The following is a 121,896-nucleotide window of genomic DNA, read 5'->3' as shown; positions in this document are numbered from 1 at the left end:
CCCATGTGGTCTTAAGTGGGGACTTTCAAAGATGGCTGGGTTAGGACGTGTGAATGTAGATTAAGGGTGTGATGCTGGGATTAAGGGGATGGATAATGGAAGCCCCATGCTGGGTGTGTGTGGCACTAATCAATAGGTTTACAGTCTGGATGGAATATAAAGGAAGAAAGGGAAGGCAGGCTTGCTGCTTGCTGCCTCCTGCCTACTCTGCCATACCATTAGCTGTTTCTCCCCTATAATACTCCTCTGTCATGTGCCGCCCTGACTTGGAGCCAGCCGTACATGGACTGAAACCTCTACAAACTGTGAGCTACAATAAACCTTTCCTCCTTTAACTGGTATTGGGAATTTTGTCTCAGCAATGCAAAAAGTAAGGTAGAACACATTCGACTTTTTTGCTTTGCTTTGTTTTTTGAGAAAGGGTCTTGCTATGTAGTAATTCAGGCTAACTTTGAATTCATTATGTAGCCCAGACTGGCCTTGAACTCTGGATCCTCCTGCCTCAGCCTCCCAAGCACTGAGATTACAGGTGTGCCCCACCATGCCTGGCTTCAACATTGAACAAATATTTATGGAGTATCTGCTACATATCTGGCACATATATGGACCCAAGACAAGGTCCATACCCTCACAGAGTTTATATGTACTTTTTCCATAGGCTTTCCTAATTTGGAGAAATTAAGAATTCATTTTTTTAATTCAAACTGCTTTTTATTACCATGATAATGAATATCCTACTCTCCAAATGAAAAATACTGAAGTAGCTAGTGCACTTGGGCCCATGGGGGACAAGCCAGCTTTCTAGCCAAGTCCTGGCTCAAAGAGAAGGCAGGGGTGGGCTGGCAGGGGTCAGTACAGGAGGTGGCAATGAGCTGAGTCTCTTCAAAGTGGGCTCCTCAGGGTAGGGAGCTGTGCTGCGGGAGTTGGCTGGCCTGGGACAGCTCCTGGAAACGGCAGGAGGGCCTGAGACCCCCAGGAGGACTGCAGCAGGGCGCTGCTCCCAGCTGTGCAGCAGACACTGTAAGGAGATCCGGTCCTGGGATGGAACAGGTTGGGCAGCAGACATTGAAGGCTCCTGCGAGGCTGAAGGGCAAGTGTGTGTCTAGAGGCCCCGGACTGGGCACAAAGGTGTGGATCACTCCATTTCTGCTCTCCACCAGCTTGAAAGCAGATGGTCTGGGCGTGGGGCTCTGCTTTCTTCTCTCGAACACAAGGACCTGAGGACAGCGGTGCTTCCAGGTTCCTTTTGCCGGCTTGGCCCCAACTACAGTCCTTCCTCTGGGTCTCCACAGCCTCGCAGGGTCCCAGGCCGACCACGGGCAGGGGCACCTGGAGCAGCTGGCTGAGCGCTCAGGGCCGATCACCTCGACTCTTGGCAAGCTGTGCAAGGGAGGCTCCAGGTCTCGGAGAGCCCAGCGCGGGAGGCGGGGGACCCTCCGGGCCTGGAGGCCCAGGGCCAGCTGGCCTCTCGATCGGAGGACCAGCCTGGGCCTTGCAGCCCCAGGGACCGGTGCGAAGGGTGCCAGGGGCAGCAGTGACAGCATCACAGACTTAAGCTCCCCCGGGTAGCTGCTCAGGGAGGCGTCCATGACAGCTGGAGCAAGTAGGGAGGCGTTAGAGGGCGAGTTCCGGGGAGACCCAGTCTGGATCCCAGACTCCGTGGACTGGGCAGGAGGCGAAGCTCAATGGCAAAGCACACAGGGCTCCGAGGAAGGTTGGCTTTGGGGTGCAAGCCAGGCTCGTGGGACTGCGGGCACGGGCGAAGCCGTCCTCGAGGGTCAGGCTCAGGTCAGCACTGCGCCCTGGGTACACGAGGTCATCCCCGCGGGGCCACCAGGGCTACTCTCACTGAGACAAGGATAGTTGCAGCTTCCCTCCTGGCCTGCCCATTGCTGCTCAGGGAAACAGCTCTGGTTGGAGGGAACTAGCCAGGGCCTCCAGCTTTGAACCTGCCCTTCAGAAGGACAGTGTCAGAAGGGCTGTCGGCAGATGGCTCTTGACAGAAGAGTGCTGCCTTTCCTATTCCTAAAGCAACCAGAAAACATTCAGATGCTTCTTTCTCCCTTTTTCTTCTTTTCTTCCTTTTTTCTTTCTCTCCCTCCTTCTCCCCAACCCACTCAAAGAATTTACTTTTCAACTCAGTAAGTATAGAATGCCTAGGGACAGCATTTGCGATGACAGTCTTAATCACTTTCTTGTGGCCTGGACACTAAATACCCCCTCCACATAGCATAAAAGAGGAGAGGTTTATTTTGGCTCACGTTTTTAGACCAAAGTTGCCCAGTTCCGTGGGAAGAAAGCAGCCCAGGTTATGGAGAGCAGGAAGCAAAAAGAGAAGAGCCGAAAGATGCCCTTCCGGGTCATACCTCAGTGACCCGCCTCTTCCACCCAGGTCCCGCCTCCCAACCATACTTAGCGATACTGGCCTCCGATTCAATCACCTTTCAAAAGCCCTACCTCTGAGCACATTAGGCTTTTGGGGCCACATCTAGTTAACCACAACACTTACATGATTTTAATTAAATTTAACAAGTATTTATTGGGTGGCTGATATGTGCCAGGGTGGGAATTTAATAGTGCACAAGACACTAATGGTTTCTGAAAACAGCTTTATTGTGATAAAATTCACATGCCATACAATTCACCAGTTTAAGTGTGCAACTCATTGGTTTTTTGTATACATAAAGCTGTCCAACTAGCACACTCCAAAAGAAACCCCAGGCCCATCAGCAGTCACTCCTTCTTCCAACTGTCCCAACCCCACGCAGCCCCTGCTTTCCAGCTGTATGGGTTTGGCTGTTCTGGACATTGCACATAAATGGAATCACACAATTGTGAGACTGGTGTCTTTCACTAAACATACTCTTTCAAACTCATCCATGTTGTGGAGGTTTTTTTGTTTTCTGTTTTGGTTTTGAGACAGGGTCTCACTATCTAATTCAAGCTGGCCTCAAACTGGTGGAGTTCCTCCTGCCTCAACCTCCTGAGTCCTGGGATTACAGGCCTGTGCCAACACTCCAGGCTGGTGTGATTTTTTTTTTTTCCTTTTTCCTTTTTCATGTATGTGTTTGCGTATTATCCAAGTTGCATTCTCAGGTTGCTGAGCAACATCTCTAGCTCTTTTTATTTTTACTTTTTTGGGGTACTGGGGATTGAACTCAAGGCCTTCACAGTGAACTACATCCCCAATCTTTTTTGTTTTCGTTTTTTGAGACACGGTCTTGCCACGTAGTCCAGGCTGGCCTCCTTGAGCTTTGTTCGAGGCCAGTCTGGTCTACATAGCGAGACTTTATCTCAAAAAAACCAAATTAAAATAAAATTAAAAGTTGAGAAAATGTCTCACTACACTGTCAGACTGTGTTCACAATTTGAGATTGTCTTCCCTGGGTGGTGGGATTACAGGCCTGAGCCACCAGGTCTGCCGGAAAAAAGTCAAGAATGGAGAAAGCAGCTGTGTAGTGACAACTGTCCGTAATCCCTGTACCTCAGGAGGCCCAAGCAGGAATTCAAAGTTTGAGTCCAACTTGGGCAACTTACTGAGATCCTATCTCAGGGAGGAAAAAAAGCCTTTTTTTAAAAATGGTATCGAGCTTAGTGTGAAGGCCGAGTCAAATGTCCAGTATGGGGTGGGCTGGGAGGGTTCGGGAAAGTCTTCCTGACCAAGGTAACCACTAGGGGCTTCATCGCACTGTAGCGTTGTTTTGGCTGTTTTACGATCCTACCGGGCATTTTTCTCTTCAACCGGACTACAAACTGCAGAGAGGTTCACACAGTGCTTCCAAAGACGCCCCTACCATCCACCCTAAGCGCGCAAAGTACGCAAGGAAACCAACTCCTTTGCCAGCTTCGCATAGCGCGGGACTGCAGCGTGCGGGACCCGAGAACAAACCGCCAGGCGCCACGTCCAGGTCACACCCCAGCTCCGCCGTACCCTAGTGAGCCAGTGAGCCGCTGGGCCCGCCCAGACCCGGGGCGCGATTGGCGCAAGGTTCGCCTTCCGGGGGCCTGTCTACCCGGGGTCGCAGCTTTGGGGAGGAACCGCTCGGTGGAGAGCCAGCCATCTCTGTCGGGCTCCTCCCTGAAGGCGACATCCGGAGCCCCAAGATTGTGCCACCACTTAGCCGGCCCACTGGAAGACCCGAAGGCTCATGCTCGGCAAAGCGGAGGGTTCCGCCCCGGAAGCGGAAGTGCGGGTGCGGGTTCTGGTCCACTGAGAGCCAGTCCCGTCCGCCTCCCATTCCTCTTGGTGGTGTGTTGCGTTCTTTCTCCTGCCTGTGTCCCGCTCGCCGGCCCCGCCATGCTCTCTCTAGACTTTTTGGACGATGTGCGGCGGATGAACAAGAGGCAGGTGAGGTTGGCGCTCTCCGTGTCCCCACGTTCCCAGTATGCCTTCAAGGCCAGAGCGGCGGGACCCGGCGGACCTCTCGGCCGGTCATGAGGACCTCTCAGGTGTGACGCCTGGATAGTCCCCTGTCCTCAAGAATCTGTAGCCTGAGGCCGTGCAGTCTGCCAGGTGTGCTTAGTCCCCAGCCGGTTTGGGGCCTGTCTGGGTGCAGCGCGAGGATCTTCACGTCCCCTTTCTCCTGAGGCGGCACGGAAACCGTGGGGCACTCGCTGAGTGGGCATTGAGGGTGCTGGTTGTGTGGACCTTGTAAAGCGGCAAACTCGCCGTTTCTTCACGGTGGGCCTGGACAGACGAGGCCTAGCGCTTGACCACCCTTCCGGCTGCTGGGGCCCGGAGAGGGGTCTAGGCCCAACAGAAGCCGGGCTGCTGCTTTCATTCTGTTGCAACCCTTCCGGTCCAGCTGGGCCCCGCGAGCTGAACCGATTCTCGAAGACGGAACAGTCTACTTGTCCTTGAGTCCACTTAGCGCTCTAAATCGGTGGTTTTATTGTCCGGTGTAGGTGGCACAGGCCTTCTGATTTTGTCCCTAAACTTTACTCTGTCCTCTAAGTCGTGTGCCAAAAAATACTGAGAATCCTGTTACGATTTAGTCATTACAAACGGTTGCCGGGCCGGGGATTTAGCTCAGCGGTTCCGGCGCCTGCCTCTCAAGCGCAAGGTCCAGAGTTCGACCCCTGATACCAAAAAAACGGTTGCGACTTTTTGTCTTCACCAAATGTAACTGTGGAGTCTAGTTTTGCTTGCAGCCAATCTTTTTTTATAGTATTTTGCTATCAATAGTTATCCTGATGTTAGTATTAAAATTTTTTCTTAGACTTGTATTTTGCACTGTTTATAATTACTATTTAGGGGAAGTAGATATATAGCCTTCTCTTAATGGTCCTTCAGGCCTTAACTGTCTCTTTATCATCCTTACTTAAGACATATCTGAATTGTGAGAGTCCGGTGAGGGCAGTAAGAACAGCTTCAAAGAGCAACTGGCATTTAAGCTGGGTCTTGAAAGAAAGACCTTCATTTATTCATGCTGGGGATTGAACCTAGGAACACATGCTCATGGTAAGCATGCACTCCAGTGAACTGCACACCCACCTTCTGAATAGCCTCATTTTTGTGGGTTGGTTAGCATTTCGACAATTCAAGATGAAAAGAAAGTTGACGGAATACTTGCAGACCTGCTATGTGGTAGAATCTGAGGCTGCAGAAATGTGCAAGGCATACTTCCTGGGCCGGGGATTTAGTTCAGTGGTTCCATTGCCTGCCTTGCAAGCGCAAGGTCCCAAGTTGGATCCCCAGTACCAAAAAAAACAAAAACAAAAAACAAAGCATACTGCCTGCCCACAGAGTTAACCAGACTAAAAGAGAAACAAGAGTATTAATTACAGTATTATAGAACAGTGTGATAAATACTATAACAAAATTATAGGGAAAGGGAAAAGGGACATGGTGAGAAAATGAAGAGGCGGTCCTGCCTTTCTGTTTCCCTAAGACAGAATAATTGTAGTGCAGAATTCATTGCATCAGGACATTCAGGATTAGTGAAAGATAAAGAGATTATTAGAAGTGAATGGGAGGGATTGGATGGCATGAGGATGGAGGAAGGGAGTTATAAAAGACTTTACCTGTACATAATATCTAGGGAAAAGAATTGATGGTGACTGTAGATATTGACAGCTAATCAAACAAAGGAAACTAGAATTTGGGTTTTATTCCTTAAAAATTGTTGCTTTTGTAGTTATGTCTAATTACATGTCACTCACTTATCAAATGTTTGTTTTGTTTGACATTGATTGGTTTCTGAGATTTTTTTTTTTTTTTTTTGGTACCAGGGATTGAACTCGGGTCCTTGCACTTGCAAGGCAGGCGCTGGAACCACTGGGCTAAATCCCCGGCCTGAGATTGATTGATTTTGTAGTAGTGGTTTGAACCCAGTGTCTTTGTACTGAGCTATATCCTTATTTGTTTAAGTTTTTGCAGTTGTGTGCACCTGTCAAAATCAATATATATAACATTTCTGTCGCCCACAAGCTCCTCTTTGCCCCTTTGTAGTCTTTTCTTCCCCAGCCCCAGACAACCACTGATTTGCTTTTTGTTAGTATAAAGAGGTTTGCATCTTATATAAATGGAACCATAGAAAATGTACTAAATTTTATTCTTTGCTGTTTTGTTTGGCCTTTTTTTTGGAAACAGAGTCTTGCTCTGTAGTTCAGGCTATCCTTGAGCTCACTATGTACCCTATACTGGTCTTGAACCGGAGGCAATCCTTCTTCCTGCCTCAGCCTCCCAAGTGCTGGGATTATAAGGATGCGCCACCACACTGGGGAATGTTTTGTTAGGCTTTGAGATATCTTGCTATGTAGTTGAGGCTGGCCTTGAACTTATAATTCTCCAGCTTCAGACTCCCAAGTGCTGGGATTACAAGTGTTTACCGCCACACCTGACCTTTTAATTGATTTTTTTCCTCTATTTAATTTTTAAAGACTTTTTTTTTTAAGAAGAGTTTTAGGTTTGCTGCAAAATTGAAAGAACAGTGCAGAATTTCCCATATACTCTGTCTTGATACATGCCTACCTTCCACCATTATCAGCGTCTCCCACTAGAGTAATGTACTTGTTAAAATTTTTTTTTTTGGTACAGGGATCAAACTTGGGACCTTGCGCTTGCGAGGCAGGTGGTGGAACCACTGAGCTAAATCCCTGGCCCATATTTGTTAAAAATGATAAACCTGTATCGCTGTATGTAAGGTTCACTTTTGGGGGGGCGGGGGGGGGTTACTGGGGGTCGAACTCGGGACCTTGTGCTTGTGAAGCAGGCAGCAGCACCACTGAACTAAATCCCCGGCCCATGTTAGGTTCACTTTTTACAATGTAGAGTCTGGGCTTGGATAAATGTAATGACATGTATCCACCATTATAGTATATAGAATAGTTTCACTGGCCTAAAAACCTCTGCACATTGCCTTTCATCGCCCTCTCACCCTCAAACCTTGGCAGCCACTGATGTGTTTACTGACTCCAGTTTTGCTTTTCCAGAATGTCATATACCGTAATTGGAGTCATACACTTGCATTCCCACCAGCAGCAGTCTCTCCAGGACTTGAGGCCTTATGCAGGAGTACTGTGAATTTGAAGCAAGCCAGGGCTACATAGCAAGACTGCCTCAAAAATGCTAGATGTGGTAGTGTACTCCTATAATCCTGGCAAGAGGAGTGCCAGGAGTTCAGTGCTAGCCTGAGCTATGTAGCAAAACCCTGTTTCAAAATCAAACAAAAAAATTATTTGGTGTTGTCAGTGTTCTGGAATTTGGCCATTTTAACATGTCATGTGATTGTTGTATTAATTAATTGTTGTATAAACTGTCTTAAAAACATCAATCTTTTCTTTTTTGAGACAGGGTCTCCATATGTAGCCCAGGGTAGTCTCCAGCTTGATATGTATCTCAGGCTGGCCTTGACCTGGAAATCTTCCTCCCTCAGCATACTAAGTCCTGGTGTACTCTTCCACTGAACCACACCCCAAACCCTTGTACAGTGGACTCTGGAGTTACGACTGGCCTGACATGTGGACAACTTGGGTTACAACTGGAATTTTAAACTTATGACCAAAGTCTTGAGTTACGACCCGAATGCTGGCCATTTGTGCTTCCATATGGTCTCAGATGCAGGTTTAACCCTTAAAGAGTTCTGGAAGGAACATTACCATATCCTTTCCTGTTCAAAGTTAATTGAGAAATCCTGGACCAATGTCTGTCTAAGGACACTGAGATCTGCCTGTACACAGGAGAAGGAATTTGAAGGCTGTGTAGAAGACCCTGAGCCTTCATTGACCAACTTGAGTTACAACCAGCCCTGGCAAACAAATTGAGTTCGTAAGTCAAGGGTCCAGTGTATTAATTTTTGGGTGTTTTGTTTGTTGTTTCTTGAGACAAGATACTCCCTATGTAGTTGAGGCTGGCCTTAAACTCACTGTGTATCCCAGACTGAGGGCCTCAAACTCATTTCCATCCTCCTGCCTCACCCTCCTAAATGCTGGGATTACAGGCATGTACCACATGACCAGCCCTTGTACTAATTTTTAACGTTTTTGGGGGGGGGGGGGGACCGGGGATCGAACTCAGGTCCTTGCACTTGCACAGCAGGCGGCGAAACCACTGAGCTAAATCCCCGGCCCTCTTGTACTGATTTTTAACAGCACCGTGTTTAATAACTGGCTTGGAAAACATAGTTTGGTTCTAGCAAACCATTGGTTAATATGAGAGTTTTTGATGCACATTGAGGTGACATTTGTGTGAAAAGCCTATTCAGCATTCTCTTTAGTTTTAAAAAATTAATATTCAACTTATAAAAGCTAAAACATGGTATTTTGTCCAACTGATTATTAAGATCCTCTGCTAAGGTAATTATTTGAGAAGCATTTATATGGGACACAGTTATCTTCACTTTTTTTGCAGTCCTAAAACTAGAAACTAGGACCTCCTACATTCTAGGCAAGTGCTCTACCACTGAGCTACATCCCCAGCCTTTTTTTTTTTTTTTTTTTTTTGGTACCTGGGGATGGAACTCGGGACCTTGTGTTTTCGAGGCAGGTGGCAGCACCACTGAGCTAAATCCCCGGCCCTCCCAGCCTTTTTTTTTAAACACATACTATATTTACAGAGTAGTACAGATATTGTTTTGTACTTTACTCTCTTCTCGTTATCATTTAAACATTTTGGTAGGCACACTGTATGCCATGATGTAGATGTACCAAAGCAGATTTTTTTCCTTTTTCTTCTGGTGCCAGGGATCAAACCCAGGGCCTCATGCTGCCAGGCAGCCATTCTACTGCCACACTACCCAGCCTAATTATCTTCATTCATTTTTACCTGTTTGGAGTCCTCTGACCACGTACCTCTTCATCAGACTTCTTTTTTTTCCAAATAGGGTCTCATTATGTAGTTTGTGCTGACCTTGAACTCCCTACATATGTAGCCCAGACTGGCCTTGAACTCATGGCAATCCTGCCTCAGCCTTCTGAATGCTGAGATCACAGATGTGTGCCACCATGCCTGGCTTTCAAACACCTTGTCTCTAGCTTTGCAGAGATATTCTTTTGTCTCTAACGATCCAGTCAAACTGTTAATCATTTTTTGGCAGGGTGGGGGGGTGCTGGGGATCGAACTTGGGTCCTTGCGCCTATGCAGCAGGTGGTGAAACCACTGAGATAAATCCCCGGCCCTCCGTTAATCATTTTGAATCAGTGTGAATCCACACATATGGTGATCGCTCCTTTTGGGCAAAATGAACAACTACTATATTGCTCAGAGTTCTGCCCATTGGGAGGATTTTCCTTCATCTCAGTCCTCATGTTCAACCCTGAGTGAAGTTATAATGTCACAGCTGTTTACTGTCAGTTGGTGCCATATGATTTATGTAAAAAAGTCTACAAATTGAGCCTAAACTTCTTAGCTGATCTTGGGGAATTTTTCACAAGGCAGGAAGGAATTTAGTATGATTAGATCCAACAGGTGATGGAGTATTGAGTGTAAACAGCACAACGACTAATGTCTTATTTGTACTGGATTTCTTTTTTTAAGTTTAGTTCAGTTTTGTTTTTTTTTTTTAGTACCAGGAATTGAACTCAGGGCCTTGCACTTGCCAAGCAGGTGCTGTGCCACTGAGCTACATCCATAGCCCTTTTTTAGTTTTTGAGACAGGGTCTCACTGTGTGGTTCAGGCTGACCTTAAACTCACTATGTACTCCAGCCTGGCCTTGAACTTGCAGTGACCCTCCTGCCTCAGCTTCCCAAGTGCTAGGATTATAGGCATTCACCACCACACTTAGGCCTGTACTGGAAAAAAAAATTTTTTTTGGTACCAGGGATCGAACTTGGGACCTTCCGCCTAAGGTTGTGAGAATCCTCTGTGTGTACTGGTTTAGGTGTATCCCACAAATTTTACTGTTGTATTTTTATTTTTAGTCAATTCAAAATACCAATTCTGATTACTTTTTTTTTTTTTTGGTACCAGGGATCGAACTCGACCTTGTGCCTGCGAGGCAGGCAGTGGAACCACTGAGCTAAATGCCCGGCCACTTCTTTTGCCATTGGTTATCCAGCAGTGTGTCATTTGATTTTTCAAATAGTTGGAGTATTTTTCAGGTGTCTTTTACTTACTGATTTCTATTTTCATTCCATTATAATCTGAGAATATAATTTATGATGTGTTACTGACGTTTGTTTTGTGGTGCTGATAATTTACCTAGGTATTTGTTTTGTGTCAACTTAAAAGGACTCCAAGTGTATCTGCTGGTGAATGTGTCTGCTGTTGTTGGGCCGAGTATTCTGTAAATATCACTTAACTCAAGTTTGCTGGAAATGTTCAAATCTTTTATGTCCTTGTTGATTTTCTGTCCTGTTGCTATATTAATTACTGAGAGTTTTGTAATTTCTGACTATATCTATGGTTTTGCCTCTTTTTCCTTGCAATTTTATCACTACACTTCGTATATTTTGTAGCTAAATTTTGTACATTTAGCATTGTGAAATGCTGGTGATCAGCTTACTTCTTTTTCAATGTGAATTGACCCTCATTTGTGTCTGTACATTTGCTGAAAAACAAAGATGTTAGACTTAAGCCCAATCCTATCCACAGACATAAAATGTAAGGAACCCAGGGCCAGGGATTTAGCTCAGTGGTTCTGTCGCCTGCCTTGCAAGTGCAAGGTCCTGAGTTCGATCCCCAGTACCAAAAAAAAAAATGTAAGTGACCTGAAGACCACACTTAAAAGACAGTATATAGTATACTAAAAGGTAGTATGTTGTTCAATTGGATAAGAAAGCCCAATTGTATTTCCTGGGGAAAAAATGTACTTTAAACATGAAGATAGACAGCTAAGCATGGTGGTGTATGACTATTATCCCAGCACTTAGGAGGCTGAGGCAGGAGGATTGCTGCCAGTTGGAGTCCAGCCTGGGCTACATAATGTGTTCAAAACCAGCCTGAATTGCATAGCAAGACCCTGTCTCAGAAAAACAAGAATAAATAAATAAATATCAAGACAAAATACTATAAAAATAGACAAAAACCATGCTAAAACTAGTAATAAGAAAACTAAAGGAAAAAGAAAAGAAAGTCAGTGGCAACACTAATTCACACAAAGGAGATTTCTCTGCAGATACTATTACGGACAATAGGTGACATAATAGTTTATTTAATGACTGTAATAAATGTGTATGCAGAACTTAACTTCCAGATTGGAGTCTGGTAGATTATAGTACTTAAAATTGTCTGCTTTTATTTTGCTTGATTTTCTGTTTTAGGTTTTTCTTAGTTTCTTGACATATGTTTTTGTTTTGGGGTTTTGTTTTGTTTTTTCTTTTTCCGTACCGGGGATCAAACTCAGGACCTTGCACTTGCCAGGAAGCACGGTGCTACTAAGCTACATCTCCAGCCCTCTTGATGCATGTTATATAGAGTAAGCTATATATGTATACACACCCACACACATACATATGGCTATGTAATATAAATTTTTGTTTGTTTGTTGAGACAGGATCTAACTATGTAGTCCAGGCTGGCTTCAAACTCCCAGTGATGATCCTGTCTCAGCCTCCTGAGTGCTAGGTTCATAGACATGCACCACCATGCCCAGCCAAGTAGATTATAAATTGTACTGTAGATTATCCTAGTCATGGTATTCTTGAGAAAGGTTCCACACTTTATTTCCTAAAAAAGAAAAAGTAGTATACACAAATCCTCATGCTATACCTACTGAGAACTATTATATAGAGCTTTGGTTGGTCTTATTTTTTTATTTGTTATTTTTTAGACAGGGTATGACTATATAGCCCACTCTGGCGTCAAACTTGGAATCTGCCTGCCTTAGCCTCCCGAGTGCTGGGATTACAGTTTTGCACCATGATGCCTGGCTCTTTCCTAGTTTTACCTGGAGTATTGAGGAACCTACCATTTTCATCACTTCTTAGAAAAAGAGAACAGGGCTCTTCAGTTCTCTGGTTGTTATTCTACATGTGTCTCTCAACATTGTTTTTTGTCTTGCGGGTCTAGGGATTGAACTCAGGACCTTCCCATTCTCAGCTATTTGTCTGACTGTCTTTCAGTCTGTCTGTGACAGGGTCTCACCGTGTAACCCAGGCTGGCCTTAGACTGGCAACAATCCTCTTGCCTCAGCCTCTTGAGTGCTGGGATTACAGGAGTGCACCACCACACCTGGCACCCAGGCCTTTTTAAATTTTGAGGCTGAGTCTCACCAAGTTGCCCAGGTTGCACTCGAACTTGTGATCCTCCTGCTTCGGCCTCCCGCCTGGCATTACAGGTGTGTGCTGCACGGCCCGGCTGACATAACATCTTATTGTCAGCCTATGTGGCTAAATGGTGTGAGGTTACATAGCTGCCACCTTGTTTCTGCCAGTGTCACAGAGATGCAGCACTTTTTCTGATACTATACATTCCTAAGCATTCAGACTTAGTAGTAAAGAGAACAGGGGCTCAGGACTGTGTTTGACTTTTGAGCAAGATTGCTGGCAGGAAAAGGGGAGGAAAAAAGGGAAACAAGTAGAACCCTCCACGCTTGGCTCAGATAACTTGTTTTAGCAAATAATGTGCTTCTATCTAGGCTTCAGCTCATAGACTGACTTAGCACACTGCACAAGTGGACAGCATTTAAGAAACAATCAGTTCCTCAGCCCAGGGCTTTCAACTCCTGTCTGTGGTAAAAATGAAGAGGATGACCTTGATGATTAGATAAATTCTACCTTATGATTTTATAGTAAATATAATAGGACGTGTCTGAGCATAAGGACAAGGGGAAATACAAGGGCAATAACGGTGACCTTGTAAACATAGGAAATCATAAATTCTAAGTCATTTGTTTTTCTTTTAAAGAGCAGTTATCAGCCTGAGCAGATAGCTCAGCGATAGAGTACGTGCCTAGTGTGATGAAGGCCCTGGGTTCCATGCATTGCTGAGAGAGAGAGAGAGAGAGAGAGACAGAGACAAGACAAACAGACAGTCAAGCCAGGCATCATGGTGTACTCCTATGGTCCCAGCTACTCCAGGAACTGAGGCAGAGAGAGCACTTGAGCCCAGGAGTTCATAGGCAGCCTGGGCAGCATGGCTAGATCATGTCTGAAAGCAAAGTGCAGTTACTGTATCTTACTTGATGTTAGGTAACTGTTCTCTGACAGTTCTACAGCCAGCTCTTCTTACTTTCTTGTTGCTGAGACACAATATCGGACACCCACAATTCTGAGGAGGAAAACTATTTTGGCTCACAGTTTGTAGAAGTTTCAGTCCATAGTTGGCTGCCTCCAAGGAAGGGCATCATGGCAGAGGAGAAACACCTCATGCTTTGGTGGAAGCAGAGAGAGAGAGAACATGGAGGAAGTGAGATGGCCCTTCCTGGCCATGATCCCAGTGACCCACCTCCTCCAACCTGGCTCCACCTCTTAACATCACAGCTGTGAACTTCTCAGCAGACTAATCTGCTGATGACTATCATACCCCCATGATCCAGTCACCTCCCAAAAGCCGCACCTATCAGCACATGAGGCTCAACCATAACACTCTGAAAATGGAAAGTTTTCCTCAACAAAACAGATTTGCATTGATTGGTATGTGACTATTTTCAGTTTTATTTCACTGTGGATTTTTATTTTTTGCTGCAGAATTTTTTTCTCCCAGTACTGGGGATCAAACCCAGGACCTCACACATGCTAGGCAGGTTCTCTACCACTCAGCTAGACCCCTAGACCTTTTTAAGTTTTATTTTGAGATGGGTTGTCATTTGCCCAGAGTGGCCTCAAACTTGTGATCTGTCTCAGCCTCCCTAGTAGCTGGTATTATAGGTGTATACCACCATACCCTGCTTGTGGCAGAAATCTTAAATGTGATTGAATTAAGTTTTATGTATACATGGTACATGTGGGTATTAGCTTTTCAAAATTGGGCTGATTCTGAATTTTAAAACACATCTGCCCTGCTAAATGACTGAATTAGGGATCATGGAACCATATATTGTAGTTTCTTTGGAATTGTACAACCCTTCCCTTAGAGGCTGTAGACTGGGGCCAAAGTCTGTTGTCCTAACTGGTGCTGTTGATGTTTTTAGCATGAGAAGTTTGGAAAATGGAGTCGAAGCTGAATTCCTGACCATTTGTCCTCTGGTTGGCCGTGATTGCTTCTTACCAGCTCATTCCCTATTTTGTCAATTCCTGTTCCACTTCCTCATTTCAATCATCTGAATGAAAAAAAGTTTTTCTCTTTTGAAAAGTCATCATCATGCAGACATGAAATGTAGGAGGCCTGAGTCATAGTAGTTGCTGCTCTTGACTGCCATAGCTGTGCAGCCGAGTGCCTCATTATATACTCTCTGTGCCTGTTTTCTCACTGTAAGTGGTTTAGATAATCACATGCTCACACTACTCCATTTTTCACAGGACAGCAAATATTTACACCTGTGCCTGACAAAAAGTGTTTTTTCCTTTGCTTTCTTTCTTTTTTGTCCTGCTGTGGAAGACATTACTTCATTGGGATGTCAGATAGTGTTCTGGCCATTAGCATGAACTGAACAAAATAAACCAAAACAGCTTTTTTGTTATTTTGGTTTTTGAGACAAGATTTCACTATGTAGTCCAGGCTGGCCTAAAACTTGTGATCTTCCTGCCTCATCTTCCCAAGTGCTAGGGTTACAGGTGTACATATGGGCTGGCTTCTTTCTTTTCTCATAACTTTTTTTTTTTTTGGTACCAGGGATCGAACTCAGGTCCTTGTGCTTCCAGGGCAGGCAGCAGAACCACTGAGCTAAATCTCTGGCCCTGGCTTCTTTCATTTAGATGTGTGTGTGCTATGGATTGAACCCTGAATTGTACCCTCAACTCCCTAAGCATTTTGTGGGTTGGTTTTTTTTGTTTGTTTGTTTTGGTTTTGGTACTGGAACTCAAACTCAGGACCTTGTGCTTGCCAGGCAGGTGCAGGGTCACTAAGCTACATCCTCAGCCCCTAAGCAGTTTATTTTTGAATAGGTGATACTTGCGTATAGTAAAAATTGTAAAAAACACAAAGCAACTTTTTTTTTTTTTTTTTGTAAGTCAGAGTTTTGCTTTGTAGTTCAAGCTGATCTCACTATGTAGCCCAGGCTGACCTTGAACTCACAGGGATCCTCCCACCTTAACCTCCTGGTCTTACAGGTATGTACCACCATGCCCTGTGAAGCTACATTTTTTTTAAAAAAGATAATTCACTGGGTGTGTGTTTTATTTATTTATTCTTTGTTTGTTTGTTTGTTTTGAGATAGAGTCTCTATGCAGGTCAGGCTGGCCTAACTCATTATGTAGCCTAGGCTGGCCTCAAACTCTCAGCAATCCTCTTGCCTCAGCCTCCCAAGGGCTGGGACTGCAGGTGTGCACCACCACACCTGTCAGGTGTGTTTTATTAATCTTTTTTATTTTATGAAAAAACAAAACACTTTCATATCATTATCTTCAAAGTGGTTAACTCAGAGTACAAGACAAAAACCAAAAAAACTCATAAAAAAGAAACATAATAACATGACTCTTTTCAACACAAATAAACTAGTAATATAGTGCTTTTTTTTCTATCTGACTTAGTTCCTCTTCCCAGAGACAGCCACTGTCTCTATTTCCTATGTATCCTTCCAGATATTACCTTCATTTATAAAAATAAATGATAATTTTTCAGTCTTGAGGAAAAATAGATTAATAGTAGGGAAAAAATAGAAAATGATGCAAGAACTCTGAATTCATCATCATAAATGTAGAGTATCTATTAACTGCTTGTTATGAAACAGGAGAAACAATTAGTTTTTTGAAACATGAGGGTAAACACCAGAAGAAATCGCTACAAGACATGAAAATGTTTACTGTAGATGACCTCCCATGGCTAGAATATTACTGTTATTATATATTTATGTATGTAATATTTTGATAGAAAAATTGATTTAAAAAGTAGGAAGTATGGATAAGCAATGAAATGAAAATGCATAATACATATCATGCTCCTACATGTAACTGTTACTGGGTAGCTCCTTCTAAAAGTGGATTGCCAGGGGCTGGGGATTTAGCCCAGTGGTTCCGCCACCTGCCCCACAAGCACAAGGACTGGAGTTCGATCCTTGGTACAAAAAAACCACCAAAAAACAAATAAAAATGGATTGCCAAATAATCATTCCTGAGATTTTTGGTGCTTGTATCTCCTTCTGGAGTTGGAGTCCAGGTTCTTACCTCAAACAAAGAATCAAATGCAGTAAGCAAAAAGCAGTGACAAAGTTTATTTTAAAAAGTAAAAGTGGCCAGGAATTTAGCTCAGTGGCACCATGTCTGCCTGGCGAGAGCAAGATCCTGAGTTCAATCCCCAGCATCAGAAAAAAAAAAAAAAAAAGGGTAAAAGTGAAGAGTGAAGGAGAAACTGGCTCTGGAGAGCCAGCTTGGGCACAGTAAAAGAGGAAAAAAACAAGATAAAAGTATAGTGAATCCCCAGACTTCTTGGAGTTCCTAAAGTACCCATGAATTGTGAAAAACAGCGAATTTCAGATATGGTCAGAAAAATGCCTATAAATGTCTATTTTTATAGTTTAAACCCTGAGGGCTGGGGATTTAGCTCAGTGGTGCTGCTGCCTGCCTCCCAAGTCCAAGGTCCCAAGTTCAATCTCCGGTACCCCCCCCCCAAAAAAACCCCTAAATATGCTGTCTCCTGCAGTTATGTAATTTAATTTAATAAAATACTGTATTAATAAAGGCTTTAGAATGTGCAGGGCATTTTGGTGGCATCTCAGGGATCTTAGAGCTTTAAGAAGAACAAATCCATGGGCTGGGGATTTAGCTCAGTGGTTTTGCCTCCTGCTGCACAAGCGCAAGAACCCAAGTTCAATCCCCGGTACCAAAAGGAAAAAAAAAAAAAAGAAGAAGAACAAATCCAGAATACTTGAGGTAGCTACACTTGGTACAGCAACTTGTTATGATGCAGGAATGCTGATGCATCTGCCAGAGGTGGGTTACAGGGCAGCAGCCAGTCAGCAGCAAGGAGAACTGAATAATGCTTTTAGATTGGCTACTTGCAAACCTCCTGCTAAAAAAAACAATTGCAAGGATATTTGTGGTTTCTGAGAAATTGCGGGGGTTTCTGCAAACAATTTTTAGTTAGGTTCTAAGGAAAAATCTGTTAATGACCGAGGCCAGAAACTGAACTGTGACTTTGCCAGGTATACTGTACACCCAGAAGGATGCAGGGTGGGCTAGCGTGAGGAAAGCCACAATAGCAAGCTCTTCTTGGCACCTGTGTCCTTTTATACCATCCAAATCTCAAGGAAACCCACAAGAACTTCATATGGGTCCTGAGAGGCAGTGCCAGGATCCCACATCTCAGGCTGATGTCTGGTCCAGGCCATCCTTTTGGAAACCATCCTATTGCTTGAGTTCTCACAAGAAGCCCACCTGCAGGGCTTTGGGAATTGTTCTGCATATATATGTTCTGGGATCTTTTAATTAACAGATTGGGCCTGCTTCCCCAGCTAGCTTTGCCACATCTTTTTTTTTTTTAATTTTTTTAATGTTGGTTACTCCTTTATTTCCAACAATAATTCATATGTGACTTTTTTTTTTTTTGGTACCAGGGATTGAATTCAGGACCTTGTATTGGCAAGGCAGGCGCAGTGCCACTGAGCTAAATCCCCGGGCCTCCCACATCTTAGTCTCCTATCTCATAACCACTAATATAGTTAGTTTATTTAATTCTTTTTTTTTCCTTTTTTAGTCAGTCCTAGGATTGAACCCAGAGCCTTTGCCCTGAGCTACACCCTCAGCCCTTTTTTATTATTTATTTTGAGACAGGCTCTTGGTAAGTCACTAAGTTGCCCAGGTTGGGTTTGAACTTGTGATCTTCCTGCCTAGCTTCTATATTTTTTAAAATAGTGAAAATGAGCTTATCTTGTATGTATTTTTGAAACTTTGGTTTTTCTACTTTAAAGTATATTGTGAATGTTTTTTCAGGCCTATATTTTCTTTCTTTTTTTTTTTTTTTTCCGGTACTGGGGATCAAACTCAGATCCTTGCACTTGCACAGCAGATCAGCAGGCAGCGAAACCACTGAGCTAAATCCCCGGTTCTCAGGCCTATATTTTCAATCCTACGTTTAAGGATCTTTTTTTTTTTTGGTACTGGGGATTGAACCCGGAGCCTTACGCTAAAGTACCTCCCCAACCTACCCCCACCTTTTATTGTTTTTAATTCCTCCCTTTTAAAGATAGATGTCACTGTATCACTAAGTTTCCTAGGCAGGCCTGGAACTTGCAGTCCTACGTCAGCCAGAGTCCTGGGATTACAGGTGTGGATGCCTGGCAAAGTTTTCCATAATCTGACCTTAATACAGGATTTCAGATTTCTACCAGTACTTTTTAAGCACCTTTTTCTTTTTAAGCAGTAGCAAAGTTTTATTAAAGTTAGAAAAGAAATAGGCTCTGCAGAGTGAGTTTGGGCCAAGTAAAAGTAGGAACAGAAGCACGCCCTACAGAATGAGGGCAGGCCACCTGCAAATAGCACAGTGGCCAGCATCATTCTCTTTTGCCTTGAACTGGAACTGTTTGCTGTGCTGTCTAGCCATCCTTTTCTGCTTGTACCCATTTTCCAGTCTTGGCCCAACATATTTAGCTTACATTATTTCCCTCAATCGAAATGCCTGTCTGGGATTGTGTCTGCTTATTGACATTATGACAGAATTTGTGGAGTAGTGGAAGTTACACGTTGAAGAATGCTGGGTTCGGGCCAGCAAACCCTCATAGAGAGATGAGTGAAAAACATGAGAGGCAAAGAATATCTTTGAGGAGGGTCAGGGGACCCCACCAAAATGGAGCCCCAAACTGACTCAAACTCCCAGATTTATTGAGGAAGAACAAAGGCATAGATTTCTGCTGAGCACAGATGTTTAAGTAGCAAGGCAGGTTATAGGGATGGTGACAGTTTGGCTGAATAATTTTTATCTGATTATCCCTTAGGAAGCTTCCTTGTTTTCCCCCTTGTAAGACCCATCTCTGCTAGAGTTGGCAAAACATCCCATCTTCAAGATGTTCCGGCTCCTCAGAGTTGGCAATCTTCTGCCCACCCCCACCTCCACCCCCAGTCAACCTGAACAGATGTTGACCCATTGGGTGTTGCAAGGAGCTCCACAAAGAATCGGGGGGGGGGGGGGCTGGTCGTAAAGTCATGTGACTCAGGAGCTGCAGGACTTTGATGAAGTCTCTTCTCTGAGTCAGATTTTCTCAACTGTAAATGAGGGCATGGAGTTAAATGTTGACTATCCTGTGGTTATAACTACTGGAGAAAATTACGTACTAGAAGGTTTTAAAATCTGAGATCCATTACATTGGCTGTTATGTAGCTTGATGTGAACTGAAGCTGGATGGTTGTGAAGCCCAAATGAAAGAATTTATGTGAAAAGTTTTGGAAATATTAATTTAATGCCTAAATGTAGCTGGTGGTGTAGCAGATAAAGCAGAGTATAGGGGAACTGTCAGTGAGAGAAAGAGGGCTGTTCTGAGAGGTGATGGTTTAATTATTAAAATATTTTAAAGAATGTCTCAGGAGGGCCAGGGATCTTGCTCAGTGGTTGCGCTGCCTGCCTTGCAAGCAGAAGGACCCGAGTTCAATCCCCAGTACCAAAAAAAAAAGAAAGTTAAAAAAAAAAAAGAATGTCTCAGGACTTCAGCTGCCCTGAGTTCCACCTGAAACTTAGATACTGCTCTTGTTGCTTTTCTGAGGGGGGGAGAATGGTGGATCTGATTTCTTCTCTTTTGTTCCTACAGCTGTATTATCAAGTCCTAAATTTTGGAATGATTGTCTCCTCGGCACTAATGATCTGGAAGGGGTTAATGGTAATAACTGGAAGTGAAAGTCCAATTGTAGTGGTGCTCAGGTAATAATTAATTTTTCTTTTCAAGGCATGGAATTGCATGGCATTGCTTGGAGGAAAATTGAGATACTGAGTGACTAGCATGTCAGTCCCTTAGAAACTACTCTTTCTCAGAAGTGGGCCTGGGAGAAAATTAGTTAGTACTTCTCAATTGTGAGAAATTTTCAACCTTGTTAGATGCACCCTATCAGAGCCCCAAAAGGCCTATGACCTTTCCATAAAAAGGTTACTAGGAGAGCTTTATTTTTGGTTCATCCCATAAAAAAATGTTTCCTTGCACTTTATTTTCCTGAAATTCTTCTGTCTTACACTGCTCACTTTGATACACCAGGCCTGGTATTGTTAGTTCATTAGATTTTATAGTACCTCCACAAATGAGTTTTACTGCAGCATGTCCTCAGTGTTAATTCAGAAGCCTTACTAATTACTTCTAAACTAGACTTCAGGAATTTTGAAGGTATTAGTACTGTCTCATAAGGTGACAAATAATACTGAATTTTTTTTCTTTACTCTGCCTCCTTCCCTATTTTTTCAATCATATGTTTTATTTTTATATATTTATTTTTTGATACTGGGGGTCAAACTCAGGACCTTGCGCTTGTGAGGGGGTGCGGTGCCACTGAGCTAAATCCCCGGCCCTCATACATTGTAATTTTAAAACCTAATTTAGCAACTCTTTTTTTTTTTGGTACTAGGGATTGAACTCCAGTCCTTGCACTTGCGCACCAGGTGGTGAAACTACTGAGCCAAATCCCCAGCCCCTAGCAACTCATTTTTGGAGAATTTGCCATATGGTTATCTTATTGAACCATCATAGCACTGTCTTATTTTGTGGTTAATACTCTATTTCAAATCCTTTCTAGAACTCAGTGTGGTGATGCATGCCTGTAATCTCAGCACTTGGGAGGCTGAGGCAGGAGGATCACCGCAAGTTTGAGGCCAGGCTAGGCTACATAGTGAGTTTAAGGCCAGCCTGAACTACATAGTGAGACCCTGCCTCAAAATAAAAACCAACAAGGCTGGGGATTTAGCTCAGTGGCACTGTGCCTGCCCTGCAAGTTCAAGGTCCTAAGTTCAATACCCAGTACCAAAAAAAAAAAACCCAACAGCAAAAAATAAAATATGTGGCCCTAAGTTCCTCATCTTATTCAGTGGAAGCTTTGATTTCTGTCAGATAAAGAAGCCACACTAATTGGCACTCTGGAGAAAAGGAATAGAGAGAGAGCCTGGGGAGGCTTCTGGAAGAGATTCTTCTAGGGTCATTTCAGGTAGAATTCCCTCAGGGCAGATATTGAAGGATGTCCTAGTTACTTTTCTTACTGCTGGAACCTAATACCCAAAACCCACAAGTTAAGGGAGGAGAGGTTTATTTAGCTCACAGATTGCAGAGGTTTCAGTCTATAATCGGCTGGCTCCAAGCCAGGGTAGCATGGCAGACAGGCATCACAGAGGAGAAACAGTTCATGGCGGGCAGAAGGTGGCAAAGTAAGCAAGAGATAAGACAAAATTGCATCTAGGCTACCAGGATTAGGGTTGTGCCAAACCAATCAGCAGTCTGATTTAGTAATCACCCACCCTTAATCCTAGCATCACCATGAACCAATCACACAATCTAGATTCAGCCACCTCTGAAAAAGCCCTGTCTACAACTGCATGAGACTTTGGGAGGACCGCTAGACAAAAGCCATAACAAAGGACAATGGACCTGTAACCTGCGGTGGTAGATTTAATAGAATTAGACAAGAGGACTTGCTCAAAACATTGGAATCCTGAATGTAGCAAACTTACAGAATATATGTACTATTAGTTGGTACATAAAAGTGATATTTGGACTAAATTAACTGGTAGCAAGTTTTTTGGGTTTTTTGAGACAGGGTCTCACTGTGTAGTTCAGGTTGGCCTTGAACTCACCATGTAGCCCAGGGTGGCCTTGAACTCATGGGATCCTCCTGGCTCACCCTCCCAATTGCTGAGATTACAGGTGGGCACTACGTCACCTGGCTTAGCAAGGGTACTTGTATACTAAGTTCTTCTGATTGCCAAGAAAGCAAGGAAATTAAGAGCAATCAGTATTAGGGGAGAACCTGGTCAAGAGGAAGGAAGAGCTGTCTTTAGAGAAAGGTGCAACTTTATGGGATAGGGTGGCCAGGTAGGTTTTACCTGGCCAGGGTTTTGTGAAACTTAAAGGAATATAATTTTTACCTATAACCAAATGTGCCTCAGAGGATCATGCTGACAGAAGGCGCTTTAGGATTTTTGTGAAACCTTGGGAATAAGGACAAGTACTTTCATATTTATTTTATTGACTTAAGTTTCAGATAACATTTAAAACTGACTTTTCCCCTTTATAGAGCTGAAGTTCATTAAAAATACTAGCCTAGGGCCAGGGATTTACCTCAGTGGTGCCACCGCCTGCCTCATAAGCACAAGGTCCCGAGTTCGATCCCCAGTACCAAAAAAAAAAAAAAATTAGCCTGTATTTTATGTAACTTCTAAAATTTTCTTCCTCAGAAAATTAAGAGTAGCACTGTCATATGATCCCGCAGTCCCATTACTGGGTGTACATCCAGTGGAAATGAAATCAGTATGTTGAGATGACACCTGCACTCTATGTTTATTGCTGCACTATTCACATTAGCCAGGAAATGGAAACAACCTAAGTGTCCATCAAATAACCAATAGATAAAGAACATGTGATACACCTATAAACCATGGAATACTATTCAGCCCAAAAAAGGATTAAATCCTGTCATTTGAAACAATATAATGGACCGGGTAGTCATTATGTTACATAAAATAAGTTGACCATAGCATGATAATGCACACCTGTAATCCTAGCACTTCAGGAGGCTGAGGCAGGAAGACTGCAAGTTTGAGCCCTATATGGGGAACTTATGATTTGGTAAGACTGTGTGTCAGAATAAAAAGTATACAAGGTCTGAAGATGTTGCTTGGAGTAAAGGCCCTGGGTTCAATCCCCAGTACTACCACCAAAAAGAAGGGCAGAGCACAGAAAGACAAATAGCATATGATCCCTCTTAAGAGGAGAATGCTGGCTACCTAGGACAGGAGGGGACAGGAGGGGTGGGGAAAGTATTAAGTTATAGTACATGAGTACTATAGTCCATGAGTACTAAATTCTAGTTATAAGGAATAAGTTATAGTGTTCTGTTACATGATGGGTTGACTATAAGTAATGGTAATGTACTATATATTTCAAAAAAGCAAGAATAAAGGATTTTGAATGTTTTTACCACAAAGAAGTGATAAATATTTGAAGAGATAGATATATTTACCCTAATTTAAACATTGTATAACATGTGTGTGAAAACATCACATGGTACCCCGTATATATGTACAGTTTTTGTCAGTTAAAAAAAATTAAATTTGTCATGATGGATACATTAAATTTGAAAGTATAATTTAACCAGGTGCTCATAGGAAGTCCTTTTGTAATTTACTTAATGTTTAAAAAGTTTTCCCCAGTTTATTCCTTTAATAGTCCTCTCAGGCAAAGGGTGTAGCTTAGTGGTAGAGTGCTTGTCCAGCATGCTCAAGGCCCTGGGTCTGGGTTTGGTCCCCAGCACCATACCCTCAAAAAATTAATAACAAGGGGCCGGGGATTTAGCTCAGTGGTTTCACCGCCTGCTGCCAAGCACAAGGACCCGAGTTGGATCCCCGATACCCCCAAAAAAAAAAAATTAATAACAATGAAACTTTTAAATGGTCCTCTCACTACATAACTTGTATATGTTTTTAATTGCCCTCTATTTCTAAATTCCTAAATCTTTTTGTTTCTTTGGGGGGTGGATACTGGGGACTGACCCTGTGGCCTTGGTACTGAGCCACACCCCTAGCCATTTATGTATTTATTTTTATTTGGGACAAGGTCTCATTGAGTTGCCTGGGCTGGGCTTGAACTTGGGATCCTACTGCCTCGACTTTTTGTTTCTCACCACCCTTTCTTTCCTGAAGTGTAGCCACTCGTGTTCACTTGTTCTGGATGTTGACCAGGCATGCGACATTACATTAATAAAAGTGAAATTCATCTCTTTTACTCAGAATCTTTCTCTTCTATTTCTGTCACTATCACTATGACCTGCTTACAGTGGGCCTTTGACTTACAAACTCACTTTGTTCCCCAGGGCTGGTTGTAACTCAGGTTGGTCAGTGAAGGCTCAGGCTCCTCTACAAGTCTTCAAAGTCTCTTCTGTACACAGGCAGATCTCAGTGCCGTAGAGAGACACTACCCCAGGATTTCTCAGCCCCACACAGGAAACAATGTTGTAATGTTCCTTCCAGAACTCTTTAAGGGTTAAACCTGTATCTGAGACCATCTGGAAGCACAAGTGGCCGGCATTTAGATCATAACTCAAGACTTTGGTCTTAAGTTAAAACTCAAATTCTGGTCATAACCCAAGTTGTTTGTACGTCAGGCTGGTTGTAACTCTAGGGTCCCCTATAATTGCCAGTGTTAAAAACCAAGAAGGCATTCTTTATTCTCCCTTCTACCTATTTGGCCAATTTTGTTATTTTCTCTCTCTCCATTCTAGCACATTAGTTGTTCTCCCTGTTGTTCTATTTTAGGTCCTCATCATTTCCTGCGTGCACTATTGTAGTGACCTTTAAAGAAATGCTTTTATAATCAGAAAAAGTTAATATATTTTCATTAGAGGAAATGTAGAAAACACACAAAAAGTCTAGATGATACCATTACCCATAATTCTGAGATATAATCACTATTAACATTTTAGTCTCCTTTTCATGTACATTTTTTACATATTTGAAGTAATTATGTATGTGCATCCTCTATTTTTCTTATTATTTGTGTATATCCATGTTTATAAAGAGTTTTACATAACATTTTCAATAGTTAACAAGTATTCAATTATAATGACCAAGTATTCTATTATTATAATACCTGAACAGCTGGTCTCCCGGTCTACTCTCATATTTTCCAGTTTGCTCATTAACTTACCAAGTACAGAGTGTCTTTTGTGTAATAGCTTTTGAAAGGATCTCTGGTACATACACAGTTATGGTTTTCCCTGCCTAAAATTCTGCAGTGGCTCAGAGACAGTTTAGCACAGTGACAGTAGATTCTACTGGTTCAAATCTACTGATTCCCCTGATTCCCCTGGTTCAAATCTCACCTGTATCTTTTTTTTTGGTACCGGGGATCGAAGTCAGGACCTTGCACTTGCAAGGTAGGTGCAGCGCCACTGAGCTAAATTCCTGGCCCAACTTGTATCATTTTATTTATGTGCAACTTTAGCCCTTGTCAGGCTCAGTCTCCTTGTGTGTTAGCTGGAATAATAGTACTACCTACATCATAGAGTTGGTTTGAAGATTATTTTTAGCATAAGTAGAGTAATCCTAGCTACACAGAAGGCTGAGGCAGGAGGAGCCCAAGTTTAAGGCCAGCCTGGGCAGTTTAGACCCTATCTCAAAGTAAAAGAGGCTGGGAATGTAGCCTAAAGGTAGAGCACCTCTGGGTTCAATGCCCATTACTGCCAAGAAAAGAAAAGAAAAACCTTAAAATAGCACTTTGCATACAGTAAATGCTCAATAAAGATGATTTAATCAGAGCAAGTCAGCTTTTATCTGGTTTGTTTTGTTTTGTTTTGAGTCAGAGTCTCACTGTGTAATTCAGGCTGGCCTTGAACTCACTCTGTAACCCAGTCTGACCTCCAACTCACTGGATCCTCCTGCTTCAGCCTCCCAAGTGGGGAATTACAGGTGTGCATCACCACACCTGGCTTACCTGTTTTTATATACTTTTTCAAATATGATTTTATTTGAAGAAAAAGTATTGCTGCTTTAAAGAATTAAAGTAAAGGGCCGGGGATTTAGCTCAGTGGTTCTGCCGCCTGCCTCGCAAGTGGAAGGACCTGAGTTCGATCCCCGGTACCAAAAAAAAAAAAAGAATTAAAGTAAAAACTTGAAAAGTTTGTGTCTAAAATAATCTTCTGTAATTGTCAAACAACGGTCCATCTTCAAACTGAATACCTTCTGAAAAAGAGCACTTGCTGCCCTGTGAGAAACTAACAAAAGCTTTAAGAATAAAAATTGCAAAAAAAAAATAATAATAAATAAATAAATAATAAAAAAGAGAATAAAAATTGCACTAAATCTACATTCCTAGTAGTTTCTAAATTTTGTTGTACAATAGAATCATCAGGGATTTTTTTTCCCTAGTACTAGGGATGGAATCCAGGGCCTTTGCACAGAGTTACATCCCCAGCCTTTTTTATTTTTATTTTAAGACAGGGTTACTAAGTTGTCCAGGCTGGGCTTGAACCTGCAGTCCTACTGCCTCAGCCTGCCAGAGTGCTAGGATTGCAGGCCTGCACTACCATGCCTGGCTATTTGGTTTTTTTGTTTATTTTTTATTTTGAGACAGAGCCACACTTTGTTCCCCAGATTGGTCTCAAACTCCTTTGCTCAAATCAGCCCCCCTTCTCAGCCTCCCAAGTAGCTGGGATTACAGGCAGGTGACACCATTGCGGTGGGAGGGGTGGGGGGGTTGTAAAATGCCTTCCTCACTTTCCCAGGCATTCTAATGTAAATGGTTTGGCATATCCCCTGGGCTAAATTTCCCAGGTTGTTCCAATGTTCAGCAGTTCCGGGAAACACCATGTGCTGTTATCCCTTTATATCGAAGGATGACAGTCTTCAAAAATATTTGTACCTTGACATTATTCCTGTTTTTAATTTTATTTCCTGTCTGTTTTCTTCTTACAAAAGCTATTGTGCTTGAAAACTGGAGCCCTAAGTTCCTGAAAATACACTGCAGGGCTTCATCTTCATAGAATAAAAGAGTTCATATCGATGCAGATATAAGATCTTTTTAGAACTTGGTGTGGGGTAGAGGAAGGATGCTCTGTAGACATTTGCTCACTTTACCATAAAATTGAATGCTTTCCTGGTTTCTGACATTCTTAAGCAAAAATCTTTGCTCTAGTCCTTCATTTTCTTTCTGTTTTAAAAATAAATTGATAACACAATGTTATCTTTGTACTGACTGTTGATGAGCTGTTTTCCTCTGCACTGGTTTGAACCTGTAAGGTCATCTCGGTCTGTATCTTTATAAATGGCAAAAGAAGATGATCCAGTTTTCATTTGAATATGTTTAGTGTTTTCAGATGAAGTGAGAATAAGGGCAGTGTTTTTAAAGTTCATTCTCTTGTATTGTTTGTCATTTGAAATTTTCAAAGGTTAAGGAGTTACTAACACTGCCCTTTTCAAGACTTAAGCTTCTTTGAATAGTAATGCGTGACATGGAACTAGTTTAGCAAAGGCTTATAACTAAAAAAAAAAAAATCATTTATTAGTCTTAGGAGACTGTATGTGAGAATAACACTAATTTATGCTGATGGGGTTGTTACAGCATCTCCTGTACTATAAAGGTGCTACTTTATCAATGTCTACTTTTGGAAGTAAATGTAATCTCCTACTTTCCTTTTGCTGTTCTGTTCTTTCCCTTTCAGCGGCAGCATGGAACCTGCATTTCACAGAGGAGACCTTCTCTTCCTAACAAATCGAGTTGAAGATCCCATACGAGTGGGGGAAATTGTTGTTTTTAGAATAGAAGGAAGAGAGATTCCTATAGTTCACCGAGTCTTGAAGATTCATGAAAAGTATGTGTGAAATACATCTTCTCCATTTTTTAGTATTTTTGTTTGTTTTGTGGTATTTAATTTTGATAGCATAAAGATTGTGAAAGTATAAGGACCTAAGACCTTCTTCCAGCCCATTTTTGTGAATGTCTGACCACCTGGTGACATTTGGAAAGCTGTAAACAGTTATTTATTGTTCATCTCTTTCCCTGGAGATTTTTCCATAAGTAGGTCTCAGTTCTTTCTTACTTCTTACCAGTTGGTAAGTCTGTACTGTATGTATAACTCCCAAAACCATGATACAATGATTAATTCTAAACAGGATATTATGGGATAATATAATAAGGTAGCCCAGTCTTTAAAAAAAAAATCCAGGGCCAGGGATTTAGCTCAGTGGTTCTGCTGCCTTCCTCGAAAGCACAAGGTCCTGAGTTTGATTCCTGGTACCAAAAAAAATCCATAAAGAAATCTAACAGACATTTCAAATAAGAGTAAATTTATCAACTTTGAAAATCAAAATTTCTGAAATGGAACTGGGCATAGAAGCACATGCTAAGGCAGGAGTATTACCTATAGTTTGAGGCCGGTGTAGGCAGGCCACATAGTAAATTTAAGGCCTGCCTGGAATACATAGCAAGACCTTGTCTCAAAAAAACAAAATAAATTTGAAATCAGAGTTACTTTTCCTTGTTTTGGGGGGGTGATTTTTGTGTGGTTTTTTTTGGGCGGGGGGTTGAGACAGGGTCTCACTGTATAGTTCATGCTGCCCTTGAACTCCAGTATGTAGCCCAGGCTGGCCCCAAACTCACAGCAATCCTCCTACCTCAGCCTCCTGAGTGCTGAGATTACAGCCATGCGCTACCAGACCCAGAAAACTTGCTTTTCTAAATATAGTCTTATGTTTATTTTTTGCTGAATAGAGGATTGAACCCAAAGCCTTCACATTGAGCTACATTCTAGCATTTTTTTAAATTTTACTTTTCATTTTAAGACAGAGTCTTGCTAAGTCCCAGGCTGGACTTGAATTTGTGTTCCTCTTTGCCTCAGCTTCCCAGAGTTAGGATTATAGGCATGTGCCGCTGCACCCAGCAGTCGGTTTGAGGCAGAGTGTCACTATGTAGCCCAGGCTGGCCTCAAATTTGCAATCTTCCTCCCTTATCCTCCTGAGTGCTGGGTTGCAGTTGTGTTCCACCACATTTGGCTGAATCTTGTTTAGGGACTTTATGATCACTTCAGGATGGAGGTGAGGTGTAACAATGAGCAAAAACTTTCTCCTCTCTGGGTCTTAGTTTCCTCACCTGGAATATGAAGAGGTCAGGAAGATGAATTAAAAAACGTTTCTGGGTCTGTGGTCCCAATCCAGCTACATACTCCTCTCCTTCCCTTCCAGAACTGGGGAGATTCTAGTGAAGAAAAACTTTGATAGGGAAAGGAAGAAATGAGAAAAAGGAGATGTCCTGGAGGATACAGAGAAAGTGAACAGTCATGTTGATTTAGGGTGTTAACTAGGAGAAAGCTCTAAATATATATTGTCTTATTGTTACCACTTTATGAAGGAGTTGATATTTCTGTGTTTAAAGAAGCCTGGACTTGGCCGGGGATTTAGCTCAGAGGTTTCGCCACCTGCTGCACAAGCGCAAGGACCCGAGTTTAATCCCCAGTACCAAAAAAAAAAGAAGCCTGCACTTGGTGGCAGGCCCTTATAGTCCCAGCTAAAGAGAGAAAGCTAGCTAGTTGGGCATGGTGGCACGTGCCTTAATCCTAGCACTCAGGAGTTTAAGCCCACCTTGGGCTGCATAATGAGTTCAAAGCCAGCCAGAACTACATAGGAGGATCCTGTATGAAGGAGGAGAAGGGGGGGGGGGGGGGGACTGCCAACCATTGTTTTTTAATTTTTAAGAAATTTAAAAACAAATTTTATATTGTCCCATTTCCCCTTCCCCATATGCCCCCTCCCCTTCCTATGTACAAAAGGTTTGTTTCCATTTTTTCCTTCTATTTTCACTTTTTTCTTGTCCCTTTCTTTGTCCCTCCTCCCTCTTTCTACTTCCCATTTGAACATTTTCTTCCCATTTCCCAATATCTATTATACATTTTAGTCTTTACTTCCACTTTCAGTTTCTCACACCAGAGAAACAATGATATTTAAACGTGTGTAACTGTGCTTCTATAAACATGGGTGTGCATATATCAACCGTTGCTTTTTTTTTTTTTGTACCAGGGATGGAACTCAGGACCTTGCGCTTGCAAGGCAGGTGTGGTGCCACTGAGCTAAATCCCCAGCCCTCAACCATTGTTTACTCCTTGAAGACAGATACATTATTCCACCTGCATTTGGCTTTTGGGGTCTTCTTTTCTCATCTGTGACGTGGTTATTTCATCTTCCTGATGTCACAGTATTGTGATGGGTGGGTTAAATTTTAAAAGCTTTGAGCAGCTGAGCATGGTGGCAAATGCCTGTAGGCCCAGCACTTTGGGAGGCATGAAGATTGAGCCCACACTGGACAATTTAGTGACTTAGCAAAAACCTGTCTCAATAAAACATAAATAAGGGCTGAGGTGGTAGCGCAGTGGTGAAGGCCCCAGGTTCAGCCTCCAGGACTGCCCCTCCAAAAAAAGCTCTGACCTCTTTGAAGGAAGATAATATTAAATATTTGGCCTCTCTGCTAGCAAGGGATAAATCCTGTGTAAGTTATTTCTGATTAGGGTTTTGAGCTTATCAGTTATGAAGTGCTGGAGTAGGTCTTTATAAATCTATAAAGAACTTGATACCACCAGGGGCCGGGGATGTAGCTTGGCGGTGCAGTACCTACCTGGCAAGCGAGAGACCCTGAGTTTGATTCGCAGTACAAAAACAAAATACTTGACACTACCAGTATTGAGCAGATGAAGAAAATTTATGCAATTTAAAAAGCTATAGCAGGGCCGGGGATTTAGCTCAGTGGCACCGTGCCTGCCTCACAAGCGCAAGGTCCTGAGTTTGATATCCCGCCTCCCCACCCCGTGCCAAAAAAAAAAAAAAAAAAGCTGTAGTGATTTCTCTCTAACTGCAGGCCACTAGGGGGAAATTGGATGTTTGATTTTGTTTGTTTGTTTTGTTTTGGTATTTTCCTGTCAAATCAAGTCTTTAGGAATAGCCCAGATCTGTAGCATTCCTTCCCTTCCCTTGGAAGATTTCCGGTTTCCTATTCTTTCTCTTCCTCTCTCATTTTATTTTTCTTCGTCTGGGGTGTTGGTGTGTTTTCCTGGTTGAACTGACTTCCTGCTACTCTTTCACTCTTGTGACCAGCTGCTGTTGGTACCTGTCCTATTTTGCCCTCCAGGATTTTTCAGACATTCTTTCACTTGCTGAATTGTCAGCCAGGTTACTTTTCTCTGTGTATATTTGCATTTTTTCCTAACTGGAATCTCATTTTTAATGTGATTTTTGCACTTAGCTATCTTTAGTGTGTGCAGCACCTCCCAGTACAGTTTCATCTGCAGATTTAGCATCTGGGGAGCCAGTTTCTAGAGCCAGTTTAGAATCCGAGTGGATAATAGTAGAAAACTGAGGCTAATGTTCTTCCTTCTAGTTCAGTAGTTAACTCAGAGACACTTGAATTAATTGTAGGCTGGTATTTATTACTGTAAAGTATGCTTTGCTTTTTTTTTGGTACCAGGGATCAAATGCTTTACTTTTGATTAAACTTTAAAATTACTAGACTCTGGCATAGTGGTGCACACCTGTAATCCCAGCACTCAAGAGGCTGAAGCAGGAGGATCACTGCGAGTTCAAGCCAGTCTTAACTATAGTGAGACCCTGCCTCAAAAAACTAAAATAAAATAAAATAACTCGAAGCTTCATGATTCCTTAGTAAATTAGTAATTTGTTTTTTGTTTTTTGCCTAGACCCCCATTGGGGTTGGTTTTTGGGGGGGGGGGTTGGTACCAGGGATCAAATTTAGAACCTTGCGCTTGCAAGGCAGGCACAGCACCACTGAGCTAAATCCCTGGCCCTAGTAATTTTTTTTGATTAAGCAAGATGCTATTCTTATACATCCCTGGCATGTCTGCAGAATTGGAATGTTTCTTGCACTCCTGTAATCCTAGGACTTTGGATGGCTGAAGCAGAAATATTGCAAGTTCAAACCTAGATAGGCCAATTTAACAAGACACTATCAGAAAAAGAGAAAAAACAAAAGTTTTTCCTTTTAAAACTAGTCCTAGCAAAGAAAAAAATAAGATAATGGTTAGCTATAGAAAGCCATAAATAGCGACTGTTTATATCCTGATCTATTCTTCTAGATGTTTTGTTTTATTTTGTTTTGTTTTTTGAGACAGGGTCTCACTATGCATATAATTCAGACTCGCCTTGAACTCATGGCAGTCAATCCTCCTGCCTCAGCCTCCTTAATGCTGAGATCATAGGCATGTGCCACCATGCCCAGCTCTAATCTTGTGGAGTGTTTTGTTTTGTTTTATTTTGAGATGAGGTCTCCCTGTGTAGTTCAGGCTGACTTGCCACCACACCCGACATCTGGTGTTCTTTTTAAATTTAGTGATTTTATAGCCTGAGGAGTGTACTGAAACCCCATGTGTCTGTTCCTCATTGCAGTGATTAATATGTAGCCAATCCTGCCGTATTCTATACTCATATGCTTCCCCTCAAATCCTCAATGTTATGTCATATATAAATATATTAGTAAATATCTATAAAGCTTAATTACTAGGTTGTTAGCGTGCATGAACACTAATCTTTTGGTATTGTTTCCAACCTTTGTTCAGATTCCATATTACATATTAGCTTTTTCTGTTTGAATCCAGATCCAAAGAGGTTTTCAGCTGCAGTTGGTTGATGTGGCTTTATAAGTTTCTTATTTCATCTAGGTAGAAACCCTTCCCCAACTTTCTTTGTTCCTTAGAATTTCTTTTTTTTTTTCTCATTCATTCATTTTATTGGTACATTTTAGGTATATAATTAGAATTTCTTACTTGAAGAAACTGGTCATTCTGTGTTTTCCCACAGTCTGTATTTTGCCAGTTACATACTGAGGAGCAATTCAATGTGTTTATATATTTGTTCTTTATATTTCCAGAAAATGTCATTTATGTATGTCTTTTTTGTTTATTTTGTTTTGTATTGTTTTGTTGGTACCAGGGATCGAACTCGGGACCTTGCACTTGCAAGTCAGGCAGCAGAACCACTGAGCTAAATCTCTGGCCCCCTTTTTTGTTTGTTTGTTCATTTTGGTACTGGGGATCGAACTCAGGACTTTGCACTTGCAAAGCAGGTGCTGCACCACTAAGCTAAATCCCTGACCCCATTTATATGTATCTTAATGTAAAAATGAGATTATACTGTATGTGCTATTTTTTCACTTTTTCTTTATTTAAATTCATATAATCTCTCAGTAAGTACTCTTCTACAGCATTGTTCTTTTTATTTATTTTTGGTTTTTTGAGACAGGGTCTCACTATGCAGTTCAGGCTGGACTTGAACTCACTGTGTAGATGAGGCTGGCCTTGTTATTGCATTGATCTTCCTGACTTAGCCTCCTGAGTGCTGGGATAACAGGTGTCCGCCACCATGCTCATCTTATAGCATTGTTCTTGATCCTTGCATAGTATTTCAATTCCTTAATGCTGGACTTTTTAAAAAAAAATCTTTATAAGCAGCACAATTAGCATCCTTTTAGCTAGTTAAAGATTATTAAGAGTGGTAATAAAATATCCCAGGACCACAGGAATTTTTGCTTAACGAAAGCAAAATTTTGTCTTTCAGATGCCTTGATAACTTGAGTTTCCCTTACTCTTTTAAGGCAAAATGGCCATATCAAGTTTTTGACCAAAGGAGATAATAATGCTGTTGATGATCGAGGCCTCTATAAACAAGGACAACACTGGCTAGAGAAAAAAGATGTCGTGGGGAGAGCCCGGGGGTGAGTATTGGGGAACGAGCATGTTGAGCTTTTCCTGCCTCCCAAAACATAGCCCTTGGGTCGGCCTGTCTGATCTTTCACACTGAGTGCCTGGCAGTTTGGTCTTGGTTCCACCGAAAAACCTGTGTCCTTTGTTACCTCAAATGCATCTAAACCTTCGGGTTACTACTCCAGAGGGAGGAACTGGGTTACGGAAAAAGAACAATATAAGGGGTAAGATGGCAAATTAAACATGACAGCTTTAAAAGTTCATTTGTTGATTCAGTTCACTCAAAAGATGTTATTGGAACACACACCTGCAATCCCAGCACTCAGGAGGCTGAGGCAGGAGGATCACCGAAAGTTTGAGGCCACCCTGGACTACATAGTGAGTTCAAGGTCAACCTGGACTACATAGCGAGACCCTGTCTCAAAAAGCCAAAAACCAAAGATGTCATTGGGTGCCTTTTGTGTGTTCTGATACCTGTGCCCAGCTAGGCTGTGGAGTCCAGAGCAGAATTAGTCCTGCTTTGAGAAGCCTCACTTCTTAGAGATTTACTGAGTTACAGTGTTCATTTAACTTAGTTTTGTCATGCTCATTTATTCCATACTGTTTTATTTCTAGTCTTTAAATTGATGGGGTCAAATGAAATTTTTAAAATTATATTAAGCCTGTTTATTTCAGATTTTATCAGGAGAACAGATCAGTGGAGGACAGGAATTGTAAGTTATGGGTATAAGGAAGTATGGAATTGTTACTATCTTAATGTTATTAATAGTATTAACAATATCTCACCTTTGTCAGGGCTTACTACATACCAGAGACTCACTGTAAGTGCTTTATAAGTATTACCTCATTTTAACCTCAAAACAACCCTGAGATTCCCATTCCACAGATGAGGAAACAGACAAGTTCATGTGCTTATCTAAGATCACACTGATGGCAGTAAGTGGGCAGCGTCTCCAGAGCCCAGTCGCCTAAGGAACACATCCAAATTCCTGTCCCCGTGTTTCTGAAAAGGGTAGTTGCTGTTTCTCACTGTGTAGGTCCCTCATGGCATGTCCTGTCAGCCCCTCTGGTCCTACTAAGCTAGAATAGACTGGCTGCAGAACTAGTGGTGAGCAGGCACCACACTGAGAAACCCTGTCCTGTTGCTAATTGAACGCTGCCTGTGCACCTACATGAAAGATGCTTAGATTGGGGTGAGGGAGATTGGATTAGAACATACTATGTGTTTTGTCTCCTGAAGGGCTGGTTCCGGTGGGGTGTGTATGCCCCTACCTCAGGGAAACTGCATTTCCTATGAGGGAGCTAGCTTAGGGTCCAAATGAGGTTGTCACTGCCTCGGACAAATCATAGGCTGAGGCAGGAGGAGAATCATTTGTTGTTGTTGTTTGTTGGTTTTTTGGTTGTTGTTGTTGTTACAGTTTTGAGACAGGATCTTGCTATGTAGTTCAAGCTGTCCCTGAACTTACTATGTAGCCCAGGCTGGCCTTGAACTTCAGAGATCTTTCTGCCTCAGCCTCCCAAGTGCTGGGATTACAGGTGTGTACCACCACACCGGCAAGAATCTTAAGTTTGAGGACAATTTGGACAATGTGTGAGAGAGACCCTGTTTTAACATGTAGAAGGGGCTGAGGGTGTAGCTTGGGAGTAGAGCACATGAGGCTGTGGATTTGATTCCCTAGTACTACAAAGTCACTTTATTATCCTGTTCATCTAACTCCATAAATACTGCAGACCATTTAGTTTATGTTCTTTTAGACTTTATGTACATAGATAAAGTTGCAGGAATTACGGTATACATGTTTATACACATATCGACACAGTCTGTGTGTAAGGGAAGAATGATCACACTATAACCCGCCTGCACCCCCAAAATGACTAGCTTAGTTACAAATCAATAAATTTATCTCCATATCATCCTTTGCAAAGAAAGCTATTTGTTATTTCACTAAATGCTATGTAGTTTCCTGTTGCTATCTACACTGTTTGTAGTTTTGGAGTTGTTGTTGTTGTTGTTGTTTGGACTCTTTTTGAGCTGGGGTCTCGCTGAGTTGCTCAGGCTGATCTTGAGCTTCTGGTCTCAAATGATCCTTCCTCTGGTGGCTAGGACTGCAGCTGTGCCCACTGCACCTGGCTTGTTCCGGTCCGGTGTTTTAACTGTGAGCAGTGAGTACTGTGATAAACATCCTTGTTACTCACATCTCAGTGGCTCTGCCCAGGCATCACAGGAAATTCCAAGAAGTGGAATTGCTCACAAAACATAAGCATATTTTAAGGCTTTGACAAATTTTGCCATGCTGTTTTATGTACGTTTCCAAAAGTATTAACAGAGTGTCCACATGTGTGAGTCTTGATTCTTAAGTATTTAGTACCACTCTCTGCCCACTCTGGGCCTTTGTCAAGTAGAAGATGCATCATTCTATAAAGGTTGGAGGGGCCAGGCTTCTACTCAAGTAATTTGTCTGTGAAGAAGTTTTGAAAATCTCCAACTATATTTATTGCTGTTTCTAAAATCCTAACTGAAAATATAGACCTTTTGGTGGTTTTAATAAAATGTAATAGTCTGCTACTCCCTGTATTAAGTAAGTTTCTATGAAGTATAAAACATCTGGGATGTGAACAGCAGGAGGGCAGAGTCTCAACTGTACAATTCACTTTCCATTGATTACATCACCACTTACCTTGACACATAATGTAATATATCACTGTCTTTTGTAGAAAGTGTACTTATAAAACACTAAGTTGATATTTAAAAGTCAGGCTTACTCATACCTTGGTTTCCTGTAGACAAGTTTGTGACTATGGTACAAATTTCAGGCTTAAAAAATTTTTTTTGGATTAGTACATTTTTGCAGCATATAGTGATTGATTGCATTCACCATGGGGAGTTGGTCCATGTATGTAATAACACATCTTAATTTTTTTTGATTCCCTTCCTTCCCTCCATTCCTCCTCCATCTCTAGGTCCTTTACCCATTTGCAAATAATCTATCTTCCTGACTCCTCTATTATCCATTCTTTATTTTGTTCTTTAAATTATTTATACTTAGAATTTTAATTATGGTCTCCAGGTGCATCCATTTTCCTACAGATGACTCAAATTTGTCTTACTGTATGGCAGAGTATACTCCATTATGTGTAAATACTGTATTTCATTATTCATTCATCTGTTGCTGGACATATAGGCTGCTTCCAAAATTGAGCTATTATGACTTGTGCTATTATTAACATGGATGTGCATGGATCGGTGTTATATGATGTCTTTAACTCTGGGATAATACGTAGAAGGGAAGTAGCTGAGTCAAATGGAATTTCTTTTTGTTTTGTTTTGTTTTTGGTATCGGGGATGAGAGACCTTGGGCTTATGAGGCAGGCAGTGGAACCACTGAGCTAAATTCCTAGCTGGAATTTCTGTTTTTAGTTTTTTGAGGAATCTCTGTACTGATACAGTGGTTATACTAGTTTACAATTTCCACCACCAATGTGGAAGGATGCCATTATTTCCACACTGCCTTACCAGCATTTACTATTTTATTTCTTTTTTTGTTTGTTTAAGACAGGGTTTTAACTTTGTAGTTCAGGCTGACCTTGAACTCTATGTAGCCCAGGCTGGCCTCAAATTCACAGTGATCCTTTTGTCAGCCTCCTGAATGCTGGGATTATAGGTGTGCCACCACCCCTGGCCAGTTATTCTTGATGATAGCCATTCTTTCTATTGTAAAATGGAATTTCAGTGTTGTTTTAATTGCTTGTGTTGTTTTTTTAAACAACTGCCCACTGATGCCTGAGGCCCTAATCAGAATTATTTTTAAACTTATTGAGACAGAATTCACATATATTGGGCCTAGAGATGTAGCTCAGTAGTAGAACACTTGCCTAGCATGCATGAAGCCCTGAATTAGGCTCTTAGCTCTGAGGGGAAAAAAATTCTCATATATTGGGATATAAAATTGACTCTTATTTTTTTAATGCATCATTTTAAAGTGTACACTCAGTGGGTTTTAGTATATTCACAAGGTTGTACAATCATCACTGTCTAATTCCAGAACATTTCTGTCAACCTCAAAACAAAACTCTACACTCATTAGCTAGCAGTCACTCCCCTTCTTTTTCCTGTAGCTCTTGAATCTACTTTCTGTCACAGTGGATTTGCCTGTTCTGTGCGTTCCATATCAGTGGAATTACACAATTTTTGGTCTCTTCCATCTGGTTTCTTTCACCTGTCCTAATTCTCAAGGTTCATTCATATCAGCATGTAATAAAAATAATTTTAGACAATAAAACTAATACTAGACCACTTAAGTATTCAATGGGGTGATTCTTACTAAATTGAGGAAATTGAAAACACAAAAGGTCCTATTAATCAGAGTAGAGCACAATAGGAGAAAGGGATGAAAAGTTGGCAGAAGACCAAGGAATCAGCTGGGCGTGGTAGTTCACACCTGTAATCCTACACTTGGGAGGCTGAAGCAGGAGGATCACTGCGAGTTTGAGGCCAGCCTGGGCTACATAATGAGTTCAAGACCAGTTTGAACTACATGTCGAGACCCTGTCTCAAAAAACAAAAAAATTTGAAAAAACATACAAGGAAGGAGCAGAGTCAGAGTAACTGAGCACTCTATTGACTGAAATTAGTTCTATGAATAAGGCTTTTAAAATGTACTTTTTACCTAATTTGAAACAAGTCGTTCTCCAGAAACAGTGACCCTTTTGGGCTCATTGCATCTTCCCATATTAAATTGGCAATTGGGGTTCAAACTTCTCAGATACAGATCCCTTTTGATATATGATAAAACTGTGCTGGAGACTCCTCTTGGATGTTACAGTATATTTTTCTTACTTTTTCTCTAGTCTTTTGGCTAATCTTTCTTTTCTTCCAAAACATCTGCTGACCAGGCTGCTTCCTCAGTAACACCCTTTGACCTAAGAACTCCCAGTGAATTTATTTAACCACTCTCCACCTGAGATGTTAACTTGCATAGACTGTCACTGGAGTTAGCTTTGTGAGTGGCATTTATTTTACTTGTTTTATACCACATTCTGCTTATTAGTAACTCTGCTTTAGCATGAGTTTATCTGAGCAGAATATGGGGAAAGTGCAAGTGATTTGAACTTACAGTGACTGATGATAGCATTATGCCCTTGATTGTCAACTCTGTCTCTGTCCACAGAGGGAAGGCAGTTGTGCAAGTAATGAAATCTTTGGTTTGACTTCACACTCACTTGTTGTGTTCTGGCAGCCTTATTCTGCGGTTACTCCTAAAGATCAGGTTACTTTCATTTCACCAGTAGTGGCCAAGGAAAAGCCAGCCTTTAAAAAAAAAAGTTGCCATAGATTACTCCTAAGAGACTATGTTATGTGGTTGTTGGGAAGCAAGGGCTGTGTTGGGCAGAGGTACCATTGCATGGGGGTAACAAGTCTCTGCCGGTGAGAATTACTACTTATTGATTAGCAACATAGTGTTTTAATAGAAAAATAAAAATAGAAAACAGATATTATAGCTCTTAACACCAACATAGAGGGAATTTAGTGGCCAGAAGAGAGAGAGAGACAGACAGACAGATAGACAAGCCTGGGTAACATTGCCTGGGAAGAGGGAAGAGGGATATGAAGTGAGGACAGGAGACAGGCAGTAAGAGGAATTCTTTTTTTTTGTACCGGGGATTGAACTCAAGTCCTTGCGCTTGCGCAGCAGATGGCGAAACCACTGAGCTAAATCCCCGGCCCAAGAGGAATTCTTAAAAAGAAGTGAAGTTCACCAAAGACAAAATATCTGTTCTTGAAGTTTGCCTGAGACTTTGATGGTGGACATGTTATGTGGGCGGTAATTTCTGTTTCTGCTCCCTTTGCCCTGGAATGAAGGTGCAAAGGTTGTGGGTGCCCTGAATAAAAGTGTGTGTATACAGGTCAGCCTCCACTTCAGCCCACCCTCCTCTTCCACAACAGTCTGGTTAAGTACAGAATCAGGCAGCCGCTCTAGAGTCCAGCAACAAAAGACAGATTAAAAAAAAGTTGTATGTTTGCTAACTGCCTTTTTATCTCATGTCTGTGTTACCAACTAATTTTCTGTTTTTCTTTTGGTACTGGGGATCGAACTCGGGTCTTTGCGCTTGCGTAGCAGCCGGCGAAACCAGAGCTAAATCCCCGGCCCCCGATTAATTTTCTTTATGCCCTAAATTCTCAAAGGGGAATGCCTCAAAAGAAATGTCAGGTCCTTATTTGACAGGTGGTTTTGTCTACTTTGCGGACACAAGCTTTGGGGGCAAGAAGGAAAAAAAAGCTAGTGTAAAGGTGTGGAGGTGTGGCAGCCAAAGAAGGTGGAGGCTGAGACTGGATTGCTACATATGTGATTAAAACTGTTTTAGAAGGGCTGGGGATTTAGCTCAGTGGTTTCGGCGCCTGCCTTGAAAACCCAAAGACCCGAATTCGAGCCGATCCCCGAATTCGAACCAATCCCCGAATTTGAACCCATCCCCGGTACCAAAAACCAAACAAACAAACAAAAAACTGTTCTGAAAGAGTTTCAAGTCTAAGAGGACCAAACCAGATTACAGGTGGTTGAGAAATGAGAGGGTGCTGAAATCTTGTAACAGAGCTCTTACACTCACTTTTTTGACCACTTAAAATAAAGTACCTTGTTCTGGCTATTTGTCTGTCTGCTGGTCTGGATTGACAGCTCCTGAGGGTCCTGAGGACACACCCAGTCTCAGGCAGTGTCTCGGCCTGTGGAGATCTGAGGCCTGGATTGAAGTGGTTCACCCACGAAGCAGCCGTGTGCTGTGGGCCTGATCATCTGTTTCCTCATCTGTACAATGGTGAAATCCTAACTCCCTTTCATTGGCTGTGGAAAGGAGCAAGTAGGATAATATATACAAATGGCCTTTGTGAACTGAAAATTAGTAAGTCTGTGAAGGATATTGATAATGTTCAGCGAATGATAACAGCTGTTTTACTTGGGAAAATCTGATGATCAGTTTTTTTGTTTGTTTCAGATTTGTTCCTTATATTGGAATTGTAACGATCCTCATGAATGACTACCCTAAATTTAAGGTGAGAGCTTGTACTGTGTGTTTCATTAAAGATGTGATCTTGGGCTGAGGGCATAGCTCAGTGGGAGAGCTATGTACCTAACATGCAAGAGGCATGTTCAGTCCCCCCAGAAGAGTAAATGTTTGCTTGGTTTTGAAAAGTGTTAAATTAATTATAATTAAAATATGAAAGAATAATTGGATAGTTTAGTAACTAATCATGGTCACAAAAGCCAGCTTGTTAATTAACTATGAGGACTTACTAATTTTAAAAACCTCTCTGGGCCCTGAGGGTATAGCACTTACCTATCTTGTGGAAACCCTGGGTTTGATTCCCCAGCACCAAGAAAACACAAAGTCCCAGGCATGTTAACACATCCTGTAATCTCAGCTGCTCAGGAGGGTGAGACAGAAGGACCACAAGTTCAAGGTTAACTTGGGCAATTTATTAAGATTCTATTTCAGGAGAAAAAAAAAAAAAGATTCTATTTCAGAAGTTTAAAAAAAAAAAAGCCAGGGGTAGGGTGCATGCCTATAATCCCAGCACTCAGGAGGCTGAGACAGGAGGGTCACTGCAAATTCAATGCTGGCCTGAACTACATAACAAAAGCCTCTCTCAAAATACAGTGGTACCTTCATGAATATTTTTGTTTGCACACAATTTGGTTCACAAACAGAAGCATTTGGCAAATTTTGTTTTTGTTTGCAAACTGCATCAGGTGACAAAGAGTGACCATGGCCATCTTTCCCACACAAACACAAACATAGCCATCTTTTTCCAAAATCATAGAACAAATTAAGTTTGTGAACTGAGGTACCACTCTACCAAAAAAAATCAAAATTAAAAAATAATAAAAAGCACTAGGTATATAGCTCCCTGAATTTAATCCCTGGAAAGAAAAAAAGGAAGGGAGGGGGAAGAGGAAGGAGAAAAGAAAAGGCTTCTCTGATTTGTTATTCTGTGTTTCTTTTCTAGTATGCAGTACTTTTTTTGTTGGGTATGTTCGTGCTGGTCCATCGTGAGTAAGAAGCCTGCCTTGCTGTTCTGGGAAGATGCTGTACTTTTTGTTACTGACTGTTCGGAGTAGATACTGGTCTGTGATTGGTGGAGTGGAGAACACATATGTCGGCACTTCTCGGTAGCACCGGTTTGCATTAGTTTTGTTTCCACGCCAGAATATGTGCGGGCAGGCACATGTGCACCATGGAGTGCACTTGAGGGGACTTTCAGTCACAGGATTTCATATGTTGTCATTCTCAACACTTTCACATTTTTGTACATCAGTGAATTTTTTATATTAAAAAGTTGAGCCAAAGCCCCCAGTGTTTGTATTTTGAAGCCAAGCTTCACTTCTAAAGTGCCTACAGAGTCCTGAAAATGCAGCTGTGCATGAGCTCGGAAGCACCGTTCCTCCTTATAATGGGAATGGTGTAGTTGAAGTAGTCGTTAAGTCTTAACTTTTCAGAATTTTAAATAAAAGACTTTGCACATTGAACCCCTATCCCTGAATTTTGTTTGTTGGGAAAACTCCTGAAATTTGCCTTCCTTGCCTGGTTCTTATTACCCTGGAGGGAGGAAGATATGAAAATTTTAGGTGAACAGTGCTGCAGCTCAGGTGGCTGCCCTAATACAAACATTTTGTCTCTTTTGTTTTTGTGAAGTAAATGTAGTGATTGACGTTGATATGAAATCTCTTAGTCATAAAGTTGATTCTTCACTGGAACATGACTCGTGTAGAAACTCAGCTAGTGTTGCTGAGGGGTTCGGAAAATCTCACTTGCCTGTAAAATCTCGAAGCCTTTCCGACACTTTACATCCCAGCCTCTCCACCTGGTGTGTGTGAACATCTGGAGCAGGTAGATGGAGGTCTAGAGGGCAGGCTTCCCGTTGGTGTCTTCATTTGCCTAAACCTGGCTTCGCTTTTCCCCAGTGCAGACTCAAGGAAGGCAGAGTTAGAAGTAGTGACTGCAAAGCCTCCTTGTGTGTTTCTTTTACTATTAAGGCCTTCAGGGAAATAGGATAAGCTGATGTCGTTTCCGGCCCAAATACTCTTATTTCTGGCCTTCTCTTCTTATATTAACTCGAAGCCTCAGAGTAAGCAAGTTTTCTGTGCTGGGCTGCCTGCTCAGGTTTTTTTATTTGTTCAACATAGGAGGAAGTGAGTCCGTGCCATGACGCTAACGGAGTGAGAACAGAGACACACTTCTGCATCTCCCCTGTGGAGAGCAGAACAGCCTCGGCTGTTAGCCAGGCTTTAGCCTCCAGATTGGGCATTGCCACTTAGTGGTTTCAGCAGAGTGTGAAACCTGGCAAATAACTGCAAACAGATGACTTCCTGAACCTCAGTGAGGCTTATATTGTACTTATATTTTCTTACAAGCCAGGATCCCTCAATCAGCCTCATGTGGAGTGGCAGGATGTCAGCTGCTTCCTTGTTTTCTGGTCACCTGTGAAGGCAAGGTCAGCTGCTCAAACTGGCCAGCGCACTGCTCTGTCTGTGCCAGCCGTCCCAGCACTCCCCTAGGGAAGACAGCATGTGCTTTGGTGGTGAGAGTTGAGCTCCCGGGCTCCCGCATGACCTGTGCAGATTCTCCTCAGGGCCCAACTGGGAGGAAAACAGTACTTTATGGCATAGTTTCACACTCAGTTGTGTGAAAGTATCATTTTTTCTCTTTTGCTAGATGTTCCTGTTGCAAACAACAGCAAGCTAGACGTGGTGGTGCATGCCTGTAATCTCAACACTCAGGAGACTGAGGCAGGAGGATTGCCTTAGTTCATTAGTTCAAGGCCAACCTGAACTATATATCAAGACCCTGTCTCAAAAAAAAACAAAAAACAAAAAACAGTGAACTTTCTCTGAAAAGATAATCAAAGCATATAAAAACGTTTAAATTGGGCTGGGGATTTAGCTCAGTGGTTCCACCACCTGCCTCGAAAGTTCAAGGTCCCGAGTTCAGTCCCCGGTACAAAAAAAAAACCGTTTAAATCATTCCATTAGCCAAAAATAAAAAGATTATTTTTGAGGAGAGGTATCATGTTCTCAGCTTTTATATTGTCTAGTTTGGTCCTAAAACATAAGCCTTAAAACTAGGAGATTGAATGCATCTGTGTGTGTTACTTTCAAATGCCTGTTAGCTGTAGGCCCACATCTCTCTGTTCCCCTGGACACTCAGTAATTGCCCTTGGTCCAGGGATTTAGCTCAGTGGTTTCGCTGCCTGCTGCGCAAGTGCAAGGACCCGAGTTTGATCCCCGGTACCAAAAAAAAAAAAAATCAGCTCTCAGTAATTGTCTTCTTTAAACTCCAGCTCGTGGTGATCCCTCACCCCTCACATGTTCCATGAAGTACCTTCCTAGGTCTCTCCTATTCCTGCCATGTCCAGTCACTTTGTAAGTCCTGCATCTGCCCCCTTGCCCATTCCATTGATATCACCTGATTCTAGAAAGACCAGTTCAGTAGCCACAGCTGCTCAGGCACTGGTTTCCCTCAATGCTCCAGTCTGGGCCTATTTTAGACAGTCACCACCTGTTCATTAGTCTCAGCGTGCCTTTTACTTTCAGCAGTGCTCTTGATGGAACCATCCATTTGTGTTCACGTTGGCTTCAGCTACATGTGAAATTCAGACATGAAGCTCAGCTAACATTAGTGTCTTTGTGCTGTGCTCCTTCATGTTTGTGCTTTATCATCTCTCTCTGGTCTCTGATCATCTAATTTTCGCCATCTTCAGAAATAAGGGCTCTTCCACTGCCATCCAGCATCATAGTTGTTACTGTTACAATGTGTGAGCGTGGCCTCCAGGGTGGAATGTAAGCCCCTCTAGCGCAGGAGCCCATTTTATGGATGCTGCTCGCTTCCCCTGTCACATGAAGCCGCATGTGTTAAATGTCAGTATAATCATGCATTAGAACCAGAGGCAGTAACTTGGGTGAGCATTGTTGAATTACTCTGGAGCAGAGCGTAGGAACCCTTTAAGTGATTTGTACTTTCCTGTCAGTAAGTACATTCTCTAAGTCTTGCCAAAATGAATATGAAGACTTCACCTCTCCACAGTTCCACTTAGGCAGTGTGTAGCCTTCCAGACTTTTTAAAATGTTAATCCTGGTTTTGTGTGTGTGTGTGTGTGTGTGTGTTTTAGATCCTTCCTGTGTTTCTTTCTCAAGAGAAAAGTATTGGCATTTAGGGAGTCATAGTTTTCTCAGAGAGCCCGGGCTTTGTTGAGTGCTTTTGTACTTTTATTTTGATGTTTTCATAAGTACTTATTTGCATATTTGGGGGTATACATGTTTTAACAAGGCAGCCAACCCCTTAGGAACAGGGCGGGAGGCATCTCAGAACTTGAGGGCAGCCTCCTCCTACAGTGTGTCTCGATGCTGAGCTTCCGTGATGAGCCAGCTGCCCTGGCTGCTTTCCCCACGCGCACTTTGGTCTCCTCAGATACACTAGCAGCTTCATTACTTGATCTCTTGCTAGAACTGTGAAACTTCAGCTGTGTGGAAAGGCTGCTGTGTAACTGAGCACTGTTGGAAAAGCAGAATGTCCAGGGCTTACTCTGGGCCCTCACTATTTTCCCTCTTCACCCCTCTCCCATTCCTGCATCCACAACATTCTCACTATGCAGACATCTGAGCTGTGCTTACACTGCTTGCTGCCTGGATCAGCTAAAAGCTTTCCCACTCATTCAGTAGATATTTATTGAGCATCTACTTACTGTGCCACATTTTTAGCTAGGCCCTGGGGATACCAAGGTGCCTTTACCAAGGCCCTCCTGCTCTGCCAGGAACTTGTTTGAGACAGGGTCTCACTGTGTACCCTGCTGCCCTCACAGTGCTGAGTACTGGGATTATGGGCCTGCACCACCACACCAGACCAAGAACTCTTGATTTATGGGGCAACATATGTAAACAAATTGTCCCATATGGAATCGTAAGTATAGGAAGAAAAGAATGCGAATTTAGCTCTAGAAAGAGCTGTTTCTTGTTCCGGGGATTTAGCTCAGTGGTTCCAGCACCTGCCTCAAAAGCACAAGGTCCCAAGTTCGATCCCCGGTACCAAAAAAAAAAGAGCTGTTTCTTAGGGTTGTTTTGGTTTTTTGTGATTTTTGAGAGGTCTTACTATATAATTCAAGCTGGCCTAGAACTCGATACAGTCCTCCTGCCTCAGCCCCCCGAGTGCTGGGATTACAGGCGTGTGCTATCTACTCATTCATTCATTCTTTTTTTTTTTTTTTTTTTTTTTTGCCAGTGCTGAGAATTGAACCCAGGGCCTTGCTTACTTGTATTAAGCCAACATATATGTTGGCATATAAATGCCAACATTTCTTGATTAAGCTTTCAAGTGTGTACAGTGCTTCCTGCTTGGGAGTTCCCTGTACATTTTTTTTTTTCGGTACCAGGGATAGAACTCAGGACCTTGCACTTGTGAGGCAGGCACAGTGCCACTGAGCTAAATCCGCAGCCGTGCCCTGTACAATTTTATGCTTCTTCAACATTGTCCTCTGTAAGACAGAGGGAAGCCCAGCCTCAGATCCATGGGTAGAACCTGTAGTCCCTGTCACAGTGCTTTGCTTGTTTTAGATTTATTTATATATTCCCTTACTACATATAGTTAGTACTGGGATAAAATATAGGGATTTGGGGATGTATTTTTTTGGGGTGCGGCTCTTGAGACAGGGTCTCCCTATGTAGTCCAGGCTGGCCTTGAATTCACTATGTAGCCCAGGCTGGCCTTGAACTCGAAGTGATCCTCCTGCCTCAGCCTCCTGAGTGCTGGGATTATAGGCATGTGCCACCATACCTGGCTAAAATATGAAATAACTAATGGATTGAAACAAGTAGGGGAGAAGGAAAGGATGAAGTCAGAGGTGAGATCAGTCCCTGTACCTCCTGCTAGAGGAGATCCATAGAGTTAGCTCTCATCTCCTTGGCAGCTAATACAATGAAGGAAACATGGAATGAACAGAAAACAAAATAAAAGGAAATCCTGTGGTAGTACCAAGGATCAAGAAAGCTCTCAGAACATACTGTGTGGGGTTGTGAAATAACCCTGTACTAATTAGCCTAATGATTTTCATGGAGCTATTTCACACAAAGGCCCTCAGTATAAGTATAGTTTGGCAGTTTCTGCAAAAAGCCACTTCATCTAATCAGCCAGGAACCTTCAGCTTACCTGTAGAACAGTGTTTGGTAATTTTTTAAAAACTCAAGGCCTCTTAGGAAAATAAAAATCTTATACCTCCTTTTTATTTTGATAAACATCTGTCCTCCAGTCTCTTCTGATGCCTCCACCTGCCAAACACTGAGCCTGCAGGTTGCTTTTTTTTTTTTTTTTCCAGTACTAGGGATTGAACTCGCGTCCTTGCACTTGTGCAGCAGGCGGTGAAACCACTGAGCTAAATCCCCAGCCCTGTCCTCCAGTCTCTTAGCCTCACCAGCCAAGAATATTTTAGCTTGTGTTTCCTAAGTTTGTTTTGTTTTTGGTTTTGGGTTTTTGGGTGTTTTTGTACCGGGGATCAAACTCAGGACCTTGTGCTTTCGAGGCAGGCGGCGGAACCACTGAACTAAATCCCGGGCCCAAACAACAGTTATATTGAATCTGACTTTCAAACTATGTATCTGTCTGGAACAAAATAGCACCCACAACTTAAAGGAGGAGAGGTTTATTTTGGGTCACAATTCAGTCCATAGTCGCTGGTTCCAAGGCAGGAGGGTGGAGAAGGGCCTGGCAGAGGAATAGCTTCCCACCTCATGGTGGCTGGGAAGCCAACAAAGCCAAAGAAGTCAGAATGGGAGTTCAGCCCACAGTGACCTGCCTCTTCCAGCCAGACCCTACCACTGAACAGCAAGTCACCTATAGCACCGCATGATCCAGTCACCTTGCAAACACAAGACTTTGGGGGCCATTTTAGATCTAACCAGAACGATCTACCCTTCTACCAATCTCAGGATGGAATGCTACATACTCTCAGTTGAGAATCCTTTCTCTAGAACCATTACTTTAATTGGCCCATCTATTTAGATGGCAAGGGCCAGGGATTTAGCTCAGTGGTTCCACTGCCTGCCTCAAAAGCACAAGGTCACGAGTTCAATCCCCCGTACAAAAAAAAAAATGGCAAGCTGGATTCTAGCTTTCATTACGAGCATCAAGGCTAGGGATGTAGCTCAGTGGTACTGGGTCCTGAGTTTGATCCCTGGTACTGGAAAGAAAAAAACAAGTCAAGTTAGAAGAATTTGTGCTCTAAGGGGCCGGGGATTTAGCTCAGTGGTTCCGCAGCCGCCTGCCTCCCAAGTGGAGGGACCCAAGTTCGATCCCTGGTACCAAAAAAAACAAAAAAGAAGAATTTGTGCTCTGATCTTAATGTCAAGTAAGTAAATCAGCTTGTATCAAGCTTTGATCAGTGCTCAGCCTGACAACTTATGTAAGCCAAAAATGAGAGAATGCTGTATAGAATTCCTGGAGTTGGTTAAGAGTTGAAGATGTGCTGGCCTTTTGGTTTATCAAACAAATTAAGACATAACAGGCCTGTTGGCAGGGCAGGGTCCTGTTTTGTCAACACCGTAGTCTTCATAGCCAGCAAGCAAACCTTTCCCCTCTGTAATGGGCTTCAGATTTAAAGCAGGGTTTATTTTTCCTAGGATCCAGCTATTAATATTGACTACTTAGTGCCAGGTGCTTTGCTAAGTGCTTTATAGCAAATGTTTACTTTCTCTCATTTAATAAACCTCAAAGTAACTCCTGTCCTACGAAAGAAAAACGGGGAGAGGTTCAAGGATTTCCCCAAGGGCTTCTGATCTGTGCACATCGTCAGACTTTAGGTCTGTTGGCTTGACTGTGTCTCCCCACTGGCAGCCCTAGTCCAGTCCTTCTGCCTTTGTAACATTCAGGGAGACAGACGTGCAGTAGGCCCAGTTGCAAAGCCCTGGGGAATTCTTTGGAAGCTGTAAAGTTTTCCTCTTTGGATTTAGATTGTTAAACCTCCTGGAAATAGTGAGCTTCTCTATCAGATTTCCAAGCATTTAAACTTCTTTGGAGTTGAAGGAGTATTTATTTCACAGAGTATTTATTTTATGGAAATGTTTCCTTAAATATATGAATATTACACACAATGATTTCGAGCGCTGCCTGGGGTCTTCTCCATTTCTTAGGGTTTTTTTTTACCGGCCCTGTGTATTTATTCAGCGTAGCAGAGCAGCAATTTCTCAGCTTCTTAGCCACTGTGGGGTGCTCACCTTTTTTTTTTTTTTTCTCCTTTTTATTAGCTGTAGCTCGTTTTTTTTTTTTTTTAAGATTGTCTTTTTAAAAAACATTTTATATCTTGGGAGTTTCTATTTCTGAAAGATTTCCTTTTTTTTTTTTTTTTGGTACCAGGGATTGAACTCTGGTCCTTGTGCTTACACAGCAGGTGGCAAAACCACTGAGCTAAATCCCCTGCCCAAGATTTCCTTCTTAATAGTTGATGTTCTGATGTTAAAATTACAGTGACTTTAAATTTTATCACAGTAAAATACACGGTGCTAGGAATTCCCACCCTCAGAATCCTTCTCATTTCAAATATACTTATCCCTCTTTTCTTGCCACTCTGCAGCAGTCTGGAGGTTGTCCTTAATGAGTGTCTTTAGTTGTGCTGTCCTGGCTTGGCTCCCTGATTCAAAACATTGACCTGCTACAGTCATTTTGACTTTGAGTGAAAGCTAGAAGTCTCATGGTACCAGATCCGGTGAGTAAGGTGGATGAGGACACACGATTTTTATTTGACAGAAATTGCCATATACATTTTTAATCATTTGACAGTGAGACAGCCAAGAAAAGCCACTCAGAACTTTCAGAGCTGCTTCAGAAAGTGGCAGGACTGATGGCATGAGTGTGTTCCAAGTGAGGGGGCATATTTTGAGGGGACTCATACAATGTGCTTTTAGTGTAATAAATGTATTTAAGTATTCATTCTATATTTTGATTATATCGCATAGCTCTGGTCTCCATGTGTTCTGACTTTGGGAAATTCTTTCAGATATCCTTGATTCTCCCTGCCTCCTCCCTAGGGTGCTGCTCTTTTCCCAGTTCTGTAGCCTGGATTCTGATGAGGTACAGGGTTATGCACAGAGGCCCACAGGACAGAGCTCCCACCAGCCTGATATGTGCACCTCCAGGCTTGCTGCCATTCTCACTTGGCTCATTTTTGTCTAAATCTGCTTTTCCCAGTACTTTAATGTGTTCGAGGTCCACACTCCAGTTATGTGTTTGTTTAGTCTCTCTACAGGTAACTTGCTTTCTGTTTGGGCTAACACATCTATTATGTGAGGATAAATTAGTCTTTACTCTATTGAAGCTGTGTTGAGGGTCAGAGGGGCATACATGCCAGCACTTGTGGAGAACCACACTGAGCTGTGAAAGGGCGTCAATTTCAGTTTAATGGAGATGTTACAAAAATATTAACATAAATCCTTCATTTCAAGCCATTATTTTTATTAAAAATCTTGAAGTAGTTTAAATGTTGTTGGCAACAATGGCATGTGCCATGTGCCCTTCGTCCCTGGTCACCCTTTGGGTTGTCTTGTGAACCTTATTTTCTGTAGGTGTCCTGATTGATGTCCAACCTTGAGAGTCGGGAGTGAGCTCCAGGAGCTTCTCTATATGCCTCTCACGGAAGCCTTTGGACTGACATTGCCATCAGAGTGGGTGACACAGAGAGTAGGCAGGAGCAGCTGAGTCCCCTCACTAAGCCAGTCTGGTGCCCCCTGGGAGGAGCCTCCTTCTCTGCTGCATTTCCCCTGTTGTGTCACCCACCCCACCCCGAACATGCGCAGTCCAATGCACTGCTCTGGCACAGCAGACAGCGGTTTACAGTGGGCAGGGCAGCTGCTGCCCTGCTGCTTTCTCCAGTACCCTTAGAGGCGCCTTTTTTCCTGGCAGGGTTTATAGGTCAAAGATCCGAAGGGCTTCTGCAGCCAGTCTTGGAGCTGAGAATCTGGCCTATGTTAGAGAAACAGAGCAGGACTGAGGCCCACAGGGTCACCTGTAGGACAGAAGTGAAACAAGATGCAGCGCCACTTCTTTCTTCCCTGGGTGTTCAAGTGGGAATGAGTGTGGCTCAGAGCTTGGTGTCTGCCATCCCTGCTTTAGGGGGCCTGGCACTGAGATGCTGCCAGGCGACTCAACCTGTTTCCAATAAAACAGGATGGGGTGGGGGGGATTAAATGAAGCAGCAGTCGCTGCATACCAGTTCCCACTGATGTCTGCATTCAGGGACCAGAGAAGAGAGGGTGGGAGTGGGATGGGTGCAAAGGAGAGGAATGATTATCCTGGGAAGGTGATAAGAGCTATATCTGTACACCATGGCTAAACTGCGACAGGAAAGCAGAGAGGTGTAAATGCCGGGGGTGGGGTTGTGGAGAGAAGCAGGGAGATTGGGGGGAAAGCCAGAGCCAGAAATGGAGTGTCCCTGACCTGTGTGTCATGCCCTGGCACCACAGCCTGCTCTGCAGAAGCTAAGATGGTGGTGCAGGAGTAGCAGCAGGCGCCCTGCCGACCTGGAGGGTGCAGGCATGGTCCACACCTGCTGTCTCCACCCACCCCGTGGAGCTGTCAGCAGGGTCTGTCTCCCCTCCAGTGCCTCCCACAGCACTCTGGGTGCTGGTGTTCAGTAGGTGTTGGAGCACAGTGTGTTCCTCTGCTCATGAAGCAGTTGCAGCCCCTGACCCAAAGCCAGACACCGGAGGAGGACAGAGTGCTGAGTGTAAGAGGCCAGGCCCTGTGAGACTACTTCTTCCTGCCACCAAATAATTGTGCTAAAAATGCAAAGTTAAAAAGAAGACTGATAGTTTTCATTTTACACTTTAGGTGAGGGAGGTTCAAGTCCACGGCATGTAGAAAGACTTGTGTCCCAGCTCAGATTGCCTTGCCCCAGGTGACTACTGTCCCCCCACCTTCTTAATGTCTCCCGATGACCTGCTCTCCTGGGAACACGGCTCAGGCGCTGCGAGGAGAGATTGTGGGGCCCCATTTCGGCAGCTCCTCTGCTCCCTGATGCTTGGTTGGGCACTATTAACAAGGTGCATCATCGAATGCCTGTAATCCCAGCACTCAGGAGGCTGAGGCAGGAGGATCGCTGCAAGTTCGAGGCCAGCATGGGCTAGATAGTAGTTCAGGGCCAGCCTAAAGTAAAAAGCGAGACAAAAAAACAAACAAAAAAAAGGGCTGGGGATGAAATTGTACGACATAGTGAAAACCTTGTCTCAAAAAAACCACAAAAAAACAAAAAACCCGTGCTGGGAGGGAGGTCTCACCTTTGGGCATCAGATGATACTTTAGCAGGAAGGAAGATGACTACTTGCTGGCCAGGGGCCCCAGTGCCGATGTCCGTGCCCCACGCCCAGCCCGAGTAAGCCCGAGCCCGCGCGGCAGCAGCTAGAGGGCTGGCACCCGGCAAGACCAAGGGGCGGGGCGGCTGTGGCTCCGCCCCTGGGCGCGGGTTTAAAAAGGGCGAAGAGAAGCGGTGCCCCGAGCCGCAGCGGGAGCCGCTGAGGCCCAGCATACACCATGGTCCGGAGCACGGGGGGCACCCGGCTGCTGGGCGGCTTCCTGCTCTGGGTGTTGCTGGCTGCCGGTGTCGCCCCACTCACCTGGGACCTCCAGGAGGCCCGCAGCCACGCAAGCAAGATCCGTGTGCACCCGCGAGGCAATCTCTGGGCCACCGGTAAGTCCGAGGGGACCCAGGCGAGCTCCCAGCTCTTTCGCAGCCCTCTGGCCGCTCCTAGTCCCCAAGCAGGTGGGGACCCAGTGGCTTATCCAATTTAACAGACGGGGATCTCCAGCCCCAGACAGGGCAGTGATTGTTCTAAAAACGCTCAGCAGGGGCAAAGCAGAGCTGCGGCTGCATGTGGCCGGTACCCCTTCCCCTGGGTGAGAGACTTCCCTGTGCTCTCTCTGCCCACTCACCACCGGCCAGGCGCCTTCCCAGCCCTTTTCTGACCCCCACCCTAGCGGGCAGCGCAGTGGACAGAGTTCCTGCGTCCCAGGCTGTCCCACCCTCTCCTAGTGCCACTGTCCCTCCACCTGCTCAAGAGACCAGAGGCCACTGGTTTGTCACCCCAGCCCTGGCGTCTTGTGGCTCAGGGATGAGGAAGGCTTCCTGTCTTCTTTCCAAGAGAGGTGAAAAGTGGGAGATGGGGAACTTTCCCACCGGTAGGATTGCCACTCTGAATTCCATGTGCCTTGGCACCTCCTTTCTAGGTCACTTCATGGGCAAGAAGAGCCTGGAGCCCCTCAGCCCATCCTTGTTGGGGACAACGCCCCACACCTCCCCGAGGGACCAGCAGCTGCAGCTGAGTCATGATCTGCTCAGGAGTCTTCTGCTGAGGAGAGCCCTGGGCATGACCCTCGGCAGCCCAGCACCCCACACCCAGGTGAGCAGGGCCATCCTCGCCCAGGAGGGGCCAGCCCTGAAGAAGCACCACCAGTTTTGGAAGTGGGGTATGAGTCCCCTGCCAGGCCACAGAATGGCTGTGGGTGCCAGGGTGCCAGGGATGCAGGCTTCCTATGTCCAGGGCCGGCAGGGGGAACACTTCAGAGAGGAAGCCGACCACCCAGCAGACTCAGGGAGAAGGATGTAGGGAGCAAGTTCCACCATGCAGTCATCTAGTGGATTCTACCAGCCCTTGCAGCAGGACCTGTGTCCCGCCCCAACTGTCCCCCCTTGCTGTTTCCCAGGGGTGCCTATGGCCATGGCTGGGATCCTGAGGCCTAGAGAGGGAAGTCAGTCAGTAGCCAAGATAGCTCAGACTGTGCTTACCTGGACCCAGGGCTCTCCATTCTCTCATCTCCCTCAGGAACCAATCAGCAATCAGGTTTAGCAGCAGCCCTGCTCTCCACATCCTCAGCTGGGTCATTCCTTGTCGTGGGGCTGCCCTGTGCGCTGCAGGACATTGAGAGCACTCCGATCTCTACCCACCAGGTGCCAGTAGCACTTTCCCTTACCTCCCAAGTCATGACAATCAAAGTTGTGGTGTATGCCTATAGACCCAGCTACCCAGGAGGCTGAGGCAGAAGGATTGCCTGTGCACAAGGCCAGACCAGGCAACTTAGTGAGACCCTGTCTCTACAATCAAAAGCAATAAAAAATGCCTCCAGGCATCACTAGATGTCCCCTGTGGGAAGAAGTCCCAAATCACTCTTGGTTATAAACCACTACCCTGTGGGTTCAAGGACATAAAGCTGGATGGAGCCAAGCCAGGGCTAGCAGGTCTGAGTGGCAGCTCCTCAATTACCCGCTCCTGGTTGTCCCGAACCCCTCCCTCCCAGGTAGTTGCCGCTGTGTGCAGCAAACAATGTGAAGAAGTAGAAGGTGGGCTCTGGCAACGGCATGCTGCATAACATAGAGACTTAGTCCCTCTGTGCTTTCGAAATGTCCCAGCACTCTGGGAGGCTGAGGCAGAAGAATCTTAAGTTGGGATTTAGCTCAGTGGTTCCAACGCCGCCTCACAAGCGCAAGGTCTAGATCGAGTTCAATCCCTGGTACCAAGAAAAAAAAAAAAAAGGAATCTTAAGTTTGAGCCTAGCCTGGACAATTTAGTTTCAAGCAAATCCATCTCAAAGTAAAAAATAAAAGGGCTAGAGATGTAGCTCAGTGGAGAGGCCCTGGGTTCAATCCCTAGTACCACAAAAAAACAAAGGTCATTTACTAGCCAGGCAACATAGTACACTCTTATATTCTCAGCATTTGGGAGGCTGAGACAGGAGGATCAAGCGTTTGAAGGTAGCCTAGGTTACACAGTGAGACCCTGCCTCAAAAGGCAACCAGTGGAGAAAAATGTCACTTAACACTGTAAGTCTCATCTTCCTTATCTATAAAATGGCAACAATTACAGGCCCCTCTCCCATTAAATGAGCCCCTTCCTGGACATGCTCAGCCTATGCTGGGCTGAGAAAGCCTTCGGTTTGCAGGAGCTGTACAGTCCCTGAGCTCCTGGGTGGACCTCCTCCCCATCTGCCTTTGCCTCCTGTACCCAGCAGAGTGGGTGCTGCTGGGAAAAGGGAGGGGCCTTCCTCAGAGAGGGCCAACCCCACGTGCCTGACACACAGGACCTCAGATGTCAGGCTGGAAGGAAAAGCTCCAGACAGGATCACCTCTAGGGTCACTGATTTGAAGACCAGCTAGTCTTAGAGGAGCCATACCCAGTGATGGGGTGGGGCAGTTCAGAGCGAGACTCGGGTTGAGCTTGGCAAGGGGAGCTTGAATTTGACTTCCGTGATCTCCCCGATTGTCCTGACTACCCTCCAACATTGGGGCTCTATTCAGGGAAAACTGCCACCTCCGGGGCTTTCAGGGAGGAAGGTTCGAGGGAGCCTGCCCACTTCCGGGGACACCGGCCCTGAGCATGGTAGCAGCCCTTCCCCTGGTCAGCTGTCCTATTTTCCTGCAGTACAGGAGCCTCCTGGTGCACACGCTGCAGAAGAGACGCCCGGAACGGGGCAGGGGGCACCACTCGGCTTGGATTTCGCCCACCTGGCAAAGTGGCTGAATGGGTCCCCCGGGGTAGTTCCATCGAGATGCAAATCCCGAGCTCCTCCACTGTGATTTCTGGCCTGGTCGCCAGGAATATCCCGGATGCAGACACAAACTAAGCTCTTGCTGTCTTTCTTGCTTCCCCGGTGAAGTTGTGAATAAAGCCCTGCTCTTTACCTGGAGTGTCTGGACCTCTCCTTCCAGCCCGGCTGAGGGCGGGGAACAGCCTGAAGGGCCGAGTTCGGTGACACGGGCAGCCCCGTCCCGTGGTACTAGTGGCATCGAGCGACTCCTGCTGCAGTCACGCAGCAAGCAGGTCCTCCGGCCGCTGGATGCCGGTTCCGCTCTCACCTCTGCACTCTACTGGCCCAGTCAAGTGTCCCTTGTGTTTCCCTGCCCGAAACCGGGCTACCGGACTTCACTTACCTGTTTATCACCACATCAAGTTGGTCTTTTGGGTTTTGCTTTTTGAGCTATTACAGTTTCAACTCAGGGCCTCCCGCATGCTAGGCGAGCGTTCTGCCACTGAGCTATATCCTGGCCCTTTTTGAAAATTTTACTTGAGACGAGGGCTCGCTAACTTTCCCAGGCTGGCTTCGAATTTGCGATCCTCCTGGGACATACAGGGGGTAAGGCCGAGTTGGAACCAGACTCCGCTGTCCGCTTACTGTCTTGTCTAGACTTAAGTAGGGTTGGCCAAAGTAAGCAAATAAAAAAGACCACCCAGTAAAATTCGAATTTAGACAAACTTTTTCTGTATAAAATGTCCTAAAATTATATTCACAGTTTATCTGAAATTTCAGTTTAACCACGTGGTCCCGTATTAGTTTTGGCCTTGGGGCACGGACCGCCCATTCTTGGGCTGCAAATACCTGGTTCTAAAACTGATGGGAATTTGGTCCCTCCCGCTTGGGGCTGACAGCGGGAATTCCCGCGCTTCCCTCGCTTTCCGCGGAAGAAAGTGGCCCATACTGCCGGCGCCCAACGGGAGGCCACGCCTACGCCTCGCGAGACCTCCGCGCCCGTCCAGGAAGCCTCGCGAACGGAAGTTGGGCGCCGAAAGCGACAGTTGCTATGGAGGCCGCGGAGGACTGGCTGGTGGAATCCTTTCGCTTGTAAATCGTGCGGGGCTGGGTCGCGGACCCAGGCTGGGCTGGCCTGGCTGGCGGGCGGGCGGTTGGGTGGGCGGAGCCCTGACCTCGGGCCGGGCTGAGGCGGAGGACTCCGGGGCTGGATCCCCGCCTTCTGGGAAAGGGCTTCTTCCTGTGTGCCCAAGTTTGATAAGCGAGGCCTGTGAAGGATTCACTTCCAGTGTTTAACAAAAAGTTGCCTGGTGTGGTGCCTCCTGTCTGTAACCCCAGCACTCTGGGAGGCAGAAGCAGGAAGATTGCAGCCTGAGCGACTTAGCTAGACTCTCTCAAAATTAAAAATAATACTAAAAGGGCTGGGGATGCAGCTCAATAGCTCCCTAGTACCACCAAAAAAAAGGGAAGAGAAAACTTGTGGAGGACACTAATAACTCAAGTTACTAATTAGTTTGTGCCCCGCTCTAAGTTAAACCCTGAACACAGGTCCTCACATCAGCTTGGGGAAATCTTGGTACCAGGAAGTCCCTTAAATGAGAACTGAGGCTCAGGAATCCTGGCTGGCCTGGTCCCAGAGACTCGGAGGAGGGTAAAATGCGTTTAAAGACTCGGCCCCATGTCTGCCTTAATCCAAGCATGGGCTTCCAATCACCAAACCCAGCTGCCATCTCCTGGTTCTTTGTCAGCTGTGCAGTGCCATGCGCCATGTGTTCTTATGTTCCTGTCATGCAGGTACCAGGATTTTCATGCATTTGACCTCTCAGCACCCACTCGAGTCCTTGAATGGATTGGTGACAAAGGTGATGTGCCCTGCCTGATCATCCTAAAGGAGATAGAATCCCTCTCTCTGGCGGGGTTTCAGGGGCTCTGCCTAAGAAGGCTCCATCCCACTCTTGAGGGCATCTAGGTCACTTATTACAACCTAGTGCCCCATTAACACTTGTTCTTTTTTTTTGGTTCCGGGGATTGAACTCAGGTCCTTGCGCTTTCGAGGCTGGCAACAGAACCACTGAGCTAAATCGCCAGCCCTGCACTTGTTCTTTTAATAAGATCCTCCATGTCGGGCATGGTGGTGCAGACTTGTAATCCTAGCACTCTGGGAAGCTGAGGCAGGAGGATTGCAGATTTGAGCCCAGCCTGGGCAGCTAAGCGAGACCCTGTCTCAAAATAAAAAATAATAAAAGGTCTGGGGATGTAACAAAGTGCAAAAACTCTGGATTTAATCTCTGGTACTGTAAGGAAAAAAAAATCCATCCTCTGATAAAAGGCTGTATATTAACAGGGAAGGAATTTAGCCTTGCTCTGAGGAACAGGCAGCAGTTTATAGATTGAACCACAACCTTTCTAACATGGCTGCTGATTTTTTCTAGGAGTCTTCATTGCTGGCTATGAAAGCCTGAAAAAAAATGAAATTCTTCATCTAATGCTACCTCCTAGACTTTCTGTAAAGGAAAACCAGGTAACTTAAAGTAGAAATGTTGAATAGATATGTTGATTTTCACTATTTATTATCCATTTCTGGGGCTCTTGTCACCTACCAAGCATTGTCCTGGATACTAGAGAGACCATGGCTGGACCTCCCCCATAGTCTAATAGCCAAGGCACCTATGCACAGAGCTAAGTATTGTAGAACATCAGGGCTCCTACAGGAAAGGGCCAGTATTCCTTTAGCAAAGCTAGATTTAGGGAGCCCTTAGGCCACAGCAGGTAGCCGAAGCCCTTAGAATGGTTTAGTTTAGATCACCTAGTGACAACAGATAGCCCTCTGCAGCATGCCATAGGTTTGCCACCACTGAACTAGAATGAATGCATACTGTATCAGAATTTAGAGAAGACAGCTGAGGACAGAGCCTCAAAGGACACATTTAAGGCATGAGCATAAGAAGATAAACCCATGAGAAATACCAAAAAAGACTGGCCTTTGAAGTAGACATCTCAGAAAAGGGCAGAGGTCAAGAGAAGAGAACATGTCAGGGAGACTTGGTAGCTCCAGCATGTTGCTGTAGAAGCATTCACATAAGGAGTGAAGGATTCCTTTATTAGGTTGGCAGCTGGGACGCTCTTGGTGACCTCTGCCACAGCATTTCGCTGGTGGTGGCCACAGCCAAAGGCCACAAAGGAGAGCAAGTAGGAGTGGAGGGAGGGAAGAGACCAGAGCAGTAGCCAGGCAGAAACAGATTTGAGGGAAGATTGCCCTCAGCTTGACTAGTGGGGAAGCTGCCCTTGAAGGATGAGCGTGACAAGCAGGATGGAGAGAGGCACAGGGACAGTGGTCCTGCTTCCAGGGACAGGGGTGAAAAGAGCTCCACTTCCAGGCAAGAGGTGAGGCCTGCAGGTCAGTGACTGGAAAGCCACATACAGGATTGAGAATGTGCACTTCTGAATTTCACTGCTGCTTCCTTTGCTGGGGGACAGTGGCAGGGATGGAACCCAAGTGCTCGGCATGTGTTTTACCACTGAGCCACACCCCAGCTCTTTTAAATTCTTTAAGGAAATAAGAAAGTTTTCTTAACGGGTGACCACAGCATGGAGCTGAGTTGAAGGTTTAGAGTAGAAGTAGGCAGGAGCCAAGTAAAAGGAGCCCAGGAGAGGCTGGGTCCCTCCAGCTGTGGCCCAAGGACCACCTGTCCCTGAGCCTCCAGGGTGCCACCAACATGCACATTCCTAGACCTTTCCCAGATCTCTGGATCGGAACCTCAAGAGACCCACTTCATACTCCCACAACCTGGAGGAATGGAAGCTACAGGCTGCCTGGCCTGTCACCCTGGGCATGGGAGGTGACTTTCCCAGTACCTTGATTTCCTCTGTGCCTACATACCTGGAATGAGCTGTGAGGAGAAGCCACACCTCTGACTCCTCCTCTCCCCTCAGTGGCTGCCTCCGGTCCCTTACACAGAGGAAGAGAGCGGAGTCTGGTGGCCAGGAGCCTGACGGTGCTCATGCAGACCTGGGCTCTGAGTCACAGCCTGATGCCTGTGTGACCTCCAAAAAGTCACCAAAGCCCCATGTGCCTTCGTTTTGTTATTTGTAGAACAGGGATAAGGACAAGAGACCTACGTGACAGGGCTTTGTGAGAATGCAGTACTAAACAAGGTACTACTTGAGTGGACATGCTAAGTGGGAGCTGTTACGTTTTCCTTGTTAGAGGAGCTTCCCAGGCTTTGGAAGGGAGTGGGGAGAGAATGGCACCAGTAGCTGTCTGGCTACCTCTGCTGTGTAGGAAGCTGTCCCACTCTGACTCCTCTGGGAAGGCCTGGGGCACAGACTTATGTGGTGGCACAGGGGACTGTGACCAACTAGAGGCCTGGGGACAGGTGGGAAGAAGGGAGCTGTGCACGTAGGTGTGAGACCAGCACTTCCAGACAGCGGCACAAGGCCTCACATGGAGGAGCCTCTGTCGCCAGCGGAGTGACGAGCACTTTTTTGATCGGCTTCCCTTGGCATTGTAGGGCTTATTCCCAGAAAGAGATTTCAAAGTGAGCCACGGGGGATTCTCAGACAGAGCCATCCTGGAGCTAAAGCACGTACCAGACACCAGGTATGGCCAGTCTGTGACCCCACCTCACTCAGGATGGGTCTCCTGCCTCCTTCTTCCCACGCCAGTCCTCAGCACAGGGACCTGTGTGAGTGTGCATGCACACACACAAACACAGGTTTAGAATGTAAAGAAACTATCCTCTCACAGCTGTTTTGATTATCATAACCAGCATGGCACCAGAATTGCTGTAGGGTTGGATGCAGGCTAGAAGGGTGCGATGTGTGCCCCCGGGAGCTGATGGTGGATGGTGGACCGAACCAGCTCCATGAGGAGAGGCTGCATGTCTGGTGTCCTCCCCGGGTGACCGTCATGACATGTGATGGCTCCCATGACCTGTGCCCCATCCCTAAGGCAGAATGAGCCTGCTCTTCTGTCCAGTGCTGGTGGCGGGTCTTGATCCTGTAGTAGGATTTCCTGGGCTGGACAGGAGAGGGATGACGGGGTCCATGGGTGAGAACTAAGATGCTCTGTCCACCTGGAATAGGTTGCTGGTGACCAGTGGGCTTCCGGGTTGTTATCTCCGATTGTGGCACATCACAGAGGACAGTGGTGAGTGAACTTCACTTGGTAGAGGTACGGGCCCCTGCCCAGGCCCAATGAAGAAGGGGGCAAGTGCAGTCCTGTAACTTTCTCCAGGATGGAGCTGAGTAGGTGGCACCCAGAGCACTGCTGCCCCCTCCGAGGGCAAGCCGAGGGCAGAGCTCTGGAGCTTACCTCCCGGGAGGAGGATGTGTGCTAGTCCTGGGAAGAAGTGTGAGCCAGAGCCCTGACTGGGCCTGCTGCCACCTCCATACCAAGAAGTCATTCTGCTTCCCCACAGCGGGCGGCAGGAGGAGCAGGAGGTGCTAATTGTGTTCCTTCTGGGAGTGAGGGTCTGCAGGTCCCCAGCAGGCAAGCAGGCAGGCACCAGAGCATGCAGCTCTGCCCTGACCCCACCCTCTGTCCCTCTTTCCTGACTGCTGTGATTTGAGACAAAGGCTTCATTCACTAAGTTGCTAAATTGCCCAGTTGAACTGTGATCCTCTTGCCGCACCCTCCCAGAGTGCTAGGGTTATAGGTGTGCAGCCCCACACTGGCCACTAGAAAGACAGTTCCTTTGTTCATTTGCTTTCTGGGATCACTGACCCCATGGACTTTCCTATTGTTTTCCTTGTCACTTGTCCTGCACTGTAGTCTCCAGTTGCTCCTACCCCTTACTTGTGGTTGTGGTGGTGTATTTTTTAATAGTTTTATAGAGGTACTATGTTTTGCATATCATACAATTCTCCCATTTCAAGTCTACAGTTCAGTGATTATATTTTAGTAAATTTATCAAGTTTTGTAGCCATCTCTATAAGTCAGTCTCGGAACATTTCCATCACCTCAGTAAGACCCATCACCCATTTATTGTTAATTTCCATTCCCAGCAACCACAAATCTATTCTCTCTGTAATAGATGTGCCTTGGACATTCCATATTGGTGGACCTGTACATGTGGTCTTTCATGTGCGCATTCTTTCTCTTAGCACAGTGCTTTTAAAGTCCATCCATGTCAGTTAGCACGTATCAGTCACTTGTTTCTTTTTATAAGTGAATAGTATTCTGTTGTATGGCAGCAGTACCACATTTTTCTATCCATTCACAAGTTGATAGATCCAGTTTTTGGCCATCATCAGTAATGCTGCTTAGAACATTAATATATGAATCTTTGTGACTCACATGTTTTCATGTCTCTAGGGTAGACACCTCACAATGAAATTCCTGTACCATGTAAATTTGTATTTGATTTTATAGGAAACTCAAAATTTTACAAAATGGCTTCACTTACATTCCCACCAGCAATGTTTGAGGGTTCCTCAATTTCCATGTCCTTGCTAACATTTGTTACTTTTTAAAAATTTGTATTGCTGGGTTTGGTGGCGCACACCTATAATCCCAGCACTCAGGAGGCAGAGGCAGGAGGATCACTGCAAGTTGATGCCAGCCTGGGCTACATAGTGAGTTCAAGGCCAGTCTGAACTACACAGCAAGACCTTGTCTCAAAAAAATAAAATACACATTTTTATTTTGTAGTGCTGGGGATCAAACCCAGCACCTCATATATGCTAGGCAAGTGCTCATTCCCAACCCTGTCTTTTTTCTTAAAGCCGTTGTCTAGGTGTGACATTATATGTCCTTGTGGTTTCCATTTGGATTTCCTTAATGGGTAATAATGTTGAACATCTTTTTGTGTGTTTATCAGCCATTCATATATATGGTGAAATGCCTATTAAATCATTCACTTTTTTTTTGGTGTTTTGTTTTGTTTTGGGGGGTTTTTTTTGGTACCAGGGATCGAACTCAGGTCCTTGCACTTGCACAGCAGGCAGTGAAACAACTGAGCTAAATCCCCAGCCCTGTTTTGTTTTGTTTTGAGACAGGGTCTTGCTATGTAGTTCAGACTGGACTTCAACTCATCTTATAGCCCAGGCTGGCGTTAAACTCCAGAATCCTCCTGCCTCAGCCTCCCAAGTGCTGGGATTACAGGCATGCACCACCACACCTGGCTATTTCACTTTCTTAAAATAGTTTTGTGTAGTCTTGCAAGAGAGCACAAAAAAGTCACTTAAAAAAAATTTCATCGGGAGTGGTAGCACATGCCTGTAATCCCAGTACTCCAAAGGCTGAGGCAGGAGGATTGCTGCAAGTTTGAGACCAGCCTGGGCTGTATAGCAAGACCCTGTCTCAAAAAAAAAAAAAAACCTTGCATCTCATTTTGAGATACTTTCTTTTTTTTTTTTGGTACCAGGGATTGAACTCGGGTCCTTGTGCTTGTGAGGCAAGCAGTGGAACCACTGAGCTAAATCCCTGGCCCTGAGATACTTTCTTTCCTCCTTCCATGAGGTGATCTTGATAGTGAGCCCCATTCCACTTGAAAGTGAAAGTTCTTTCCTCCCATTCAGGAGGAAAACTGTGTTCTGTCACCAGTGATGAGTGTCTTCCTAAGAATTCAAAGTGGTAGCACCATTTTAGAGAAATGTATCTTACTAAGCTTTCTCCCAATTGTACTTGGCATTACAAAGTAATAATGCACCTGTGGGCAAACAAGCAATTAAAAAAACTCTCAGTGTGCTTTTGTGCCAAAGCAAGGACAGAATAACAGCATATTTGAGGCGAGGCATGAGCAAAACGTGGATTCTGAGGGCACTTCCGTACTCAGTGAGGCGCCAGTGCTCCACTCATCCTGAGGACATGCTCACAGTGGCATCTGTCTTGCCAGTGTTGTAGCGTGCTCACTTTACCTGGGGAAATGAAGCCCTCTTTCTTGTCTCAGTGATATCAGTGGCACTTATGTAACATCTTCCACACTGGCAGGCAAGGGTGGCTTGAACACATGCCGTTGATGACGAGGCACCGGCCTGGCAGTGGGCAGGAGTTGGTGCAGCGTAGGTGTGAACTCAGGCCTCTGTGATGTAGGAAGTGAGTCTCTCAGCTTGCTCTGCTGGCACGGTAGCCACATCTTTTCCACACCTGCCTTCATCTGCACACAGTGTGGGGGCTATTTTAGTAATTTCTTCAGTCTGAATTTCCTAACACGTCCTTGGGTTACAGGTCAAAGATGAAATAGTCTATCAATGTCTGATTTCCACAGATGGACTGGATTGTTCCTTAGCTTGTTCCTCATTGTGGAACACAATTTTTCTGCTGCTTACTACTGTTTCTCCCAGCCCTATCTTTTGTGATTTTCCCTCTTGGTACAGAAAGCCAGCCTTCAGTTCTGGACTCTGGAAGGTTATCAACTACCCCATCAGCATGAGCAAAACTAACAGCACTAGTAGAACCCAAAAGGCCCAAAGTTTACCTCATAGTTGTTTGATAATAGCACTCTCTTTGCTGGTCATCTGAAGCTCCTTCCTCTTCAACCAGTTGTGCTTGCATTTCATTCAGTTCCACTACCATCTGGTTGAATTTCTTTCTTTCTTGGTTCAATTTCAGTTGATGTTTTTTTTTTTTGACAGGGTCTCTCTATGTAGTCCAAACTAGCCTTGAACTCACTATGTAGCCCAGGCTGGCCTCAAACTCACGTAATCACTCCTCCTGAGTGCTGGGATCACAGGTGTGCACCACCATGTCCGGCCCAGTTGTAGCTTTCGATTTTCCTTTTCTTTCTCAAATCTAGTATAGTAGCTTTCTTTCTATCAATTTTTAAATCTTTGGGATTTATTATTTCTGCAAACTTGTAAACACCCTGTGTTTTAAGGGTTCATTCTATACTGATACTCTTTTTTTTTAATAAAAAAGATAGAACCTGTATTATCCTGCATCTGCTTTCCTCATGTAATTAGCAAACACCCATAGCCAATAAGTTACTGCCTTCAAACTAAAGATCTCCGAGTCACTTCTAAAAAAAATGAAATTATCATTCAGGAGACTATTGTCATTTCATATTACAGCTGACTATAATTTCAGTTAATTTATAAATAACTTTAAAACCTTATGAATGAAATGCACCAAACTGCACCTGTATAAAAGTGATGTTTAATTATAGGCTAAAAATGACTAATACAGTATGCTTGAATTAGAAAAAGTTAAGATTCTAAATAAATTTCTAGAGAATTTCACAGTGATGGGAAGGCAATGAAGATTTTTCTCTACATATAATCTGATCATTAACAGACTAGTAAATCTTAATTGGAATGATAAGGCAAAAATAGTAAAACCACACTTTTCCTATAAACAGTTACACATTATCTTCTGCATCATGTGGCATCATACCCATTGCTCAGGCACATCAGAGATGCTCATTAAATGTACACGATCTCCATGGCATGCATTGAATAGCTGTGCAGAGAAACTGACCTCTTGAAGTCCATGAAAAAGCTCAACAAGTCAAGGACTGTTAGCAAAAACCTTGATGTCCCTTTTTTTTTTTTGGTGGTATCAGGGATCGAACTTAGGACCTTGCACTTGCCAGGCACGGTGCCACTGAACTACATGCCCCGCATCAATCTCCCTTTCCTAGAACAAAGAGTCGGATCTCCTGGTCGTTTTAAATTTGTGAAACACTTCATTGCATATGCCTTCCTGGTAGATTCATGCCTTACCAACCGAACATCTCCAGTGCACCTCTACCAGTCATGTTTTTACTAAATAATCAGCTTTCATTTGTAAATCTCTAGCTGTAGTTATTGTGTCCTTCTATCTGCTCTGGCCACCCTGGCCACAGAGGGCCTTTGAGAGCCGGCTGTAGGGTGGAAACCCTGGGGTGGCCAGGAAGAGCAGAGGAGAGGCAGCCAGGTGGGAGGTGACTGCTATGGGGTCCAGCGGCCAGGGCAAGGTTGGTGCCCCATGGAGACTAAGGGAGAAACGTGTAATCTGTTCTCGTCTGCCTGGTAGCTGAGATGGACAGCCTGGGGGCCTGTGGTTCCAGCTGGGAAGAGGGCAGGCAGTTGGGACCCAGCCAGGGACAGGGACAGGGACAGGGACCAGGGGCCCAAGAAGGACCAATATATCTGCCCTCCTGTTCAAAACCAACCTTTTTCTCCTTCCCCATTCTTGGCAGTCCCTCACTATGTCTTTTGCCTTGGTGTCATAGGAATTTGTCTTCAGTGTAGGACTGGATTGGTACATTAGGTGTGCATTTCTAGGGAAGGCCGCCTCACCACTGACTGCACAGGGATAGACCTGATTGCTTTCTTTGTCTTTTTTGCATTACTGGGGATTGAACCCAGGACCTTAGGTGTCCTAGGCACTTGCTGGTTTCTTTCCTGCTGCAGTCCAGAGTCATAGCTTTCCACACTGCTTCTGTGACATAGTCTCTTCCTCCCTCCCTGTGGGGGACACATTGCAGCTGAGCACCATCCCCTGGCTCAGACCAGTAGGTCCTGGGAGAATCCCATCCGTGCTCCTCAGAGTCCGTGGAAAGGGACAAAGGGGCCACAAGTGTGGCCCAGAGAGCCAGGGAGGCTATGGCAGGGCAGCTGGAACTGCAGCCCCCAAGGTTTCTGGTGGGAGAGGGCTCAGCAGGGTTGGTGAGTGCCCCCTGCATGCCAGCCCAGCCCTCAATGTCTCCTCACATGGGGGGGCCGTTGGGTGTCCTCCCTTCCATTATCTCCTCATCACTCTGACTTCTCCTTTTAAACAGAAAAAAATATGCAGATCTTCATTTTCTTCAGAGTGTAGAAACCAAATAATGAGCCCCCTCTTAGAGCAGAAAGATATAAAGTGGGAAATACGAGTTTCCCTTCAAGTGGTGAGTACAGTGAATGGCTGTCCTGAACTGCTCGATGTAGGAGACAGGAGTGGACCAGCCACCCACCAAGCAGGGTGACATAAACACGAAGCCAAAGCTTGATTCTGCTGGGGGCTGAGTATGTCTTTGTGCCGTTCCAGGAAAAAAGGTGTGGACTCTCTTGTCCTGTTTACATGTTAAGTCAGTGACGTGCAATGTAACCTTTGCTTGCCAAGTTTTAGTAAGTTGTCTGGGGGGATGGAACACATTTTTGAAAAAATAGTAGCTCATGAACTCTGTGCCTGTTGTTTCTCAAGGAAGCTGTAAGTGGCATCAGCAAAGTGTTCACTCCTTCTTTCCTCACTTTGTTCTCCACCAAACAGTCAAAAGTGAGAACACCTGGTAGAGTTTGGAGTTGGCTATAGTGATTCATTATTTGTCAGTTGCAAAAACTGTTCGTAAGACAAGTTATAAAGAAATCACAGTGATTCTGACAGTTCTAAAAATATAAATCTGCCAAATGTGTGTCTGTAATCCTAGCACTCTGGGAAGCTGAGGCAGGAGGATCACAAGTTCGAGCCCAGCCTGAGCAACTTAGTGACTTAGCAAGACCCAGTCTTAAAAAAAGAAAAAGGACTGGGGGTGTAGCTTAGTGCAAAGGGCCAGGGTTCAATCCCTAGTACCATACACACCCAAAGTAGCTATGACCCAGTGTTTATTTGTGTCTCAGCAGTCTCTCTTGCCAGCTCTCCATCCTTCTTCCGCCCTGACCTGAGTGTCCACTGGAAGAGGGCTGCTGGCCTCCCATGTAAGGTTTCAAACCTACATTAGTGTCCTGGACTTCACTCTCTTTCCCTTTCCCCCAGATGTCATTAAAGCTGTCAGCACCATCTCTGTGCAAGAGAAAGCGGGGGACCTCTGGCCTAGGCTAGCTGTCTTCTCCATGGTACCCAGAGTCCTTCATGGGGTGCAGCTCAGCAGTCTGCAGGTGGTCGATTTGGAATCCTGGAAAACCACATACAGCTCAGGTACCATGGCCTCGTCCTGCTGCTCCCTAGTTAGCACCCACCCTCAGCCCAGCTCCCAAGGCCAAGTGGAGGCTCTGGCCCCCAGGGCTCTCACATGGATGGGGAGGCGGTCCAGGCCAGGGCCCACGCAGCAGGTGGAGTCAGCCATGTATGTGTGGAGGGGGACGGGTGTGACAGCAGCCCTGCCCATCCCAGGCCCATCCGACTGCAGCAGCTTCCCCTCTTCCAGGCGTCACTGACAGTGAGGAGCTGAGCAACCTGCAGGTCCTCGATGGAGACACCTTTGCATTCTGCTGCACCTCAGGCCGCCTGGGGCTGGTCGATACCCGCCAGCCGTGGGCACCACTGGAGAACCCCAGCCCAAGCCCTGGGTCTGGTGGGCAGAGATGGTGTGCAGAAGTAAAGGACAGGGGCCAGGGCCCTGGGCCTTGCTTCTCCAGCCTGTGCACAGATGGGCAGCTCTGTCTCCTTGATGCCCGAGACCTCTTCCACCCTGTGAGCTCAGTCCAGTGCCCAGTGACCACACCAAGCCCTGACCCAGAGCTGCTGCGGGTGACATGGGCCCCAGGCCTGGACAACTGCCTGGCTGTTTCAGGTACTGCTGAGTGGGATCCTGTGTCTGTTACTTGCTCTCTGTCTTCAGGGGACAGAAGTGTGATCAGGAGGGAGCGTACAGCCCCCTAAGAAAACTGGTCCTCAGAGGGAGCTGCTCACTGACCTGCCAGCCTGCAGTGTGACCCTTCCCACCCTGGCCACTAAATGGCCACAGCCTGCTGCAGCCTCCCTGGGCCCTTGGGGATTTGGGGCTCAGGACCCACCAAGGAGGGGGGCAGGTAAGGAGGTGCTGAGGTCCCCACCAGAAAGAGCAAGAGAAGGATTATGGGGTGCACGTGCATTGGGCAATGTGACAGAGCTGCCCTCTGAAGGCTTCTATCTCCCTGTCAAGTGGAGATAAAGCCATCCACTGAGAAGGACCCAGGGCTGTGGGGACTGGGATTAGGGGCCAGTTGGAAAGGCGGGAAGGCTCTCCAGCCTCCATTTCCTAGGGAATTGCTGGTAGCGACTTCATACTGCAGCCAAGGTAAGAGACGCTGCCTGTCCAGGGTTAGCCTTAGGCTTGCCACACAGCAGACACACACAGGTGCTCATGGGACCCATGCAGGGAGTCACCACTACCGGCGTGGACAGATGCCACACTCCCTTGGTGGGTGTTCAGCCTCTGGTCCTGGGGAGTACTCTTTGGCCACCACCAAGTGAGAAAGTACTTCTGGGACTCAGGAGCAACCTTATGCTCTGTGTCTTCCTCAGGCTTTGATGGGACAGTCCAGGTCTATGATGTTACGTCTTGGGAAGGAATGGGGAGCCAAGTAAAGCCACTCTTCACCCACAGAGGTCACATCTTCTTAGACGAAAGCAAGGGGGACACTGCTCCACTGGTCACCACCCACACCTGGCACCCTTGCAAACCCAGGACTTTGTTATCTTCAGCAAGCGACGCCTCCTTGCACGTGTGGGACTGGGTGGACCCTCGACCCTCCTGCTGACACCAGGACTCTGGGGGGAAGGGGTGGCACTGGGTGGCAGAGCTACTGGTGCAGGACGCTGCTGCCAGCTATGTGGCCTCAGGTGAGTCAACCAGCCTCCCTCAGAGCCTCTTTCTGTCTTTAAAATGAGCATAGTAATGACTTCCACACAGGGTTGCTGAGAAGGTGAGAAGTAATAGATTAAAGAATACTTGGACCAGTTATGGTGGCCCACACCTGTAATCCCAACCAGTCAGGAGGCTGAGGCAGGAAGATCACAAGTTTGAGGCTAGCCTGAACAACTTAGTGACTTACCAAGACCTTATCTCAAAGTTAAATAAAGGGGTGGGGCTCTAGCTCAGTGAGAACGCCCTCAGAATTACTTCAAGAAAGAAAGAATTCAGTAGCTGCTTTTAGATCTGGCAGGCCACCTACCCACCCATTATACACTGGCAGGGTTTGGTCTCTGTCATCTTCACAGTATCACAGTGAGAACCAGAAGAGTTCATGACTGTCAATGTATTCCTCAAACTTTTTTACAGAAGAAAAAATGCACGAGGGCTAATAAACCTGACAAAATGTCAACCCTGGTAGCAGCTAAGCAAGAGCAGTAGGAAGACTCCCATTTTTGCCTGTCGGATTGCCAGTGTTGAGCTTTCATTGCTCTCCACAGCTGGTGGAGGTTTCATGATACCCAGTGCCGAAGGGTAACAGGTTCTTCATCCAGCTCTAAACTGGACCTGGTTCACTTGGGCCAGAAGGCAGGTAACCAAGGCCCAGCTAAATGTCAACTGAATTTTCCTAATCTTGTTGTGGTGGCTCATGCCTATAACCAGCACTTGGGAGGCTGAGGCAGAAAGATCATAGGCCAGCATGAGCATTTTAACCAGTTCACTATCTCAATAAAGCCAGGCACAGTGGCGCACACCTGTGATCCCAGCACTCAGGAGAGTGAGGCAAGAGGATCACCATGAATTTGAGGCCAGCCTAGGCTACAAAGTGAGTTCAAGGCCAGCCTGAACTATATACATTGAGACCCTGTCTCAAAAGAAAACTAATCTTTTTCAGTTACCAGTACCATGATGAACAGCTTTTGTATACATGAGCAATATGTCTATACAGTAAGTTTCTAAAAATTGCTCAGAAGGAAAAAATGGAAACAAAGCTTCTGTACATAAGGGGGGCGGTATGGGGTGGAGTGGGATAAAATAAAATTTATTTTTAAAAAATTGCTGAGGCACGGGCCGGGGATTTAGCTCAGTGATGCTGCTGCCTGCCTCATAAGTGCAAGGTCCTGAGTTCGATCCCCAGTACCAAAAAAAAATTGCTGAGGCAGAGGATGTGTGTATTTTTGGTTTGATAAACACTTTCAAAGCACCCCCTCATACTGTGCCCGCTCCTGCTCCCTTGTCATTAGCAGCCTGTTTACTGCCTGCTTAACCTGTGCCTGTCTGATAAACTCAAAATCATTACTGCAGCTTCAGTTTGTATTTCTTTTATGTGTGAGGTTGGGACCCTTCTGATACTTAAAATTCTGGGGGCAAATATTGTTAACAGGACAATAGAGCAGGAGCCAGCTGTTGCCACCCCATACCACCTACAGCCCTGAGAGCTGAGCCAGATGGCGGCCTCTGTCCTCCAGGGCAATGTAAGGCCCAAGGGACATTTCCTTCAGAGCTTCACAAACATTTCCTTCTTGGCAGGCCTAGAGCAAATATTAAAGGGTACGTGAATTTGCTGTCATGTACAATTTCTCACTGTAGCATTTATTAAAGGGTTCTCAGGAATTTTGCTTTTGAAATTACTTGATGACTAGTCTAAAATCTGGGTGTTGATATTTATTTATTCACTTATTGATACTGGAGATTGAACCCAGGGCCTTCGCACTAAGCTATGTCCCCAGCTCTTTTGTTTTCTTCTCTTTTTTTTTCTAGCTGAATTCTCTAAGTTGCTGTTATGGTTTGTGTCTAGTTGTCCCCCCAAACCTCATATCATAGGTGGGGCTTTTTCAGAGATGGGTGAATCTAGAGGGTGTGATGCTGGGATTAAGGGTGTGTGATTACTGAATCAGTCCACTGATTGGTTTGGTACCACCCTAATCCCAGAAGCCTAGATAGAGTATAAAAAGGACAGAAAGAAGCTGCTAAGGCCCCTTGCTTGCTTTGCTACCTTCTGCCTACCATGAACTGTTTCTCTTCTGCCATCTCCCTCTGCCGTGCCACCCAGCCTTGGAGCCAGCCAACAATGGTCTGAAACCTCTAAAAACTAAGCCAAATTGGGGCTGGGGATTTAGCTCAGTGGTTCCAGCGCCTGCCTTGCAGGCTCAAGGTCCCGAGTTCAATCCCCAGGACCAAAAAAAGGACAAACTAAGCCAAATAAACCTTTCTTCCCTTAACTTTGGGCATCAGGTATTTTGTCTCAGCAATGAGAAAAGTAAGACAGTTGCCAAGGCTGGCCTTGAACTTGTGATCCTCCTGACTCAACCTCCCAAATTGCTGGGATTACAGATGTGCATTGCCATCCCCATATTGATTTTTTTTTTTTTGCTTTGCTTTTGAGATAGGGTCCCCCTATATTGCCCAGGCTGGTCTCAAACACTGAGCTCAAGTGATCTTTCAGGATTCCTGGGACTGCAGGCACAGACCACCACACCCAGCTGGGAAAGGAATTTTTTTTGGAGGGGATGGATTTTTTGATAATTTCACAGTGAAGTTAGTAGAGTGTTACATTTTAGAGACATTTAATTTTTTTCAATTTTAAGATGTGATCATTCTAAGCATTTCCTGGAGTCTTCTCAGTCATTTTCCTCAGGAGAGCTCATCCTGTAGCTTTCTCCCCAACTCCGTGCTCGGTGATGTCACGTTGATAGCTTGAAATTGGCCATGGTGGGAGTATTTACATCTCAGAAATTGGCAAATGTTGCAAAGCAGAGTTGATTTTTTTCCCCAAGAGAGCAAAATTACTGGCACGCCACTGAGGAAGCTATAGTATTTCACCAAGTAATAGCAGAAGTGAGTAATTTAGAAAATAGTAGAATTGATGGGTGAATTTAAAAAACCGCTTTGTGGCAAAGCACTGATGAAATGTGTATTGGCCTGGCCAGGAAGCCTGAAGCACTCAGGTGATGTTTCTGTGGGGAGAGAGGAGAGCTCTGGAGGAGGAGACCAGGGAAGCACGTGCTCAGGAAGCTATGATCTGGCTGCCCGAAGGATGCCAAAGACTGCAGGAAGTAGAAACAGCAGGCGAAATCCCTTGGGTTCCCCTGCCACCCTTCAATTCTGTTTGTCAAAGTAGGAAGATTAGAATTTAAGTGCATTAGCTTGATTTATAGTATATTTAGACACATTTTAGAGCTTATAATCCTGTTTGTACCCTGCCGAAGGTCATGGTCAGGCCCTGGGCCTTCTCCTAGGATCAGATGCTTGAATGATGGCCTCAGAATTAGCCTGACCGTTCAGCAACGCCCTTGTCATTGCAGTGAGAACAGAGGCCACAGAGAAGTGACATGGGCTGTAGATGCCAGGAAGGATACCTGTGGGTTAAGTGGCCCTGCCAGCTGTGCCACCAAGGGGCATGCGGCCCTGCAGTTTTAGGGGGCAGGACCCCTTGGGCTTTCAGATTCCTGCCATCCTGAGAGGGGCCTGTCCCTTACCAAGTGGGCTGTGGAGGAGGCTTGCAGGACTAAGTGTGACTCCACACTGTCTGACCTTAGAGTGGTTCGCAGAGCCAGGAGGCTGATAGCATAGTGATGAAGACAGGAGTGTTGCCGACACAGATCATCCCCTCTGTGAAACAGGCCTTGTCACATGATGGTCTCCTGAGCACCTGAGGTGGTAACGGACTGCAGATGGAGTGCTCAGTGCAGGACCAGACACATCATGAACACGGAGTCACTGAAGGTGCGATGATGTCATCCCACATTCTCAGCTCAGGGACAATGTCCCTGTGTTGAGGACACTGGAAGGCTGAAGCCCTGGAAAGGAGTAAAGAGCCTTGTTCTGAGGGGAGGAACAGTCATTGCAGGCAGCCAGTGCGGGTCCCTGCTCTAGGGGCAGGAGGCTGGTGGGTGGGTCATGCTGCATTTGCAAGTCCTCACCTGGCCTTGTGACTTCTTCACAGACAGTGGTCTCACCCCAGTCTCTGCCCTGGGGCTCAGAGTCTAAACCCACCTCTCTCTCTTTGTCTGCACCACTCAGAAATAGCCGGGAATGTTTCCCTACTGGGTCAGGACAAGTACCGGGACTTTACACCAGTGTCCCTGCCAGCTGTATGTGAGAACGAGGAGAATGAGAACTAGTATTTTTCCTATGACTTTTTTTTTTTTCCCAGTACCAGCAACTGAACTCAGGACCTTGTGCTTGTCAGACAACCATGGCACCACTGATTTTTTTTAAGATAGAGTCTTGCTTTGTAGCCCAGGCTGGCCTTGAACTCACAGCAATTCTGCCTCACCCTCCCAAGTGCTGGGATTACAGGCATGCACCACTGCTATGAGTTTCTTGAACTCAAATTTTGCAATGCATAATTTGAATAACTAAATGTATCACCTATTGTAGCATTTTATAATTGATCTTAGCCAAAAGCCCAAGAAGCAATTATTGCAGCTTTTTTTTTTGGTACCGGGGTTCAAACTTGGGACCGTGTGCTTGTGGGGCAGGCAGCGGCACCACTGAGCTACATCCCCAGCCCTATTGCAGCTTTTTAAAGCAGTGAACTTTATACATTCCCAATTCCAGGTTTCATTATCTTTATGTATTTATTTATTGTTTTTATTTGTTTGAGACAGGGTCTCACTATGTAGTCCAGGCTGGCCTTGAACTCACAGCAATCCTCCTGCCTCAGCCTCCTGAGTGCTGGGATTGCAGGTGTGTGCCACCATGCCCAGTGTATTTTGGAATCTCCTTGTTCAATTCCAAAGAAATGTGATGGCCAAAGTTTCCAAAAAGGAACCTGGTTATTTCCAAAGTCTTTTTACAATGCAGAGCTAAATCAAGTAGTAACAATAAATTTCCACCTAAGAATTTCTCATTAAAAGAGTGGAATGAGGGCTGGGGATTTAGCTCAGTGGTTCTGGCGCCTGCCTCACAAGCATAAGGTCCCAAGTTCGATCCCTGGTACCAAAAAAAAAAAAAGAGTGGAATGATGGGCCAGGGATTTAGCTCATTAGTGCTGCCTACTGCTTGGAAAGAACAAGGTCCTGAGTTCGATCCCCAGTAACAACAAAAAAGAGAGAAGTGATTTTATTCATTTATTTGCTGTACTGGAGATTGAACTCAGGGCCTTTGCAGTGACCCTCCACCCACCCACCTTTTTGAGATAGGGTCTCACTAAGTCACTAAATTGCCTAGGCTGGGCTGGAACTTGTGATCCTCCTGCCTCAGCTTCCCAGAGTGCTGGGACTATAGGTGTGTGTGTCTCCATGTCTAGCTAAATGAAATGATTTTAAACAATCCATATCAGTTTTGTCTTTTGACCTTGTGAAAAATTCTGAACTCACATTTCTGGACTATCTCTGAAAGTGCCTCTAACTACAGGCTCTTTTCAGAGTCTCAGTGATGGCAGCAAATTGATGTCCTGTGAAGGGATTCTGCTTTTGGAAAGCAGAAACTGGGCAGTCTCATGGTAAGACAGATGACAAGGGTGGATGAACAAGATGTTCGTTCTGTCAGCATTCATTAAGTGCTTCCCAGGTCCCAGCCACAAACTGCATTCCTGCTGGGAATGAATGGAGGTGAGGCTTCCTGAGGTGGCCCAAAGACCACATTAAACAAAGCTTTAAAGAAAAACTTTATAATGTTGAAAATGGCAACGACATGTAAAGTCCATAGCCCATCATAGTGAGTCCTTTTGACAAATGACATTTATTTAGCTAAGTTCTTTATGTTTAAGAAAAAAGCCTTATTACTGAATAATCACATTTTTTGAGTCTAATTAGGTACCATGATGATATGTGTAGATTGTGCTCCGTTTCATGATTGATGAGTTTCTGCAAATCTGCCAGGAAAGAATGTAAAAGCAAACACAACGGAAACTATTTTAGGAGTGAGAAACTGTTCCATTTATTTCCGAGCCCTATTTGTTCTGGGTCAGAGGCCATCCAGGGACTCTGCTCCTGCACAGACCCAAATCAGCCCTGCCCACAGCATGCCCAGGGTCAGGAGACTGCCCAGGGCCCACAGGAAACCCTACTCCTGCATCCACTGGGCTACCGTCCAGTACACTCAGCGGTTCCGGTGGCTGCAGCAGTTTCTCATGGACTCAGGGAGAATTCCCAAAAACTCTTGGTTCCTCATAGCCCCAGGGCATCTCTGCCACCTTCTGTCCTCCAGGCCTTAGGTTGGTTGGTGGCCTGTATTAGCAAAGGAGAGAGTCTGGCTATGTGAAAACTTCACAGAGATAAGGCCCAGCCCAGCCACCCTGCTCTCCTGCAGCTGCTCTACCTGGCCTGCAACCCCAAGGCAAAACGCATAAGATTTCCAGGTGAGGAAGCACATGCCTATAACCCCAGCACTGGGGAAGCTGAGGCAGAAGGATCACTGCAAGTTTAAAAAAAAAACAGGACTGACCCAATTATTCAGCAGTTCTCCAACAGGCTTGGAAGTGCCCAGAATGACCAGTGGAACCACCTGCTTCCAGCTAGCTGCAGCAGATTGCAGACTTTTCTCCCAGTCACATGTGTGGCTCCCGGGATTTCCGGCAATTCTCTTATTTAACAGCAGGGAGCAACACTCAGAAAAGCAAGAGCTGGGCCTTCCCTGAAGAGCAAGTCTGAACTTGGAAGAAAAGTTGCAGCTTCCAGGACCAGGGAATAGCAAATTCCAGTTGGACACAATAGTTGAACACTACACATCACCCCCACTGCTGGCCGCCTGAGGGGGCTCTATGTTAACTACTCAGAACTACGCTCTCCTATCTTACCTGCAGCCATCTTCCAGCAGGGCTACAGCTTCCACTTCACTCGGGATGCTGCTGTCAGCTCCAGATCTGGATTTCCTGGGGAAGGAGGGTCAAAGCTGTTCCAGGACCAGAAACTCCTGGATTTATTCTTTTGTATACCTGTCCAGTCTCAGCCACTGGCAATAGAGCTTCTGGAACTGGATTGAGGGCCTCCTGAGGTCCTCATGCTTCCTGATAGCAGAAATGCCAAAAGCTCTAGCAGGAGGGCTCTGGTCCAGAGTCATTCTCAAGAAGAGAAACCCTGCTCCCAGTGGAAATCTTCCAGTTTCAGTATTGGAAGCTCTTCCTTCACTTCAGGAGTCTGGGTCTGTTGGGCCACAGCCACAGCCATTGTTTGGTTCTTCCATCTCCTCTTCCATCACCTCACTGAAAGGCCACCTTCAGTCGAGTCACTATATCAAACTCTTGAAATCCTAGAAGCAGAGACAAATTACAAATTTTCACTCATGAAAAATCACAAGTGTTAGCCCCGAAGCACTGAGGCAAAGGAGACAGCCTTCCTGTGGGCCCCCTCCATGCTTTATGGAGTGCGGTTCTCTATCACGGGAGCCAGCTTGCGAAGGTTGATAAGAGGTCAAGGACTAGGGGTCAAGGGCCAGTCTGGTTGGAAAGTGTGGGAAAGTGCTTGAAACTGTTTGCACTACAGGGTGTTGGAAAGTGAAGTCCAGGGTGAACCTGGGCCTGCGAAGGAGGCTGCAGTACCTTGGAGAGCAGCACCGGGTGGAGTCCGCTCTAGGTTCTCGCCTTTGTGCATCGTAATTCCCTCCCAAATTGGGTGGTTTACTATAGTTAAGGTTACAGGCTTGAGAAGCAAGGATACTAAAAGTGCAGGCTTCATAAGATGCTGGAGTTGGAAAAGTTGGGATACATTATGGCTCAGAGACCCCCGGGACTTCCTGAAGGTCATACTGGTCTCAGCCCTTTGACGGCGGGCAGGGCAGCTAGACGAAGAACGTGGCTTACACCAGAAGCCTCGGCTCCAGCTCCGCAGACCACATCCAGAGCTGTCTGAGGCCCATTGCGTTATAGACTATGGGGCCGGTGGGCGGCAAGGACAAGGGGTCGCCAGGACAAGGGACACATCTTGCCTGGGTCCGCTAGCCGGGACGCCTGGCTCAGGCGAGCCAAAGGGACGCTGCTCTCGGCCCGGCCACAACCACTCGGCGAGTGTGAGGTAGCCCAGGCCCCAGGTGACAGCTGCTCCTGCCTGCCAAGGCCTTGCAGCTACGAACGACTCAGCCCCACGGAACACACTCCGCGGCCACATGACGTCCCCACGCGCCACTCCAGTGCAGACCCACAACTTCTGGCATTCAGACGGCCAGTAGACACCGAAAGCGGAAACCCAGCCCCTGAAGGACTCAATATTCTCCAGAACTACATTTCCCAGAGGGCCCCGTCTTTAGACTGACAGGAGCATTAACCAATAAAGTATGAGAGCGACTGAGGTCTATTTGCTTCAGGCGAATCATTGACAAGGGTAGGACTTTCCTACCAGATGGCTTGGGGGTCCAAAGCCTGGACCAGAGCGAGCGTGCTGCAGCTGAAGGGTGTGAGTCCTGTGTCCCAGAGGAGATAGGGGCTTCGCCCTGCGCCGCGCTGCTGGCACTGAGCATCAGGGCTCTGTACAGAGTTTCCACTTACGGCTTTATGGCAGTTGAATAAACAGGTAGCTCGACCTGAGGTCACGGTTAGTATGGCACTAGGATCCCAGCTCAGATTCTCTGCCACTTAAAGTGGCTTTCTCACTGGGAGACCGAGGCAGGAGGATCGCAAGTTCGAGCCCAGCCTGGGCAACTTAGCGAGTCCCTGTCTCGTAAGAAATAGAAAAGGACTGTGGATATAGCTCAGTGTAAAGGCCCTAGCTTCAATTCCCAGTTAATTAATAATGTATCTTTGATGCCTACTGTGGTAATGCTTCATTCCTCCTGGCCCGGTGTGCACACAGTCCTGATGGTTCGAGATAAGTACCACTGACGCTTATTCATTCAACAACTAATTGTAGAGCATCTACTTGGTCCACAACTGGAACAGGGCTTGGATAGTGCCGTAGTGGCAGAAAAAAAGCAAAATACTCCTTGCTTCCCACCCCGCTTTACTAGTTGTGAATGAAAGCTATACATACGATTACTCCTGCATCTTCTCAAATGTATCTTCACATGTATCTTGTCCTTTTCCTTTCCTACCTGGTGGGCTTGGGCTGTTCTAGTATATTTTTGTGGTCTTCATTCCATTTTAGCCTGGTGATAACCACTTTGCTGAGGGAAGGCCTACACAGACAGCTGTGCCATGGGCCTTTCCCACCACACTTTGTGTGCAGTGCCCATTCTTCTGTAAACCTGGACTGCTTTGCCAGTCTGCTGACTTTTCTTTTTTGGTACCGGGGATTGAACTCAGGACCTTGAGCTTGTGAGGCAGGCACATTGCTGCTAAGCTAAATCTCCAGTCCTCTGCTGACCTTTATAGCTCCTCAACTAGAGCTTCATGGTCCTTATGAACAGGCACAGGTCGAACATGACACTTCTATATCACATCTCTGCAGAGGGAAAGACATGCTCTTACCACACTGAATGCCTTTTATGGCTCTTGCTCTCATCAGAAGTCAGAGGGACTGAACTTCATTTTGGCTGCTACAAAAAGGATGAGCACATTTCTTCCTCTGAAGGGATGTAATCCAGCAGAGTGCATTTTCTAAAATACTGCTCTGAACAACCCAAACAACTCCAGAGTGGTGTGTTTAGCACTGAATGGGAGTGTGTTGGAGTGCCTGGAATGTAACACTGGAAAGGCAGGGGGAGTCCAGGATGGGAAAGGTGCTGCCTCAAGGAAAGGGGGAAGGAAGCCACTCTAGGCAGTGTGATCAAACAACGTGGTGAAAGTTTAAAATAAAATAATGTATTACATTAAAAGACACATTCCCATAAAGTCCTCAAAGTGCCCCTTGCTTCGAACACACATCCCATTGTTCTTGTGACTTTCTGAAGCAGTTCTGGAAGTCTTCTTTCCTGAGTGTCTTAGGAGATGTGATAAAAAATGAAAGCTTGGGCCGGGATGTAGCTCAGCAGCACAGTGCCTGCCTAGCAACAGCAAGGTCCTGAGTTTGATCCCCAGTACAAAAGAAAAAAAAATGCTGCTCCCAAGGTCCATCCCATGGAAAGGCAGCTCGTAAAAACATCACAGCACGTCCTCATTCACCATTCACTGGATCTGGCACTGGGCGACTTCTGGCTCTTCCCCAAAGCCAAAATGACCATGAAAGGTCATTTTAAATCAATTCAGACATGGAGGCAGCCATGACAGCACAGTTAAAGATACTCAGGAAAGAGGACTTCCAGAGTCACTTCAGAAAGTGGCAAGAATGATGGGATGTTTGAAGTGAGGGGAGTACTCAAGGGGGGTTCATGGCAATGTGTCTTTTACTGTAACATTTAACCAGTCACCATATTTTTATCAAACCACACATAGGCCCAATGGCACAGTGCCCGCCCATTCCCACTTGACCAAGCCAGACAGTCTGCATTTCCTCAACTTCCTGGTTTTTTGGTTTGGTTTGGTTTTTGCAAGTTTTGAGCATAGAGCTGTGCTATCTTATCTCTTCCATAAAGGTTTCCAGGTCAAGGCTTGAGTTTATTCTTTCCAAGCTTACATGACTAAAAACCTTTTTTGGGTTGACTTTGCTAACCATTCTCTTCTGACCAGGTGACATTAGCTAAGATCTTCCATTGCTCTAAAAGCAGAACTGGCATGACCTCAGTTACACTAACAGGGATGGAAAGCCAATGCGACTTAGCCACTCTGTCTCCAAATCTCTCCATCACTCATACAATTTGTTTTTTGAGACCAGACCTTGCTAAGTAGTTCAGGGTGGCCTTGAACTCACAGTGATCTTGCCTCAGCCTCTGGGATGCTGGGACTTCAGGAGTGCGCCACCACACACAGCTTGCTCACACAATTTTACTTCTATTTCCCCTATAGCCCTGGGCTATTTCATCAAGAGAGCAAGAAAAGGAAAGACTGATCTTTTGTGCAAGGATTTGGCAAAACTTAATGTAGCCTTCCATGTGACCATCTCTAAGGCCACCTGTGAGAGATCCTGAGTACCACAGACTAACACAGGGACCCCTGTTCAGCTTCCTCGCTGAGACAGGACCCCATGAGGGACAATGAGCCAGGAAAAGAGATCACCTGTCACGGGCTTGGTTGGACCAATTACAGTGTGGATAGTCCTGCTACAACTAGGGAGACTAAAAATTAATATGCTTGCTGCAGCAGCTCATACACTAAAATTGGAACAACAGAGATTAGCATGGCCCCTGCTCAAGGATGACATGCAAATTCATGAACTGTTCCATATTTTTAAACAAATAAAATGAATGTGTACAAAAAAAAAAGTAGCTAAACCCTGTGTGATGGTGCACATCTGTAATCCCAGCACTCTGGGAGGATAAAGCAGGAAGATTTCGAGTTAGAGCCCAGCCTGGGCAATTTAGAGATTTAGTGAGACCCAGTCTCAAAATAAAAATTTTCCAGGGGCCGGGGATTTAGCTCAGTGGTTCTGCCACCTGCCCTGCAAGCACAAGGACCCGAGTTCGATCCCTGGTACCAAAAAATAATAAAACAAAATAAAATAAAAATTTTCCTAAAGCCTGGGGATGCAGCTTAATGAGAAAGACCTGAGTTCAATAACCATAGCTAATTTATCATTTTTATTTTACTGTCCTGTTCTTTCGTCTATTTGTCCCTATTAGGTACTTCTTTCGGCGTTAACGGTACAGTGGTGTGGACTGACTTCAAATTGCTGGGTAAGTTACTGACCCACCCTCCTCTAAGGCTCCGCTTCTTCCTGTTGCTGAGGCCGCCTGCTAACCTTGCAGGGTCACTGTCAGTGTGAATGAGGTAGCAGGTCAAGGGCTGAGCACTGTGCCTCAGCCTTCGTATCTACTCTGTGCATCTTTACTGTAAGCAATTACAATTTATGGCAAACCCTAAACACAACCCAAAGGGAAATACATACTATGAAAACAAAAGTCATCTCATTAGGACAGCCTCAAGTTGTAACAAAAGAACAAAGGCGTGTAGTGACATCAACTTCAAACAGGAAAACATAGACTCTGACCCACAGACTCAGCTATAGTAGGCAAGGGGTGTGGTCCTCCACTGGCTTTTGTTACATTCAAAAATGTCATTGGGACACTTTTCTATTGATACTTTGGATTGAACCTAGGGCCTTGTGCATGCCAGGCAAGTGCTCTACCACTGAACTACATTCCCAGACATTTTTAGCTCTTATATTGAGATAGGGGCTCCTTAAATTTCCCAGGCTGGCCTTGAACTTGGAATCTTCCTGCCTCAGCCTCCCAAGTAGCTGTGATTACAGGTGTGGACCACTTCGCCTGGTTTGATTTTTACAAGTGTCCTCAGCAGTGTAATTCCATGGGTAAATACTAAAGTTACAGCTTAACTTACTTGTGTCATCTTACCAGAGGACAGTACAGGGAAACTGTATTCTCCAGGCCACGGTTGTGGGCTCCATATGCCTCTTGCATTTAAATGCATCTCGCTGAAGAGAGCCAGCTGGTAAATCCCAACTGAGCTGCTATCATGTACACTGAGCCGGGTGCCAGACAGTTGTGAACCTCAGGGTAGGCATAAGTGTGAAAAACAGAAGAGGTGAGGGCAGGATCGAGTAGGAGCTGAAGGACAGGAGTGTGCAGGGAGCACAGCAGGGTCGGACCTGCCATATTCAAGGGAGGGCTTCTTAGAGGAGCTGGTGTCAGGCTATCTCTGAGAACGGGCAGACCAGAATCCCAACAAAGGAAGCAGAGTGCAAGGGCACTGAGGCAGGGCCCTGCTGGGCACAGGGAGGGACTTCTGGGCAAGGATGTGAGGGGCATGCAGGGGTGGGGACCAGAATAGGGCAAGAAATGTGATGAGGTTCCATACAGGTCCCACTACGAAGGCCTCAACTGCTGTCCCAGGAGTGTGGCCTTTGCTGACAAGAACTGAAGGGTGCTAAAGCTAGGCAGTGACAGGGTGAGGTCCGCATCATAGGACGGAGGCTGGAGCAGCAGGCCAGGACTGGGGTTGCTTGGGGAACCTGGAAAGAGCTAATTCTGGGGTCAAGCAGAGACTGAGTTAGGCCAGGGCTCTGGGCCCTGGAGCTGTGACACAGCCGGATGGAATCTGCAGAGTGTGAGGAGAGAGAAGCCTTGGCTCACCCCCACAATTAGGGCTGGGGGATGATGGGACTCACAGGAAATGTAAGGAGGCAGCCAAAGCCACTGAGGTCTAGAGGAACAACTCCAGGAGGGAACTCCAGGAGAGGGAAGACTGGACACCAACCAAGGCCAGTATCCTAGAGACCAAGTGATACCACAGGCAGAGGTCCTGTGCTGAGGCCCATCCATCCGCAGCCTGAGCACAAAGGAACCGTAGGCGACACAGGGGCGGGGGCCTGGGGCCTGGGTGTCCATACCACAGGGTCAGGGTCCTCAGATGCAAGAAATTTCAAGAGCACAAGGCCAGCAAGGGGATTGGGAGTGGGAAGTGACCAAGGTCACATAAGAGACTTGCTGAGTTGGACCTGAGGGCCACATTGAGGCTGAAGCAATTGCTTTCTTTTTCTTTTTACTACTTACTGTAGATTTCTTGTCCCAAGCCTGTTTGAGTGTGTGCGTGTGTATGTGTGCGCGCACAGTACTGGGGACTGAACCTAAGGCCTCTGCACTGAGCTATGTCTCCAGCCTTTTTGAGACAGAATCTTGATATGTACTTCAGGTTGGTCTCAAATGCAGTGATCCTCCTGCCTCAGCCTCCCAAGTGCTGGGATTACAGGGGTATGCTACCATGCCCAGCTTATTCCTCTGATCTTAAAAACTAGGGACAACAGCTCAGTCCCTAAAGACCCATGTATTGTCACAGGTTACAGGTGTAACTGTGCTGCAGGTGGCAATCTGGTGTAAGTAGATCTGCCAAGGGGACAAGAGCTTCTTGGAATTCCTTAGGGGAAGACACCCATGTCCTTGCCTCCAACACAGAGCCCCACAAAGGACACCAGCCCTCTCTGCCTCTGTGGCCCCACAGACAGGAAGTGGGACATGAGATGACTGGCTCTCAACCTTTCAAGAATCATGGTTTAGGCTGGGGATTTAGCTCAGTGGTTCTGCCGCCTGCCTCGCAAGTGCAAGGTCCCAAGTTTGATCCCCAGTACCAAAAAAAAAAAAAAAAAATCATGGTTTGTCATTTTTCCCAACTCGACTCTACCCCAATTCTGCCAATTTCAGCTTCTTTTTATCTTACTTCTTTTCCAGGATAATTCATGTTTCTACCAGGTAGGTAGGAGAGAAAAAATTTTTTCAAAAAGCTTAATATTAACTCTCAAGTCGTAAAGCTCTTCAACTCAAGATTCCTCTAATAATCAAATTCAGGAGCTCAAAAACCAAACAAACAAACCCAGAAACTCAAGTGTCAGCCACGAATCTGTCCTATCTACTGCCCCTCCCTGGTAAGACAGCTCTCACCTCTTCCCAGATGGGAATCCTTCTCCGGCTGGCCAGCTATGGGACTCCTCATTCCTGAGCTTCCCCAGCACCTCGTACTCAGTGACCATTTGCCAAATACATGAAGGGATAGAATCAGGGATGGGCATTTCACAGCCTCACTGGTTGGTTTAACCACCACCACTGCCTAGAACTTCCTTCCGTGGCTAATGTAACTGATTCTGGATAGAAATTATTGCAGTGGCCTCCTCAGGATGTCATCCAGCTCCTTAGCTGATTTGGCTATGCTAAAGTCCTGTGGACAGATTGAAAGTGGGGCTCACATCACAAAGAGCAATGGCGAGAGTGCAGATTCCCCAGAAGTGTGCTCTGAAGCTTCTTTCCCTTAAAGGTCTCGGCCACTTTCAGTGTGAGGCCAAGGTGCTGGGGGTAGTGAGGCCGGAGTGTGAACAGTCAAGTTCAGGTTTTTGGGTTTTTTGGTACCGGGGATCGAACTCAGGACCTTGCGCTTTCGAGGCAGGCAGTGGAACCACTGAGCTAAATCCCCGGCCCTAAGTTCAGGTTTTTAACACACATTAGAGGACAGGCTCAGGGAAAGAAAGGGAATCCATTTTATTAGGCAATATGGAGCTTCCATCAAGGCCCCCCAAACCCAGGCCCCATGAGTAGAAAGCAGCTTCATATTTCCAAGACACCCCATCTGCTCCCCTCTTCCCTCCTAACCAACCCATCACCTCACCTGCTGTCATCCCGACTTAACTGTCTTACGGAACAAAGCCCTGGGAGCAGCCAGGATGGCACAGGAAACTAGGACAAACTCCTGACTTAAGCCCAGAGCTCTCCAGGGGATGTTGTCTGCCCTCAAAGTTAGCACTTCCTTAAAAATCCTGTTCTTGGTATCTAAAAGCTACCAGACACCTAGACCTGTGTATAGAAAATAATGACACAAGAACAGAGATGAGATGAGTACAGTGTTCAGAACTGAGAGGGCAGCGGGCAGGGCTGTGTCACCTTGGATGACAGGAAGCCCAACTAACACAGTGGGCAGCTGGGCTCACAGACCTCATGCCCTGTACACTGCACCCCAAGGGAACGAGGGTGCCCACTGGCAGCTGGCTCCCCAGAAGCAAGCCCAAAGACCACCATTCCCAGCAGGCCCTGTCCCTCCCACCAGGACACACTTCCTGACACTTTTTGGAAATAGAAAAGGGCTTCCCCTTCACGTGGATGACAGGATTGCAAAAGGCCCACCACCCTGACCCAAAACCTACACCTAAGACACCAGAGCCAGTTAGCCGGGGGCCCAGGAATTCCACCAGCTCAGGCAAAGGCACTTCAGTCCAACCAAGTGGCAGCCAACCAACCAGAACCCTAGGAACAGATGCCCAGTTTCTCTGGAGACTCCGCCCACATGAAGAAACATTACCAAGGAGAAAAGCAAGGCAGAGAAAGTTAGGAGAGAGGGCCAACAACATCGTGAATGTAACAGAAAAAGACCCCACTTTCCAACCTTCCAGCCTCTGCTGCTCTTGAACTGTAGGGGCCCTGACTCCTGACAAGCAAGGTGCCAGCCTGGCAGACACTGGTCGGGGGGTGGGGGGGGATACCCTGCCACCGTTTGGAACAAATGGCACTGCAGACCCCTGCTCTCCGCAGTTGTCCCCTCCCTTCACCGCGCGGCTTCAGTACAATTTCTCTTTCATATGAGTCCTCTGGTGCGTGATGAAGTTGGAGCTGTTGCTGAAACCCTTGCTGCACTCGGGGCACTTGTAGGGCTTCTCGCCCGTGTGGATGCGCTGGTGGATGATGAGCACCGAGTTCCAGCTGAAGCCCTTGCCGCACTCGGGGCAGCGGTAGGGCTTGTCCCCCAGGTGCGCGCGCTGGTGCATGAGCAGGATGGAGCCGCGGCTGAAGCTCTTGCCGCACATGAGGCACGGGTAGGGCTTCTCGCCGGTGTGCGTGCGCTGGTGCACCACGAGCTGGGAGCGCTGGCTGAAGCTCTTGCCGCACTCGTCGCATGCGTAGGGCTTCTCGCCCGTGTGCACGCGCTGGTGCTTGATGAGGTTGGAGCTCCAGCTGAAGCTCTCGCCGCACGTCAGGCACTCGTAGGGCTTCTCGCCCGTGTGCGTGCCCTGGTGGGCGATGAGGCTGGAGCTCTGGCTGAAGCTCTTGGCGCATACCCCGCACTTGTACGGCTTCTCCACCAGGTGGGTCCTGCGGTGCGTGGCCAGGTTGGAGCTGCGGCTGAAGCTCTTGCCACACTCGCCGCACTGGTAGGGCTTCTCGCCCGTGTGCGTCCTGCGGTGCGTGATGAGCGCCGAGCTCTGGCTGAAGCGTTGCCCACAGTCCGGGCACATATAGGGCTTCTCGCCCGTGTGGATGCGCTGGTGGCGGATCAGGTTGGAGTTGTAGCTGAAGCTCTCGCCGCACTCCTTGCACTCATAGGGCTTCTCGCCTGTGTGGATGCCCTGGTGCGTGTTGAGGCTGGAGCGGTTGCCGAAGCTCTTGCCGCACTCCGGGCACGAATAGGGCTTCTCGCCCGTGTGCGTGCGCTGGTGCGCGATGAGGTTGGGGCTGCGGCTGAAGCTCTTGCCGCACTGGGCGCACTGGAAGGGCTTCTCGCCCGTGTGGATGCGCTGGTGGGTGATGAGGTTCGCGCTGCGGCTGAAGCTCTTCCCGCAGTCCCTGCACTTGTAGGGCTTCTCCCCTGTGTGCGTCGTCTGGTGTCGGCTGAAGTTGGAGCCGTCGCTGAAGCTCTTGCCGCACTCGTCGCACTTGTAGTACTTCTCCCCGGTGTGGGTCCGCTCGTGCGTGACCAGGTGGGACTTCCGGCTGAAGGTCTTCCCGCACTGGGTACACTCATAGGGCTTCTCTCCCAGGTAGGTGCCCTGAAGGCCTATGAACTGGCCGACCTCCCTGCCCTGGGCTGGCGCCTCCCTGGCGTCCTCACCCGTGGTAGCGTCTCCCCGGGCCCTCTTCGGGCCACAGTCTCTGTCCGAGTCGCTGTCCCTGTCGGATGGCTGACCGCAGTCCCCCTCGGGGATTCCCGAGAACATCTCAAACATGTCTGGATTAGAGTTCTCCCCATTCTTTCTCTGTATCTCAAAATCTGAAACGATGGAGAAAAACAAACAAGGTCCACTCAATTCCCTAGCATGAGGAGAAAAGGAAACCAAAGGGGAAAAGTTTTAAATGCAACTTCTAATGAAATTAACTAGAAAAAAAATAAGAGATAAACTAGAAAATCCTTAACACTTTTAAAAAGCAAGTAGGTTTGGGGCTGGGGCTGTAGTTCAGTGGTAGAACCTATGCTTAGAATCTGGGAGGCCCTGGGTTCCATCCCCTTCAAAAAAATAAATCCAGGTTTATTTCCTACTAACTGGATATTTAGCTGTCAGGCTTCATATCTTCATGGTAATCACTTAGATTTCAGTTTCATGTCTTTAGCCGTTTCTCCATTGGGGAATGGGGTCATGTGGGAATATGAAAATCCTAATTAAAGGAAAACAGGTTACACAATGACCTCCAACACTCACCATGTTGCTGATGCTTAGTAGGTGTTCAATTAAATTTGACTAAATGAATAAGGTTTTCTGTTGGTATCACAGAAGTATCCCTAAGGCTCAATCTCTTTTCAAAAGCTCATATACTATTTTGCATTAAAATGTGTCTTATAATTTATTACCCGGGTTTTTTTTTTTTCTTTCAGTAGTGGAGACTGAACCCAGGACCTTCACAATGAGCTACATCCTTAGCCCTTTTCCATTTTGAGACAAGGTCTCCCTAAGTCACTAAGTTGCCCAGGCTGGGCTCCAATTTTCAGTCCTCCTCCCTCAGCCTCCCAGAGTGCTGCGACTATAGGCATGTGCCACCACACCCAATTACCTGACATTTACCTAAGACACAGATAAGCTGACAGAGCCTTTGGAACAAGGACTTTGTCTATCCACAAATGCCTACAAACAAGTTAGTGAGCAATTAATAGGGCCCTTCTGTCTTCAAGGGACCCTACAGACAGACCTTTAACTGGTATCGCAAAACACCTCTCTTCCTTGAACCTGTCAAACTCTACTGCTGGGTGCCTGGCAGACATTTGTGTGGAAGAATCTTTAGGAAGAACTGCTGTAAAAGTATAGTTCCTGGGCCAGGGATTTACCTCAGTGGTTTTGACACCTGCTGCGCAAGCGCAAGGACCCAAGTTCAATCCCCAGTACAAAAAAAAGGGGGGGGGGGCTGGGCTGGGGATTTAGTTCAGTGGTTTCACCGCCTGCTCCGCAAGCACAAGGACCTGAGTTTGATCCTCGGTACAAAAAAAAAAAAGTATAGTTCCTTGCTGAGACCCTACCTTGAAACTAGACCTGCTGAAACAGCTGTAAGCCAGGATCGAACTGTTTTGACCCACAGGGGAGCTGTTTACTGAACTGTGATGGTTTAATGGCTCTGGCTGACAATGAAGCACACCTGAAGTATCATCAAAAACTCATAGCTGGACCAGGGATTTAGCTCAGTGGTTCCACTGCCTGCCTCAAAAGCGCAAGGTCCCGAGTTCGATCCCCAGGTACAAAAAAAGAAATTGTTAGAAACTCGTAGCTGTCAGGAACATTAGTGTTGCCAGGAAGTTGTTGTTGACATTGTTTATACCACACAATGTCCTCTTGGTGAGGGGCAAGAGGAAGTTTTCCTCTTGACCTCAATACCAAAAACAGCTGCTCTGGTCCGGGTGAGGTGGCCTACACTGTAATCCCACCACTCAGGAGGCAGAGGCAGGAGGATTGCCACGAGTTTGAGGCCAGCCTGGGCTACAAAGTGAGTTCAGGGCCAGCCTGAAAACAAAGCAAGACCTTGTCTCAAAAAAAAATTTTTTAAATCCAAACCCAGCTGCTCTCCTGAGCAACTGGTCTGTATTCCCCTGAGGCCCACAGATGTAGCTCCCTTTTTGCCTAGCAGCCTTGGAAGCTCAGAATCAAAAGGTCATAAACAGGGTGGCACACACCTGTCACCCCAGCCTTGGGGGTCGGGAGGGGTTGAGGCAGGAGGATCATGTGAGTTCATGCCCAACCGGGACTACATAAGGAGTTCAAGGCCAGCCTGAACTGCTTAGTGAGACCCTGTCTCAAAATTAAACACCCCCCCCACACCCTAGCCGCAAAAAACCTTATATAGCAAGAACACTAAGTAATTTCATAGCATGTATTTTTGTATACTTTCAAGATTTTCCTCCCATTTTCTTGTTTACTATAATTTCTTTGCTGTATTTCTATTTTTTTGTCTTTTTTCTTTGTACATTTCTAGAAAGAATCTCCAATACTTTCTTTAGAATTCTAAAAAGCATACAGAAATAATAATTTCATTAAGATGAGAGCCTGATGAGAGCATTGAGACTACCTAGTGCAATATCTTGATTTCTAACTATTATTCTTCAATTAAAGAAACAATGGTACTTCGTAAAAATTGTTGATTCCAGGGCTGAGGAACACAAAGTATACCAAGAGAGTCATCTACTGTACCTTCAAAAACTAAATATTTACTCAAAAATGATGGAGACTGGACAAAAGATACATTATTTCTCAGACCTACATCAGACCTGAGAAAGCAAGAAAGACAATTAGTAGGGCCGGGGATTTAGCTTAGTGGTTCCACCACCTGCCTCGCAAGCGCAAGGTCCCAAGTTCCATCCCTGGTACCAAGAAAAAAAAAAAAGCAATTAGTAAAACAATTACCTTAAGTCGCAGTCACATTTCCATTACTAAAGCTAATAAATGGTTTATGTAAGGCTGATGCTCAATTCAGTGACAATCAGTTTACATTACGAATTTCCACACATGGGCCTCCCTCTGCACCAGGGCTGGGTTCCACTCATGGCTTTAGTCAATGTAGGATCCATACTAAGGGGCTGGGGATACAGCTTAGTGGTAGCAAGAGTGCTGAGCATACTCAGACCCTAAGGTTCAAACACCAACACCAAAAAAGAGACCACAGTTAAAACTCAAGTAGCCATATATGTACATATATTTCATATCACATTCATATATATGGTGATACTCCCAAGGTTCATGCAATTGCCCTGCAGCCCCACTGCTCAGACCTCCAGGGGATGCATATGTGTGATCAATAATACACTGAACGTTTATTTATTTTTGAATGTTAAAATTTATTACATTAAAAGACACAATGCTATTAATATTCCTAGGGGCAAACACATTAATCCCATCCTTGCCACTTTCTGGAGCAGTTTACAGAAATTTCTGTCAAAAACATCATGGTGTGTTCTCGTCCACTTGATTCACCAAATCTGACACTGTGTAACTTCCGGCTCTTCTTCAAAGTCAAGATGACTATGAAAGGTCAATGTTGTGAATCAATTCAGGACATCAAAGGAGCCACAGCAGTGCAACTAAAGAAATGAAAGAGGACTTCTAGAACTGCTTCAGAAAGTGGCCAGAATAATGGGATAAGTGTGTCTGAAGTGAAAGGAGTATGCAAGGGGGATTCATGGCAATGTGTCTTTTACTGTAATAAATTTATTTATTCCCTGTATTTTTTCATCAAACCATGTATAGAAACGATGACATGGTGCTCATGCCCACTTGGGCAAGGCCAGGCAGTTGGTTTCCTCAACTTTCTGCAAGAGCTTTTTGTTTTGTTTTGTTTTTGTTTCTTTGCAACTTCTGAGCACAGAACTCTGTCTTATCTCTTCAATAAAGGTCTCCAGGTCAAAGCCCCAATTTATTGTGTGCAAGCCAACATGACCAAAAACATTTTTGAGAATGACTTTGGTAACTATGCTCTTCTGAGTAGGTGACATTAGCTAATAAAATCTTTCACAAACAGACTGGTGAGTTTGGGTGTGAGCTTAGAACAACAGGAAAAGGAAGTAAAAATGCAAATGAGGTTAGGAGGAGGGTGAAACTCACTGACACCAAAATACCTGTCAGGGCTCCCAAAACAGCTGAGACTGTCGGAGCAATGAGAAGGGACAAGAAGGGAAAAGTGGATGAGTGCTTGCTAAGAAAGCTCGGGCAGAAAAGCCCCTCCTGAAGCTTCTGGCCTCACCCCAAGACCACAGTGGCCCAGGGAACTGGGGCAAGCAGAGCAAGCTGCTCTGGTTCAGCGGGGCAAAATGGGGAAGGCCATGAGCAGAGTCACACAGAGGGTCTGTGGGTACAGCAGTGTTTCCCGCACGGAGGAGCCGAAGATGCGAGAGCATTTCTGTAGTGCAGAGGAGGCTTTAACACATGCATTCATCAGGGGACTTTATGATTACTTTTTCTAAAGTAACCATTTTCCATGTGTAAACAGGTGAATGAAGCATCCACATCTAGGAAGGAAGACCTAGAGGACAACTTGAGGAAGAGAGAGATGTAAGCTGGAGGACTCAGGGGAGAAAGGGAAAGATCCAGAGATATGGAGGCAAATGGGAAGCACAGAGGGAAACAAGGTGGCAGAAGGAGCCAAAGAGAGCAGAATGAAAATTTCGATCAATGGGAACAGTGCATGAGCTCCAAGGATTTGAGAGCATGGCAGAAACACAAGTTAGGCAAAAGGAGAAGCAATAAATGTACTAGAGTTCTCAAGAAAACTAGAACAAAAGAACAGGGAGGGCCAGTGCTGGACTGGAACCTAGAGCTTTGCCCACACCAGGAAAGTGTTCTGCCACTGAATTGCACCCACCAGCCCATAGACAAATTTTTAAAGGTGTAATGTATAGGGGCTGGGGTGCAGGTTGGTTGTAGAGGCTGCATTCAGCATGTGGAAGGCCCCGGGGTTAATCCTCAGTACAAAAAAACAAAAAGACATTAAAACCAGGGTTGGGGGAATAAGGTGGGATGTAGGGTATGTTTGTTGAATGCCTCATCTGTAATACTTGGGGGTTTAAAGGGTAACATTAAAATTGATGTGTCATATAATTGAAGTGTTAAGTGTACAAAATTAAACATTAAGATTACTGACTGAAATTGGGGATAGAGAGGAGAGAAACTATCTCAGATGTTAAAACTTTATGAAATCTCAATAATTAAAACACTATTGGAGGAGCAAAAGAGGATATAAAAAGATGTGTCACATACATATACCAACTACCCACAATTAGTATTACTACTAATATAAATACTGCGTACTAACTGCTTATACCACTGGAGCTCCTGTACTACTACTAAAAACATGTAGGGGCAGGGATTTAGCTCAGTGGTTCCGGTGCCTGCCTTGAAAGTGCAAGGTCCCGAATTCGATCCCTGGTACAAAAAAAAATCATGTACTATTAATATTTTTTAAAACCCAGTAAGCAATCTGACCAAAACAAAAAACAAAAAACCAGCAAATCCAAGCTGGACAGTGATACACACCTGTAAACCCAGCACTCTGAGAGGCTGAGCCAGGAGGATAACAAGTCCCAGGCTAGCCTGGGAAACTTAACAAACAAAAATTTAAAAAGGACTGGGGATGTAGCTCAGTGGCATAATGCTTGCCCAGCAAGCACAGGTGCTGGATTCAATTCCTGGCACCACACACACACCACAGGAGTTTACTAACTGAAAGTACAGTGAGTCCCTGACTTATGAACATTTGAGTCTCGAACTTTCACAGCTGTACTGTATAAGACTCGCCATTGGCTTATGAACAAATCCAACTTAGGAACAATTCTAGAAAGGAACTCGTTCTAAGTCTGGGACTTACTGTACTTGCTATTCCAAGATGCCAGGATAAGCACATTTGTGGGTTCAGCTGGACAGGCAGAGGTGATGACACGGGTGTGTGTGTGTGTGTGTGTGTGTAAGGCCCAGATCTCCAGTAGAGGAAATTCAGAACAGTCAGGTATTAAGGAAATGGACAGGAAAGGGTTTTCTAATTATTACTGATTTCCCCCAAAACTACTGAAACAGGTAAGACGTCACCTAATCTATAAAAACTTTTTTTTGGTACCGGAGATCGAACTCGGGTCCTTGTGCTTGCAGGGCAGGCGGTGGAACCACTGAGCTAAATCCCTGGCCCTATAAAGAGACTTTAAATAAGGGCTTCAAAAGCTTTTGTACATAGGGAAGGGAAGGGGCTTGAGAGGAGGGGGGCAATGGAAAAAAAGAGGTGGGATGTACCATATACAGGTACAGATTCCCTATGATGCGAGTAATCATTATATATGCCTAAAATGCACCAATAAATGTTTTGCTATTAAAAAAAATGTTTCAGACTATCCTGTGTAGTTTCAAAGCTGATGAATCTCACAAAATACACACTGAGTGTTACATTGCTAATTTCACAGAGCATTAAGTGTTACAAAGGAACTGAAAGAGGGTGATGCGAATGCAAATAACTGGAGGGGTCCTTGGAGGGGACATTTGGCCAAGACAGGAATGCTTCTCAGTTGTCCGCATAGCATCCTTTTTTTTTTTAATTCATAGGCTTTGTTATACACAGGTTTGTTCTTTTTTTTTTTTTTTTTTGGTACCAGGGATTGAACTCCAGTCCTTGCTCTTGCAAGGCAAGCAGCAGAACCACTAAGCTAAATCCCCGGCCTGGTTTGTTCTTGATATAACCACTGTTTGATAACACAGAGAACCATATATTAGTCTGTGACTAAGTTCAGGTTTAGTCAAACAGATGGTCAGAGGTCTGTCCTGAGACAGACCTGAAGGCATGCATGGTTCTCCTGCACACTGCTAGTAGGAATGGAAGATGGTGCAGCCAGTGTGGAAAACAGCATTGCACTTCCTTAAAAAATTAAAACTATAACCACCATATGATCCAGCAATCCCACTTCTGGGTTTACATCCAAAAGAACTGAAAGCTAAGACTTATCATTTGTGATAATCAAAGGTGGAGATGACCCAAATGTCCAACAAATGAATGGCTCAACAAAATACAGTACACGTAGCAAAATAGCTTTAACAAGGAACAAAGAAGGGCGAGGGATTTAGCTCAGTGGTTCTGCCGCCTGCCTCACAAGCGCAAGGTCCCAAGTTCGATCCCCAGTACCAAAAAAAGGAACAAAGGGCTGCAGGGTAGCTCAGTGGTAGATGCATGAGGCCCTCCCTGGGTTTGATCCTCAGCACAGGGATGGGGATCTGACCCATGCTTCAACATGGATAAGTCTTGAAGACAATTATACTATGTGAAATAAGCCAAACACAAAAAACAGAAACTTTATGATTCCTAGATATGAGCTACCTGGAGTCATGAAAATCACAGAAAAAAACAGCTGCAGTGGCTTGTGCCTGTAGTCCCCAGCTACTCTGAGGTTGAGCCGGGAGTATCACAGGCACAGGAGTTCAGGGTCAGTATGGGCAACAAGACAAGACCCTGTTTTTAAAAAAAAAAAAAAAAAAAAAAGGCCTGGGACCAGGTTCAATACCTAGTACTCCACCCCCCAGCCCCCAACAAAGACTGAAAATAGAAGGCTGATTTCCAAGGACAATAGAAAGAACACAGTCATTGTTTAGTGGGTAGAGTTTCAGTTTGAGAAGAGAAATGCATTCCTAAGGAAACAAGGAAATACATGCTTTTGAGGGTTTGTTTTGTTTTTACAGTGCTGGGGATCAAACCCAGGGCCTCATGCACACTAGATAAGTGCTCTGCCACTGGGCTATCCCTCTACCCCCTGAAATTAACTTTTAAAGATTAAGTAAAATCCTTTGAAAGAGGATTCTGAGAAACACTCTCAGAAATCTAAGGAATCTAATATGCCAATGAATAGTCTCTTAAATGGGTATCTCCCCAAAAATTTGTAAGAATTTTTTACATGGTTATTATCTATATTCCTTCACTTCTAAACTGCCTGTTCCCATCTTTTATCTTTTTCTACTGGGGTGACTTATGAATTGGTAGCTCTTGTAGATCATTGACTTTTGATCTACTACTCTGTAGTCTTGTTGCAAGTATTTCCTTCCAATCCTTGCAAACTTTTTTTTTTTTTAGTTTTTTGAGATGAGGTCTGGCTATGTTGTTCACTATCTTTTTTTATACAAAGGACTTTGTTTCTGTTTTTCATGAGTCCAATACAGTTGTGACCACTTCTGTAATGCTTATGAAGTCCTCCCCTACTCCAAGTTAAAAAAATGTTCTATATGTCATTTCAGATCTTGCACAGTATAGGTCTACTATGATCCATCTGTAATTTATTGCTGTGTAACTTAAGAAGAAGAAATTTATCTCTGCTTAAAGTTAGAATGTAGGAATCCAATTTTAGTTTTTTCAAAATGATTAGATCACTGTCCAAAAACCAATCATTCAACAGTTTGTGAAGTGCCAGTCTCCCCTTATCAATAGACTAAAAGTTCAGCTATAGCTTGATCTACACTAAAGGTTCGTGTATTTTCCCATCCCCAACACTCTTGGGGCTCAGGTCCACAGCAATTAATTCCCTGGCTGCCCTCAGCAATTAATTTCCTGCCTAGCTACAGACCACCCCTCTTCTCTCCCACAACAGAAAGTGTATCAGAATGAGTGAAGGAAACTGCTCTCAACCCTGGGCGGGAGAAACCTGAACCTGCTGTACAAAAGTTACCTTTGTCTTTGTCAGGTAAAAGGGCCGAAGACCAAGACCAGACCAGGCCACAACAAGCCTTTATTAGGGGAATAGATCTGCCGGGCTGTCTCTGAACAAAGGAGAGACAAATGCAATATGGCTGGGGCACGGAGAGTCTTTTATAGAGACTGGGGTGGGGCTTGTAGGGGCTGAGGCGGGGTTGAGTGAGGTAGTGACTAGGGAATGGAGGAGCCGGTGATGTCACTAGGTGGTAGGAGGTGAGCGAGTATTAGGTTACTGTCTAGGTGGGAACAGGGGCATGCTGGGAAGAAGGGTTTGTTCTTTGGTGGGAGCAACCATCTTGGCATGATGTCACACAGGGGAGGGGGCAAGGCACCATAGGAAGAGGGCAGCTACTATACATAATAGCTGCTGAGGTGGTGGGAGACCTATCAGTCTCCATCCCAGGTTTCATTTTTGGAGTTTCAGTCACCCTTGGTCAACTGAGATCCAAAAATATTTTTTAAATTTTAGAGGCCAGGGATTTAGCTCAGTGGTTCCAGTGCCTGACTGGCAAGTGCAAGGTCCCGAGTTTGATCCCCAATACTCACCCCACACCCAAAAAAATTTTAAAACTCAAAGGCCTAGGCATGGTGGTCCACGCCTGTAATCCCACCATTCAGGAGGCTGAGGCAGGAGGATCACCAGGAGTTCCAGGCCAGCCGCCGGGGCTGCATAGTGAGACCCTGTCTCCAAAAAAAAAAAAAAAAAGAAAGAAAGAAAAGAATAAGAAATTCAGAACTCAACAATTTCTAAGGTTTAAATAACTTTTATTACAACATATTGTTATAAATGTTCTATTTTAGCTGTTGTTAATCCCTTACTGTACCTAATTTATAAACTAAACTTTATCATAGGCATGGATGTATAGGAAAATATACACTAAATACAGGATTTGGTGCTATCTGCTGTTTCAGGAATCCACAGGGCGTCTTGAGATGAATCCCCTGTGGATGGGGAGACTCCTGTAACTTATCTATAATAATGAAAAGTTACTCGTGGACTTTGGTACTTTAGTGTGTGTCTGACTCAAATCCCCCCAAAGTCCTTGCTGCCTGACACTGTGGGTAGGCCAGTGGTCCACACAGAGCCTCCATCCTGATGTGGGCTAGGCATGGGCTCTGCCCCCTGGAGCACTGCCCTGGTGACTAGACCCATGGTTCCACCTGAACTCTGCCTGCCTGAAAAACTGATCACTGATAAAAACAGCCATGAACCCTGTCATCAGTTTAAACAACCACCAAACATTTTACAGTTAACGTTCCCGCTCCCTAAGAGTTCTGTATGGCACACATTCCAAAGACTGAATTTAAGTGAATTAAAATTTTGTGCTGAAGCTAAGAATTGGAGTTTAAACGATAACATTTACCTATCCAGCCCTCCAATGCTCCCTATCTCCTTTCTTGCTAAGGAAAATGAATGTGCACGAATGTAGTTATTAAGGGACTGCTTTGCTGGGGCAGCCAGCCCTAAATGAGACCATGGACACCAGTGCTGCTGAGGATGATGGAGAGGTGAACTGTGAGGCTTTGGCTCAACTACTGATTCAACAAGAGTAGGTGTGAAGATGATAACCTCTACTCTCCAGGTCAGGCAGGTTTCTCAAACTTCATAGTGGGAAGAATCTTGGGGCGAGCTTAAATGTAGATGCCATTTCCGTGGGCCCGGGGGTATGGCTGACAGTCTGCATTTCCTACTTGTTCCCAGGCCACTGTTGAGTAAAAAGCTCTACAGCAATGGTCTTTAAACTCTACTGCAAAATAGAACCACCTGTGGGAGCTTTCTAAAATCCCTTGCCCTGGGACTCAGGATGTAGCTCAGTGGTACAGCACTGGCTTATTAGCAAGGGGGAAGGTCCTGGGTTCAATCCCTAGCACCAGAAATGAAAAAAAAAACAAAAACAAAAACAAACCTTGCCTGGGGTATATCCCATACCAAGGAACCCAGAAAATCAATCCCATGGAGTGGGCACGACTGATGTCCTAAAAACTGTGAGTCAAGTTCTCCATCCATCTCCTTTGGGAAACTTCTCAGACTCTGTTTAGTAACAATTCTGGAGTGGGATTTGCATTTTTATTTTATTTTTGTTTTGGGGTTTTTTTGTTGTTTTGTTTTTTCCTTTTTTTGGTACCAGGGATCGAACTTGGGACCTTGCACTTGCGAGCCAGGCAGCGGAATCACTGAGCTAAATCCCCAGCCCTTGTTTTGTTTTTTGAGACAGGGTCTCACTATGTAGTTCAGGCTGGCCTTCCACTCACTATGTCATCCAGGCTGGTCTTGAACTCACAGTACTCCTCCTGCCTCAGCCTCCCGCTGGAATTACAAACATGCGCCACTAGCCAGCTCAGATCTGCATTTTTGTTTTTTGGGGTTTTTTGGTACCACAGATCGAACTCAGTGCCTTGTGCTTGCAAGGCAGGCATGATGCCCCTGAGCTAAATCCCCGGCCCTACACCTGCATTTTAAACACATTTCCAGATGATGCTGGTTGAAGGCCCATACACTGTGCTACTGGCCAGAGGATTTTTATGTGTTAGGAAATCATCAGTTTGGAGCTGAATAATTTCCTCTTTGCTCTCCCTGAGGTTTCAACAGGTTTCATTTGTTTGATTTTTGATAATGGGCTTCTATGAGATCAAATGTATCTCTTCTGTCTTGATGGTGCAACACACCGGTTTGGGGCTATTGGGGGGACCTCCTGTGGCCCAAGTTCACTGATCTCCTGACCCTTAAAAGTCTTTTTCTGCTTATCTCACATAGAAAGTTGGATGAACCTAGGTATAGCCATTAGAAGAGTTCAGGCAAAAAAAAAAAAAAAAGTTCAGGCACAAACTCCCAAATCTGCAACAACTGTGTTCTGATCCAAAACTCAGACCACAGGATTTGTAATCATCTTCTGGCCTGAGGCTTACAAGTAGGATGGTATGACTGAGCGTGGTATGACTGAGCTGTGAACTATGAGAACGGCAGACACTGTGATCATCTACAGGGATAGAGTTCTTTGTTGGGTGGGGTTACAGGGCTCTAACCCAGAGCCTCGGCAGCCCAAGCAAGCATTCCACCACTGAGCTACACTCACAGCCCAAGGACAGATATTTTAAATTCAGGATTGTCCTAAAAAACCTGGGTGGTTATTTGCCACATCATTCAGGGAAAGCACACACACTGAAGACTTCTGGGTTTTACATCCCTCATTGGTAACCAGCACCAGAGGTAACTACTGTCTTGTGGAAGTGGTCTTCCCACAGGCCCATCCGTGAACCCTGTGCTCAGTCTCACTATACCCAAAGGCCGTATCCCTGCCAATTGTCCCTACAGGAGCTGGAATGTTCCTCCCGAGGCTGCTAGTCCAGCCCTCACACATTCAATTCCTGTCAGGAGACAGTGTCACCCCCAGCCCCTACCCCACCCAGGGAAAATTCTCCAAAACTTTGATTTCTAAATTCAAAACCTGTCTACTCACAAAAACATTGTGTTCCACACACTACACACCTGTGGCTGGGATAGATAACCCCAGGTTGGAAGGAAAAAGAAAAGAGATCAAGGTACACAGCAGAGGACAGGTTTTATCGGAGTTAAAACCTTGAGAAGGAACCTTGGCAACTAGATCAGAACAGTACTGTCTCTTACAGGCTATAAGGCTTTATGGGGTTGTAAGAGGAAATCTGTAGCTGCCTTGGAGTCTTTGACTACTGAACCGCTGCAGCTGTGGTCAGCTGTCTTGGAGACTATGATTGTTAAGACTGTGATTTATTAAACTGCTGGGAAACAGATTCAGAGACTACCTATTCTGGGAAAAGGGGGCCTGAAGGAGGAGCGCCTAGACTGGTCATGACCTGGCCAGGATACCAGTGGTCTACTTTCTTCACAGGGAGAGGGCCAGGCAGCAAGCTTATACTTGAGCCAGGTAAGGATGAGATCCTGGAGGTTTTGCAACGTAAGACCTGGGAACCACACACTCCTGCACACTCTGAATTCTTTAAATTTTTTGGTACTGGAGATTGAAACTAGGGCATTCACACTGAGCTACATCCTCATCCCCCCCCCTTTTTTTTTTTTTGGTACGGGGATCGAACTCAGGTCCTTGCGCTTCCAAGGCAGGCGGTGGAACCACTGAGCTAAATCCCCGGCTCCCCCATCCCTTATTTATTTTGAGACAGGGGCTCATTAAGTTGCCCAAGCTGAGCTTGAACTTTTGATCTTACTGCCTCAACCTTCCAGAATGCTGGGATTACAGGCATGCACCACCATGCTCAGTTAAAATATGCTATTTTAAAAAATATCTTTGTTAGCATAAATGATAACATTCATTTGATCTGCTGAATATAAACAAAGGATTAATAATGTGGCTTCTAGGGCCGGGGATTTAGCACCCCAGTTCAATCCCCGGTACCAAAAAAAAAAAAAAAATGTGACTTCTGGGCTGGGGATTTAGCTCAGTGGTGCCGCCACCCATCTCGAAAGTACAAGGTCCTGAGTTCGATCCCTGGTACCAAAAAATATATAAAAATAATGTGGCTTCTAAGAATAAACACCACGCTGGGTAAGAATAAGCAGTCTTATGGGACTAAGCTGCTTATTTCCCTGGGTCTAAGCACAATCTTACTTACTCTCCGTGTCGCAGGCTCCATTCTGCCCCTATTTGAGTGGACCCCACTTGTTTTCAGACCAAAGCTTAGCCTGGCTTTCAGGTTGTTTCTGACAGAGGCTGGAAGGAGGGAGACTGCCTCCTTCCTCCACTGAGCAGGTGAGCTGGCAACCTGCAGGTGGAAAGGTTCCTTTTATTCATCTCAGCAGTACTAAGTTCCCACTCTGTGCGGGGCTCTGTGAGAGGGAATGGGGGAAAGAGGAGGGGACACAGGTTCCTAGAAGAAACAAGATGAGTATCCACCTAGCCATATGGACAGGAAACAAAATGGACTCCGAGAATAAGCCAAAAGAGAAGGAGAATCCAAGTGTCCTGGGGGAGATGACTTCTGGCAGAGAGGATCAGAGATGCCCCAAGTAGGTCTAACTGGGGACGGGAAAGAAGAGCCAAGGCTGGCTTTATGGAGTCTCTTGTGAGTGGGTACTCAAAGGACGACAGGGATTTCATCTCAGAGGTGAGATAAGGCCATTCTGGGACAAAGATGCACAAGCAAGCACAGCTGTGTTCATGGAGCAGCAAGACCTGGTCTGACAGAGCAGGGGCTGACAAAGGGGTGCAACTGGCTGCTGAGGAGGTCTCAGCCAGGTCCCACACAGAAGGAGGTCCTGAGGAGCGTAGGGAGAGTCGAAGCAGATCATTCACTGGCAGGCGGAAGGAGCTTCAGGGTTGAGGGCAGAGGATGGAGGCAGGTTTGGTTTGGAGGCTGCTGCAAAACTCAGGTGAGAAATCCCAAGAGCCTGAATCAGGGCTGCAGATGCGGTTAACATTCACAGAGATGAGCTCTGCCACACAAATGATCACTAACACTCTGGACTTACTGGCATGAAAGGCACTTGAGGGCCAGGGATGTAGCTCAGTGGTGCTGTGCCTGCCTGGCAAGCACAAGATCCTGAGTTTGATCCCTGGTACCACCCCAAAAAAGAAAGAAAGGCACTTGAAACAAGAGCACAAGCAGGTGCCTGCTGGTCAAACATTAAACCACCACCTTCTAATCAGGCCCTGCAATGTCCTCCGCTGGGGGAACACATCCAAATATCCCATCCTAGGCACACAGAAAAGAGGTCAGGAGGTACAGTATTGAGTAAATGCTTGAGAAGTGATGAAGTTAAGTGCAGAGATTGGGGCAATCACAAGGAAGGTGAAACAAACGAAGCCCCACAGAGACAATCTAAGAGGCCAGGTGTGGTGGCACATGTCTGTGATCCCAGCACTTGGGAGGCTGAGCCAGAACGATTACCGAGAGTTTGAGGCCAGCCTGGGCTACATAGTGAGTTCAGGCCAGCTGAACTATATAATGAGACCCTGTCTCAAAAAAAAAAAAAAAAAACAAAACGACAATCTCAGAGGCAGAAGTCTGGAGCAGGCCTCCTTGTCAGATGTCTGGCGAAAGATGTAAGGCATGAGGCCTACAGTACACCAGTGATGAGAACTATAATCACCTCAGACACTGCTGAGACGGGTGGTCTGCTGACCTCCACAACTAAATAACTACCCTGCAGTCTTCTCATTGGCCCTCAACCACTCTGCTGAATTTGTCTGAAGGTCCTGAAGTTCATTACAAACTTATTACATCCATCAGGAGACAAATAAACAAAACCTTAAAACAGGATGAGAGGTTTTTATTTTAAGGTGGGCATGGTGGCATACCCCTATAATCTCAGCACTCGGAGGCAGAGGCAGGAGGATCCCAAGTTTGAGCCCAGCCCAAGTAACTTAGAATCTGTCTCAAAATTTAAAAAATAAAAAAGAAAGGCGGGGATGTAGCTCATTGTGAAGGCCTGGGTTTAATCCCCAGTATCATAAAACTTATAATTAATTAAACTTAGAAACGGTCTGGGGATGTAGCTCAGTGTCCCTGGGTTCAATCTCTACTAACACACACACACACACACAAACAAACACATAAACACAAAAACGTGGCATCTACCAAATACCTATGGAAGCAAAGAGACCTGGGTTTCAATCCTGGCTCTGCCCCTGAAGAGCTATGTGACCTTGCTGAGCTTCCATTTCAGGGCCGGGTCATTGTCACCTCTCAATGTCCATCCCTTTTTCCAGCTTTATTCCTCTTGGTCCTTAGCAGGTATTACAACCTCTGCTCCAAGATAACTTTCCTTTCTTCCTTTTCAGGCTTCTGAAACCCTCCAGACTAGAGGCCACTGAATTAGTCACTTAGTCTTAATCCCTGTCTGCATTCCCTCTTTCCAACATGGCACCAGAACCATCACTTAGCATGACACATGTGTCAATGCGCTAATTAAGAACATGGGCCGGGGATTTAGCCCAGTGGTTCTGCCACCTGCCTTGCAAGCACAAGGACCCGAGTTTGATCCCCAGTACCAAAAAAAAAACCTATGGGCTGTGTCCTCAGGCACATAGTAAGTTCACACCTTAACTCTGCCTCATACAAGCTGTGTGATCTTAAAGCCATCACCTGACTTCTATGGCCATGAGAATCCTGCTTAACTCCCAAAGTGGTGAAGTTTTACGTGAGTTTTGCATATTAAATGCTAAGCACACAGCCTGGCCTACAGAAAGAACTAGAGAAATGCTACCCACTGCTACCATTCATTCTTTCTCACATGGGTCCATTGTCACCCTCTTCTCCTGTTGTCCCATCTCGGGCTGACCCTCATTACTGCACACCCCAGAGCAGGCGGCTTCCTGGCTGCTCCTCTGCCTCCAACCTGCCCACCCCTAATCAAGCCTCCTTCCTATTGCTACATTCCACTTCCTCCAAGGCCCTGTGGGCCCTCTGTCAAGAACTTCCTAAAAGTACTCTCCCTTTCCAACCAACTCTCCCCACTGTCACGGGAAGGAACACACTACCCTGGCCGCGGCTCCTCCCTGTCCTGTGACTTTCCAAATTCCACTCTATCCTGCAACTTCCCGCTCAAATTTTACTTCTCCCAGGAAACCTTCACTGGCCTCTCCTCTTCCCACTTTCTCTGAACTTCCCCAGTTCTCACCAGCACCACAGCAGCCACATCCATGGGCCCTGAAACCATCGTAGGGCACAGGCAGATCTGAAGGAAGTATCTGGCAATCAAGTGAGTCCCATTTACAACCAAAGCCAAGTATACAGAGGTTGGGGAGACAGCAAGCCAGGATCCCTCAACTGACTAGTGACAGAGGAGACAGAAACAGTTAACAGTTCAAAAAAGCCAAGTTTGGGATTACTCTTTTAAGAGTCCAGGGTGACTTTATACCACACAAAGTTCCTAGGTATCAGCTGGATTCCTGGTCATTTATCTTGGTTTTCTAAAACACAATCACTTTGAACAAACTGGACTTTGTTTCTAATTATTTGGAACTACTTGGTGTTTTTTTCTGGGGGGGCGGACTCTTTGAATGTTGCAGAACCAAGCAAAGGTGCCAAGGGGTGGCTCAAAGGGGTCTTCAGCCCCTCTTCCCATAACCTCTACCAACTTCCCAAATAACGTGTAAGTAGAAAAACTGAGCCTACTATGCAAATGTGGTGCCAAGCAGTCCTTGAGCTCCTTCTGAGCTGAAATGCAGAGCTAGCATTGCACACAATGAGGGGATTAAAAGGGGCAAAAATGGACAGGCACGGAGACAGAGTAGTGGGAAGATGTCCCCTGCACTGTCCTGGATTCCACCTTCTCCTCCACTGGGGACCCTGTGAGGTTCTGCATCTTACCACCATCCCGAAGGGTCTGGGTCAAGTCTTCCACCAGGGCCTCGGCCTCCTCACTGCTTTCGGGCCGATGCTCTTGCAGCCAGGCCTGAATTTCCTTTGGCAACATGGTCAGCATCTGCTCCTTCGTGTGCACCTCTGGCCTCAGCCAGCGCCGGCAAAGTTCTCGCAGGCGGCTGAGTGCGCCCTGTGGTCCCCCAGCTGCTGCCTCCTCCTGCCAACCGCCCTTGCCAGCACTCTGGACCAGGAGCTCAGATTCAGGCCCATCCTCCTGCAGTACCGCCTCTTGCACCCAGGAGTCGTCCTCTAGGACCACAGTGGTGGCCACATCCTCCTCCTGGTCCTCTTCCTCTGGAGGCACCTGGAACAAAGGGCTCAGGGGAGCAGTTGCTGCCGGCACCTCTGCAGCCATCATCCACCTTCATGGGACTATCACTCAGGCTTCAGACCTTGAGCCTCTGTCTTCTCCACCCAGGCTCCCCGAGAGGACACTGCCTTCAAATCTCAACAAGAAGTCCTGCCAAGAATCAAGACAGAGAACCAGAGATACTAAGTGTCCTAAAAGCAACTCACAGCACCCCGGGTTAGGCCAGCAAGCGATCTTATATCCTCAAACCAACCTTTCCTGTCCCTCTTAAAGGAAGAATGCCTCATTCCTGAAAACATAACTCTTGCAGGACATAGTGGTTCACACCTGTAATCCCAGCATTGAGAGGCTGAGGCAGGAGGATCGTAAGTTCGAACCCAGCCTGGGCAATTTAGTGACCTAGCAAGATTCTGTTCCAAAATGAAAATAAGTGGCTCAGTGCAAAAGCCCTGAATTTAATCCCCAATATAGGAAAAATAAATAAATATTTCAATCACAAAAGCAGTCCTGTTCTTTCCAAGAGAACAAAGAATGAGTATCAAAAATGCAATGTTTTTAAAAAAACAAAAATCCTGGTCTGAATCAGTTCAGACTTGCTGTAGAACAGGTGACCTTCACCTAACAAACAACTTAGTCATTCAGGGCCGGGGATTTAGCTTAGTGGTTCCGCAGCCTGCCTTGCAAGCGCAGGGACCCGAGTTTGATCCCTGGTACCAAAAAAAAAGAAAAACAACTTAGTCATTCAACCTCAGCGACCACTGAATAGATAATAACACTCATCCTTCTTATCGTATGAGGATATCTTACAGATTAGCAACTGACCAGAAGTCAAGGCACTCTGAGCTCTGCCTGAAGGCAAATATCTCAACTTCATTTTTACTATTCCTTAAAGTATAGGATCCTCAAGGAAAAGTTCCAGGAACCCCTGAGATACCCAAATCTGTGGCTGCTTGAGACTTATATATAAAATGATGTGATATTTGCAAATAACCCATGCGCACCTATGTACTTTATTTTTTGACACAGGATCTCAATATGTATGATTGGCCTTGAATTCACGATGATCCTCCCTCCTCAGCCTCCTGAGTGCCGGGATTACAGGCATGTGTCACCACACCTGGCTTTCCATGTCCTTTAAATCATCTCTAGATTACATCTAATACCCAGAACAATGTAAATGCTATGCAAATAACTACACTGTACTGTTTAGGGAATAAACAAGAAGATGGTAGGAAAAAAGTCTACATGTTCAGAATAGATGCAATTTAAAAACTTTTTTTTCAATCCTCAGGATATGGAGAGCCAACTGTATTAAGTTTCTGACATGCTTATACTCTTTGATCCACCCTTGGCCCCTCAGGATTTTGTGGGGGTGTGTGTGTGTGTGTGTGTGTGTGTGTGTGTGTGTGTGTGTGTGTGTGAGAGAGAGAGAGAGAGTGTGTGTGACTGGTACTTGAACCCAGACTTCACAGTAAGCTACATCCCCAGCTCTTTCTTTCTAATTTAGAAACTTTTTTTTTTTAATTTTGAGACTGGGTTTTGATAAACTGCCCAGACAGGGCTTCAACTTGTGATGCTCCTGCCTCAGCCTCCCAGAGTGCTGGGATTACAGGACCAAACCTAGCTTCCCCTCAGGAATTTATCTTAAAAAATAACCATCTTTGTAGAGTACTTTATTTCCAAGGAATACACAAGCATAGCATCACTCCTAATTTCAAGAAGTTGACACCTTAAAAATCTAGCAGCAAGGCTAGGGTGTATAGCTCAGGGTAGAGTACTTGCCTACCACATTCAAAGCCTTGGGTTTGAGCCTCAACATTGCAGAACTAGCAGCAGGAAAATAATAAATCATGGGGTTTCCATTCAGTGGAAAGTATTCTAAAGTAAATAACTGCTACCTTTAGGGAGCAGTGTCTGAGAAGGGGCCCAAAAGAACCTGCCAGAGTGTGGGAAATGTTCTGTATCTGCACAAAAACACATGCAATTACAGATACATGTATACTCTATTGTAGTATTTTTTAAATTTTTTGTTTTCTTTAACCTAGGGCACTGAACACACTAGGCAAATGTTCTACTACTAAGCTACATCCTGGACTAATATTGACAAGATTATTTATTATTAATGATTTCTGCTAACCCTCCTGATACAAAAATACTGAATAAAACTAGCAAGGCAGAAACACCATACACAGTAAAACCCCAATTCCCTTTAAAAACTAATACAGGGAGAAAAAAGACCTGGACGACAACTCCACAAAATATTGTATTGAGAGCAGTGAAATTACAATTGATTTAAGTTCAGAACTGCAACAACAACAAACCAGAAGAAAAACCGCAGTTTCCAACGTGCAGTTCCCCAAAGCACGGGGAGCTCAGGGAAACTGAAGTGACCGCGAGTTTGCAGCCGAGGCCGGACGAGACACACCCCCTCCGCACCTCAGTTTCCCCGCCTGAGCCACAAAGTCACCGCGCGGGTTGTCGAAAGCCCATCACTCCCCAGAGCAGCCCTGCGCTTCCCGGCTGGACGCGAGAAAAGTCCGGTCGGGTCGCCCCGTCTGGTGCTCAGAAGGGAGCAAGGCATGCCGAGCCCGGGCCGCTGATGGCGCCCCCGACCCCCCTCCCCCCCGCGGGGTTGCCCGGCTGGCTCCAGGCCCGCTACCCCTCGCCTCAGGCTGTTCCCCAGGCGCACGCGGCTCCGGGCAGGTCCCTCCGCTAACCTCTCCTGGAACCACGTCCTGCCCCAGGTCCCCCGCGCGCAAAACCGCCTTACCCGGCTGCTCCACTCTCACCTCGGCTCAAGCCCTTGGGGCACCGAGAACAATGGACGGGAGAACCCCGCCCACCACCGCGCCCATTGACTGCTAAGAACGTCCTCTAGAATCTCCGCTTTTCTATTGGTGAAGACAGCGCCCCGCCGGATGGCGGGAGGGAGGGAGGCCCCAAGGCATTGTGGGAGACGTAGTCCTCTCGAAGCCGGCGGGACCGCGGTGCAGGGAGCCGAGCGGGGGGAAGAGCCTTGCGCAGCGCGGGAGGTCTGGAGGCCAAAAACCCGCGGGGCTGGCCGCCGATATCCCAGTGTTGGCGGAGCTGCACCTGGGGATCGAACTCTGGACCTCTCGCTTGCCAGAGAGGCGCTGTGCCACTGAGCTACATCACTGGCCCTGGTCGTCTCACTTCTATGAGGCCTCCGTGTATTTGCCTGTAATGTCAGGGGAATTTGAAAGTCCTTTCCAGTCGAGAACCTTGTGGCAGCAAGTGACAATGTTCTCGACGGGCAAGGGCAGACCTTGGCACTAGAGAAGTGCATTCAGGAAAAGACCCCGTCGCGTAGCTGTGCACGTGTGCCCAGCTTTGCACACCCCTTTGTTTTCACACGTGGTCTTCCTGCGTGTGCAGGAAAGCCCCGCCCTCTCCGCCACAGATCTCCTGGGCTTCCACAGCCCGCTGGGAACCTGCTCTCTCTTCACTGCCCCAGGAGAGGCACCTTCCCTACCACACCTATTCCACAGCTACGTTTAGTATTCATCATCCGCACCGAATTGCTTGTTAATTCCTGCATAGGGTGAGTGGGAATGGGAGCTGAATTTTTTTTTTTTTTTTCGATACTGGGGTTGAACCCAGGGACTTCACACTGAGTTACTGCTAAGCCCTTTTTTATTATTATTTTTTTTTACTTTTGAGACAAAGTCTCGCTAAATTGCCCAGGCTGGGCTTGAACATGCAATCCTCCTGCCTCAGCCTCCTAGTACCGCCCCCCGGCTAAATCTTGTCTTTTTATAGATTCTGAGATTTGTGCTAGAAAATCCTGTGCACCATTTCCAAGATCATTTGAAATTCACCTGATTTTCACTAATTAACCTTTAATTCCGATCCAACGTGGGACGTAACACGACTTTTTGCTCGAGTTAGTGTCCGGAGGTGTTAGCTCTGACCACATGCAAACAGCGCCATCTCCAGGCTGGCCTGAGAAGTCTACGTACTCTAAGTGTCCGGAGCAAATTCCTGACTCCTTAGAGGCCAGCATTCCTAGAGATCGGAAAATACTAGAGGAAAACGATTTTGGGGTATAGTCTTTTATTGACAAAGATTTGTTTTTCCAGTTATCCATCCTCAGAAGAAACGGAAATTTACACAAAAAGAAAAAGATCTGAGGGGCTGGGGCATGCGCAGCTGATACTTTCTAGCAGCCGGAATCCATTCATCTCTGCTCCCATCGCAAGTCAACCTATTGGACTCGGCGCCAGCTTGTCACAGGAAGGGTCGAAGAGCCAGCTGTCTCTGCACTGTGACTGATTCTCTGGGAAGCTAGCCTTGGGCACTGTCAACTGTCACAGTGAGACAGAGAGTAAGACATTTAAGACCAGCTCGTGGCATAATGGTCCTATTGAAAAAGCCTCCTGCTGGGGCCGGGGATTTAGCTCAGTGGTTTCGCCGCCTGCTGCACAAGCTCAAGGACCCGAGTTCAATCCCGGGTACCAAGAAAAAGAAAAAGCCCCTGCTACCGAGCCAGTCATTGAGACCGGCTAGGACAGCAAGGCAATCAGAACACAGCCAAGTTCGGGGTCGCTCCTCCAAGGTATTCCTTTCTCCACTCGCCAAGGGTGAGAGGCTCGGGTCTAGCAAGGAGGAGGGGGTGTTGGTTAAAATATTCAGCCAATGACTCTGTTAATTGAAAGAAAAAGGAACTTATTGAAAAGACCATAGAGGAACTCACAAAGTAGGTGGGAACCAAGAACTGGCCTCTGAGACCAGATGGGAACTGAAAAACAAAGCGGGAGGTCCTAAGAACCATAGGAACAATCTCTAATCTGAAACAATCTCACTTGCGCACTGTAGGAGCCCTGATACTGAGGTAGGATAGAAAAAATAAAGATAGGTAGAAAGGAGACAAAGAAAAAAATCATGATTTAAAAAGTTACTCAAGGGCCGGGGATTTATGCTCAGTGGTTCCACCACCTGCCTCGCAAGTGCAAGGACCACAGTTCGATCCCTGGTACCAAAACAAAAGTTACTCAAGCCAATTATGGTGGCACACACTTGTAATCCCAGCCCTTGGGAGGCTGAGGCAGAAGGATCATGGAGAGTTTGAGGCCAGCCTGGAGTCATAGTAAGTTCAAGGCCAGCAAAAAATAAAAGTTACTCGAGTCTTTTTCCCTTCTGGGAAACTCATGCAAAAAAAAAAAAAAAAGAAGAAGAAGAAGGAGAAGGAGAAGCAGCAGCAGCAGCAGCTAGGCATGGTGGCAGCATACTCTGGGAGCCTGAGGCAGGGGGATCTGAAGTTCCAGCCTCGATGGCTCAGTGACTTAATGAAATCCTATCTCAAAATAAAAATTTTTTAAAGGGCTAGGGAGGTAGCTCACTCAGTGCAAAGGCCCTGGATTCAATCCCAGTAACAACAAAACAGAACAAAACCAAACCTAAGATACACACAATAAAAATGCACACAATAAAACTGTAAATTGAGTTCTGGGCCAGTGCTTTTCTTTCATCTGTAAAAAGTGGCCTTTTCCCTGGTGAGTCACCGTCCTTTTGACCTATAAAACAGGCCATTTGCTGTAGGCTTTCATCCTTCATCTGTAGAAAGAGCCATTGCCTTTTGCCTGAAAAGTGAACCTATGCTTTCTGCCTATTCACAAACTCCATAGATTTCCACCCTCAAAACCACAACTCCAGGCCAAAACGTGCCTCACTCTCCAAATGCCTATGCTCCCTTCAAGTGTGTACTTTTTCTGTCAAATAAGTCTTTCCTGTGCCTCCTACCCATGACTCCTGAAAAAAAAATTTTGTGTGTGACAAGAATCAGTGAACTTATTCTGTGGTGGGGTGAGTTGAGGTTCCCCTTTTCCTTTTTGGGAGCCATCCTCAAACCCCATTGGGTGACACCACTATACCCAGCTCTGTTTCCCTGTCCTCCTCACTCAACTTTCCAGATCCTAGGAGAGAGAGTACTTGGTTTTCTGAGTCTAAATCACATGCCTACCCCCTGAGTGTATGAAGCAAGAGAACTGGGTCTGGCTCCTTCCCACTCGGGAAGCTGAGGAAGCAGGAGAATCACAAGTTCAAGCCCAGGATGGGCAACTTAGTGACTTAGCAAGATCCTATCTCACAATAAAAAAATAAAAAGGAAAACAGGGCTGGGGGTGTAGCTCAGTGTGAAGGCCCTTAGTTCCTTCCACCCCTGGTACCACAAAAGAAAAAAAAACAAAAAAGAAAAACTGGGGTATAAGGACCAAGAAAGCATTTATTTTGAAGAAAGAAGAATGAAATTCAGTCCAAGAAAATGCCACAATTTTGACAATTGTAACGGTGTAACAATTGTGAAATTAAGCATAACAGTGATATATACCCCCATGAAAAGAAAAGAGAGAACAGGATTTTTAAAAGTAGAACTGTTTCAACCCTGAAAGCCATTGCTTTCCCACTTTTTATGAATGGTTTGGATTTAGTGCAACAGAGAGTAGGCATTTGGACCTCAGTTCTAGGAGCTGCTGGCTTTTCTCTAAGTTGTCTTGTGCTGGCTGGGGTGTCCCTAGGCCCTGTTCCAGCCCCTTTGAGCCAGGAGGAGGGAGGATGGATTCTCAAGCTCCAGCCAGTTCCCATGCCTACTGCTGACCCTTTGCATTCAGGGTATTTCTGGGAAGGCACAGGGTGCTCTGGGCCACACAAAATGCCTCGGAGGCAGCCCCAGTGTGGAGTGCTCCCTGCCAAGACAGAGACAAGGGTGGTGCCAGGAGTGGCTTGGGACAGTGTGTGCTTTACTGAGGGGATTTATCGCCACAGCCTGTAATGCCCCCCAGGCTGTTATAAGTACAAACTGATTACCAAGATAGAAAAACAAAGAGTAAAGGTAAAAGTTTAAACGAATACTTTAAATGAGCAGTGTGATGGAGTAAACAGGGAATGTTTAAATTAAAAATTAAAAATGCATTACAATAAAAGACATATCACCACAAATTCTCAAAATACCCCTCCTCGATTCAAACACACTTATCCCATCATTCTTGTCACTTTCAGAAGCAGCTGTGGAAGTCTTCACAGAGTATATTTTCATACTGGAGATATCGTGACTGCAGCTGCTGAGGGCCATCCAACAGAAAAGCAGGCTCTTAAAAACATTGCAGTGTGTCCTCATCCACCTTATTCCCGGGATCTGGCATCATATGACTTCTGGCTCTTCCCCAATGTCAAAATGACCATGAAAGGTAAACATTCGGAATCAAGTCAATGAGGCAGCCACAAAAGTACAACTAAAGACACTCACGAAAGAGGACTTCCAGAGCTGCTTCAGAAAGTGGCAAGAACAATGGGACAAGGGTGTTTGAATCCAGAGGGATTCTTGGTAATGTGTCTTTTACTTTTTATTTAAAAAATAAACATGCACTGCAGTTTTCGATCTCACCTTATTCATATACATATTTCCACACATGGTCCCTAGGTTGTTTGGTTTGTAAGAAGAAAATTGTTAATTGGCCGTTGGAAAGAAGAAAATACCTTGTAATGTGAAATTGCACTCATGATTGGCCAAAGTAGCTTCCAGGGCGGTTGTTCCCTAACGTGCTCATCAAACCAGACTGCGGCTCCTCAGCTCCTCTGTTACAGATACTGAAGTCACTAATATGAGATTTACAGAGCCACATCACCTGGGAATTTGAAACCTCCTCAGGGAATTGCTTGATGCCAAAGTCTGTTCCCCAAATGAGGTTTTACTATTATGTATTTGATTTGCTTCTCCCTCTCCTCCTCCCTCCCATCCTCTCTCATACAGAGACTTACACGAGCAACTTTAATTTTTTTAAACAGCAAAACTAATGTTTTCAGAAATCCAGAATAAAAATAAATGTACATTTGAACACACAAAATTTAAAATGTCTGCACCACATAAAAGGCCATAAATGAAATAAAAGGATAAGGGGAAAAGTGGGGAAAATATTTGCAACACATGTGACACAAAAAAAGCTGTTTTCTTGCTTACTATGAGTTTAAACAAATGGGCACGAGACAGACCAGCAGTCGAACCAGCATGGTGACACATGCCTGTAATCCTAGAACTCAGGAGCCTAAGGCAGGAGGATCATTGTGAGTTTGAGGCCAGCCTGGATTATGCAGTGAGATCCTGTCTCAAAAAGTCAAAGATAAAAGAAAAAAAACCCTCAGCAGTAAGAAACCCAAAGGCCAAGAATAAGCAGGTCACAAAGACAGAGAAAGGGAACAAAGCTCAACCTCACTAATAATTTTTAAAATGCAAATCAAAACAAATATAGATATTATATTTCTCCTGTAGTATTTGGTGTAGACAATTTTTTTTTTTTTTTACACTGGGGATCGAACTCAGGACCTTGTGCTTGCAAGGCAGGTGGCGGACCCACTGAGCTAAATCCCCGGCTGGACAATAATTTTAAAAAGTGATAACACACAATGTGTAAGATAAACAAATGAAGAGTAGGCAAATGTATATTATTATCCCCTTACCATTCTAGAGCTTTATATTTGGGTTTCAACTGTATGTGAAATGTTGCTATGATTGTTTTAGTTACAAATAACCTTTCCACCACAATTTCTGCCAAACTTTTGTCCTGGTTCATAGAGCCTTGATTTCTTGACAGTTATTTAAGACTATAAAATGAAAACTGAATTGGCAGGTCTTTAAATGTGAAAGGGAAGAAAGACCCAAGAAACTTATGTGATGGCAAAAGTGCTTCTATGAATATCTCTTCTTAGAATTTTATTTCAATATTTTATTTTATAGCCATTGTAAAATATATCTTCTATTTCATAAGATAGAATACTCAGACATTTCCTCAGATTAATAGATCTAACCCATAATGAAGTAGTGAAGAAATTCATGCAACACAAACACACACACACACACACACACACACCCTAGCCAAAGAACTCTGTCATTCACATGACTCGAAGTACTCACTTCTTCCCTACTTACTCATTTGAAAATTATTACAGAACCATGTACTAATAATTTTAATCTATGTTTTTTATGCTATTTTGATCTCTGAAACAAATTACACAAAAACCCTACTAAGTGTAATGGGATTAGATGCTCAATTTCAAAGTGCACATTAATTTAAATCTTTATTAGTCCAACTTCCTGTTAAGTCTATTAGCTTTGACTATAAAAGAGAAACCAAGTCTGTATTCTTTTTCTTTGTTTGTTTTGTTACCAGGGATGGAACGCGGGACCTTGTGCTTGTGAGGCAGGTGGCGGAACCACTGAGTTAAATCCCCCACCCAAGTTTACATTCTTAAATTGAAAAATAAAAGTATATCACAAGAAGTTGTAGATGGCTGATTAACAAATTAATTTCTGGGCCAGGGATTTAGCTCAGTGGTTCCACCACCTGCCTCAAAAGCTAAGGACCCAAGTTCAATCCCCGGCACCAAAAAAAAACAAAAAACAAAACAAAAAATAAAAACAAAATGACCATGAACAAATTAATTTCTGAGGTTCTGTATAGAATGTTACCTAAGATATTTGTATCCTCTCTCCCCCTTCTAGCTTTTTCTATCCCCATCTAGCTCTTTCTCTCTCTTTCTCTGTCTTTTAATCTTTCTCCTCTTCTTTTTCCTCCATTCATTTATTTTCTGTTGGTTTTGAGTAAATAGACATGTCCTCAGTACATCCATAATGAAGTTATCTAAGGGCAGGTAGCTGTGGATTTTGCTGTTATGGTATTTTATTTTCCTGAAAAATACTCTCTTCTGCTGTCATATCTGCTCACCATATGTATCATGAAAAGTAGTAGACAAATAACATACTAGACTGATCTAGTAAAGTCATTGAAGGAAATAATGAAGAGCACACATGACTGCCAATCCAGGTGTTCCCATGACACTATTCCATCTACAGGATAGCTCCTCAAGAGCTTGAGCTAACAATAGGGAACAATAGTAGCTATTTCCTACCCAAGCAACAGCCATTTTTATGGACTCTACTCTGAAGAATTTTTTTTCCAAATCTATGAGGAAAAAAATAAGAAGTAGTTCCTCAAACTTCAGAATCTTCTTTCCCTACCCCAGGATGAGATTTGAACTTGCAGAGAATTCAGACCAAAGTCCCATGCCCGGCAAAGGTGTATATTTATTCATTACTCTCAGAAAGTTGATGGAGATATTACTGGGAATGCTGAAGAAATCCCATCAGAAAGTTCCTCTTTAGAATATCTGATACAGAAGTTTTCTATTTTACTTTGTTTCTCTGTCACACCAACACAAATTGGTCATATTTCCAATGATTAATATGATTGCAAAGAAGGTGGGAAACTTTATATAGAAGTATCTAGAACCATGTCCATGGAAACTTCCAAACACTCAGTCTCAGTTAACTTCAACCCTTCTTCCTCCTATTTCCTCTGAACAAGTTTTGGAAATTGTCCTCACATAATGTTAGGAGAGTTAGACATATTCATGGTAAAATCGTGGAGCTGATTTTTTTTTTTTGGTACCGGAGATCGAACTCAGGACCTCGCACTTGCAAGACAGGCGCGTTGCCACTGAGCTAATTCCCCGGCCTCTGCCCTATTTATTCTTTTTTCTATGTATATCAGTTTGGCCGATATTACCTGTATCATTAAAATCATGATGTGTTTAAAATTTTCCCCAAAATAAATGAAACTAAAACGAGCTCTAGCCTTTAAGTCCTGAATTAGCCAGTTGCCTGCTTCCTGGAGCTGGCCCTTCTCCGGAGCCGCCCAGAATTGGGGGTTTCTGTGATCCGCATCCTGGGCACCCTCACACCTGCTAAACAGCCCAGGCACCCCAAGGGTGGAGCGCAGCTGTACTTGTCATTACCCATTACTACCACCAGGTGTCGCTCTCGGACGCCCCTGCACGATCCCACCAAGGTGACGGCCGGGAGTCCAGACCTTGGCCCGGAAGTTGCCGGAGGCCACGGCTGAGGAAATCAGTTATTTTACCGTCGTTTCTGTAGGCTGAGTGGAGTCCGTAGTAGAGCATTAACTTTCCACCTTGTAAGCTGTGCACAAGAACTACGCACACATCACACCGCTTGACCCTCTTGGAGAACACCATTTCTTCCCCAAACCAGCATAATGTCAAGAGCCCCGTACAGGTACAGACGTACACATCTTATTCTGATCCCCTTAACCGCTAGTATTGGTCAATCTTTACACATTTGTTAACTAATTCTACCAAGGACTGCTTCTAACAATGTCCAGGGCACTGGACTCGGTGGAACCAAACATGACTCTGCGTTCAACAGCGCCTGGCTGTCCTCAGATCTGAGATGGATGAGAGCGGCCCTGTGAGCTGCTGAGAGGGACGACCTTTCCAGACCCCTCCTCTTGTTGAAATCAAATATAAAAATCTCTAGGCCCTGCCTACCCTGCCTGTTGCAACAAACCCTTAACTTTTCTATATTCCTCAACTATCGGTAATTTTTTTTTTTTAAACAGGGTCTTGCTCTGAGATTCAGGCTAGCCTGAAACTCACTCTGTAGTCCAGGCTGGTCTCAAACTCACAGTGATCCTCCTGCCTCAGCCTTGAGAGTTCTGGGATTACAGCTGTGTGCCACATCTCCGGCAGTCAATCACTTCTTGTAATAAATTCCCAATGGACTCTTTTTTTTTTTACACACAATTTTATTTATTTATTTATTTATTGGTACCAGGGATCAAACTCAGGACCTTGTGCTTGCAAGGCAGTTGGTTGCACCACTGAGCTAAATATCCAGCCCTCCCAATGGACTCAAAATGTTTGCCCTGGGGAGGCAGAATCAGGCAGGTCTCAGGAAAGAAGAGATGGGGGAGGCACAGAATCTCTCCCAGGTAGGGCACCCTGGGGCACTGAGTACCATGTCTGTGTCCCTGTTCTAGTTTCTCTGTCTCCTCCCAACTCCCCAGGGCAGCTGGGTAGCAGGGCCCAGGGCAGCTGGGAGGAAAGGGTGAGGAAGATGGGACACAGGGGCCTGCTGGTTCCCATCCACGCCGGCTGGGCGATGTGGAGGGCACTTCTGCCAGCCTGAGAGTTGCAGAAGTAGAAGTAGGAGAATCCCCTGCTCTGGGAATGCCCAGACCCGTGAGTAGATGTGAAAGTTGGAGAACAGGAACTCGAGGCCACTAGCAGGAACACAGTGGAACAGTCAGCCTTGGGGTCCAGACTGAGGGGTGAGGTAGACAAGGAACGGGAAGCAGGAAGTAGAGTGGAGGTGGCAGAGAAACAGGACAGTGCCCATTGTTGCGAGGGCAAGGAGAGATGCCGCAGGAGGAGTCAGAAGCCCTAAGCACCATGCCTCTAGAGAGGTGTAAGTCCCGGGGCTCAGCAATGAGGGACCTTGGTAAGTACACTGATACCACTGAGGAAGAGAGGGAGCCTGTTGCTGGGTCCTACGGACATCACAGAACGCTGTAGAGGAGCTCGGAGTGGAGATTCTCAGCTGAGGCCAACACCAAGGAGTGGCTATGATCATTTGTGCAGAAGGCTGTGGCTTTGTATCTCAGCTGAACTGTGCTACCATCTGTGTGGCACCTGCAACCCTAACTAAATGGGAATGCTGGGGGCTGGTGGGTGACAGTGGGAGGCTGTGCTGATGTCCTGCTGGCACCTAATGCCTGTGGGGTTTAGGGGAAGTCAGCTGTGTTAGTCAGATTTCCATTACCATGACAAAAATCCCCAATAATTTAAAAGAGGAAAGGTTTACTTTGGCTCATGGTTTCCGAGGTCTCAGTCCATGGCAGGCTGGACTGTGAGGAAGTGGGACATCATGGTGGAAGGGGATGGCAGAGGAAAGCTGCTCACCTCATGGCAGCAGGAAGCAGAGAGAGAAGGGAAGTGCCAGAGAGGAAGAGGCTGGGAATAAGATACTGTATAGTCCCCAAGGTCCCCCTTTACCTGGGCCCCAGTTCCTAACCCATTCAGCTATGAACTCCACAAATGGATCCATTCATTGATAAATTCATCACCTATGATCAGCCCATTGATAAGGTTAGCACCTTCATGATCCATCAACTCCCCAAAATACATCAGTCACTCTTGGGGAACATTTTATTTTATCTTGGTTTTTTAGAGACAGGGTCTCACTATGTAGCCCAGGCTGGCCTTGAACTTGCAGTGATCTTCCTGTTTCAGCCTCCTGAGTGCTGGGATTATAGGCATGTGCCACCGTGCCCAGCTTTGGAGGACATTTTAGATCCAAACCCAAACATCACTGAACAACTCCTCTATTTTCCTCACCCAAGTTTGTTTGTTCATTGGTACTGGGGATTGGTACTGAGCTACATTTCTAGAATTTTTTCACTTTTCTATTTTTAATTTTTATTACTACATGTTTACAGTACATAATGATTACTTTCATTATGAGGAATTGGTAGATGTACATAATATATCTCAATTCTTTTTTTGCCTGCCACCCTCTTTTTTGCCAGTATCAAATTTATTTGCTTACTTTACAATTTCTTGTAAAGTTAACTTTTTTCATTTTGTTTTTTGAGACAGGGTCTCCCTATGCAGTTCAGGCTGGCCTTGAATTCCCTAGTAGCCCAGACTGGCCTCGAACTCACTGGGATCCTCCTGCTTCAACTTCCCCAATGCTGGGATCACAGGCATGCACCACCACACCCAGCTATAAAGTTAATTATTATGCACACAGATAAACAGCCAAACTAACAGGCCAAGAAATATATGAAATATATAAGACAATTATACTAAATCAAGGTACACTTTTAGATACATTACCCATGCTGGATTACAATAACTTTTTTCTCTTTTTTCCTATTGTCTGTCTTTTATTTTGCACTTTATTTATATATTGAGTTTCTCATATAAGAGAAATCATGCAATATTTAAACTTGTGTATCTGATTTACTTCCCTTATCATTATGGTCTCAAGGTGCATCTATTTTCCCACATTTTGGGGGAAAATTTTTTGGATTGAGACTCCTCAAATTTAAAGACCCAATCAAAAACTGGATATCTGAAATTAATAGACAGTTACCAGATGAAGAAGTACAATGGATCAATTAATACATGAAAAAATGTTCTACATTACTGGCCACTGGAGAGATGCAAATTAAAACAATACTGAGAATTCCATCTCACCTCAGAAAGAACGACTATCTTAAGAAATCAAAGGCTGGGGATTTAGCTCAGGTTCCGCCACCTGCCTTGAAAGCACAAGGCCCCAAGTTTGATGCCCAGTACCAAAAAGAAAGAAAGAAATCAACTAATAACAAGTGCTGGTGAGGCTGCAGGGAAAAAGGAATGCTTCTCCATTGTTGGTGGGAGTGTAAACTGATATACCACTAAGGAAATAAGTATGGAGATTTAAAACAAAACAAAACTAAAAATAGAAATTCCATTTGACCTAGCTATTCCCTTTCTAGATTATCTTCCCAAAAGAGTTAAAGACATCATATTACAGTGATACATGCATATCCATGTTTATAGCAGTGCAATTCATAATAGTTAAGTCTTGGAAACAGCCTACATGTCCTTCAACAGATGAATGGATAAAGAAAATGTGGTATTTATACACAGTGCAGTACTACTCTTCCATAAAGAGGGATAAGCTTGAGACATTTCTAGCTAAATGGATGGACCTTGAGACCATACTCTTAAGTGAAATAAATCTGACACACATGTTTAAACACCACATTGTTTCTCTGATGTGAGAAAGTGGAAGTAAGGACCAAAATGTATAATAGATATTGGGAAATGGGAAGAAAATGTTCAAATGAGAAGGAGAACAAAGGAGGGGGAAGAGGGAAAGGAAAGAAGGGACAAGAAAAAAAGAGAATAGAAGGAAAAAATGGAAACAAAGCTTTTGTAAATAAAGAGGGGAAGAAGGGGGCCGGGGATTTAGCTCAGTGGTTTCACTGCCTGCTGTGCAAGTGCAAGGACCCAAGTTTGATCCCCGGTACCAAAATAAAAATAAAAATAAAATAAAAATAAAGAGGGGAAGAGAGGTTGAAGGGAGGGAAGGGAAGGGAAGGGGAGGGGAGGGGAGGGGAATGGGAAAAAAAGAAGAATCAAGATATATCATGTACAGGTACAAATTCCCTGTGATGAATGTTATCATTATGTATATCTAAAATGTGCCAATAAATGTTTTGCTTAAAAAAAAAGAAATTGCCAGATCAACATCCCTTGTTTATAAAAGGACAAAACAAAACTAAAAAACTAAAAATAAAAAAATAATTTTTTGGGGGGGTCTGATTTTTTTTAGTTCTTTACACATTTTAGGTATTAGTTTGTCTGAGGAACAGCTGGCAAATTTTTTTTCAATTCTGTAGGTTGTCTCTTCACTCTGTTAGTGGTTTTTTGAGACAGGGTGCCCCTATGTAGTTCTGGCTGACTTTGAACTCACTATGTAGCCTAGGCTGGGCTTGAACTCAGGCGATCCTCCTGCCTCAACCTCCTGTGTGCTGGGAGGACAGGCAGACAGATGTGTGTCACCATGTCTGGCACATTTTATTACCTTTGAACATCACTGAAATCAGGATCCATCTCATAAGCGACAGAATGCCAGAGTTTAAGTAGCAGTTTTGTTCCCTTTCTTAGAGGTTCCAAAAGGGATATTCTAGAGGGAGTGATGTAATACTTCATCTATGCTGATGTGTAGCAACAGGTTTCTGGATACCTTTGGCCTGGAAATGTTCTCTTGAAAGAGGCACTCCCCATCTCTAACAGGAAGACCGAAACAAGGAAGAGCGACTGGAAAGTTTCATAAATCAGGGCTCTCATTTTTCCATTGTCTATAATGAACATTCATTACCATTAATATGTGTGCATGTACTAGTGCTTAAAAATGCTTGATAATGTCAGCCATGGTGGTGCACACCTGTAATCCCAGCACTCAGCAGGCTGAGGCAGGTGAATCTCAGAATTCAAGGCCAGCCTGGGCTACATAGTGAGATCTTATCTCAAAAAAAGAAAAAAAAAAGTTTGCTAAGGTCAAGTCCAGGCTGTGAAACAAAAGTTCCTTCATGTGTTCATGGTGAACAGTGGCTTGGATTACAGCAGAACTCCGTGCTGAAGACTAACCCTGTACCTCATTAGCCCTGACAAAATGGTACAATGAAGCACTTTGCAGAGCAGGCTGGGACTCGGAGCCTGGCTGGGTATAGACTGGTTGGGCTGTGAACCTTTCATGCACTTATTTGCCTAAGTCATTATGTTCCTGGATACGGTTAAGAAGCAAGGCACTAAATAACATTAGCAGCCTGCCTCTACTCTTAGTTTATTTATTTATTTATAAATTGTTTTTGGTGTACTGGGATTGAGCCCAAGGTCTTCACACTAGCTCTGCATGCCTAGCCCCACTTACTTTCTTGGGTTTTTTTTTGTTTTTTGGGGGGTTTTTGGTACTGGGGATCAAACTTAGGACCTTGTGCCTGTGAGGCAGGAGGTGGAACCACTGAGCTAAATCCCCAGCCCTCTCACTATGTAGCCCTAGAAGGCCTCAAACTCGCATGGATCCTCCTGCCTCTCAAGTGCTGGGATTACAGGTGTGCGCCACAATTTCCAGCTTTGTTGTTTTTATTTTGAGATAGAGTCTTACAAATTGCCCAGGCTAGGCTTGAACTTATAATCTTCCTGTTCTGCCTCCCAGAGTGCTGGGATCACAGATATGTACCACCACACCAATTTTCCACTCTTATTTAACTGTGCATATGTATAAGTGTGTTTAATCAGTATGTCATAGGTTCATGTCTACTTTTATATCTGAGATCACTAAGTCTAAAAAGTAGGCTTAATAATAATCTGCACTACTCAGTGTGTGGCTCTCGAACCAGCAGTACTGGGCAACTCTTGGGAGTTTGTTAGGAATGTGGAATCTTAGATCTCATCTTAAACCTGCTAAGCCAGAATATGTATTTTATTTTTGTTTTTGTTTTTTGAGACAGGGTCTCACTGTATAGTTCAGGATGGCCTTGAATTTACTCCTGGCTTCCAGAATATGTATTTAAAATGTAAGCTCCCACATCAACTGATCATAAATTATGGTCTACTCATCCAATGGACTATTATTCAGCCATAAAAAGGAATGATATGGATAAAAGCTATGACATGGATAAACCTTGAAAATATTGTGGTTCAATGAGAGCCAGATACAAAGGCTTCATTCCTATTGTGTTTACATGAAATGCACAGGAGAGACAAACCCATACTGACAGAAAGAAGTGTCAGGCACTGGCTGGGAAGAGGGGATTGGTAGGGGGGATGCAAAGGTTCTGGTGTTGATGGTGGCAGAACATTGTGAATAAACTAAAAACCACTAAATTGTACACTTCAAAAATCTGAACTTTTTTTTTTTTTTTGCATTTTAGGGGTGGAACCTAGGGTCTTGTGCAGCTAGGCAAGTGCTCTACCAGTGAGATACACCCCCAGTCCCCCCAAAATTTAAAAATTATGTGAATTTTTTTCAAAAACAAAATTCCAACCAACACAGACAATTGCTTGTGCTCTTTGACAAATAAGAGATTGCTTCCTTTCGTTTCCACAGAGTAGAAGAAGATGATGCTTAAATCATCATAGTCTAAAGAAAGGCCCACTGGTTTCTCCTGCTCCTTGAGTGGAGGCACCCCAAAATATCCTGTGGGTTTATTTTGTTATTCATGTAAGGACAATGTAAAAGGTTCTCTGTAAATATAATGCCATTGTTAAAATTAAAACTAAAAACGATCGGGGTTCAGCACTTGCCTATGGTGTGTTCCATCAGAAGCATAATTTTTTTTTTCCAGTACTGGGGATCAAACTCAGGACCTTGCACTTGCCAAACAGGCACGGCGCCACTGAGCTATATCTCTGGACCCACAATTTTTAAAAAGGTAATAAAAATAAGTTTCAAGTTTGTTTGGTTTTTAAAGGCAAGCTTCCTGGGTGATTGGTGTACATATTAAAGTATGAGAAGTCAGATGTGGTGGCGCACACCTGTAATCCCAGCGCTTGGAAGGCTGAGGCAGGAGGATCACCACGAGTTGGAGGCCAGCCTGGGCTACACAGTCGAGTTCAAGGCCAGCCTGGACTACATAGCAAGACCCTGTCACACACACACAAAAAAAGTTTGCGAAGTAGCTTGAGCGATGCCCTCTCTCTGAGTGCAGGACCTCAGTCTTTTCCTAACCTCACCTGGAAAATCCTTGCCTTTTGGAGGGGAATGACGCGGCTTTATTCACACCTCCGGCCTCTTCCTCTCGAGTCCTCCCCTGCAGCCGCCCTCCTTACGGCTGCAGCGCCACCACCAGGCGACAGGCTGGGAGGGGACGCGCTCCCTCCGGCCTCACCACGTGCTGCTGCTCGCGGTGTCCCTCCGCTGCCAGGTGGGAGAATAAAGCAGTTTGTCCTCCCCTCCCGTCCTCTGCACCCAAAGCCTCCTCTCTTCTTCTCTGAAGAATAAAAGGGAAAACACCAGATGCCAGCAAACACAGGACATCTGCGAGAGACGAAGGCGTCTTCTCTCCAGGGAGATCTGACTTGTATCACAGGAAGGGTGTGTCGCAAAGTATCAATAGTCAGGTTTTTTGTTTTTGTTTTTTCTTGTTTTC

At 45.3% G+C, this 121,896-nt stretch overlaps 5 protein-coding genes, 1 long non-coding RNA gene and 1 other non-coding gene across 21 annotated transcripts; 4 read left to right on the top strand and 3 right to left on the bottom strand.

The window, feature by feature from the left end:
- The first annotated feature begins 4,026 nt into the window (after nucleotides 1–4,026).
- On the top strand, nucleotides 4,027–42,369 carry Sec11a (SEC11 homolog A, signal peptidase complex subunit). 4 transcript variants are annotated; one of them, XM_021264862.2, is made up of 7 exons: nucleotides 4,027–4,348; nucleotides 20,215–20,324; nucleotides 27,812–27,961; nucleotides 33,739–33,858; nucleotides 34,523–34,560; nucleotides 40,838–40,895; nucleotides 41,850–42,369. In XM_021264862.2, exons 1-6 carry the CDS (start codon nucleotides 4,298–4,300, stop codon nucleotides 40,861–40,863), a joined length of 495 nt encoding a protein of 164 aa, XP_021120521.1. In that variant the 5' UTR covers nucleotides 4,027–4,297; the 3' UTR covers nucleotides 40,864–40,895; nucleotides 41,850–42,369. The 4 variants fall into 4 exon arrangements, with proteins under 4 accessions (XP_021120521.1, XP_004852886.1, XP_087044576.1 ...); XM_004852829.3 differs by lacking the exon at nucleotides 34,523–34,560; XM_087188449.1 differs by lacking the exons at nucleotides 4,027–4,348; nucleotides 34,523–34,560 and adding an exon at nucleotides 7,819–8,269.
- Nucleotides 42,370–50,311: 7,942 nt separating this feature from the next.
- Nucleotides 50,312–56,361, bottom strand: LOC147824892 (uncharacterized). 2 transcript variants are annotated; one of them, XR_015441774.1, is made up of 4 exons: nucleotides 56,243–56,361; nucleotides 55,797–55,983; nucleotides 53,658–54,376; nucleotides 50,312–52,021 (listed from the first exon to the last, which is right to left on the bottom strand). It is a non-coding gene; the product is annotated as an uncharacterized LOC147824892 (long non-coding RNA). The 2 variants fall into 2 exon arrangements; XR_015441773.1 differs by lacking the exon at nucleotides 56,243–56,361 and having other exon boundaries at nucleotides 53,658–53,780; nucleotides 55,797–55,977.
- Nmb (neuromedin B) lies at nucleotides 52,014–55,546 on the top strand. Of its 2 annotated transcripts, none has more exons than XM_004852827.4 (3): nucleotides 52,014–52,562; nucleotides 53,099–53,271; nucleotides 55,293–55,546. In XM_004852827.4, the coding sequence occupies exons 1-3, from the start codon at nucleotides 52,406–52,408 to the stop codon at nucleotides 55,440–55,442; spliced, it is 480 nt and encodes a 159-aa protein (XP_004852884.1). In that variant the 5' UTR covers nucleotides 52,014–52,405; the 3' UTR covers nucleotides 55,443–55,546. The 2 variants fall into 2 exon arrangements, with proteins under 2 accessions (XP_004852884.1, XP_012930522.1); XM_013075068.3 differs by having other exon boundaries at nucleotides 55,288–55,546.
- A 21-nt stretch (nucleotides 56,362–56,382) lies between the features above and the next one.
- Wdr73 (WD repeat domain 73) lies at nucleotides 56,383–92,375 on the top strand. Of its 9 annotated transcripts, none has more exons than XR_015441772.1 (9): nucleotides 56,541–57,255; nucleotides 57,826–57,914; nucleotides 59,905–59,993; nucleotides 60,478–60,542; nucleotides 67,050–67,211; nucleotides 67,441–67,806; nucleotides 68,520–68,837; nucleotides 80,440–80,493; nucleotides 90,490–92,375. XR_015441772.1 is itself a non-coding variant. In XM_013075067.3 (8 exons), exons 1-8 carry the CDS (start codon nucleotides 56,445–56,447, stop codon nucleotides 68,753–68,755), a joined length of 1,116 nt encoding a protein of 371 aa, XP_012930521.1. In that variant the 5' UTR covers nucleotides 56,383–56,444; the 3' UTR covers nucleotides 68,756–74,188. The 9 variants fall into 9 exon arrangements, 5 of the variants coding, with proteins under 5 accessions (XP_012930521.1, XP_021120517.1, XP_021120520.1 ...); XR_015441771.1 differs by having other exon boundaries at nucleotides 89,895–92,375; XM_013075067.3 differs by lacking the exons at nucleotides 80,440–80,493; nucleotides 90,490–92,375 and adding an exon at nucleotides 56,383–56,485 and having other exon boundaries at nucleotides 57,188–57,255; nucleotides 68,520–74,188.
- Nucleotides 75,977–106,251, bottom strand: LOC101722217 (zinc finger and SCAN domain-containing protein 2). 2 transcript variants are annotated; one of them, XM_021264853.2, is made up of 3 exons: nucleotides 106,152–106,251; nucleotides 103,018–103,531; nucleotides 75,977–76,104 (listed from the first exon to the last, which is right to left on the bottom strand). In XM_021264853.2, exons 2-3 carry the CDS (start codon nucleotides 103,427–103,429, stop codon nucleotides 76,055–76,057), a joined length of 462 nt encoding a protein of 153 aa, XP_021120512.1. In that variant the 5' UTR covers nucleotides 103,430–103,531; nucleotides 106,152–106,251; the 3' UTR covers nucleotides 75,977–76,054. The 2 variants fall into 2 exon arrangements, with proteins under 2 accessions (XP_021120512.1, XP_021120511.1); XM_021264852.2 differs by lacking the exon at nucleotides 75,977–76,104 and adding an exon at nucleotides 95,260–95,394.
- LOC147824891 (U6 spliceosomal RNA) lies at nucleotides 79,948–80,049 on the top strand. Its single transcript, XR_015441884.1, has one exon. It is a non-coding gene; the product is annotated as a U6 spliceosomal RNA (small nuclear RNA).
- LOC147824890 (uncharacterized) lies at nucleotides 83,781–86,255 on the bottom strand. The gene has a single exon (XM_013075066.3). The coding sequence runs from the start codon at nucleotides 86,253–86,255 to the stop codon at nucleotides 84,873–84,875; it is 1,383 nt and encodes a 460-aa protein (XP_012930520.1). The 3' UTR covers nucleotides 83,781–84,872.
- Nucleotides 106,252–121,896: the final 15,645 nt, after the last annotated feature.

Source organism: Heterocephalus glaber, unplaced genomic scaffold, assembly GCF_053883595.1.
Source record: "Heterocephalus glaber isolate CG9 unplaced genomic scaffold, H.glaber_assembly_v1.0 deba00001531, whole genome shotgun sequence".
NCBI classification, from domain to species: Eukaryota; Metazoa; Chordata; class Mammalia; order Rodentia; family Bathyergidae; genus Heterocephalus; species Heterocephalus glaber.
This window is presented reverse-complemented; position numbering and strand designations above follow the sequence as displayed.

Coding starts and splice junctions, on each gene's coding strand:
- Nmb (XM_004852827.4), top strand. CDS start 52,406: ATGGTCCGGAGCACGGGGGGCACCCGGCTGCTGGGCGGCTTCCTGCTC. Junction 52,563..53,098: donor AGGCAATCTCTGGGCCACCG/GTAAGTCCGAGG, acceptor CCTCCTTTCTAG/GTCACTTCATGGGCAAGAAG. Junction 53,272..55,292: donor GCCCAGCACCCCACACCCAG/GTGAGCAGGGCC, acceptor CCTGCAGTACAG/GAGCCTCCTGGTGCACACGC.
- Wdr73 (XM_021264856.2), top strand. CDS start 57,072: ATGTCTGCCTTAATCCAAGCATGGGCTTCCAATCACCAAACCCAGCTG. Junction 57,915..59,904: donor TTTCTGTAAAGGAAAACCAG/GTAACTTAAAGT, acceptor TTGGCATTGTAG/GGCTTATTCCCAGAAAGAGA. Junction 67,212..67,440: donor GAAAACCACATACAGCTCAG/GTACCATGGCCT, acceptor CCCCTCTTCCAG/GCGTCACTGACAGTGAGGAG.
- LOC147824890 (XM_013075066.3), bottom strand. CDS start 86,255: ATGTTTGAGATGTTCTCGGGAATCCCCGAGGGGGACTGCGGTCAGCCA.
- Sec11a (XM_004852829.3), top strand. CDS start 4,298: ATGCTCTCTCTAGACTTTTTGGACGATGTGCGGCGGATGAACAAGAGG. Junction 20,325..27,811: donor CCAATTGTAGTGGTGCTCAG/GTAATAATTAAT, acceptor TTTCCCTTTCAG/CGGCAGCATGGAACCTGCAT. Junction 27,962..33,738: donor GTCTTGAAGATTCATGAAAA/GTATGTGTGAAA, acceptor TACTCTTTTAAG/GCAAAATGGCCATATCAAGT.
- LOC101722217 (XM_021264852.2), bottom strand. CDS start 103,429: ATGATGGCTGCAGAGGTGCCGGCAGCAACTGCTCCCCTGAGCCCTTTG. Junction 95,395..103,017: donor CCAGACCCTTCGGGATGGTG/GTAAGATGCAGA, acceptor TTTTGGAGACAG/GGTCTCACTATGCAGCCCCG.